Genomic DNA, 144179 nt, shown 5'->3' on the forward strand with positions numbered 1-144179 from the left:
TGGAAGGTCACCCAAGTCTGAGGACAGTAAGTACATGCATCACATGGGGCTGATTGGAGTTGATTGGAGGATGACCGTTGCTGATCACTGGATTTAAGGACGTCGTTTCTTATTAGTGCAGCATCAACTCAGACACTGGCTCTTATGAGCTGGCTCTGCTGTATGAATGCCTGCTGTACTCACCGGCTCCTTCAGAATGCAACAGCAGCTCAGAGATAGGTGGCCTAATTTGCTAGCCTGCTTTGTCGTGCCATGCTGGAGCGAATTTTTTTTCGGATTTGCCCCTACAGCTTGCCGTCCTCTCCATCTCCGTGGGACGCTTTAGGAGACACAGATTTGCTGGACGGAGCAAACGGATGGGTTTATAAAGCCAAGGCCTAGCAGCTTTCCGGGTGATTGCACTGCCCGGGCTCAGTCCGCTGCCTCGGTGGAATTACCTGATCCCGCTTTTCAGCCCGAGAGAGAGCGAGTTTCCAATGTTAGCACGGCCGTTTCATTCCAGCAAAGTTGCGTAAAGGAGCCGAGCGGGCGAAGGCAGGCGGCGGAAAAAGCATAAATCACCCGTACGCCTCGTCAGTCATGAGTTATGACCACTGCTGCCATGGCTGCTGCTGTGGCTGCTGCCGTGGCTGCTACCTTTGTTTACTAGGCCACTGACATTTACCCCAACGCAATGCTGATGGGTTGTAATACGCCGGCTGTCATGTAGAGACAGAAAACTTTGGAAACGTTAGCCTGGCATACACACGAGCTCCCAAAATGCAATCGGCTGAAAGACAGCGTACACACCACACAACCTGTACTCGCTATTTAGGAGACAGATGGTGCAGAAATGTGACACAACGCAATGAATTCAAAGCAGAGCTGTAATCACGCCACCATGGGTCTTCTCCTGAAAGCGAAACCTGACAATAGACCCTGGTTCTTCAGACTGAGACGGCACCTTGCGGTCATTACGAGTGCAGACCTTGCAGCTACCCGAGGGGCTCAAGAAAACCACTACAACAACAGATTGAAGACCTTACCCACACCAGAGCAACCACCAGGAAACCACTAAGCAAATGCATGGCATCTAAAACATCATAGCAACCACTTGTCAAAAACTTCCTGCAACAGCCCACAGCAACTCCCTGAGAACCACCTAAGCTTGTGATTATGCGGTCAAACGATCAGGTCACCGACACGTTCTTGTTGTTGGCCATCAATGCTTCTGTGGTGGTCATGGCCGTACAAAAGATTGGTGTAGCTGGCGTTGGTGTGGATTGGGTCATGGCATGTACGGCCAGACCTGAAGAGGTGAACACTGAAGAGGAGAACCAAGGAAGGGGCTAGAACAGAAAACCAGAAAAGTCGTGCTTGGGCAACGGGGGAGTAAACAAACTAAGGGCAGAGCAGCGCTCTGTACACAAAAGAGGAGTAGCTGGGGAACCAGCCGCTAGACCAAAGGGCAAGGCCGACCAAACCTGACTTTGCAGCGTGCCTTGTTTGAACGTACCTCGCTTGCCTCTAGAGTAGGTTGGAGAACTTGGACGTGGACAGCAACCTAGAGCTCGACCTAAACATTGTGCGGAGCGTCCCAGAGATCCCAATGGAGTCAATTCACGGCAGTGAACAAAGGGGATAATGCTCCTTAAGTACTCCCAGTCCCAGGTGAAGCGCATGAACAAACAATGAGCAGTGAATCAGCACAAATGAACGGAAACTGGAAGACCTTATTTGGGCCTGTGGGTGGCTCGGGATCGCCCCGGGGGAGGGTGCGATAATGAGGGCCTGACAGATGGTTGCTAGGCAGTTGCTATGGTATCCCAGGAGGTTGCTATAGGGTTCTGCTCTGGTGTTAAATTTCTATCCCTGTCTTCAAATTAAACATGCTTTTATTACTCTATATATGTAAATGACAGGGTTGAACCACTTTTGTATTCCTAAAGAACCATGGGAGTGTGTAGAACCTTCAAACTGGTGAAGAACCTTTCCATCAAGTGGTCGAGTCTCTTGAGCCTTCAGAAGACTCCTTAATGAACAGAACGATGGTTGGAATTCTGTTTGAGTTTGAAGAACCTTTCCTTGATGTTCTTAAGGGAAGCAGAAGAAGTTCCTCTATGGCATGGCTGACCTTCTGTGTAGAGTGTATGGAGGCCACCCAGATGCTCATTCAGTCCTTAGTCCTTGGTCAAGCTTCACTACTGTATCTCTCTCTTGGCTGGTCTTCCTATGCATGCTATCAGGACCTTGCAGCTGATCCAGAACTGTTTACTCCAGAAGAACCTCAGCTAATTTAAACAGACACAAGTCAATATGGAGACCAGAGTACTCTACTCTTCACCCAAGTCCTCTTGGAAGAGGAGGGTCTTCAGTCTGGGTTTGAAGACAGTGAGCGTTGGACTCTGCTGTTCAGACACCCAGGGGAAGTTCGTTCCACCACTTCGGTGCCAGGACCGGAAAAAGCCTGGACGCTGGTCTTCTGTGGATCTTAAGGGATGGCGGATCGAGCAGAGCCGTACTTCAATCTTCATTAAGTTCAGCCATGTCCCCCCTTTACTGCATTCTCATCACTGGCACTGGATTTGAGACGCTGACCTACAAAGCAGCAAATAGACCAGCCAGGATGACCCTACCTGATAGCAAGGCCCATTCCATACCAGGAGCCCTCTGAGCTGCAAGCTTTGGCTTGACCTACAAGACAAACATATATACTCTTCTCTGTCCTGGCACCAAGGTGGTGGAACCAACTTCCTCTGGGTGTCCGGATATTTTTACATTTTTATTTATTTGTTCCTGGAGAGAGCTCCCATGCAGACAGACTTTAGATCCAACCCTGATCCAACTGAAACTGAAAGTGCTGCCTTCAGACATCCCTGATTGGCCGAATAGAGTGTTAGATTTGGGTTGGAGTTGGACCTGCAGAAGGAAGGTTTGAGACCACTGGTGTAGATAGCCTAAAGAAACCATGGATGGATGCTTTAATGCTATACTTTAGTTCCTCAATCTCATTAACTGTCCCAACCCTGGACCTGGAGGACCCCATGTCCTGGACATTTAGGTGTTTTTCTGCTCTGATACACTGCCTTCACCCCAGGAAGCACTTGTTAATTAGCTGATTAGCTGGGTCAGGTGGGTTGGCAGCAGAGCAGGCCCTAAACTGTGCAGGGCAGGCGATCCTAGAAGACCATGGATGGAAAGCACTGGTCTGATGGGTTCAAAAGCTCCAGAAAGTTTGCACTGGTTCTTTACTTACATTGATGGAGTAATTACAGCCTGCTGATGAGTGCAGAGGGGTGGTGGAGCTGATGGATGCTGATGGGCCGTAATGTGTTGTTTGGAGCAGTGCAGCCTCAGGCGCATGGATAATGTGATAAATGTCCAGAGGAGCAGAAGAGGTGGAACAGGACAGACATGAGTCCTCTCTGGGCTCTATGCCATGTTCAACCAGCCTGTCCTTAAATGCCACCCTGCTGCCCCTCTGCTCCCCCCGGAGGAGAGTCGCTGGCTCTCAGGCACATTAGCAGGCAGAAGCAGGCCAGCCATGTAAATATCAAACCACTAATGCTTCGATCCAGGCACAAACTAGAGGGAGCAGCCAGCAGACAATTGTTCTCCTGATTTCTCCCTCTCTTGCTCTCTCTCTCGTGCTCGCTCACCCTCTCTCTCTGCAGGGAAGTAATGAAATCATTGTATGTAATATGCGAGGAGCTCAGGACCATTAGCCTGACTGAATTAGATTAGAGGAGTGGAGACAAAGGGCTAATGCAGCAGATGCTTTCAAGGATTCCAGTCCTATACTCACACCTGGCCTACACAAACAAAACTGGCCAGTTTATTGAAAACACCTCCTTTGTGTTTCTCACTCACTGGCCAATTTATTAGAAACACTTTCCTTTTACCGTCACACACTGGCCAGTTTATTGGAAACACCTCCCTTGTGCTTTCACTCACTGGCCACTTTATTAAAAACAACTCCCTTGTGCCTCCATTCGCTGGTCATTTTATTAGAATTACCTACCAGGTACCTTCACTCTCTGGCCACTTTATCGGAAATGCCTCTTTGTACCTTCTCTCACCTGTCACTTTATTGAAAACACCTCCCTTGTACCTTCACACACTGGCCACTTTATTGAAAACACCTCCCTTGTACCTTCACACACTGGCCACTTTATTGGAAACACCTCCCTTGTACCTTCACACACTGGCCAATTTATTATAAACACCTACCTTGTACTTTTACTCACTGGCCACTTTATTGAAAACACCTCCCTTGTACCTTCACACACTGGCCACTTTATTGGAAACACCTCCCTTGTACCTTCACACACTGGCCAGTTTATTAGAAACACCTACCTTGTACTTTCACTCACTGGCCACTTTATTAGAAACACCTCCCTTGTGCCTCCATTCGCTGGTCATTTTATTAGAATCACCTACCTGGTACCTTCACACACTGGCCACTTTATTGGAAACACCTCCCTTGTACCTTCACACACTGGCCACTTTATTAGAAACATCTACCTTGTACTTCCACTCACTGGCCACTTTATTGGTAATACTTTCCTTTGTACCTTCGCTCACCTGTTACTGGCCACTTTATTGGAAATACTTATCCAATATGTACATCCCATTTTTGTGCAGCCCCTCAGGAATGGAGCAGTGAAATTCTGCTCGCTCGTTGGTCTTGCTCTTATGTTTTAAATATAAGAGGGGGTCTGATATTTACAGAGGGGGAATTTGGTATTTCTTGCACCTCGGAGGAAGGATTAGTGATTTCTCAGGTTGTTTTGTTTGCTGTTCCAGTGGTGGAGCCGCTATGAATTATGCAGTCAGCGCTGCTGCATATCATTCTCCACTGGAGCAGAAACGGCGCCTGGCTCTCCACTTTATCCGCTCACTGAGGAACATTTAGAACTTACTAAACCCTGCTAAAGTTTCCCAAGATGTCAGAGTGGGGGACTGATCAGTGTTCTGCTGAGGGGCCTTGAGTTTGTGTATTCCTGTGAATGTGAATGTAACACCTGCCTAAACATCCCTGCAGACCAGATGCACCCCCTCAGAACAGCGGCATTCCCTGAACCATCCCAGGTGTTGCCCTGAACTTCAAACAGAAAGGGTTAGCGTTCTGTAATCATCCAGAGAAACTGCAGTTGATGTAAATCCAGCTGGCCGCCAACGTCAACAGTCATCGAGATCTGGTTAAATGTAGGTTGTGACGTTGGGTGACCAAAACATATGTCAGTGTCAGTATGACGTCCGTCTAACGATAGATGTGACTTTGATTTCTTTGATTTGACTCTAATTTCCAGCCAAAATTCAACATCTGTTTAACATTGGAGCTTAATGTCCACACAGTGTTGGGTTTGGACTGATACGTGACTTACATTTTCAACCACAATCCAACATCTGTTTAATGTTGGAGCTTGATGTCCACCCAATGGTGGGTTTTTGATGTGTCTTTGATTTCCAACCAAAATGTAACATCTGTTTAACATTGGAGCTTGATGTCTAACCAATGTTGGGGTTTTGATGTGTCTTTGATTTCCAACCAGAATGAAACATCTGTCTAATGGTAGAGTTTGATGTCACCTCGGTGTTGGTTTTTGACAGATGTGACTGAGATTTCCGACCAAAATTCAACATCTGTTTAATGTTGTAGCTTGATGTCCACACAATGTTGTTTTTTTCTACAGATGTGACTTGATGTGACTGATTTTCAACCACAATTCAACATCTGTTTAACATCACAGCTTGATGTCCATACAATGTTGATTTTTGACAGATGTGACTGATTTTCAACCACAATTCAACATCTGTCTAATGTTGGAGCTTGATGTCAACCCAATATTGGGTTTTTAATTGATGTGTCTTTGATTTCCACTCAAATTCAATGTCTGTCTAATGTCGGAGCTCAATGTCAACATGACTGTGATTTCCAACCAAAACATCTGTCTAATGTTGGAGCTTTATGTCACCTCAGTGTTGGTTTTTGACAGATGTGACTCTAATTTCCAAACAAAATTCAACATCTGTTTAACATTGGATCTTGATGTCCACACAACGTTGGTTTTTGACAGATGTGAATTGATGTGACAGTGGTTGGTGTGGCGCAACACCACTACCTTCCACTGAGCTACTGCACCATGTGGGAGACTGGGGTTCGATTCCCGGTCTGGGTGACTATGCTGCACTACACCAATAAGAGTCCTTGGGTGAGACTCCTAACACTACACTGACCCACCGCTGTAATATGAGTAACCTTGTAAGTCGCTCTGGATAAGAGCGTCAGCTAAATGCCATAAATGTAAATGTAAATGTAAACCACAATTTAACATCTGTCCAACATTGCACCTTGATGTCAACTTAATGTTGAGTTTTTGATGGATGTGTCTTTCATTTTCGCCCAAATTGAATGTCTGTCTAATGTTGAAGCTCAATGTCAACCCAACGTTGGTATTGGACTGATATGACTGTGATTTTCAACTAAAACATCTGTCTAACATCTGTCACCTCAATGTTGTTTTTTGACAGATGTGTGACTTGGATCTGGATGCTGCTCAGTGACTTTTATGTGTATTGCATTTGTTTCTATGCTAACTAAGAATGGCTAAATGAGACTGCTGTAGAAACCCTGTGAGTGGACACTAGAGTAACGCCTGTAGATGTGGAAAGAGCTAGAAGGGACAGGGGTCCAATTACAGAAACCGGGTCTCTGTGAAAGACCTTATTTAGCAATCACATCTATATTGCTAGGTATTGCTTCAATTGTGGTGTGACAGAACGTGGAGTAATTCTGTCCAGGATAAAGACAGGGCTCCACAATTGTGTCAGACTGATTGTATATTTGGTTGAGTGGATGGCTGTAATTGAGCAGAGTGCTCATGGATCAATCCTTGGGGACAAATGTAATTGGTCAGTGTGCTCACAGCAAACTCACAGCGCATTCTGAGGCTTTGTTAAAGCTCAATCAGGCCGAACGGGCTCCACTGCTTCGCTGGTAAACATGAATAAAGGGATGGAGTTATCTGAGAATATTTGATGATGCAGTGTAGATGACTGGCTGGTGAATGGCAGTCAATGATAGTTAACACGGCTTGATTTTGAGCCAATGAGCTGAACGGAATGCAGTAGTTGCTATCTTTTGTGAATGTAAGTATGTGACTTTGGTTGGGGTGAAAATGCTCAGATGTCATTTTACAAACCTTGTTTACCACCCTGTTACTATGCCTTAGATTGAAATGCACTAATTTTCCTTTATGGAAACATCCAATAAACATCAGTATTAGGACTCTCCAGAGCTGATAAACCTAGATGAATCTATTGGCACCATGCTGCCTAATGCCAGGCATGGGCTAGAGGGGTATAAAGTTGTGTTGCAGTGGAGGTCCTGGAGGGAAGCTGGAGCTCCACTTCGCTGTTGCCTTTGTTAGGTTCCTGCTTGATGATTAATAATTAATGAGCCCTGGCCAGGATATCCTTTGGTAGGTGCTCAAGGAATTGTTCTGTATTGTAGGAATGGGAGGGTAACCAACCATTGTAACCAATGGGAGGGTTTGCTTGGCTGATATCATGATAAAATCTGAGGTAAAATCCAGTTTGGACTCAACTTTCTCCAACGAAAGCAAGAAAAGCTCTTTTTATACCCTTGATTTTGGAAGAAATGATGAATAAGCAGGTGTCCAAATACTTTTGTCCATTTATGTTTAGTGTTTTTTACTCCTCTGTGATTTTAGCATCTTGCTTTTGCTCAAACAGTTTGTAGATCCTTGTTGCAGTGGAGGTCCTGGAGGGAACCCGGAGCCCCACTTCGCTGCTGCCTTTGTTAGGGCTGAAGGTATTGTATGAACCGTCAGGCCTTCAGTTCTGCTTGTGAAGTCCTAACCAATGGGAAGGTTTGCTTGGCTGAAATCATGGTAAAATCCCAGGTAAAATCCGGTTTGGACAATTTTCTCCAACGAGAGCAGGATCAACTCTTTTTTTAATACCCTTGTTTTTAGAAGAAACAATGATTGATCAGGTGTCCCAATACTTTTGTCCATATCGTTTATATGCTAGCTCGCTGGTAGTCATTCAGACACATCAATGGAGAGTTTAGTGTGTGAGGAGGTGGGGCTGTGCTAAAGAGCTGTCGACCAACAATCTGCTTAAAATCTGATTGACCCAATGACCCCGTCTGACGTTGGGGTCATTACCAACCTCCCTACTTTCAAATACAGCAGCAGGCCAACTGAAAAAAATTAAGCTGGAGACTTGACATCATGTAACGCTTGAGTCCAGCCTAGCAACAGTACCCACTAAAACGTATGTAGGAGGAGCTTGTATAGGTCAGTTAAAGGTTTCTTTTCTGGACTGGACATCAAACCCAAGACCCATTAAAAAGCCTTTAAGAGTGTAGCATTGAATTCAGGACCCCTCCAATCAGTGCAAAAACCCCATAGACATACCGAGAGTGCCACGGTCCTCAGTGAGCAGAACAGCAGCCTTTCCTTGTGTGCCTTGACCCCAAGCAAGGCTTTTTCAGCATGCAATCAAAGCTCTATTGCTCACCTAGTTACCACTGCCACCTCTCAGATAACACAAGCAGATGAAACAGCCAGGCAATCTGCACCCGCCGTGAACGCTGGATCCAGCCTTGGGGTGGAGGAGAGGGCGCTGAGGGGCCTTCGCTCAGGGACTCGGATTGCTTAAACAGAAAGTGATCTAAAACTCCTGGGGGAGAGCTTCTACAACCACAGGACAGAGGAAGGGAAGATTTTAAAGATGTAGGCGTAGCTTTACATCAGTTTAAAGGCACTAAAATGCATCGGGATGTCACTGTGACGTTAGCAACGTGTCTGCGCACCACAGCGAGGGGGCTGTGAATAGTAACATGAGTAAGATTCAGATTTCACCTGAACCCAAGGTCAGTATTGTTGGCGGTGGGCGGTGAGCAACGGTGGGTTCTATTTCAGTAGCACTGCCCTAGGGGTACATTTACACTTGAAAGCGTTCTGTGTGGAGACCACAGCAAATGTGTTTTTTTCAGGCCCAAACGTACAGCGCTGAAGCTCCACTGCCGGCTTAACCCTGTACAGAACTACATAAAAAATGCATGCTGTAATACTGGGAGGATTCACACACTGTCCAAGAGTTTCTAGAGATTTGCTTGTCCAGCATTTCTTCTAAAACCAAGAGTATTAACAGATTGGTTTGTGCCCCGGTTGCTGCAGTAACAGCCTCTATTTGTCTGTGAAGGCTTTACATTGGATGCTGTAACATTTGCACAAATATAGTCATACAGTTTTTCCGGTAAGAGTGTCCTCCTGTCCACTGGTGGCGCTGTTTTGCCAAATACACACAACCCAGCCTGTGACGTACTTGAAGAATATCAGAAAACTGTTTTCTAGAGATCTGTTCATCCAGCATTTCTTCAGTAATAATAGAACTACGTCTGGGAAGGCTTTACATTGGATGTTGGAACATTGCAGTAAGGATCTGACTGTTTTCAGCCACATTTAGCGACTCCCACCCTTAAAATTTCCCACTGTCCTGAAATATAATCTCATCAAATTTGAACATACACCACTAAAATGCATCCCCAAGAAATTCATCACATTTGCACAAATATATTCATACAGTTTTTGCAGTTGGAGTGTCCTCCTGTCCAGTGGTGGTGCTGTTTAGCCAAATACTCACAACCCAGCCTGTGACGTACTTGAAGAATAGCAGAAAACTGTTTTCTAGAGATCTGCTTATCCAGCATTTCTTCAGTAATAATAGAACTACTTGTCTGGGAAGGCTTTACACTGGATGTTGGAACATTGCAGTATGGATCTGATTGTTTTCACCTGGATATAAACCATAAACCTGAACCTGAATGCAACCAACTACACCTAGACCTAACTATGCCCTTAACCTAACCTAAACTTTTGCTGTATGTCAAAATCACACACAATTTTCTCAGAAAAACTACACTCTCAGAGAGCAATACAGATTTTCGATTAAGTTGTTATCTTGAAGTCTGGAGATCTGGAGAAAATAAGCCACTATTTTAAACAAATGAGTAAACAATTATGAATTGGACCTGGACCTAAATGATAAAGCCTGTGTTTATTTGCAAGAAGCTTGCGCCACAGCCCGTTATCCAAAGCTTTATATAGCCATAATGATTCACTATTTGAATATTTACCTTCCTTGAATAATGATGTTGATTAATCGTTAGTGTCCCTGTTAATTACATGAATCATTATTCAAATGGTAGCGTTTATTAATGTTGTGTAATCCAAACTCATGGGAGATGATGAAGTTGCTGTTTATTCAAGCCCACTGTTACAAAGTATCAGCACTGTTTGTGTAACTTTAAAGTTTAGGTATAGCTCTAAAGGTTATTCCCGACCCAGGAACCGTTATGTAGAAGAGTCCGACTCAAGAAGTAAGAACACCATCCATCAGCATGTTGTGACAATTTCCTGCCCCAATGTGACAAATGTAGATATTCTCCCATCAATTGCAGAGAATTACTTTGAATTGGTGTGTTGAATACAGCCTTACAACAGGACGAAGCCTAATCTATTGTCCTAAAAAGCAGCAAATGAATTCAGATTAACCTCCAAATACATCCAGAAACAATCATTTTGTTCCTGTCTGAAAAGCCCTTATTTATGACAATGCATACAAAGGAGCTGCTTTATGGTGTGGCTGAATGAGAACACGCTCAGAAGCCAATGGTTTGTGTCTAATGACAAGCTCCCCTCTGCTCGGATGATCAATTGCAAAGAAGATGTTGCATAAATTAAAGTTGTGTTGCTGTGGCAGTAATCGGATGGTAAAGTGCACAACACCACCCAAAAACAGAGCAGCTCTTCTGCCGGTCATCTCCCAATCTACGAAAGACAACGTTTAGCCAGAACCTTCGAGGTCTTGTGTAGAAGAAGCTACACAGTGATCTACACAGTCTGCTTTGAACAACGTCAACATCTGTTGGACCCTCAAAGACGGTCTGATACTTCCCCGATGCTAAACTATGGGTAACCAGTGATGTAAGACCTAAGGAGAGGCCTGAATGATGTCACAGGCGTCTACCAAGAAAGCCAGATCATTCATTAATCTTCTTATCCCATCCTTTCCTGGTCAGGGTTGCTGTGGGTCTGGAATCACAAGGCAGGAATAACCCTGGGACAGGGCACCCCTTTGTCGCAGGGCCTCACATATAGAGGTAATTTAGTATAGCATGTGTTTCTTGGAGAAAGGAAACAGAAGGTTCCAAATGTTCCTCAAGGATCTTTTGGGGGAACCTTCCATGAGGAACTTTTAGGGTTTCCTCAATTTAAAACTGTGGAGGAACCTCTTAAGATGCTAAAACTTTTTCTTGGAGGTTCCTCAAAGCACCTTAAGAGGTTCCTCTACAGTTTCAAATTGAAGAAACCCCAAAAGTTCATCAAGGAAGGTTCCCCTTGTGTGCAAGCAGGGTTCCTCCAGGTATGCTGATTTCCCCGTCTTCCAAACATGCCCATGGTAGGTGAATTGGCTATGTTAAATTGCCCCTAGGTGTGTGTGTGTGGTACCCAGTGATGGACTGGAGCCCTGTTCAGGGAGTATTCCTGCACTGCACCCAGTGATTCTAAGGTAGGGTCCATAGGTCCCACCATGACCCTGACCAGGATAAAGCAGATAAGAAGATAAATGGATGGCAACAGGAGCACCCGAAGGAAATCTATGCAGACATGGAACCCACCAAACACCCTCCCAGACTGTGATCGGAGCGAGGATTAGTCCCTCAAGGCCTTTGGAGCTGTGCAGCAGAGCTACCTCTATTCTGCTCTATTGTCTTCTACACTGTCTCGACATTTCTGACCACTCTGAATCCCTCCCTCCTCCACCTTGAACATTCAGACCTCTGACCTTCAGCAGCTGGGTCGCTGACTATGACAAACAACTCTGGAACAGTCCAGCGACACTACACCTACATTTACTTCTGACCGGGTGAAGAAGCCACCGAGGAAGCTCGAACAGGGCAAAGCTACAGGACCACAGAGCACAGAGCTTAAAAAAGGTGCTGAAACTATGTGCTGAGAACCTCTGGACAGAGTCCCAGTCAGGTGAAAAAGTTCTTGTGTGGTCCTTGTCCCCAAAACCAGATGCAGAAGGACAGTGCAGAAGGACTATCGACCTGTTGTTCCGACATCCCACCTAATGAAGACACTGGAGAGGCAGGTACTGGCTCACCTGAGACCACCGGTCCGATCAGCTCTGGACCTTCTGCAGTTCTGTTACAGCTTTGCCAACTGATGACACCTGAGTACTGTTGCTGCAGAGCAAGTATCACAGCCATGACAACACTGATGATTACAGGAGAGGCAGCATCAACCGGCCCAGGTCCTACCACCCTGTTATCTGAATCTACAGTGAATCTAAAGGTGTGTTGTATGCTTGTATTTTCGTTTGTTCACAGTTCGTTTTGCAAGAAGCTCCACGAGTTCTCCCAAGTGACTCCCTACGTTCTTCCCAATTTCTTCCCCAGTTCTTTCCAAGTATTGTGCCTCAGTACACAGCTTTATAGACGGTGTACAGCTTTTGGGAGGGGCAACAATGTGTATTCTTTCAAAAGTCGAGGTTTCCTCCAGATATAACTGGGCCCACTATAAACATATTGCTCCAGAACTTGACCCTGGTCCTGGAGGCACCCTGGCCTGACTTGCTCAATTCTAAAAGGGCTTGTTAGAGAGAGGTGTGTTGGAAGAAGGGCTCCAGAACCAAACTTTCTTTACAATCTTTAGGAAGATCAAGTCAAGTAATCTATCCACGAGCTAACATTGAAGTTCAGCTTGGGTTGTGCAACAAGACAATGATCCAGAGGCCATTGGCATCTCCGAAGTGTACATTCCTAGTACACCTAGTTGCCATACTACATTTTCACGCATTAACCAAAGTAATATTCAACTAAAAATTAAGCTAGAAATTAACAAGAGGACTTTTTTTGGGAGGGTGTTTGGGGAGGCCTTCCTAAAACTGGCCTATACCTAAGACCAACACCCCTGACTGCTGTACTGTCAACTGGAACACAGCCAGTCTCTTTGCCAGGCTGAGTGTTATGTCAAAACAGGTTGCTGTCTGGCAACTTGTCTTTTGAGTTGTTGTCTTCGGCAGAAGGCGCTCGTAAAGCAAAATCCCACTCTATTAAACGCTGATTGTCTCCCACAAGAATGATGGAGGGTGCCGCTTGCCAGAAGCCGATGCCAGCCTGCCTGCCTTCCTGCCTGCCTGCGCCACGGGCGGACAAGAAGAAGCAGAAATCCGTCACGTCCCCAAAGACAGCGTCGTGAAAGATTTTTCTCCTGCTTTGTTTTCAACATGTGAAATTTCTCACTCGCAGCAGAGCATGATGGAGCATTTCCAGCTCTGTCGAAAGAGAGAAGGGGCTGTGATTCAGCGGGGAGGGTGTGGAGGAGAGTCGGCGTCGAGGTGAGGGAAGTGAGCAAGGCTCAGGAGTCCACCCTTGCTAAGAGAATCACACAAACAAGACCTAATCTGCAAATCCCTCTCAACGACAAGTGTGCCTGGAATACAACAGGGACGCCACTCAGAAGAGCAGCGCTGCTATTGTTTACATTGCTTTATGAGTCATTTCCCCTTGACAGGCCAGCACAAGAGGCGTTTATGGACTTTAATTAACCTAATCACAGGCAATAGACCGACACAAGCCATACAAGAAGTCACCCCTCTGCTGATTTGTGCCGTCAAGAGCCGTTTAAGATCTGCCACTTACTCCCGCACCAAGGGAAAGGTCCTAGAAACGTCCCACTTGCAATTTCGAGGTCGGTTCATACCAAGCCATGTGTGATGTCTTCTGTCAGAAGGTCTGGGGCTTCCTGTATGGTCTGCATACCAATGAACCAATGCCTTTCATATCTGTCAGTTGCCTACCTGCCAGTTGATCTACCTGGGCACAAAAGAAGCACCGGGCCACCCGGCACAGCGTCTCCGCCGCCTACTGTGATTCTAAGCTTGTCAAATTTCGTAGACTGACGCTGGAATTACAGAGACACTGTGTGCCAGTTTCTGGAGAGTGTCCCTAATGACGCATTCAGCTCCGTAACAAGCTCAGTGTTGACAACTTCTAACCCACACAATCCAAATATAGAATAACCACGTTCATTTATTCATACGCTTGGCCTCCATTTCATTGGCTGCTCTGGCTAGTTTGTCAGACGAGCTCCTCCCTCCATTGTCAGTCACCCTGAAGCTCCTTTCATGTTTCAGACCTTTAGAATAAGCCACTCTGAGATGTCCTCGGTCAGCGTGTTCGGCTCAGGGTCGAAGCCTTTGAGCGACGTGGTTTTCGCGAGGCTTTGTTTTACTATTCTTCTCTGTTCTGCCAGATTTCCATTTCTCTGTCAGTCACCGTGACAGATTGGCGGCTTTTGATGACATTTAATACACAATGGAAGTCTTCCAATCCAGCGCTGTTTTGACAAGCTCGAGACGGATGCATTCAACACAGCTCTCAGAGCTCTTTTTGGTCGTGAAACAAAGGCTAAAAAAAAAAAATACAGCTATCAAGGTTTTTTTTGTGTCGTGTTTCATCACCACTATGTTCCCAAAGGGGAGTTGGACTTTTGATAGTCTGAAACTTTTGGTGGAGGTGCCTTTGTGCAGAGCATAGTAGAGGATGTTGTGGGGGCTCCTTTGTGATGGACAAGTTCTGTGCTCTGTAGCACTTTGTAGGGAAAGAAAGAAACAGTGTGGAGCTGCTTTTGCTCTGCCCTTGATTGAAAGGCAGTGTTGCGCGACCCAACTGTGCTTTGGTTTCAGGTTCAGCTTCAGCTCGCAGGCAGGTTACCTGACATCCTCTTGAGGAATTCTCTGATATAGAGCAGAATCCACAGTTCTGCTCTGGTCCTGATGCAATAAACCATCACTCTACCTCCACCATGCTTTAGAGTTAGACGTATCATGGTCTCAGTCTGAAAAACAGTGCGCCACCAGTCGAGGTTTCCACCAGATATAACTGGGCCCACAATAAAAAAAAAATTGCTCCAGAACTCAACCCTGGTCCTGGAGGCACCCTGGCCTGACTTGCTCAATTCTGAAAGGGCTTGTTAGAGAATCAGGTGTGTTGGAAGAAGGGCTCCAGAATCAAACTTAGAATCTTTAGGAAGATCAAGTCAAGTCATCTATCCACCAGCTAACACTAAAGTTCAGCTTGGGTTGTGCAACAAGACAATGATCCAAAGCACCCAAGCATGTCTACCTTGCAGTAGTAACCAGATATTTTGAGCTGTCTAGTCAAAGTCCTGACTTGAGCCGTGCTAATATCATGTGGCCTGGGCTCAGAATAGCTCATCGGTGTCTCAATCGAGCTACCACTATGGCCCAGGGGTCGCAAGTTCGAATCCCAAGTCATCAGCAGCCGGGGTCTGAGAGAGCACAATTGAAAGTGCTCTATTCGGGTGGGTAGATGGAGCTCTTACCCCTCATCAAGTGATGGCCAGCACAGGAGGCTGGTGTGGTGAAGCTGGGGACCGGTGCTTTCCTCCAAATGAGGCAGTGTGTCTGAAGTCTTAACATGCGTCCTAACAACACTGCGTCCTAGTGTCAGGAGCATTACTAGTGCCATGGGGGGTTAAGAACAGGTGGGTTAACTGGCAGTATCAAATTTGGAGACAAAACTTTTTTAAAAATCTGTTTAAAATCTGTTTAGCATCAGTGCAGCAGTGAAATTGGGAAAGTTTGACGAGTTCAAATCTAAACCACTGCCTTGGCTGTGTGTTTGTTGATGGGGTCTGTGAAGTCAAGTTCGGGCGTTTAGGCTTGTGCCGCTGTGCACTTGCTGAAATTGGTGTAGTGGTGGTGGGTGTTGCAGCAGTGGGTCGTTTGTTCCCTTTTTCTGCTGAGGGAAGCCCTTTTTCTCTCCTGCGGCCGGTTGCTGGGCATAATTAAGGGGCTTTAGCAAAGAGCAGCTAAGTGGAACACTTTTCCATTTTGAAATTCAGGTGCTATTAATCTCTCTTGGCGCTCGCTCTCGCTCTCTCTCTCTCGGACACACAGGCTCGCTCTCTGCCTCGCCCACCTAAAGCTATTCCACAGCTTAAGGCTGTCCGGCCCAGGTGACCTCACTCAACGCAGATAAAAAGCCTCAGAATGGATTTCTGCCCCTTTCCCTCTCGCAGCATGGAGGGAGCGTTCCCACACTTTGGCTGGGGAATGATTACTGTGTGTGTGCTGGAAGAGAAAGAGAGCGAAAGTTATCTACTCCACACTATTTTATTTGGGGGTTTTAATCTTCTGAATTTTTAATGAGTTCTTGACTTCCAGCTTCCTGCTTCAGTCCCCCCCTTATTTATTGCTAATCCTTGCGAAAGCAGTCAGTAATTATTTGCTCATTTTTTTCCCTCCAGTAATTTGCTGTGAAATGAATATGCTGTGTTGTGTTTATTTGATGTACATTGTACGTTTTTAGTTCATTAATGCTCAGTTACATTTAATTAGAAATCTCGGGCAAAGGGGTTACGGGGGGCTAATAAGGAGAATCCTATTTGAACTAAGCTGCTGCTTTAAGGACCCTGCTGAGGAAAAAGAAGAATCGCGTCTGTCTGTACTGACTGTCATAATTAGCTAATTACCCAACTCTCCTGCAACTCCACTACTCCTTCCACTTCACCACCTGAAATAGACCTGTCATTCGTTAACAGCAACAAGAGAGTCTGAAAGGCTGCAAATGACAGGAACGAAAAAAAGAGGACATGGGCTAATGTTGACATCATTATGGTCATCGTACAGCAAAATTAGCCCTTTTAACGACCCAGCTAACAAAGCTAGGGTCAGCCACGTTACAGTATCCCTAGAGCAGAGAAGGTTAAGGGCACTGGCAGGTTAGTGGACCCAGGTATTGAACCCACGACCTTGTAATCAATAACCCAGCACTCTGACCACTGAGCCACCACCATTGCTGTCAGTAAGGCTATGTTCAGACTGCCAGCCCAAATCTGATTCTGGCATATGTAGATTGTGTCCAGATTGAGTGTTGATAGTCTGGGCAGCCAGAAACCACATGAAATCTGATTTTTCTAAATAGGATCCAAACAACAGGATTTGATTATTTGGACAGGATGCAGCTCAGTCTGGACGGTCTGGACACTCAAATGGGATTTCCAATTGCATTTGTGTCACTCGCAACGCAAAAGACAACAACCACGTCAAATCCAGAGCGACCTGCTTATCTTTAAGACCCCGTTTACATCTGGTCACTTTATCCTTCTTGAGGATCAGGATTAAATCCGGATAAGGCTAAACCACACAATAATGCAAGTGTGAACGCACCCAATACACATTTAAACCAGATCCAAAATCTGGATTATATCTGGACAAGGCCACACCACATAAAAAGGCAAGTGTGAACGCACCCAATACACATTTAAACCAGATCCAAAATCCGGATTGTATCTGGATAAGACTAAACCACATAAAAAAGCAAGTGTGAACGCACCCAATACACATTTAAACCAGATCCAAATCCAGATAATATCTAGATAAGGCTAAACAACATAAAAAGCAAGTGTAAACACACCCAATACGCATTTAAAATAGATCCCAATTGCGGATTATATCTGGATTAAGGCTAAACCACATAAAAAGGCAAGTGTGAACGCACCCAATACACATTTAATCCAGATTCAAAATCCGGATTGTATCTGTATAAGACTAAGCCACATAAAAAAGCAAGTGTGTACGCACCCAATACGCATTTAAACCTAATCTAAAAAAAATTTTTTTTCTGGATAAGACTAAGCCACATAAAAAAGCAAGTGTGAATGCACCCAATACACATTTAAACCAGATGTAAAATCCGGATTAAATCTGGATAAGGCCAAACCACATAAAAAAAGTGTTTCAGTCTGACTAAACGCAAAGACACATTTGACAATTGAGTGTAAAAACGTGGCAAAAATCTGATCAGGATACCATTCAGGTACCAGTCCCATAAAGTGACCAGATGTAAACAGAGTCTTAATGTCACATGTAAACTGAATCTGATCAAAGTATATTCAGACACTATCCAGATACAAAACGCATGTTTAATGGCAGGTGTAAGATTGTTTTTTCTTGTTTCCGCACTGGAATGGAGCATTCCTTCAAGCCTTGAATAGCCTAAATCAGATTATAAAAAGGCCGGACATGTCACACTTTCTGACTGATGGTTTTGGTGATTGAAATAATGAGGACGTCTTGTTGCTGAACCGAATAGTCTTTTCCCAACTGTCAACTCCGACTGTCAGTCTGAGAACAGTACGTACTGACTATGCAAAATAACTCTCCCACAATGCGGCACACGTCCCCTTCACCATTCCCCGAAATTGCTCTCAAGAAGCTACAACAGTAGCTGCACTGCTTTGTCATGATGCTCAATCAGTTTCCCCCTTTTAAACACTACACTGGCTAATCAGCTGAGTGTGCGGACGTGCTGGATTTGTTGATGGTTTGCGATGTAATGCATTCCTAACAAAGCATGCAAATGAAAGAGATGGAGAGCGGCAGCATCACATTTAACACAGATGGTACAACATGTCAGTTATTGTCATTTTTAATGGGCAAATGTGATCTTTGAAAATGCATAGAATGCATATGAGGTATTTCAGTTGTTGTTTGACGTATAAATATAAAAAATATATTAAATATAATAAAAATAAGTATTTTAATGTCATTTTCATTTCATATTGTGATTAGATTGCTGCTACTTTCTTAAATTTCTCTCTCCCACTTTTATTATTTATGTCTACCCTTCTTATATTCTAGATTGTAATATAATAGTATATGTGTATATGTATTATTATTATTATTATTATTATTTATTCAATAATTGCTCTTTGGGTGTAACTGGGACCTTAAGATCTCAATTTCGTTCCTCCTCATGTACCACATGTGATGCGAATGACAATAAATCTCCTTGAATCCTTGAAGTATTCTTATCAGAGTCTTTCCCGGAAAGTGTTGCTGTCCTCTCAGCGCGATGTGCTGTTAGCAAACTGAAGAGTAGCCGGTTAGCTTTTAGCCTTGCCCAAGTCTTTGGCTTTCTCGAATCTTAATATAAAATAAATATGCCGGTGCTTTTCCTCCTGATGTGAGTTTAGCTCTGGTTTGGTTCAGCTGAGGTAGTTTTCCAGTTCGTTTTTTAAGGGAACGGATGATGGAGTAAAGAGGTGGTGAAAGCTAGCAACAGCAGATCCCTGGCAGATACCATTCTGAGGACGCTGGCACAGGAAAAGCCATGGTCTTGAGGGCTAGTTCCCATAGCAACCCGTATTCCCATTACTAGCAGAGTCTGGAGGTGATGAGCTGCTCTCCAGTATCAACACCACCATATTCCTCTGAAGACGTTGTTGAGCTGTACCGCTTCATTGTTTCACCAGCTTTGACTAAAGCTTTCTCCAGAGGTCAGGGGGGGTTTATGTCAATTTTGAGGGGGGTAAAAACAAGGAGTCATGACACAGTTTTGGGGTTTTGGAATCGAGTCATTTTACGGATCTGTTTTGGTTCTGCTGGATGTTCTTCTGAAGGTGAAACAACATTGTTTGAGGTTCATGGTTTACCGCTTCACCATTTCTCCAGCTTTGACTGGAGCTTTCTCTAGTGGGCGGGAGTTCATGCCAATTTTGGGAGTGTAGATATAACAAGCCAAGACTGTGATGTAACAGTTTTGGGGGTTTGGAATCAGCCTGTTTTCCAGCTCTGTTCTTTGGGCATGCCAATTTTGGGAGTGTAGATATAACAAGCCAAGACTGTGATGTAACAGTTTTGGGGTTTTGGAATCGGCCTGTTTTTCCAGCTCTCTTCTGGTGCTGCCGGATGTTCTTCTGATGGAGGAACGGCGGTGTTTGAGGTTCATGGTCATTCCGAACTTTTGCAAACTGCCTCTCACAACAGTATGCTCGAACTTCAGAGTAAAGTAGGCCTCTATAAGGTTTACTGTGGTATCTAAAACCCCAGCCTGCTGTTAGAGGGTTATTATCTGAAAGTATAATGTGTTGGAGAGGATATAGCTGATAGGAAGCCACCACTTAACTGAAATAAGCTTAAGAACAGCTCATACATAGTCCTGCAGAGGCAGCAGCCAGTGAGCCCTCTATGGGTGTTGTGCTGTTTAATGCATTTTCACTAATCTCAAACATGAGCCTCCTCTGAACTGATATGCACAACCGCACTGTGTCGTTTATACACACACTCGCACTCTCTCTCTCTCTCTCTCTCTCTCTCTCTTAGTGTCTCTTTCTCTCTAAAGTTTTAGGAACTATAGAGTTTATGACCTTGGTTGTCACCATTCAGAAAGCTGAATTCACACCATGCAGCCTGCAGTCTCCAGGGGTTGTGTGTATGTTTGTGTGTGTGTGTGTGTGTGACTGTGTGTGTGTGTGTGTGTGTGTACTTGTTCTGTGAAATAACTCTATCTTGCATTCTGACAGGGACACATCAGTACTACCTCATACTTTCGGCTTATGCTTTCCCCATAGGTGTTTGACTGAAATTACCACTTTTCACCTCTATGAGTGTGTGTGTGTGTGTGTGTGTGTGATTGCTTATTCTCCATACGCAGCAGTAGACATGCAGCAGCTGCAGAATGCCAATCTCCTTCAAAGCAAATTTGTTTGATTTTTCCTTATTATTGAAAATCTTATAAAAAAAAATAGGCCTGCTGAAAAATCCAGCTGGTCATCAGGCTGGTTATATTGTTTAACCAGTTTGGTCAGGCTAGTCACATTGGTTAACTAGCATGGTCATACAGAGTGGCAACTGACCTCATGCTGGTCTACTTGTTCATGCTGGTTGACTAGCATGGTCATGGTTTGGTCAACCAGCTTTACCAAACCATGACCATGCTAGTCGACCAGCATGAACAAGCTGGTAGACCAGCATGAGGTCAGTTGCCACTCTAGTCGTCCAAGTACAACCAAGTTGGTCCACCTGCATGAACCTGCCTGATCACGCTGGTCAACCAGCTCGACCAAACCATGACCATGCTAGTCGACCAGTATGAACAAGTTGGTAGACCAGCATGAGGTCAGTTGCCACTCTAGTCGTCCAAGTACAAGCTTGGTCATACTGGTTGACAAACCTAATCAAGTCGGTCATGCTGGTGGACCAGATGGACCGCCAAACGATAACATACCCTATGCTGGTTAGGAGCTAATCTGGTCAACCATGTTAACTATCTGGACCAGTATGGCCAGCTCAAGCTGCTTGACCAGCTTAGCTCTGGACTAGCATAAGGTTTTTTTTTTTGTTCGAGTTTGATATTTGATGGTTTAGCTGGTCTCCCAGCATAAACAACCTGACCAAGCTAGACAACCAGTATGACCAAGCTTGACCATACTGGTTGAGCAGCATGACCAAGCTAGTCGGCCAGCATGACCAGCATCGCTAAGCTGGTAGTCCTGCATGACCAGCAAGACCAAGCATGACCAAATTTAAATGCAACATGCACTATGCTGGTGAAGAGCTGGTTAGCTAGCTAGCGTATGGTCTTGTTGTCGGTTGGATGACCCGCTTCTACAACCAACTTGACCATCAAAGACCGGCTTAGACCATCTGAACCTGGCTACCAGATTTTTCAGAGGTTTATTTGTGTAAATGGCTGGCAAACGTTGATCTACACTGAAGCTACACTACGTGTCAAATCCACAAACAGAGCTTTATTTTTCTCGAGTGGAGAACGTTCAAAATGCGGATTATTGTTTTCAGACATGACGGACAAATTTTAGGACGTAAACGTAAACCTCTTCTCCACTTGATTTCTGTCCTACATTGCGAGGCCTGAAGTGTCATTAAAGCTGATGATTTTGTTCAGATCGATGTAATCAGATTTTTGAATTTCTCCCAAGAGAGAAGTGTGGCAATATCAGCCAATGGGACACACACACACACACACACACACACACACACCTCCCACACAACTGGCATCTGTGTATTGTGTAAGATAAATATGGATTTTCTCACACACTCCTACACACACCGCCTACTGAGATAATCTGAGCGGTGTGTGGAGGAAGAATCAATTTGCTTACTCTCAACACTGAAATCATCTTCAGCAGAGAAAGAGAGCATTTTCTGGAACGTTCACTTTCTGAGATGAACTTGTGGTTTCGTCCTGGTGTTGAGTCGAGTGTCACTTCCGGAGTAACAGCCGACATGTCTACCTCTAAATGAAGCACGAGTATAAAACTTATATAAAATTATAGTTCATAAATGAGGCTAAATTGCCTTTTTAGGACTGCATTCTATATTTGCTTCTATTGTTTGTATAGCGTGCTAATTAGCATAACAGCTAACAGAGCTAAGGATGTAAGCATAGTCCGTTAGTGTGTTTTAGCAAATATGCTAGCTAGCTACAGTAATAGCTACCCCAAAATTATATGAAATTATAGTTCATAAATGAGGCTAAATTGCCTTTTTAGGACTGCATTCTATATTTGCTTCTATTGTTTGTATAGCATGCTAATTAGCATAACAGCTAACAGAGCTAAGGATGTAAGCACAGTCCGTTAGTCTGTTTTAGCAAATATGCTAGCTAGCTACAGTAATAGCTACCCCAAAATTATATGAAATTATAGTTCATAAATGAGGCTAAAGTGCACTTTAGTTAGCATGTGAACTAGCATAACAGCTAACAGAGCTAAGGATGTGAGCACCATCCGTTAGTCTGTTGTAATAAATATGCTAGCTAGCGAGAGTAATAGCTAACCCAAAATTATATCATAATATAAAAACTTCATTAATGAGACTAAGTTGCATTTTTAGGACGGCAATCAATGTTAGTGATAGCGCCAACTAGCAAAACAGCTAATAGGGCTAAGAATGTAAGCACAGTCCGTTAGTGTGTTTTAGCAAATATGCTAGCTAGCTACAGTAATAGCTAACCCACAATTATATAAAATTATAAAAACTTCATAAATGAGGCTACGTTGTGTTTTTAGGACTGCGTTCTGTATTTGCTTCTATTGTTTGTATAGCATGCTAATTAGCATAATAGCTAACAGAGCTAAGGATGTAAGCATAGTCTGTTAGTCTGTTTTAGCAAATATGCTAGCTAGCTACAGTAATAGCTAACCCATGTAAACCTTAGGCTACATTGGCTGTTACACTAACTAACTAGCATACCAGCTATCACAACATGATAGCATGTAGCTGTCTGAGTTGATCTGTTGAGGGGGAATAGGTTCGTTAAGGTGTTAACTTAACAGTCCGTTAGTCTGTTGTTGTTTTTTTAAATATAACAGTCATGCTAGCTAGCTACAGTAATAGTTACCCCAACATTATATGAAATTATAGTTCATAAATGAGGCTAAATTGCCTTTTTAGGACTGCAGTCTATATGTAAGCGCAGTCTGCTAGTCTTTTGTTTATTTAGCAAGCATGCTAGCTAGCTAGAGTAAAAGCAGAGGCACTAGAAATGAGGAGACCAGCTAACTGGTTGAAATATGATGGGAGATGAGCGTCACGTAACGTTCAACATGGCCTCTGTTTACGGCCTTCAACAAAAAGAGACTGTCATTGGCTAACAGACACCCCCGCCGAGTGATGTCCTACCCAGTTGTGCTCTCTCAGGCTCCGGCTGCTGATGACAGGCAGCATTACCGGCCTTCTTTTCGGACATTACCCGGACTTTGTCAAATGGGGCTGGCAGGATAAATGCGGGTAATGTCTGGAAGAGCTGATCTGGACGCTTGCTAAAATCTGGGTTAGCGTGCACGTCTGAAGGTTCTGGAAAGTTCTCTGAGCAGGTTTTATGAAGGTATGTCAACTCTTTGGGCTCCCCTGAGAAATAATGGCTTAAAGGTTTCCGACAGAAGCAGCAGATGCCCAATTGATACCAAATTACTGTACACAAGTAGGGCTAAATTGCACGTAGGATTGCTTTCCGCGTTTAGAAAGCATAACTGAGGGAGAAATTGTAGAGCATATTGTAATAAATGGAGACTTCACTGAGGTTATTACAGGGTACAGGCCAGCGGTAGTGACCATGCAATCCAATTATAAATCTATTGGTTTGAAAACATTGCCTCAGGATTGTTTCCCTTAATCTTCATCAACTCTGGAAGCTCATGGACTGTCTGCCGCATGTTGGGCGAGTCGGGTTTTGGTGTTTTACTCCAAAAACTGCAGCTTTCTACAAGTATTCCAGTGTGGTTTCGTTTCAGAAACATTCTTTAGAAACACCACTCTCTTGCTGGCACTCACTGCCCACTTTATTAGAAACACCACTCTCTTGCTGGCACTCACTGGCCACTTTATTAGAAACACCACTCTCGTGCTGGCACTCACTGGCCACTTTATTAGAAACACCACTCTCTTGCTTGCACTCACTGGCCACTTTATTAGAAACACCACTCTCGTGCTGGCACTCACTGGCCACTTTATTAGAAACACCACTCTCGTGCTGGCACTCACTGGCCACTTTATTAGAAACACCACTCTCGTGCTGGCACTCACTGGCCACTTTATTAGAAACACCTCTCTCGTGCTTGCACTCACTGGCCACTTTATTAGAAACACCTACCTTGTGCTTCTTCTCACGGGCCACTTTATTAGAAACACCTCTCTCGTGCTTGCACTCACTGTCCACTTTATTAGAAACACCACTCTCGTGCTGGCACTCACTGGCCACTTTATTAGAAACACCACTCTCGTGCTGGCACTCACTGGCCACTTTATTAGAAACACCTCTCTCGTGCTTGCACTCACTGGCCACTTTATTAGAAACACCTACCTTGTGCTTCTTCTCACGGGCCACTTTATTAGAAACACCTCTCTCGTGCTTGCACTCACTGGCCACTTTATTAGAAACACCACTCTCGTGCTGGCACTCACTGTCCACTTTATTAGAAACACCTACCTTTTGCTTCCTCTCATGGGCCACTTTATTAGAAACACCTCTCGTGCTTGCACTCACTGGCCACTTTATTAGAAACACCTCTCTTGCTTGCACTCACTGGCCACTTTATTAGAAACATCTACCTTTTGCTTCTTCTCACGGGCCACTTTATTAGAAACACCACTCTGCGTGCTTGCACTCACTGGCCACTTTATTAGAAACACCTACCTTATGCTTCCTCTCACGGGCCACTTTATTAGAAACACCACTCTCGTGCTGGCACTCACTGGCCACTTTATTAGAAACACCTACCTTGTGCTTCTTCTCACTGGCCACTTTATTAGAAACACCTACCTTGTGCTTCCTCTTGATGGCCACTTTATTAGAAATACTTACCTTGTGCTTCCTCTCACGGGCCACTTTATTAGAAATACTTACCTTGTGCTTCCTCTCACGGGCCACTTTATTAGAAACACCTACCTTATGCTTCCTCTTGATGGCCACTTTATTAGAAACACCTACCTTATGCTTCCTCTTGATGGCCACTTTATTAGAAACACCTACCTTGTGCTTCCTCTTGATGGCCACTTTATTAGAAATACCTACCTTGTGCTTCCTCTCACGGGCCACTTTATTAGAAACACCACTCTCGTGCTGGCACTCACTGGCCACTTTATTAGAAACACCTACCTTGTGCTTCCTCTTGATGGCCACTTTATTAGAAATACTTACCTTGTGCTTCCTCTCACGGGCCACTTTATTAGAAACACCTACCTTATGCTTCCTCTTGATGGCCACTTTATTAGAAACACCTACCTTATGCTTCCTCTTGATGGCCACTTTATTAGAAACACCTACCTTGTGCTTCCTCTTGATGGCCACTTTATTAGAAATACCTACCTTGTGCTTCCTCTCACTGGCCACTTTATTAGAAACACCTACCTTGTGCTTCCTCTCACGGGCCACTTTATTAGAAAGCCCTGGAAGCTCATGTACTGTCTGCCGCATGTTGGGCGAGTCGGGTTTTGATGTTTTACTCCAAGTATTCGAGGGTGGTTTCGTGGTTTCGTGGTTTTGTTTCTGGGCCCTAATTTTATTCATGTTTTGCTCGGTGTTGCGTGCTTTGTGCTCCGAGTCTGAGGGTGTGTTTATTTCTGTAGTTCAGTTCCCTTGAGGACCAAAGCAGAAAATGATGCTCGGTGGCTTTTTATTTGGGGGTTGTTTCGTGTTCAGAATGACATGTTTGACACTGAACCAAAAAGATGTAAACAAAAGTCATTAAAAATAAATGCATGACGTACGCTTGCCAACTGGGACGATATCCACCAGACTTAATAAAGCATGCTGTACTCTGGTCTGAGCTCATGGGTTTTTATGTGCGTCTTGTTTAGTCTGTCTTGTTTTATCTGTCTAGAGCAGTCTGCTCGAGGCCGTGTGCGCTTTATTGCGTTTATTAAAAAACTAAATTATATAAAAAAATAACACAACAGCATAAAGTGTGATAAAATGCACCAACACTTAATAAATAATTAGTCATTAATAATAAAAATGGCAATGAACAATTCCTCTGCTGAGTAATGTAGTGCTAAAGCAACCATGACTGCCTGAAGCAGAACAAGGCCTCCAGTGTATTTTGTGGTCATTTCATTTTATTTGTCATTTAATAATGAAAATATCATAATTAAGACATGTTTAATAGGGAAAACGTAGGCTTCTAAGTCGCTTTGCTCACTACATCGCCACCATATGGTAGTGATAATGTGCGGTTATTGAAGCGGCCAGCGTAGTGGGTAATGACATTGGCTGACTTGGGTTTGAATGTCCAGCCAGGCAAACACACCGCTAGGGTGACCGTATTTTTGTTTTAAAGATGTAAGCAGGCAGCGTGTACCATCAGCCACCAGCAGGGGGCCTGACCAGCACAGTAGAAAAGCTGGTGTAGTTGGAGCAAAGCACTACAAGCCCCAGAAATCCAAGCGGTAATCAACGCTGACCAGACCCACCTGTGTGGCACGATATAAATACACCCAGCCAAACACAATTCCACGTCGCACCTTTGTAGAGGGGCGAACGGTAACAGTGGTTCCAAGTTGTGAACAGTGAAGAAAAGCTGAAGTTAAAAGGAAGAGCTCAAGTTGTGAACAGTGAAGAAAAGCTGAAGTTAAAAGAAAGAGCTTACATTGTGAACAGTGAAGAAAAGCTGAAGTTAAAAGAAAGAGCTTACATTGTGAACAGTGAAGAAAAGCTGAAGTTAAAAGGAAGAGCTCAAGTTGTGAACAGTGAAGAAAAGCTGAAGTTAAAAGGAAGAGCTCAAGTTGTGAACAGTGAAGAAAAGCTGAAGTTAAAAGAAAGAGCTTACATTGTGAACAGTGAAGAAAAACTGAAGTTAAAAGAAAAAGCTCGAGTTGTGAACAGTGAAGAAAAGCTGAAGTTAAAAGGAAGAGCTCGAGTTGTGAACAGTGAAGAAAAGCTGAAGTTAAAAGAAAAAGCTCGAGTTGTGAACAGTGAAGAAAAGCTGAAGTTAAAAGAAAGAGCTCGAGTTGTGAACAGTGAAGAAAAGCTGAAGTTAAAAGGAAGAGCTTACATTGTGAACAGTGAAGAAAAGCTGAAGTTAAAAGGAAGAGCTTACATTGTGAACAGTGAAGAAAAGCTGCAGTTGAAAGAAAGAGCTCAAGTTGTGAACAGTGAAGAAAAGCTGAAGTTAAAAGAAAGAGCTCAAGTTGTGAACAGTGAAGAAAAGCTGAGATTAAAAGAAAAAGCTCAAGTTGAGAACAGTGAAGAAAAGCTGAAGTTAAAAGAAAGAGCTCGAGTTGAGAACAGTGAAGAAAAGCTGAAGTTAAAAGAAAGAGCTCGAGTTGTGAACAGTGAAGAAAAGCTGAAGTTAAAAGGAAGAGCTCGAGTTGTGAACAGTGAAGAAAAGCTGAAGTTAAGAGAGTTTGAGTTGTGAACAGCTGAGTGTTTATACTGCCCCCTCATAGCTGTGGTGGTGCAGTGGAAACGCACTGGGCTCCCATTTCCAGGGTTGGGAGTTCGAGCTCCACCATAAAATAATACCCCCCAAAAAGGATAGTCTCATTTAAATAAATAAATGAACTGCACTTGAGTCCAAACCCCAAACCACACCGTACCAAAAGAGAGAGGACGTTGGGGACACACAGGCCTCCGTTGTAATTTGGATGTTGTGGCTGGAGGACGTCCAGTAGGCCAAAGTTGTAGGACTGCGACACTGTCTATAAAATTATATAATTATATTAATGAGCTATAATATATAAAAAAATGACCGAAACATCATTTCAACATATTACAAATAGCACAAATAAAATTAATATAATATAAAAGTTTACTTACCACCCTGTTAGATGTGTTTGTTTGTTTTTTTATTTTATGATGTAAAAAATTATCAAATGCATAAATAAAATAAAACATCAAATAAAGTCAAACTAATTTGGGTTTATTTACATTTGCATCTGGCGAATCTGCTGTGGTGGGAAGCAGTTTGGCCAATGGTTGCTGTAGATGCAGGTACCTGTAGACCAAACGCGGAGACAAGAAGGCGGGACTTTTGGGAAGTTTGACCAATGTCTGCATTGGGATGTAATACTGTTGTGGAAATCCTGGAAACTGAGCATATCACACTACTCACTGTATGTGTATTAGCACTGTGGTTGTGTGGAGCTACATTACTGGAACCGCTCGTGAACCGCACTCGACACAATACACACAATAAACAACGATGGCCTCCCTTATGGTTTAATGGTAAATAGGGTGAATACGGTCACCATCAGAAAACACCACAGGAACAGAACTGAGGCTCCTTGACAAGCCGTCACTCAAAAGTCGTCTCCATTATTCACTTCATTTCACATTCAGTGAGCGCGAGACAGCCCCTGCTCTGTTTACAGCCATGAGATCACGCTGAAATATTCATACGGGAGCCACACCAAAGGTGTCAGTGTTTAAAAAGCCATTCGTCCGCCGGCCTCCGCGGCAGCGCCGTGTCACTAAATCTCAATTCAATTCCAGTGTTTCAAAACCTGCCCCGCTGCCAGAAAGAGCCGGCACTGCTACAAAGGCAGCCAGTCGTTGGTGTTTTCACCAAAGCAAATTCGGACTCCCGTTGCAGAGCCAGAAATGAGCAGCTGTTTGTTCTGAGGCCTGAGATTACAGTCAGGAGACAGGAAGGCGTTTCAGCATCAGTTTAATACCACTGAGATTTGCTCTCTGTTAGGAGATTGGCAACCAGTCCTAAACCACACAAACACACCAGTGCGCACACACACACACACACACACACACACACACACACACACACACTGTTATTGTGCAGTATGAGATTTCATGCTCAGTCTCTCTCTCCTTCCAATAAACACATAATTACGATCCGAATTATTAGAAACACCTACCTTGTGCTTCCCCTTGCTGGCCATTTTATTAGAAACACCTACCTTTGGTGTTCCAGGTATAGAAACCCATACTTAATGCTTCCACTGCCTGGCCACTTTATTAGAAACACCTACTTTATACTTCCCCTTGATGGCCACTTTATTAAAAACCCCTACCTGATGCTTCCTCTTGCTGGCCACTTTATTGGAAACACCCATCTTGTTCTTCCCCTTGCTGGCCACATTATTAGAAACACCAACCTTTGGTGTTTTTATTACAAAAATGCATACCTTACGCTTACGCTGCTGGCCACTTTATTAGAAACACCTATCTTTGTTGTTCCAGGTATAGAAACCCATACTTAATGCTTCCGCTGGCTGGCCACTTTATTAGAAACACTACTCTCGTGCTTGCACTCACTGGCCACTTTATTAGAAAACCCTAGCTTGAATTTCCACTTGCTGGCCAGTTTATTAGAAACACCCACATTTGGTGTTCCAGGTATAGAAACCCATACTTGATGCTTTCACTGCCTGGCCACTTTATTAGAAACCCCTACCTGATGCTTCCCCTTGCTGTCCACTTTATTAGAAACACCTACCTGATGCTTCCCCTTGCTGTCCACTTTATTAGAAACACCCATCTTTGGTGTTTCTATTATAGAAACACATACCTTATGCTTCTGCTGCTTGGCCATTTTATCAGAAACACCACTCTTGTGCTTGCACTGACTGGACACTTTATTAGAAAACCCTAGTTTGTATTTCCACTTCCACTGGCCGGTTTATTGGAAACACTTTCCTTCTGCGTCCACTCACTGGCCGCAGTCACCATGTAGGTGTAAAGGCAGCAGTGAAACCCCAAACCACTGAAGCCCTGAAGAAAAGCAACAGCAGCTCTTTAGTCCGAGCTCTGAAGGATGTGTGACCGCGGTGTTGGAGCGGAGAGGTGTGGTGCGTCATGGTGAGAGATCATTTCATTGAGAAGCTTTTTCAGATGGACAGATTCATCTCCCTGCAGGAGCGCTGTTAATTAGCCATTGTCAGGAGTGATTTATGGATCGGGCTCTCCGCGGGGCTGGAGAGCGTATGTCTGAAGGCACACAGGGAAACTCCTGCTGCACTGATGTTTATATCCATCCAGCTCTACCAAAACAAATAAGACATGTCGGCTTCTCTGAGCTTTCAGTCTGACTGCAGTGGACTTCATTCTTCTAAACCGGTGCAAACTGGACCAGCTGAGGACTGTAGTCCAGAGCCGCCTAACCTAGTGGACACCAGGCCCAGTTTGCACTCATTGTTAGTAGCTGCTGATCAGAAGGACAGGGCAGGTGTTTCTAATAAAGTGTCCAGCGAGTGGATGCACAAGGGCACAGGGGGGAGTTTCTAATAAAGTGGCCAGCGAGTGGACACACAAGGGAGGTGTTTCTAATAAAGTGGCCAGTACAAGGAAGCACAAGGGGGGTGTTTCTAATAAAGTGGCTAGTGAGTGGATGCACAAGGGCACAGGGGAGAGTTTCTAATAAAGTGGCCAGCGAGTGGACACACAAGGGAATTACATGTTTCTAATAAAGTGGCCAGTGAGTGGAAGCACAAGGGAGGTGTTTCTAATAAAGTGGCCAGAAATGGAAGCACAGGGGGGGTGTTTCTAATAAAGTGTCCAGCGAGTGGATGCACAAGGGAATTACATGTTTCTAATAAAGTGGCCAGCGAGTGGACACACAAGGGAATTACATGTTTCTAATAAAGTGGCCAGCGAGTGGACACACAAGGGAATTACATGTTTCTAATAAAGTGGCCAGCGAGTGGACACACAAGGGAATTACATGTTTCTAATAAAGTGGCCAGCGAGTGGAAGCACAAGGGCATGGGGTGTTTCTAATAAAGTGGCCAGCGAGTGGACACACAAGGGAGGTGTTTCTAATAAAGTGGCCAGTGAGTGGAAGCACAAGGGAGGTGTTTCTAATAAAGTGGCCAGCGAGTGGACACACAAGGGCATGGGGTGTTTCTAATAAAGTGGCCAGTGAGTGGATGCACCGAGGACCATCTGCACTAGTTTACACGGACTTTCACCAGACTGCTGTCAGACACGCAGGCCTATGAAGAGGGCCTTCTAGATCTCACTTTAAGGCTCTATTAAGACGCTCGCTAAACGTTCTGATAGCTCACCCTAAGTGAACAACATTAACATTTAGATGTAGATGACATTTATTTCCATGTTTTTTTAATAACGTACAGAATTAAGGATTATGGATGATGTTCTTTTCTGATGATATCCAGTCACTGCAGCAGAGGTGGAACAAATGAGCTTTAGATTGGCTGTAAATAAAGCAGGCCCAGTTAAACGCCCCGGAGCAGAAAGAGGATGAACCCATCAGGAGGCGGCGAGCCACACACACACACACACACACACACACCCACCAACATGCAGGCCTTTTTTCCATCTCCCTATTTATCTCTGTCACCTCGATGATACTGAGACACCTACAGAGATCATGTTAAAAATCATATGAAATTTAGCTGCATTTTAAACATGATCTCTGTAGGTGTCTCAGTATCATCGAGGTGATTAGAACAGAAAACCTGTCGACCTGAAATATCCTGAAATGTTCTCTCGCAGATGTTTATACAGTAATTAAGCTGTAAATGTGTAAACATGCATTCTTTCTGCAGCACCTTTTTTAGCAACACCTTAGCAACATCTTAGCAACCAACAGCTAAAGAATAGCAACACCTTAGCAATCACCTGGCAGCACCCTAGTAACCAACCCATTAGTACAGTAGCCACCTAGCAAAACCTTAGCAACCAACACCTACATCACAGCAACACTGCTGAGCTGCAATGGTGCTTGCATTTTCTTCATGAGAGGCACTTTCTAGTTTATTATTATTATTATTATTATTATTATCGTATGTTGTTTATACTACAAAACAAATTTATTTTGATATATAAATATTAAAAACGATATTACTATACTGTACTATATTATTCATATAATAGTACATAACGTTATTATTATTAGTAGTAGTAGTATTACAATTGTTTTGTTGTTGTTGTTGTTATTGTTATTATTATTATTATTATTATTATTATTATTATTATTATTACAATTGTTTATTGTTAATATGGTGTATGCCAGATTCATATTTTACTATGACTTTTACTATTATATATTATTTAATTCATAACTAACAATAATTATATTACTATACCGTACTATATTTTTCATATTATAATGATAGTTGTTGTTGTTGTTGTTTTTTATCATTATTGTTAAGATTAATAACGATTACAATTATTATTTCTATTCTTACTATTATTAATAGTTGTAATACTAACAATCATGGCATTTTATTGTTAATGAATCATCATCATAATCATTATTACAGCTGTTATTATTCTTATTATTGATGTTTTTAATTTTTCTTTGTTATGATTACAATGATATTCTCTCTCTCTCTCACTCACATACACACACACACACACACACGCACACACACAAGCACAGAGACACTCTCTCTATCTGGCAGCTTCGCAGCGGGGCTCATTTGTTGTGTCTCTCAGGGCGAGGCGGCGGCGGCGGCAGCAGCAGCAGCAGTGTGTCCTGCATTACACAGAGACGCTCACTGTCTGTTAAGCTTCGCCAGTGCTAGTGCTAAGAGCCGTTAGTCACTCGCCACTGAGGAGGACACTGCGGACAGGAGGGCAAGCGGGAAGAGGGATTGAGGGAGAGCGGGGTCAGGACAGAAAATGAGGGGAATAGGGGAGAGGAGGAGCTGCTGACTGAAGTGCAGGAGCTTTGTTTCTGGAGGCTGATGCAGAATAACACAGAGACAACTTAGAACAGAAGCCCCCCGGCCTACATCAAACCAGTCCCGACTTCATCTTATTCCTTCGAGGGTTTGTCTGGCAGGCAGAGACACGTGCTATTTTAGGCCTTGCTTTGCCACTGTGTTCTCGTGTGTGTGTGTGTGTGTGTGTGTGGGATGAACATGTGTGAGGTGCCAGAACTGCTCTGACGCAGAGGAATCTACAGGAATTAGCAGGGCGTGAGTGTGAAGCCAGACTTTCTGTGGCTATTAACAAAATTAACAAATTGACCTTAACAAATTTCACGACTATTTCTTATGGAGGTGCAGCAACAGTGTGATCTGCTGTAGACGGTCATGGAATGAGACAGTCTCTCAATTTCTAGATCCAAAAAGCATCTAGCAACACTCCTTCTGGTCCATAAATCAGCTGCTTTAAGGTGCACCTGTTGCCGACGCAGCTCGTATAATCTCCATAGAAGAGCATAGACTAAGAGGATAGCCTAAAATCACAGAGCCCAATGCCAAGCTTGAGCTATAAAGCCCCGCAGCCTTGGGATATGGAGTGATGGAGCTTCATGCAGTACCTTTTGGAGGAGTTGGAATGGAACCACTATGATGCTCTTGTGGAGATGCAGTCAGGTCTTTCCAGGAACTCCTCAGAACTATAGAATACCATAGACGCCAGTGCTGTACGACTGACCTGGAGAACTCCAAGAGACTCCAGAGAGTTGAAGCAGTGTAATTCCAGGGAATTCTGTCCATCTTCAAGGCCTCTGTCCATCTGCAAGGTCATCTAGTGCCTCCATCTAGCCACTGCATCTGCTGGAGTTGCTGAAGAAGTACTCGAGGAAAAATATAACTGGTGATGCATCTCCTGTAAACAAGCCGACTTGCCTCCTGCAGCAGTGTTAAAAGCATAAGGCATCTTAAGGAACTTTTGGAGGTTCTTCGGTTTAAATCTGCAGAGGAACCTTGTAGAAGTTTTGTAGAAGAAAACTTTTTACGGTAAGAAAACAGTGCAGACTGAGGCTTGCTGGTTTAAAGACTAGCGCTGCCTACTCAGGCAGCATTAGAAGGCAGGAAGGGGCCGAGTCATGTCCAAATTGGCTGCCTGCTGAGTTGGCTACCTTCATCTCGCCAATATGTGACGGCAGCGTTGATGTATTCTTCTCTTCATGTATGTGTAGACAGACAGACAGACAGATTGATAGATTAATAGAGCCACAGCCTAGCATCCAGCCTAGCAAACACTTTAGCAACCAGCTTAACAACACCCTAGCAACAGCTAAATAATAGCAACACCTTAGCAATCACCTTGCATACCCTAATAACCAACCCATTAGTATAGTAGCCACATAGCAAAACCTCAGCAACCAACACCTACATCATAGAAACGCCGCTGAGCTGCAATCACTTTTACCAATTTGTGACGACAGCATTGATGTATTCTTCTCTGCCTTACGTATCCCATGATCCTCTGGGTTGGTCTAGAGGGGAAAAAGCAACATGGCGGAAGCAAGCAGTAGTCTGTACTAATGTAGTTAATGAAGTTACTTATGATTATTATCCCTTAATATTTTTTCCAGAGGAGAATCTGTCAGTGTGAAATTGGCCGGATGTAATTAGTTGGTATCCTGGCAATGTAGGGGTCTATTGCTGCCGCAAACCAGGTGGGCGCTAACGAGTCCCTCCCCCAAACGAGCCCAGATTCAGCCCTGGCCACGAGACCAGTGTGAAAATGCCCTCAGGTTAAGAGAAGTTGGTGCACTTAATGGAGTTATGTAATAGCTGAAGGTTTACGAGAAGGACCACGCCCAAACTCCCTCCCCTCCATTTCTACACGCTATAAAACCGTCCCTCTCCCTTCTCGTTCTCGTGACGAAAACTTGCACCCCACCACCGCCCCTGCTCCTCCTGATCATCCAATCATACTCCACCTCTACCTGGCAACGGGGGTCTGGCTTCGGGTCCCATCAGCTCGAAGACCCCCAGAACTCCAGCCACAATTTCTCGAGTTCTCCTCCTTGCCTCAGCTAGCAGACGCTCTTCTCCAGAGCAACTTACAAATGAGCTTCACTGTTTACTGAAGAAGAACCTCAGCTAGTTTAAATAGACTAAAATTCAAAGCTCCTCTAAGCTTAGACTCTACTAAACAAAAGTTTAGTAGAGACCATAGTACTCTTCTCTTCGCCTGAGTACTCTCTGAAGAGGAGGGTCTTCAATCTGGGTTTGAAGACAGTGAGCGTTGGACTCCCAGGCGAAGTTCATTCCACCACTTCGGTGCAGGACAGGAAAAGGTCTGGACGCTTGTCTTCTGTGGATCTTAAGGGATGGCTGGTCGAGCCGAGCCGTACTTGAAGATTCATTTATTGAATAAGTAAATGAGTCCGAAAAAAAAGCAAATCAATCACGGAGTCGGTCAGTCTGTGAATCAGTGAGTTGGTCACAAAATAAATGATTCAGTAAGATGGTCAGGTCAATAGTAAGTCAGTCGATGTGCTAATCAGTCAGTGAACCAGTGAATTAGACAGTCATTCGATGAGTTAGTTGGGAGGAGAATCAGCAAGTCAGTCACTGAGTCGGTCAGTCTGTGAATCAGTGAGTTGGTCACAAAATAAATGATTCAGTAAGATGGTCAGGACAATAGTAAGTCAGTCGGTGTGCTAATCAGTCAGTGAACCAGTGAATTAGACAGAAAATGAGGCAGTCATTCGCTGAGTCAGCCAGTCTGGGAATCAGTGAGTATGTCAGAAAATAAGTGTCTTGTCTTCCATGGACCTTAAGGGATGGCGGGTCGAGCCGAGCCGTACTTGAAACTCAAAGGGTTTTTGGTGCAGATCAGCACCAAGACTTGCATCGCTGTCATGTGACTCTCCCCAAGAGTTCTGGCCCGAAATAGCAAAGCCAGAGAATTAGTCAGACTTTCGACAGGCTGTGTACAATCTGTAAAACTGTGATCCGTTGTTGTTGTTGTTGTTGTTGTTTACTAGGCTGTTAAGCTGCGCTAGACTAGTTACAGTTAGCAGAGCCGAGCGCAGAAGAGGCTTGTGGCTCTGAAGGTCTGATCAATATGCAAGGTCGCTCCCCTCGCCACCATCCCTAGAACACCTAGGGGCTTCTTCCATGTCTTTAATGCCGTACAAAAGAAGACGCATAGGTGTGCCTGGGGAACCTTGCTCCTCTAGATTTGTGCCAGAGGTACAGTTAGAATCCCTCGCTCTGTTACAGACTGTAATCGTGTTACAGACTGTAAACATCCAATTCCAATTCCGTTAAAAAGCTTCCAGATCCGCCGTAATCCCTTTAATCTACGGCAACAGATCGGAAGTCATAAAATTCATAAGTCCTGTTTGTTTTCTGCGCTTCAAAGGCGGTGGAAGGGTTCTTGAGCTGCTAGCTTTAGCGGGAGAGCGGCAGACTCAGACTGATGGCTGTGGACTTAGCAGGCCCCTGAGGTACACTCGCAGCCCGGCTGATTGACGGCTCCCTCTGCGAATCGTTTAACACTTCCCGTATCTTAATTGCCGCATTAAGAACTCCGTCAGTCCTGCGGATTGTTATTTTCCGTGGCGTGGGGATAAAAATATAGCGAGGCGGAGAGGTGTTAATCATTTCCCTCACGCCGTGCCCCTGCTCCCGAGCTCCCCGTGCTACAGCCGGAGTAATTACCTGCAAAACGCAGGAAAAGTGGCCGTTTTAAATTCCGCGCATATCCAAGAGGGAAAAGACAAGCGAGATGCCGTGCCTCTGACGACGACAAGAAGATTAACTGGCTGCAGAAAAAGGGACTACAGAAGTCTAGTTTAGCTGGGCTGCCAAGTGCCCACAACGTGTGTTCATTATGCTCTCAAAATCAGATCAGATCTGCTTTGTAAGACTGAATTGATGTTTTTAGATAAATGAACCAGGCCGAGCCCTGGGATGGCCACTGTGGTAATCTTGGAATAGTAGAATTATGAGGAGTTCGGTACATAGATGTGTCAGAAGAACATCCAGCAGAACAACCAGAACAGAGCTGGATTCCAAAACCCTAAAACTGATACATCAGTCTTGACTCGTTACATTTACACCCTGAAAAAAATGTACATGAACCCCACCCACTAGAGAAAGCCTTTCGAGCTAAACACTACTTCTGGAGAATATGGAAGCAAGGCTAAAAGCTAACGTTAGTCAAAGTACAGGTGAAGTAAAGGAAGAGCCACGAGGGCCACAAGGCAAGGGGAAGCTTCTGAAGCAGTGAGAGCTGGTTGGGTGCTAGGCTAGAAGCTAACCCTGCCACCCCCTTCTATCTCTTCAATCTCTTTAGCTAGCTTACAGCACACAGTGTCGACTGGACAGCAACAGTGAGAGGACAGTTGGACACTATTTGGGAAAGTGAAAAATGCTCCAGAATCATTTCTTGTCACAGTGTTGAAAGCTATGCTACGCTATGCTACGCTATGCTAGACTAGGCTATGCTATGCTGCGAAGCTGTTGTGGGGATGTAAACTAGCCAATAAAAGTAGAGCTTATCATTTTTTGCCCATTATAAAAGGAAAATTTGTGTGTTTCATTGGTACAATAACAGGGTGGTAAATGGGCATCTAAGAATTTGTCATGCCAACCAAAGTAAACTAATTTACTAATTCACTGAGTCAACCAGGTGAATCAGTCAGAACATGAGCGAGTCAGTTAGCATAGAACTAAGAAATTAGCAAGCCAGTTAAAGTGTCAATTAGTTAATGAATCAGTAAATAACTCAGTGAGTCAGTCACTAAGTCAGTCAGTGAATCAGCATTCCAGTCAGTTAGTCATCAAATCAGTGAGTCAGTCGGAAAATAAGTGTTTCAGTAGTCTGTGGAGAAGTTAGTAAGTCAGTCAGTCAGTCCATGAATCAGTGAATTAGTCAGAAAATGAGCGATTCAGCTAGACAGTCATGAAATTAGTAAGTCAGCCAATGTGTTAATCAGTCATTATTAAAAAGCCATTTATTGAATCAGTAAATGAGTCAGAAAACAAGCTAGTCAGTCACTGAGTCGGTCCGTCTGTGAATCAGTGAGTCGGTCAGAAAATAAGTGATTTCCTGATCAGATGTATTAATCAGTCAGTGAACCGGTGAAATAGACAGAAAATAAGGCAGTCATTCACTGAGTTAGTCGGTAATGGAATCAGCAAGTCAGTCACTGAGTCAGCCAGTCCGCGAATCAGTGAATTAGTCAAAAAAATAAGTGATTCATTTAGTCTGTCATGAAGTTAGTAAGTCAGCCAACGTGTCCGTCATTTATTGAATCAGTAAATGAGCTAGTCAGTCACTGAGTCAGTCAGTCTGTGGATCAGTGAGTTGGTCAGAAAATAAGTGATTCAGTTAGACGGTCAGGACAAGTCAATGGTAAGTCAGTCGATGTGCTAATCAGTCAGTGAACCGGTGAATTAGAATCAGTGAATTACTCAGAAAATAAGTGAATTAGCCATTGGGTCAGTGAGTCAGTGAGGCAGAAAATAAGTGAGCCACTCAGTGAGTGATTCAGTCAGTCTTTCGAGCATTTACAATTCTGAGTGGTCCCTCAAAAACGTCGTCCGTTTCCCTGAGCGGAATAAGTGCTACATCTGCCTTCTGCTCAGAACCTGCCTTATGCTGCAGATACAACCCAGACACATTCATCCCGACGTGATTTAAACTGTGATAACAACACGGTGCTGTGATAGCGACACGCTAGCCTGTTTATTAGCCACTATAACGATGTGCTCACAGCGTGATCACTCATCTTTATTACAGCAAGCTTGACAAAGTGACTATTAGAAATGACCATCAAGAGGCAGTTATAGTTATTAAAGCCCTTGTATACCTGCCTCCTCATCTTCTTAGATGTCTGGAGGTCAATTTGACCCATATATTAGCCGCAAGCAAGCAATGACGAACGAGCCAATATAGGAACTAATTGGAGAGGAGGGTGAGTGATGTGTTTTGATGAAGCCATCACTAGCCATCTCCGCCGTGCTGTTGCCTGGTTCGGCGCGGAACAGGCCGATCCGTTTGGGATATGAATGGCAATAACGTTTTGATGATCCAGGCTTATGCTACGTTTGGGGACTTGGATTTATTTGGTCGTAAATCTGCATTAGCCAAGCCGCGGCTCCGGGATCTGAACGCAGGCCACAAATATAGCCAGGCGTCTTCGCAAAGCCTAGCTTTGATTAATTTCAGCAGCAGTTCGAGTAGAGCTCTTAGTTTGATTAAAAAGAAACCGAAAGGAAGGCCTCACCCAGTCACCTATCGGGAAAGGCGTATTAGCCGTGCTGCGCGAGCTGTAAATAGTCAAACAGTGTGTTCTTGTTTTTTAGACTGATTAGCTCACCACTAAGCAATTTCAGCATTGTTCCCAAACAAAGCCCTATTCTTTGCCTTCGGTTTCTCAGCCCGGAATAATTAAACTCCAAAGTGTAACACAAGCGAGGCCAAACGTTTACTTTAGAGAGATTCAATTAGGCTGCTGTTTCTTCTTGATTAGAAATGAACGTAGGAATAATTAAGCAAGCATGTCGCAATAGCATGCAAACACATGCCGCTTATATTACCAAAATTTTGAGAAATTGAACGCTTCATAAGGTTATCTCTGGAACAGCACACTTGAAACGGTGATTAGGAGTTTACATGAAATGCAGTTATATGCATTTATTGGATTTGTTATTTTTTTTAATTAAAAATTTAAAAGTACTGAAGAAGCGGATGCGGTTAATAGAGCTGAGGACAAGCACTAGAGGGAAGAAAGTTTTCCCAGCTAGCTAGCTATGTCCATGTGGGGCCTGTAAGGGTGGCCCAACTGGGAACCAGAACGTTTTGTCCTCTGGTTCCACGTTGGCCCCACATGTGGATGCCCACCAGGGTCAGTGATGGGACCTGGAGGGGTTAAGCATGGGTTCCATCTGGGTTGTACATATTTGGGAAGCCCTGAACTGATTTCCAATAAAATGCATGTATAAAGCCACTTAGAGCTCATGCCCACCAGGGACCCACCTAGCTCCCATTCCAGCAATGTCTGCTTCTATAGAAAAGGTCCGGTGTTCAGACTCAGCCCTGGCTTTGTAAATGGGACAAGGCCAACAACTGGACACAGCCGTTAGCCAGCGAGCTAACACTGCAGTAGCAACATTGGAGAAGGCCTGTAGCCTGTCTGACTAGTAGCGGTGTTGGACAAGGCTGGTAGCCAGTGTGCTAAAACAGAGGTAGCGATGTTGGACACTGCCATAGCAACATTGGAGAAGGCCGGTAGCTGGCGTGCTAACACTGTGGCAGGATGCTGTGTTTGTGTGTACTGTCATTTGATCCGAGTTCAAATATAATCTGCTGTTCTCCAGAATCGGGTCCAGGTCTGTGAACTTCTTCAACTTTTTCAACCTTTTCGGACACAATCACTGGCAACCAATCAGAACCCAGAGTTCAACAGCCCGTAAGATTGCAGGATAGAAGCGGTCAGTTAGAACACAGCCAGGACAGAACCTGCCAATCGGACAATAGGGTTGAAAAAGCCAGTCAGAGTGCAGGAGAGCAGCAGCCAGTCTCCAGCTCTTGCAGTGTATAGCGTGAGAGGTAGCTACACGGTGCCGGTCCTGTCTTACCTGGGGCGTCCGACACACTCTCTCTCTCTCTCTCTCTCCACTACAGAAGGAGCTTTGAGTGCTTTTAGTCTCCCCCCTCCTGAAAGCCTGAAGGACAGCTTCAGCTCGGGCCGTCTTTTGTGTGTTGTAATGCAGTATTAATGTGCTCTGTCACACTGGCTCAGTGGCTGTGTGTGTGTGTGTGTGTGTGTGTGTGTGTGTGTGTGTGTGTGTGTGTGTCGCTGTGCGTCATGCCGTCTGATGTTCTAAAACGATTATGCAAGATGTTTCCTTTTATGCGAAACAATCCGTGGCGAGTCCGAGCTTATGAAGGATGGAGTGGAGAGGTCAGTGGTTTTAACCTGACCGCACAGGTAATCCTGACCTCCTCCACTTCTGCTCTCACACTCTCGAGACACAGAGGATTTCACCTCTTTCATATTTTTACATTCTTTTCATTTTTTATTCCTCAGCGACTCGACTCGTGTCCTTGAACACAGTCTCCTGTCCTGCAGCTAAGAGTTCGGGTCAGGTCATTATTGTTGGTGTTGGTGGCCATGGTCCAAATGAAATAACCAGTAGAAGAAAAGGAGAGGCATTACTGAAGCCTGATCCAGCACATCCTGCATTTAATCGAACCTGGATAAATGGACGTGTCCAGCTCACATTCCTGATCGTCACTGTGATGCTATTCCAGGATAGTTCAGGAGCTAGAGTGAAAATTCAACTAACCAATCAGGTTGCAGGAGAAAAAAAATCATATCATATACCAATCATATAATCAGATTGTTGGAGGAAAAAAAAGATCATGCCAATTAAATTGTTGGGATTGTAGGAGGGAAAATTCAACTATACAAGGAAATCAATGGCTGGGAAATTCAACTAGCCAATCAGATTAAGGAATGAAAATCAATTAACCAATTTGATTGTAGGAGGAAAATTGACTCAGCTAGCCAATCAGACTGTGGGATGGAAAATTTACCTAGCCAATCATACTGTAGGAAGAGATTCGGGGCTTTCAATCAGCTTTCGAGATTGTAGGAGACAATTGGATTGTAGGAGGTAAAATATAACCAGCCAATCAGATTGTCGGAAGGAAAATCAACTAGCCAATTAGATTGCAGGAGGTACAATTCAACGAGTTAATCCACACAACCAGGCAAGTACAGCTTCTGCCGCCGCTACCTGACCCCAATGAACCACCTTCAGACACTTCGGACACTTGTCAGCCCCTCTGTGTCGTGCCATCCCTCAGGGCGATTCTGAGCCGCCGCCCACAGGCCCAAATAAGGACTTCCGTTTCATTTACGTTCATGTGTTTGGTTCATGAGGTACACCTGGGACTGGGGGATATTTAAGTAGCCTCAAGAGAATTGTACGTACTGGAGCCTCCAGTGCCAGTTTGGGTGCTCAAGGTACCCACGCTCCAGCAAGACGACCTACGCTCTCAGTGGCGCGCTGTAGTTCCAGGTTTGGTCGGCCTTGCCGTTTGGTCTAGCAGCTGGTTCCCCAACCCCCCCCCCCCCCTTTGTTTTGTTATCGAGCGCTGCCTGGAGGGTGTACTTCTAGCCCCCTTTTGGCTCCTCTCCTGTCATTCTCCCCTTTTAGTTTCTGCTCAGCCCACAACTCCTCCCAGTCCCAGGGTGTGTTCGTCCCATCTTGGTCAGGCCTAGCACGCCATCACAGGCCGGCTGTAGTTGTCCTCCCTGTAGCTTCTCCTGATTAGGAATTCATATGAATGGGGGCCGACTTCACGGGACAGGCTGTTATTTTTCATTTAACGCTTAAAGGGATGATCCACCTGAGGCTGAGCACTCCTTTAAAGTGGGTCCCTGTTCCACAGTGAAAATGAACCATATACCAAAACAAAGTTAGCGGCTCAGACGGCAACTGAACCCACCCACCCCCCCTCCAAACCTCCAGGGCTTATTATCAGCCGGCCTGAGGACAGGGAAGTGGTTTTAGCAGCCTTTTCTGAACTGCTCCTTTAGCTAGGACCTGAGCGAGGATGCCGCAACAGACCCGATCAAACGGAGGGGAAATTGACTCTCAGCGTTTTAATATTATTTCATTAAGCCTTAACGATAATTACTCACGCTCCCACTGAGTCGGCAGCCGAGCGGGAGAGAGAGAGAGATGGAGAGAGAGAGAGAGAATAGAAGAGCTTGGTGTTTGTGAATCATTGTGAGATATGAGTGTGTGTTAATGGGAGATGGAGGAGCAGGAGGAGGAGGAGGAGGTCGGCTGAAATGGAAGGTAGATTACGTGTCATGTTTAATTTCAGCTCAGTGTTGACAAACAAACAAATCAACACCGCGCCTCATTTCTCTCTCCTTTTATTCCACCCCCGCTCTCCGTCAACAGAGCGGCGTGCGAGGGCGTGGGGGTTCTTCTCACGGGGGGCTACAGAGTCACAGATCCGCTGCAGAACTCTGCAGGCCTCACTTGCTGAAGAAGAACAGTAGCAGCAGGTAACCTTGTAGCCTGCAGGAGTCTGGACATGGCTGAGGGCATTTCACACAACACTGGAGGGGTCAGCGGTCAGCGAGAGAGGTTCGGTGAAAGCAGATGGAAGCCTGCAAGAAGGGCACGCTACTCTCGTTCAAGCCTTGAGGTCAGAAGCGATGGGGAACATTGCTGGGTGACCTCTAACGATTTCTGTGTACGAGTGTATTTATAGTATGTTCATTCCAAGGGTCTGTACGGCCTTTCGGAACAGTATTGGTTGTGGTGGTTTTCTCACACACACGCACACACACAGATTGTGTATTGCGCTATTGAGTGTAGCTAAATGCTTCAAATAGCACTGAAATAGCATGTCGGCGCTGTCCCACAAAATGTGTATCTCCAAAATCATCAACTTCAATGGAGGTCAATGTAAAAAGATGTCATTGCAAGTCATCTTGGAGCATTCCCATTGGTCCGTTCATCGTGAACCCTTAACACGATCTAAAGAACAACTGCCAGATTCACATTATTATTACATCAAAACATAAAAAAAAAATCAAATATGGAGATACAAGGTCTTTGCTCGACAGTGACGATGGGCCTCATTCTACAAACAAATGTTTCCCCCAAGTGAATCCCAAAGTATTAGCACCCATCCAGGAGCCACTTAGTAATGCCTCAGCAACCACCTCATATACCATAGCAGCCACCAGCTAACAGCTTAGGGTAGCCCAACTGGGACCAGAACGTTTTGTCCATATGGATGCCCATCAGGGTCAGTGATGGGACCAGGGGGGGTTAAGCATGGGCCCCATCTGGGTTGTACACTGCACATGAGGCCTAGATGGGACCCATTTGAGAGTAAGGTGGGCTGTAACAATGGAGCACATGTGGGTATGTAGAAACCCACCCAGAGACCACACCCACCTTGCGTGTGGTACCATAGTTACCACCTAGATCTAGTTTCTAGGATCAAGGAAGGTGTTCGCGTCCCAGCAGGACAACAACAGGCAACAATGTCCCAAGGCTTGTCGCCAACCTTTGCTGAGGACCTCAAGCAGTTAGCAGATTAGCTTCCCCTCAGGCTTCAAAAGAAGCATTGCATGTTTTAGGAAATGGGAGGAAGAGCTTGGGTTTGAAATGTAAATGAACTGGGGTGAGTCAGATTGATCTAAGCAGGGGAAATTTGCTGACTGATTCCAAAGCCGCTGTATTTATTGCTGTGAGATGGGCCGGCCATATGCCGCTGCCCCGTTTCAGCAATCAGGCCCCATTCCCCGACCCTCACTGTCAGCAGTGGAAATGTCGCTCGCCCATTCATCCGCTTGCTCACTCACTCATTCACCCACTCGTTCCCACATTCACCTCTCGTTCACACACTCGTTTAGCACTCCATTAAGGTGCATCAGCAAGAGCTCATCAGCACAGGCTGCTCCCGACCCAGCAGGCAGTAAAGTGACCGTTACTGTGGAGAATTGCTGCTAGGTATTCAGCTGGGAGATCCTCATATGCACACACACATTTACAAGCTTGAGGATTAAGTGGCCCTATTCAGGATCTCTGCTAAATATTCTACCCCACACACACACACACACACACACCCCCCCCAAATCCTGAGAGCCCAGAACACACAGGACCAAATGACTCATGACTCATCATGGGTCCATCACAAGAGGCCACTTCTTCTTCTTCTTCTTCTTCTTCTTCTCCGCCAACTCAAAAACCCTGTTTTCATACCGAATCAAATGCGACCTCACTCAATGGCTTGGGTATTTCAATGGTATCTCAGCGCAGAGACAATTCTTAAGTGGTGAAGCGAGCATCCCATTGAACACTCTCTCTCTCTCTCTCTCTCTCCCGAAGACGCTCTAGAGAACCTGGGCCCTGACTGTTCCCAGGCTAAAGACCCAGGCTAAAGACCCAGGCTAAAGTTTCAGTCACAGCTGATCTGTTCATATCCACAGGTGTGGTAAATGGTTCTATGAGGGATGCCATAGCTGAACCACTTATGTGAAGAGTGTGAGGAACCTTTACTTCACGTGAAGGTTTTTTAGGCCCTTCACCCTCATCCTTGGAGACCTGAACCTACAGGACCAACCCCTTCTTTCTGTGCAAAGAACCACAATCCCAGGTATTCCCAGTGGAGTCCGGCTCCACTCCCTCTTTGTCCACTCAGAACCACTTTTCAGCATTGAGCTTCACTCACAACAGTGATTATTCGGGCCGAGAGCTAGCTCTGAAAAGCACCGCAGCGTGGGCTTCCACCCAAGGCAAACCTTCGCCTCTGGGGAAGTTTCCAACTCCGTACGCCGTCGCTTAGCGCCGGTTTTTGTAGACGGGTTTACCCCGAGAGGATATTTGCCCAACTCTTCCAAAAACACATGTAGTCTGTACTTCGCCGCAGCCTCTGCTGCGCCTGTGGGCGAGCTGATTTCAATGCGGATTTCTGGAAATTGCACACAGCAAGAGGCGTCGCTCTGATTGGCTGGCGCTAAACGGAGGAGATTCTGGGAGATTTCATGCATTTCATGCAAGATGAATGCCGCCTCAGGTATATGAATGTATGTGTGTGTGTGTGTGTGTGTGTGTGTGTGTGTGTGCGCGCTCGCTCGTCTCCTCGATGCGTGTTTTGCTGGAAGGATAAGACACCGTTTGGAAAGACAAACTGAGGAACTGTCTCCGCTAACGTCCCCACAGGCAGGAGCTCGGGGTGGAAATCCTCTTTCAGTTCTGTGGTGTGAGGAACCGAGGGAGGAGAACGACAATGACAGTGGAAGTTGAGAAATCCTGCAAACGCTCCGGGTTCAGGCCGAGGACATGTGGTGATTTAGCACTCATTCACCAACAGAGAGATGGGCCATACTTGGCATACGGATAAGCCGGCGGGTATGGCCTTGGGAAGGCTTTTTGAGTCAAGGATGCTGAGCTTGTAATCTGAAAGACAGTGAATCCTACATCAAAAATACCCGAAATAGCTGCTGAAAGGCTGACTTTACCTAAGTTATCAAGGCCACGGGGGACCCTCAGGGCTTTCTTGGTCTTCTGAGATGCCCTAATGATTTCTGGCCGTTGCTATGGCCGAACAATGCCTGAATGATGCTTGTATTTAAAGAGCAACGGCAGCAAAAGGTAGCTTAAAGGCTTAAAAACAGTGACTCCGCCCTCCACATGCACCTTTAGCTAGAGAATCGATCCCAAGACCGGCCAACAGACGGCCAACATGGCTAGAAGTAAAGAGTCAAGAGAGCAGCCAGTTGTGCTCCCTTTCACTCCGGCTGCTGATGGCAAAGCAGCAAAGTGGCTCGGGATTCCAACTCGCAGCCCCCTCTGGGGCTCACAGTGATATCGCATTAGACCACTGATGGCCACTCAAAAACTGGCTCCATTCCATTCGCAGTTATGCTCACTCACATGCTCACCCTGGTGGCTGGAGGCCTGAACTGCAGCCCTTAACGTCCCTAAAGTCCCCGAAGAGCCCTAAAGCTCGCTGGGCTTTAGCACAGTAATAAGAAGGACATGGGACAGAGAAGGAGGAAATGAGGCAAGAGCAGAGGAATAATGGAGAGCAAAATGGAGAGATTGTTATTATTTATTTATGATGAAGTGTACGATAGAGCTGTGTGTGTGTGTGTGTGTGTGTGTGTGTGTTTGAGAGAGAGAGAAGGAAAGAGAGATTTGACAGTCTGATGCAATAGCCCAAGTAGAGCAGCAGTTTGTCTTCCTGACGAATGGCCGTTCCGCTCAGCGGCCCGTGGGCTAATAGACCCCGTCCAAGATTTATGGGAAATTTCACCACAACAGAACAAATGAAGCAGAACGGGAGTCCCAAAATAGCTACTATCAGGCTGGAGAGGGACAAAACACACACACACACACACACACACACAAATATTCACCCAAACTACGTCTGTGTTCCCTCGTCTCCGCTGGGTCGGATCACCCGGGCCGGAGTGACATGGCCTTGCTTAAGTGAATCGCTGTCAGTAACTCCTTTCTCTTTCAGCGGCCTTCAGATCCGGTAAGTCTGCAGCCATTGAGGAATTACATCCACCGGCTTTACCCATAAAACAGAGCCTGGGATGGCACAGCTCTCTCTCTATCTCTCTCTCTCTCTCTCAGCCTCACTCCCTCTGTATTTTCTCTCTTTTACGGCTAATCCTCAAACTCACTGTGTGAATAATCATATTTGAAATGGGTCATGTTTTACACGGCGTTATTGAGGCCATACGGGGGGAATTACAGGCTTAATGTTATGTTAAATTGACTTTCCATTGTGGGAGCGGGACATACGCCCATAGCGTTCGGCTCCTGTTCCGAATTCCCCAGAGTTTTACACAGCGCAGTAATCAGGGCCTGATGAAGACCACACAGGCTGGCTCATCTATATGATTATAGTTATTGCTTTGCATTGCTTGGCTCAGAGCTTCTACACTACACTACAGTAATAGGCCAGCCTTATAGGAATATTAGCAACGGAGTTTACCCACAATGCTGTGTCTCAACCTGTAGACTAATGGAAATATCAGGCATGGATTCCACAAGATGTTGGAAACATGTCTTTGAGATTGTGCAGGTGTTTAGATGCATGGTGAAATGCCAGGACTCTGCAAAGCGCTGAGTGTTCGCACCCGAGGCAAATGATGGAAATCAGTAAACGGGTGAACCTCGGCGCGGCCGTTTTGCTAAATGCACGCTGAAAAGTGTCCTTGTGCAATCGATCCACGGTTTGTATGAAATTCTGTGTGAAAGAAAAGTGGTGATAATGAGCTTCTCCCCCAAACCAGCCCCAAACCAGCTGACAACACACTGAAACAACCAGTGTAAATAAACCAGTGTAAACCAACCAGTGTAAACAACCAGTGTAAACCAGCCAGTGAAACAGCCAGTGTAAACCAACCAGTGAAACAGCCAGTGAAACAACCAGTGTAAACCAACCAGTGTAAACCAACCAGTGTAAACCAACCAGTGAAACAGCCAGTGAAACAACCAGTGTAAACCAACCAGTGTAAACCAACCAGTGAAACAGCCAGTGTAAAGTTTTTATTATCACATACAGCTGTGATCTTTCTCTCTCTCTCTCTCTCTTTCACACACACACACACACACACACACACACACACCCACACTTGCTCACATTTGTGAGAGATCATTACTGGAGTGGAGAGGCTTCATTGCTTCCAAATGACAAAAACAACCACAAAGAGAGAGAGAATGAGAGAGAGAGAGAGAGAGAGAGAGAATGAGAGAGAGAGAGAGAATGAGAGAGAGCGAGAGAGAGAGGGAGACAGAGAGACAGAGAGAGAGAGGGAGACAGAGAGACAGAGAGAGATAGCAATTTAGAGAATAGGGTGGGAAAGTGAGATGGAGGAAATGAGAGAGAGAGAGAGAGAGAGAGAGAGAGCAGGGAGGGAGAGTGAGATAGTACAGGGAATGAAACAGAAAGACGAGGGAGAGAGAGAGAAAGGAGAGAGAGATATAGAGAAGGGGACAGACAGACAGACAGACAGACAGACAGACTGATGGATGGAAGCGAGAGAAGGAGAGAAGGTAAGAGACAGAAATTGGGCGAGAGAGATGGAGAAGGTGGAGAGAGAGGGAGAGATAGCTTAACCTTATAGATCTACAAGCTATCATTTGAACCCCTCTGTGAGCTCAGTCTTCCTCTTCATGTCCAGCACAGAGCAGCTGGAACGCAGCCATGAATGACAGCTAATGAGGTGTAACGAGGGGATGAGTGACAGTAATTAACCATAAAGAGCTTTATTAATGTAGACCACCTCCTGCAGGAACCCGAGACCAACCCCGGCCGGATGCACTGGACACGAGCGCCCTATTGTACTGAGTTGGCTGCTGCTGCGTTCATGTGCAGTATACCCTCACAGCTGGGCTCTGATGATGAAGACGTGTGTGTGTGTGTGTGTGTGTGTGTGTGTGTGTGTGCGCGCATCATCCTCTGTAGTGTTTTTATGGCTGAAACTGGCGGATGTAGTCCCTCAGTGACCACAGACTGACCGGCTTGATGGAGTGCAGAGAGAGGGCAGGAAACAGAGGAGCTCGTTCACCTCACTGACTGAAGGGCATGATATAAGAGCCGACATACTATATATGTAATACACACTGTGGACAAAAGTATTGGGACACCTGTTTGTGCACTGCTTCTTCTGAAATCAAGGGGATTCAAAAGAGCTGATCCTGCTTTTGTTGGAGTAACTGTCTTTACTGTCCTGGGAAGAGGGTTTTCTACTAGATTTTGGAGAAGGAGCATTGCTGTGAGGATTTGATTGCATTCAGCACTCAATGCTGCTAGGGGGCTTTGTACCCCTCTATCCCGCCCCTGGCATGAGGTGGCATGGTGCCAATAGGCTTATGATGTTTATCTATTTTTTTGGCAGTACTTCTTTACAGGGACTAGACGAGCTGTGTCAGCAATGGGTGCAACCTAATGCAGCTGAATACAGTCATTAGAAGGGGTGTCCACCAACTTGGACATATAGTGTATGGAGACATATTTATATATATATATATATATATATATATATATATATATACACTGTCTGGCAAATGACTCATATTCCCAAAAATGTATCATAGAAATAATGCATGCATGCTTTGTCTATAACACACACACACACACACACACACACACACAAGCACAGCTCATTCTCTGAGACGTTTCAGGCATCAATACCTGTGACAGGTCATTTATTCCAAGTAACGTCTCTGTTTTATTCACTGCATTGGGTTCTCCCCCTTCCACCCGCCCACCCGCACGTGTGCAATCTACTCCACAAGGCCTCACACATGCCGTTAAGCACTTTCTTCCTCTACCCTTTGAGCAGAGCTGCCTTTGAAGGAGGCTGAGCCTTGGCAGGAAACTTTGCCTTTAGCTTTTCAGTCGAATACGGAAAATAAGGACCTGCTCAGCTTCAAACCACAAAGGAAGCGGGATAGAACCGGCAGCGGGACAAAAAGTAAACAGAGACTAAATCAATCAGCCCAGTCCGGCTGGCTGGCGAGGACGGACAGAAAAACGGAAACAGCGGCTTACGGCTTTGTGGGCTAAAGCATGGAAAGGGGAAGAGGACTGGAAGAAAGAGGGGACGTGGGACAGGGAGTGTTTACACTTGCGCAGAAGAAGCAGTTTGTTTAATCCGGATTGAAGATGTTGTTTATGTTTACTGCAGAGGAGGAGGAAGAGGAGGAGGAGGAGGAGGAGGAGGACCTCTTCTCAGCAGACTCTCAAAAGCAGGACAGGAAGAGGATGGGATGGGATGGGATGAAAGGTAGCAGGCATGTTTCGCTCGGGGTGAAGCGAGGAGAGGGAGCTCAGGTAAGCAGCACAGAGAGTGAGCAGTACAGCATCAGCAGTTTGAAGCTGTGGGCAAGGATAGATATACAGTAGCAGTGCGGATGTACAGCAGTGGGGCAGCGCTCCCTCAAGCAGCTGGTGGAGCTCTGTTGGAGAAAGCTAACAACATATAATTCAAGGAAATAACTGAGGTAGAGGTGTATCGATTTATATGGAAATACTGATATATCGAAGTATCGCAATATTATGGTTTGTGATGCTGTATCGATTCTCAAAAACACGTTAATCTCTGTACGTAACCCCAAAATTAAATTAATTACATTATATATTTATTTAGTTAATTAATTTAACTAAATATGCCACAGCTAGCATTTTAGAAACAACCAGCAATTTTAGATACCCTACAATTGAACCCTGTGGGGCGCCATGAAATGCGCTTCCAGGCAAGTTTTCAAACTCTACATAGTTTTTGCTTTACTAGGGTTCAGTATGTTAATGACTAGTTTATATGCAAAGATCGGTGTCTTCAGATCCCACTGTTCTGATTGGATAAAACATTTTCTTTTACTGATATGGTATGTACGTTTTTTTTTTGTCAAATTTGCTAAAAAAAAAAAAAGGTAATATCATCTTACCTACAGTATCACAATATATCACATTATATTTAACTGTAACCCCTGTATTGTGATATTATGATTGGCCAGGTTCTTGCCAATACACAGCCCTAATCTCCATGTATCACCAATTAAACATCTCTATATGTTCAAAGTATTTCTACTTTTTAAAAGAATAAAGGCTTCTTTGAGCCAAGGGTTCATAGAACTAATTAAATATGCCACAATCAGCAATTTCAGATACCCTACAATTGAACCCTGTGGGACGCCATCAAATGCGCTTCTAAGCAAGTTTCCAAACGCTTCATAGTTTTTGCTTTTGGAGTAATAACTGAGTAATAAATCTAGAGTTCAGTGTGTTAATGATTAGTTTACATGCAAAGATAGGTGTCTTCAGATCCCACTGTTCTGATTGGATGAAACATTTCCTTTTACTAATATGATAGGATATGGTTTACTTTGATGTGTTCTTTTTTAAAAAATGCTAAAAAGGCCTAATCTGAGGCCTGTCTCCATGTATCACCAATTAAATATCTCTTTATGTTCAAAGTATTTCTACTTTTTAAAAGAATAAAGGCTTCTTTGAACCAAGGGTTTATAGAAGAACCATGTTTGGATCCAAAAGCAAGTGTGAGGAGCCTTGTAAGGATCTAAAGAGGTAGCTGGAAGGGTTCTTTACCAGTTTAAAGGTTCCTCACACTCTCATCTCTTTGACAAAATCAGTTCTTTTAGGAACCAAACCAGGTTCTTCTACAGCATCACTCAAAGAACCCTTTCTTACACCTTTATTTGTAAGAGTGGAGCAACAGGCGAACAGCATCCACCACAAAATCTCTGTCTCCAAAATGACAGATTTAACCCATTCTGGCTCTAAAGGATTTAATAGATCACCCATCAGCAGCCAGTGGTAGAAAGAGGAAGCTATCACCGGCTGCCACCAGATTCCTGAGGCGGTAGGTGGTCAAACACCCTCGAGTGGCTGCAAAAGACCTGCAGCAAGATTGATCATTGCCTTTTTACTGTCGGCTAAACAGCATATGACAGACTGCTCCGAGGCCGGCTACAGGTGGCAAAGGATGCTTTGGTCTGGCGAGACAAAGCCTCAACAAACCTCAAGCACTGCACAATACCTGAGTAATGACGGCCCCCTAAAGTGGCAGCATCGTGCTGTGGGCTGGTTTTCTCAGCAGTAAGGGCATGGAGGGACAGATGAATGCAGCCAAATTTATGAACATCCTTAAAGAAAGCTTCTCCAGAGTGCACACAAACTCAGACGAGGCCGACGGTTCACCAGTTAAGACAACACTGACGAGGCTTCAGGGCAAGTCTCTGAATGTCCTTGAGGGACCCAGCCAAAGCCTATAGACTCAAAGCCCATCCAACATCAACGGAGAGACCTGTAGCTGGCAGTTCACAGACGCTTACCATCCAATCTGACGGAGCTTAAGAGGATCTGCCGTGAAGAGTGGGATAAACTGCTCAAATCCAGGTGTGGAAAGCTTGTCCTTGGACGTATCCAAGAAGACTTGCAGCTGTAATCGCTGCCAAAAGGGGCAAATCTACAAAGTATTGAATGAAGTGTCTGAATACTTTTGAATAATGATTTTTTAAATTTGATTTTATTACCAGCTGGATCCCTTCTTGCCCTGCAGCATGATATGCCACCCATGTACAGACTACACACGCTGGAGATTTTCCAATTCCTCCAAGCCTTTCAGGCAGACTTTACAGCCATTTACTCGAAGGTCAAGGTGTTTTCATAGCCAGCACTTAACTAGAGCTCTCGGAGAGCAGGCTGCGCGGAGTGTGTGTGTGTGTGTGTGTGTCGGGGGGATAACTGAGCTAAATATAGCTGCCACGTTGAATATTCACAAATGAGTTAAGGGGATATTAAATCTGGAAAGCGGTGGACGGCGGAACGATAACTGCCACATTAGCAGTCGAGCCACCAACAGCTTCAAGGTGCCTTTAGGAAAAGACTAAAGAAACAATAATAAGGCGAAAGTGCACGTGGGCGAGGGTCTTCCCAAGAAAAATGGTCATGCATGAACAGAAAACAAGGTGCATATATGTAGGTGACATGGCATGTTTATTAAAAAGGGTTTATTAAAAAAAAACGATCACAAAACACCAAGAGTACGAAAAGCTAGAGCACTACTACTCGGGTATCAGAGCAGCACTCAATACATTGACAAGGAGAGCTGGGGAACCAGCAGCTAGACCAAACGGCAAGGCCGACCCAACCTGAAACGGCAGCGTGCTGCTACCAGCGTGGGTGGCCTTGCTGGGACGTGGGTGGCCAGTGAGTCCTGACAGTGAGCGAGCAGGGGTTAGCAGGGTGACCTATGCTAACCTGAACGCGGATACCGAGCCGAAGCTGACCGTTACACACCTCTAGGCATACGGGAAACCTCTTAAGCGACCTCAGGGTTCCAACCGATACAATTCTCGGAGTTGAACCATGGAGTTGAGGCTACTTCAGTACCCCCAGTCCCAGGTGAAACACATTAACCAAACGAACATGAATCGATACACTGAACCAAACACGTGAACATAAACGAGGGGGTAGTCCTTATTTGGGTGTGTGGCGGCGGCTCAGAATCGCCCCGGGGGAGGGCGCGATACAGAGGAGCTGACAGTAGGGTGCATACTGGCTGTATGATGGAAGTCATGCTAATGTCTTATCAAAACTTATTTTTAGGTTAATTGTTAGAATTTATTACAAATAAAAACCTTAGTTTTTGTACAAATTCTATGATTTGTGTTTGATGTACCACCCCATCACGCTAACCCGTTTTGTCTACAATAACATACTGTTGCTTTAAATGTCATCACAAAGAGGAAGTGATATCATTCAAGCTTTTGAAGCAGTGGAAACCTTAGGGCAGTGCCTAAGGTTACTCTGAAGCTGAGGCTGTATGATGGAAATGTTGGGATTTGACTGAACAGCATGAATAAACACATAGGAAAAGCTGGTTCTAGATCTCAGTTTATTTTGTGTCTAGAACATCAGCATGTAGAAAGAAAGAAAAGTCAAACAATAGTGATGCAGGTTGAAAACTTCAGGCCACTCTGAAGCTGCTAGATGCCAATAATGGATCATATTTAGCATCAATGCTAAACCACTGCACACAATTCTGTATTCACACCTTCTGTCCTTGTGGGGGCGCTGTCTTTACATCTCAGCATAGCAGACAGAGGACCGTAAACGTCCAAACTTTAACAGAAAGTCCTCCTGCGCTCGTACCAAAGCCTCCTCGTCGATGTACACCGCCGCCCTCCTGGCCGTGAGGTAGTACTGCACCTTCCTGAGGCTCCAGCCCAACACGTACATCAGCAGGCCGCACACGGCGGCCGTGGAGCGTCCAACCCCGGCGTTACAGTGCACATAGACCGTGTGACCATTCTCCAACAGGCCGTGGAGCAGAAACACAGCCTGAGGCAACATCCGTATGCGACCTGCAGGGCGGCGACATACAGAACAACTCATTAATAAAAGTTACACAGACAGCAAATTCATACTGGATTATAAATGATGCCAAATTATTATCTTTATGATGTATAATCTACAAGCACTGCAGATTCATACTGGATTAAAATCACTACACTACACAACATCCGTACACGCCCTGCAGGGCGGCGACATAGAGTACAACTGTTAACATAATAAATGAGAAATGATTTTATTCAGAGTAACCTTTTATCATGACCATTTTCACATGTCAGCACCGACCAACAAGACATCAGAATCTAAAAGATCAGAATTTTAATTTCATATCAAACCTTATTTTTAGGTTAATTTTTCTTAGGATTTATAATTTATAATTATTTTTATTTTTATATAATAAAAACTTTAGTTTTTGTACAAATTCTATGATTTGTGTTTGACATACCACCCCGTCACGCTAACCTGTTTTGTCTAAAACAACATACTGTTGCTTTAAATGTCATCACAAAGAGGAAGTGACATCATCCAAGCCTTTGAAGCAGCCTGACGTTCTTATATTATTGTTTTGTTACTTTTTGATGTTAGAAAGGGCCCGTCAAGTTCAACCCAACCACCCCGTCACACAAAATAGAGAGGGAAAAACTGTTTTAATTCAAACTAATAATAAAAATGTTAATTAAAACTGATTAGCATGTGTGATAGGGTCTGGAAGTTCAAGCACTGCAGACATTTTAGGATGGAATTTACTACCCTGTTACGTTTTATCGTGAATATGTCTGCCATCTCTGAAAAAATAGAAAATGTTAATACATTTTTTTTGTACAAATTCTATGATTTGTGTTTGCGGTACCACCCCGTCACGCTAACTCATTTGTCTACAATAACACACATCATTCACATCACACTATTCATTGTTTTTTTTTGGGTTTTTTTTTTGCATTTGTTGCCTTTTCATGTTAGAAAGGGGCCGTCAAACTCAACCCAACCACCCTGTCACACAAAATAGAACGTTTATTTTCTCCACAATATTTCAATATTAATGTAAAGAAAACGATTTCAAATTTATTGGCGTGTGTGATAGGTCAGGAATTTACCACCCCGTCACGCTTTATCGTGAATATGTCTGCCATCTCTGAAAAAATAGATAGATACAAATTCTATGATTTGTGTTTGCGGTACCACCCCGTCACGCTAACTCGTTTTGTCTACAATAACATACAGTTGCTTTAAATGACATCACATCAAGAAAGCAACATCATTCATTGTTTTGTTTTTTTTTGCATTTGTTTGTGTTGCATTGTTTCATGTTAGAAAGGGGCTGTCGAACTCAACCCAACCACCCCGTCACACAAAAAAAAACGTTTTTTTTTCCACAATATTTCAATATTAACATAAAGAAAATGATTTCAAATTATTTGGACTCAACCCAACCACCCCGTCACACAAAATAGAAAGGGTTTTTTACACAATATTTCAATATTAAAGAAAATGATTTCAAATTAGTTGGCATGTGTGATAGGTTAGGGATTAACCACCCCGTCACGTTTTATCGTGAATATGGTTCCATTGTCTGACTAAAAAGGATGAAGTTAATAAAAATCTGGGTTTTTTTGAATAAACACTTTCAGTTTAATGTTGTGGACTTTTTTTTTAAGTGTTTCAAAAGGGAAATTGCAACGCAGAAGCGGCACCCATTTCGCAGAATGACTCAGGAAGCACTCCAGCAGTTTCCATAACTAACAGGTCTAACCAATCTTCAGTCTCTGTGGATGAGGGATGAAAATAATAGACTACAATAAAGCAGAACAGACGGATGGAGAGTTGGAGAGCCGTGTCTGCGTTCCCTAATGCCTTTCCAGCGCCTGGGCCAGGGAAATAATCTAACTATGTGAAGTGATTATCTGGCATTAGTGGAGTAAGAGACGTGTTTATCTAGGAGCGCAAGTGTGTGCTTATCTCTCCTCCGCGCTCTCGGTTGTAAGAAGCCTCCTATCGCAGTTGTGTTCGGAGCTGTCTCTAATATTCAGTTATCACTTCCTGAATGCGAACAGGGCCATCCTTCGCCGCTGATAGCAGCGGGGTCAGACCGGGGTCGAGCACATATGAGAGGAGTCTGAACTCAGCAGCAGGCCTTGGTGTTTCACTACTCCAGTTGATACGCTGATACTGTAGAAGGCTGCAATATGCAAATGAGCATCTAACCAATCAGAATGCAGTTTTTTTTTATACTGTGTGTTTTGACCATCCTGGCCAATCACAGTTTCAGGTGGGTGTCTTTATGTTTAATCACAGTACTAATACCGGGTCCACATTGGTCCTCATTTGTCTACAAAATACAGCAGGGGTGTGTGGGGTGTTGGCTTAAAGGACTTAAGCACTACTACCATGGCGACCGCCTGCCTCACCCAGCATCGCTAACATGATGCTAGCATCAGTCACAAGCCATGTTCATAAATATGTAAATATGTGGTCCACATCTTAAGGCTCTGAGGGCACAGCTTGAGTCCTTGACCAGGCAGGGTCACTTGAAATGGTACGCGAAACATAATAGAGGTCAGAACCTCACGTTTCCTCACGTTCCTCACATTCTGTATGATGCTCTGAACCCGATCAGTGTCACAAATGTGCAAAACCTGAGAAGAGCCATAATGTATATCGCTGCTGTCTATTGAAAAATCTCAATTTTTCAGTTTTCTCCATGGTTTGAACCCTGTAGCTGCTTCTGTACACTGTGTAAATACTTCTGAATGAATGGACCAATAGAAATGCTCCAAATGACTTAAATAGACTACTGTCTCTGGTGTAAAGTCTCCATTTTGGAGATACATGTATTTATGGTATTTATGCATGCACTGTATATTACAGATCACGGCTGTTTGCCTAAAGCTGTATTATTATTTTTATTTTAAAGGGCCTGCTCTGAGACCATCGTTAATCATCATTAATATATTCATTCCTCCAGGCTATCTTGTACTAGTACTTGGTTCATCTACTGATAATGTCTCATCTAATTCAGACAGGCTCATCTGAGCTCTTTCATCAGCTGCAGGGAAGCGTATTTTGGCTAACTGTGAGATTAGATAGATCTCCCATTTTATTATGCAGCTGAACAAAAGCCTATATAGCGTAGTTTCTCTTCAAAGATCTTGGATGAACACAAGCTGGAGAAGCTGTACAGGCTATAGGATCCACTTGCTGATCATAAAATTGGCAATTTCCTAGGTAATCTGTGTAGACATTGTGTGTGTATGGGTCATCTCAGTGGTTAGAGCAGGGTTTTCTGGCGGGAAGTAGTAGACATTCCAGTACCAACACACTACCACCACCATGTTTGACTGATGTAACAGGACCCCTGCCTTGATTACAAGGTTGTGGATTTGATACTTGGGTCCACTTAAGCCTTGGGTACACTAACAAACTTTTAAAATTGTAGCACATCTCACGCTTCCCAAGTTGGTACCGTCAATTACCCCAACCGTTCATAGCTCCCCCTAGCACCAGCAATGCTCCCGACACTAGGAAGGTAAGGGCGTGTCTCCTCCGATACATACAAAGCCAGCCACGGCGTCTTTACCTGAAGAAAGCGTGGCCAGTTGTGCTCTCTCAGACTCCGGCCACTGATGGCAAAGCGGCATGGCTTGGGATAAGACCTCACAACCTTCTGGGGCATAGTGGTAGAGCATTAGACTGCAGAACAGAAGTTGGCTACTTTGGTTTGAAGTTGGCTAGACGAATTTCTGCTCCACCTTAAATGGCGCTGCAGTATTGGACATCATGTACTAGCGGCAGAATGTGGCTGCTGTATCATTTAAGGTGGAACGTGGAATTAAAATAAGAAACTGCCTAAAACTGCTCAGTTTTTCGTGCTCAGTTTTTATCGGCTATTGACGGGACCCTTTCAGATTGAGTTGCTGACCAGTACACACTACTAGATTACACTCGGGTCAAAATTTTTTAATTTAATTTTTAATTTAATTAGATATTCTCTGATATCGATTGACTAGAGCCAACCAGCTCTGATTCAGAATCGGGGCTAAAATCAGGGTCATGTAAAAATCATCATAAAATCATATGTAATGGACTAAACTGGGATGTGCCCTGATCCCGACTTTCTAATCTGGGATGTGAACGTTTGTATACAGTAGCTGATCCACAGCTGTCATTTCTGACTGGCTATGATTACCGTAGATCTTCGACATGGTTTAAACGCAGAGTGCAAAAGCTCCCATACCCTCTGTGCTCATGTCTGGCGTGGGGATCCACACGTAGGCCAGGCCACAGTCTCGATACAGATGCATCATGATCTCTGGGGTCATGTGGTCGTCTGGGTTTTGCCGGCAGCCGTGCGAGTTGTTTGAGATGTCCCACTCCGTCTGGAAGTTCATCACGGCGGTAACGCCCAGCTCGTGCTTCAGCTTCAGGGTCACATGCTCCACCTGCCGAGGGCAACTGCCCAGCCACACCTGGGGCAGGATTCTGCGAAGGGCAGAAGAGAGAGAATGGACGTGACTTTGTTTTTAAAGTAAAGGCATTGTTTAGTAGTAGATCAGAGATTTATTAGAAAGAAAGTAAAAGACATAAAGCTGAACCCAGCTGAGAACTCAAGCAGACAGTAATGCACAGTTAAATAGTGAAGCAATAATATTTCTTAATATTTAATATTTCGTGTGTGTGTGTGTGTGTGTGTGCGCACCCTCCTGAAAGGCTGCAAATGAGTTTGTATGCTTATGAATAATAGCAGTGCTAAGTGCCGTAGGAAACACGCTCACTTATATAAATTAAAGGTTTAATGCTAATGCCTGATGAATTATCTGAACTCTATTAATGTGGTAAAAGGATGAGTTGTAGCTTTTGCTATTTTAATGAAAGTATATAATAAAGAATACTAGAGAGGAGGAAAAGAGGTACCAAGTACCAGGCCAGGAATTAGCAATAGAAGAAGAGAGAAGAAGAGAAGAAAGAGGACAAAAGAAGAGAAGAGAAGAGAAGACAGGAGGAGAGGAGAAGAGAGGAGAGAAGTGGAGTGGATAAGAGAGGAGAAGAGAAGAGAGGAGAGGAGAGGAGAAGAGAGGAGAAGGAGAGGAGAAGAGAAGGAGAGGAGAAGAAAGGAGAGAAGTGGAGTGGATAAGAGAGGAGAGGAGAAGAGAGGATAAGAGAGGAGAAGAGAAGAGAGTAGAAGGAGAGGAGAAGAGAAGGAGAGGAGAAGAGAGGAGAGAAGTGGAGTGGATAAGAGAGGAGAAGAGAAGAGAGGAGAAGAGAGGAGAAGAGAGGAGAGGAGAAGAGAGGAGAAGAGAAGAGAGGAGAGGAGAGGAGAAGAGAGGAGAAGAGAGGAGAGAAGTGGAGTGGATAAGAGAGGAGAAGAGAAGGAGAGGAGAAGAGAGGAGAGAAGTGGAGTGGATAAGAGAGGAGAAGAGAAGAGAAGAGAGTAGAAGGAGAGGAGAAGAGAAGGAGAGGAGAAGAGAGGAGAAGAGAGGAGAGGAGAAGAAAAGGAGAGGAGAAGAGAAGGAGAGGAGAAGAGAGGAGAAGAGAGGAGAGGAGAAGAAAAGGAGAGGAGAAGAGAGGAGAAGAGAAGGAGAGGAGAAGAGAGGAGAGAAGTGGAGTGGATAAGAGAGGAGAAGAGAAGAGAAGAGAGTAGAAGGAGAGGAGAAGAGAAGGAGAGGAGAAGAGAAGGAGAGTAGAAGGAGAGGAGAAGAGAAGGAGAGGAGAAGAGAAGAGAAGGAGAAGAGAAGGAGAAGAGAGGAGAAGAGAAGAGAAGAGAAGAGAAGAGAAGTAGGGGACCTGGGAGAACAAAGGTTGGGGTGTTTTTAGGGGGAAGCCGAGAGAATGGAGAGATGAGAGGAGAAGGACAGGGATGGCAGGAGGCAGATGAGACGGGAAGCGAGCGACGCGAGGGAGAGAGGCAGAGGACAGAAGTGTGTGTGGGGAGAGGAGGACAGTGTGTGCAGTCACTGGTCAGAATCCTGAGCAGGCTGGGGGTATTTTTAGAGCAAGGCTGGCGGACAGACCACCAGCTTCTGTCCCTCTCTCTCTCTATCATCTCATTTATCTATTTCTCACCCTCTCACAGAGAGAAAGAGACAAAGAGGGAAAGGCATTTTGGGAAAAAAAGACAGTACTTGCCTCTGCCTCTCTCTCTCTCTCTCTCTCTCCCTGTAGCACAGACTGATCTCTTTAACCTTTTCCTCCTCATTTCCTTGTCCACTCACTGTGTCCCTGCAGACACACAACTAAAGACCCATTAGAGTCTCCACGACCAGAGCTCATCCTCAGAGTGAGCTGAGGCGATTCAGAGGGCTGAGAGAGAGGGAGATGATTGCCTGATGGATTGGCTGCCTTTAGTGTCATTGCTTCCACCTGTGTCTTGTTAACTCTGTATATGGATGCAGTCTGAGAGTTCTTGTAAACCCGTGAATTTCAGAGTTTTCCAGTGAAGACACATTTGAACAGCTGATAAACAGCCGACGGTCAAACCTGGACCACTCTGCCAAACACCATAGCAGGTTACTAGTAATTAAATAAATGACTCATAGAATAGTGGCTCAACGGATGGTCCGGACTTCTCTTACAGGACCTCCGCCAGACGATTCATATTCCTTACCCTCCTCTCCTTTCTCTTTCTCATTTCCTGAGCTGTCCCCTGCTGTCCGTTTGTGGATAGGTGCTGCTGCCTGCCTACCCTCTGGACCAGGCTCTCCCGCTGTTTCTCCTTTATTTTTTTTTCCCTCTATCTCTTTCCCATGTTTTGAGATGCCCTGTTCCTATTGTTCTGTCCTGGTGCTGGCTGACCTGGCTGGCTTGATTTTTTAACAAATTACTCCTTATTATGAAAAAGCACCTCAGCACAACGCTCATTGTTAAATGGTAGAGCTTGCATCACATTGAACACACTCTCCACCAGCTAAGACGATCTTAATACTACAAAGCCTTTGGGTATCTGAGCTCTGATCTTTTCCTTTTCAGACAGAGGTTGCCTACACCCAAAAACCCTCGTTATCTCTTTCAGCTAGACTTCAGAAGTTCCCACCCTTATTTTGTTCAATTACTGTTGTTACGAATCACTACAGACACTCTTAATTGCGGAGCCCAAGCAGAAAGAATGATGCACTAATGGCAAGCCAGAACGCAATGCTTAGCCTAGGCTATGCTAAGTTCAAAAGATGCTCAGCAGATCAGCGAGATCTCGATTGAGACAAAGAGGCTCTACCCTTTCAAGTTTATGTATTAATGATGTAACCCACCAGCCCTCTCTTGATAAAAAAAATCCTAGCTCATGGTTTCAGATCTCCACAAAAGCTCTGTGCAGAAGAAAAATTAGCACCTCTAGCATTGTGGCAGGCCTCCTCAGCTTAACGTAGTATATTACATCCTCCAGGGCCATGCTATTAATCATCTACCCCTCAAAATCACATTTTTGTCTCTGTAATTAATCACGAAAAGCCACAATTAATGCGCGACATGTGCTGGCATGCTCGCTGCATCACAAGCAAACACTTCTGGCGGGCAATCAGCACCAATCATCACTGGAGTGCAGCGGTTTCATTGTTTTAATACCTTTAATTGCATGTATATAATTTCAAAGCCCCCTCATTTACCTTAATACAACTTTGCCAGTAGAATTGAACATGGTGGAGCATCTGAACAACAGCCTAATGCCGCCATGCCTAATGCCAAACATGCGCTACAAGGGTAGAAATCCTCCTTTGCTGGGCTGTGGAGCGGTGTGCCGGAGTGATGAAGCTCCAGCCATTAGCTTTTTTTCCCTCAAATCTCACAGCAATGTAGATAAAAGCTTTCTTCAAAGAGTTCAAAAGGGGGACAAACTCCCAATTAAGATCCTTGATTTCAAAAGAAACGGATGACCACAGCGGGAGAGCCTGGTCCAGAGGGTAGGCAGGCAGCAGCACCCACCCACGAATAGACAGCAGGGGACAGCTCAGGAAATGAGAACGAGAAAGGAGAGGAGGGTTAGGAATATGAATAGTCTGGTGGAGGTCCTGTAAGGGAAGTCCGGACCATCCGTTGAGCCATCTTAATATAGCTTTGCACACTCTTGGTGTTCTCTTCGGCAGCTTCATGAGGAACCACCAGAGATGTTCCTCATGAAGACACCAGTTCATAAAACCAGTTTGAGACTGTGCAACGTCATCACCATGCTGGAAACCACCGTTAGCCACAAACGTTAAATAGTCTGTGATGCCAGTCATGAAAAATGAGAAGAAACCATTCCCCACACCATTACTCCACCTCCACCTACACCAGCCTGGACTGGACTGTAGACACAAGACAGGTTGGGTGCATGGATTCAAGCTGTTGGCAGCAAATTCTGACCCTACCATTACTCGAACCTCGATCCAGACTCATGACACCAGGCTAGCTTAACTGTCCAGTGTTGGTGAGCCTGTGCTGAGCCACTGCAGCCTCAGCTTTCTGGTCTTGGCTGACAGAAGCAGAACCTGGCGTGGCCTTCTGCTGTTGTAGCTCATCCACCTCAAGCTTGGGCAAGGTGTCGTCACCATAATTGTACAGAGTGGTTATCTCTGAGCTACTGTAGCCTTTCTGTCAGCTCCAACCAGTCTGACCACTCTCTGCTGACCTCTCTCATCAACAGCTGTGGAGTTTCCATCTCCAGAACTGCATAACTTCTTCTCACTGGATGTGTTTTCTTTACTGCATCATTCTGTGGAACTTTAGAGACTGCTTTGCTGAACATCCCAGAAGTTCAGCATCAACCACTTCTGACACCAACATCCAGAATCAGCACACTCAGAATCGCTGAGGTTGCATTATTTCCCCATTCTGATGGCCGATGTGAACATGATCTAAAGCTGCTGGGCCGTATCTGCCTGATGTTTTGCTGCCGTGTGATTGGCCGATTAGATAACTGCATGGATGAGTAATGTGCAAATACACTATTACACTGTGCTTTTGCTTTCACTGACAATACAAAAGCCTGGTTTAATTAAAGGGAACTGGACAACTCCAGCCAAGTTCTAATAAAGGACAAGCTGCTCTGAGCTTCCTCTGACTACACCGAGCGGAGACACGTGTCAAAGGCCTACGAGAAACAGCAGCAGCAGGCCAAACTCAGCAAGCTGTGTCCTGCAGTCTTTGTATTAATTACACAGGATGGTTCTGAGCAAATGGAGTGCGCTGTAGGTTTGGGCTGCGGATGAATATCAAAGACAGCCAAACAAATGGCCTGGACCCTGCAAGAGCTCTGACCACTAATTAAACCACAAGCACAAGGCCGTGATGCTGCTCATTTTTAAACCCCTTAAACTGAACTGCAGGCTGATTATGCAGTTATTCGGTTATTAAGGTATTATATTATTCAGTGATTATTATGAATTGTCTGGCAGCTATGCTGTAATTAATATGTAATAAGTAATTCATATGTGTAATTATGTAGAAATGGGAAATCTGAAAAGTGGACCCCCCCTCCCCAATCTCTCACCCAGTATCTCCCTCCTCTGTTATAGTTTGGGCAAATAATGAGCTGGGACGGGGTGTCCAAGGTGTGCTCTCCCAGAGGGTGCACTCTATAAATGCACTCTCTATAAAGCCAGCATCCACTGATCGCTGGTTCAAATCTCGGGTCATGCTGTTTGCCATCAGCAGCCGGAGTCAGAGAGAGCACAACTGGCCTTGCTTTCTCAGGGGTGGGTTGATGGCATGTCCTCTTCACATTACTCCTAGTGTGGTATTGGTCAGCACAGGCTTCTGTTAGCTGTTGTATTGGAACTTGGAAGGGATAATCCAGGCCGGAATCTGTCCCTGCTGCAGTCCACAGGTCTACACCTTTAATGCTGGATGTACCTCAACAGACCTCAACAGTCCGCATCAGACCAGCTGCCAACTACCAGTCCGACCATCAGGCCCCCCACCCACCACCACCCATACCAGATCAGCGGCACACCCTCCCACCACTGCTACCTGTTTAATGACCATGTTAAAACCTAAATGGACTCGTAACTCTCTGCCACTATTAATATCACCACTATTAACTATCTGCTGTATCTGGTTTGGTCATTTTTATCAATAATGTTTAAATAGTTCTGATCAGAGGAGGACGGGTCGGGTTCCCCTCTTCCTCCAGCTCTGAGGGAGTTTTTCCTTGCCACTGTCGCCATTGGCTGCTCACTGGGGGTCTTTGATTCTTCATGTCTTCTTATGTTATTTCTTTTATGTCTCTTGACTTGACCACAAGAGGGCGACCCCCTTTCTCCATATTAAATGAATAATATAATATATATATAATATAATATAATTCTCTAATAATGGACTCTTTTTCCCACTTTTTTGAATTTAGTCCATCTCTTATCACACAATGCCACCAGTGCCGGGGGGTGTGACACCTAGCATGTGCTTCCTCTGAGTCACATGAAGCCAGCCAACCACTTCTTTTTTGCCAACTGCTGCCAACACCTGCCAACACATTAGCCTTTTCTGTTTTTTTAATGTGCTGAAAGCAATCAAACTTCAAATCTCACAGCAATGTAGATACAAGCTTTCTTCAATTAGAACAAAAGGGGGACAAACTCCCAATTAAGGTCCTTGATTTCAAAAGAAACGTTGGGTGACCACAGTCCAGGCTCTAACATCCCTTATAACTTCAGCGTGAGTGGGCGGGGTAGGTGGACACATGCTAATGGGTTGGAGATTTTGTGACATCACAAAAACTAAGAGTTTCAAATGAGCTTCTTTTGCTGCTTAGCTTTGATCTATTGATGAGAATGTCAAATGTACCCATGTTTACATACAACATCAAACACTTCTACTTAAAGAGGAAGAAAAGTAAGCCTTTCATGATGCGGGCCCTTTGATGAAACTTTATTAGGGCAATTATCCACATTAAGAAGTGGTAAATACATCAGAGTTAGGAAGTTCTTTGAAGTAGCACCACATTATGGGTCATTATATTATTGACAGTAAGAATAAAGACCAAACGAGACTTTGAACACATGGGACGCACCAGAGTAATTGGAGGTTAATGCGCATTAATGGCTGCTGCTGCCCTCTGCCCCCGCCGAGTGCTCGTCTCTGACCTCTCGAGTCCTTTAAAGTTGAAAAGCCTCATTCTATCATCTCACTCCTCCCTCCCATCCCTCGTTCCTCTCCTCCCTTTTATACAGCGGGGTCAAAAGGGACACGCGGAAACAAGCGCTAATGGCTCAACGTCTGCAAAAGCTCTCGAATCCAAAGCTGTTCGGCTAATTGCGGAGTGCAGCTGAAACCTGCCGCCCCGAACAATTAGAGAGAGCGAGAGAGACACGCAGAAATACACGAGGAATACAAATACAGATCTGCTCTGAATAATGGGACATTAGCATATGTGATTTTAGTCTTTTGAGGCCGAACCGGCTGCACAAATCCGTCCTTAATTAGTTGGTAAATGAGGCCCTCGTCTTAATGGCTTACTTTGTCTTCGCTGCAACTTCTTCAGCTCGTTATTTTCCCCACTCTGCGGCATCTGCTCCCGCGCCGTCCCCGCGGCTCACCGGATAATAAGGGCTCTCTCTACAGCACGTGAGCCGCAGAGGCGGACAGAGGGACACCACAGCAGAGATTTAAGAGCGCCGTCCTTCCAGATTTCGACAGAGGCCCACAAAACGATATTAATTAGCCAGAGCGCGAAAACGAACGCGAGACTTGGCCGACAGCGGCACGGCACAGCACAGCGATGTGTGGCGCTGATGCCGTAGAGCTCCATTCAGCTAGCCGCTAATCCGCTGCCCTGAGGGCCTCATTAATTTTACACTGCTCTAAATGAATGAACAGACAGTTTTTTAGCATTAGCATTTAGCATCTCGAGCAGCAGGCAAGGGAGGAGAGACGGATACCAGCAGCTTCTTACTTTTCAGAACTGTCCCATCGTCGGCGAGCAGACAGGAAGAGAGAGAGAGAGAGAGAGAGAGAGATATTAAGGATGAGGGATGAAAGAGGAATAGAGTGAAAAAGTAAGAGTCAGAGTGAGGGAGAAATGATAGAAAAGAGAGAGGCGTGGAGGGGAAAGAGAGGTAGAGTCAGAGAGGTAGAAAGAGAGAACGGTAGAATAAGAGAGCAAGAAGAAGAGAGGTAGAGCTAGAGAGAGGTAGAGAGAGAGAGAGGTAGAGAAAGAGAGCAAGAAGAAGAGAGGTAGAGAGAGAGAGAGGTAGAGAAAGAGAGCAAGAAGAAGAGAGGTAGAGCTAGAGAGAGGTAGAGAGAGAGAGAGAGGTAGAGAAAGAGAGCAAGAAGAAGAGAGGTAGAGCTAGAGAGAGGTAGAGAAAGAGAGAGGTAGAGAGAGAGAGCAAGAAGAAGAGAGGTAGAGCTAGAGAGAGGTAGAAAGAGAGAACGGTAGAATAAGAGAGCAAGAAGAAGAGAGGTAGAGCTAGAGAGAGGTAGAAAGAGAGAACGGTAGAATAAGAGAGCAAGAAGAAGAGAGGTAGAGCTAGAGAGAGGTAGAAAGAGAGAACGGTAGAATAAGAGAGCAAGAAGAAGAGAGGTAGAGAGAGAGAGAGGTCGAGAGAGAGGGTAAAAGGGGTGGATAGAGAGAGGGATGTTCAATGAAAGTGAGAAGGGGTAGAGCGGGAGAGAAGGGGATCGAGCACAAGGTAGAGTTAGGAAGAGAGAGAGTTCGATTGAGAGTGGGGCGAGAGAAAGTTAGAACGAGCGCGAGAGCGAGAGAGAGAGAGAGAGAGACAGAGCAAGAGGCAAACAGAGAGGGAGAGTGAGGTAGATATAGAGAGGTAGAGAGAGAGGGGTTGAGCAAGAGGTGGAGATTTGGGGAGAGAGAGAGTTAGATTGAGAGGGGAGCAAGGTGAGAAAGAGGACGAACGAGAGAGATAGAGGGTAGAGCGAGAGAGAGAGAGATAGAAGGAGAGAGAAAGTTAAAGTGAGAGAGAAGAGGTAGGGTAAGAGGGGGCAAAGAGACAGAGAGAGGAGTAGAGTGAGAAAATGAGGTTGAGAGAGGTAGAGAAAGGTAAAGGGAGAGAGAGTTAGAATGAGAGAGGTAGCGCTAGAGAGAATGGTAGAGAAAGAGTGAGAGGAGAGGGAGAGAGGGGTTAAGCAAGAGGTGGAGATTTGGGGAGAGAGAGAGGTAGGGTAAGAGAGGGGGCAAAGAGACAGAGAGAGGAGTAGAGTAAGAAAATGAGGTTGAGAGAGGTAGAGAAAGGTAAAGGGAGAGAGAGTTAGAATGAGAGAGGTAGCGCTTAGAGCGAATGGTAGAGCAAGAGTGAGAGGGGAGGGAGAGAAGGGAGGGGCATGCAGAGTTACACAGTGGGGAAAGGAGAACATGAGGTAGAGAGATACAGAAAAAAGAGAGGAGGGGTCGAGCGAGAGGGAGGGGTCGAGCGAGAGGTTAGAGTTAGAGAGAGAAAGTTAGACAGAGAAAGAAAGAGGTTGGGGTGAGAGAGATTAAGTAAAGGGAGAGAGAGAGAAAGATGTGGGGGTACAGTGCATAAGAGGGGGGTAGAGAGAGAGAGAGGGTTTGAGCAACAGGTAGAGTTAGAGAGAGAGAGGAAGTTCGACTGAGAGGATGGACAAGCTGAGGGAGTGAGAGAGATAGGGAAAGAGAGAGAGAGAGAGAGAGAGAGAGAGAGAGGTGACAACACTGAGTGGAATATCTGGAATAAACAGGCGATCAGATGGTCTCAGTCTTCTTCTCGAAGAGTTTCTTTAAAGGAGCTAAAAATAAACCCTCAGCTCTCAGCAAAGCAGCTTGATTTACAGGCTCGAACGCCCACTCCTCTGAGCAGAGATGGAGAGATTTACTGCATATGAAGAACAGAAAGAGGCCGCAGTGACCTAAAAGAACCTCTGCAGGGTTTACGGCCCCAAATCAAAGCTCTCTGCAGCTTTAGGCCCAGGCTGCTGCTGCTGCTGCTTCCTACTCAAAGGAAAACGTCCGACCCTGGCTCTCGCTCTCAGAGGCTCACAGGCCTTTATCTCTCATCATCCTTTAAAATGAAAGCTCATCAAAAAACCTGCAGGTCTTACGTAGTCAACATGTACATAATCAGTCAGGAGACATTCGGGGACCGAGATTTCCACTGGAGCGACATGGCATACCACTCTACACTTGGATGTCCTGTCCAGGAGGTATTCCAGCCTTGGGCCCAATGATTCCGGGTAGGCTTCAGAGCAGACCATGACCTTGACCAGGAAGAAGTAGATAGGAAGGGGTTGGTGCAGCATAGCCGCAACAGCACTGTCCTTCCTGTGGTGGACTAGGGTTCGAATCCCTGGCTGGGAAAGCATACCAATAGGAGTCCATGGGTAAAGAAGTGTGAGAGAATAGGTGTGGTGGTCCGTAGGCCGGTGCCCTGTCCAGGAGGTATCCCTGCGTTGGTGCAGCATAGCCGAAACAGCGCTGTCCTTCCCTTGGTGGACTAGGGTTCGAATCCCTGGCTGGGAAAGCATTCCAATAAGAGTCCATGGGTGAAGAAGTCCAGGAGGTATCCCTGCCTTGGGCCCAATGATTCCGGGTAGGCTCCAGAGCCTCCTCCTACCTGTGTAACATGATTCAAACAGACGTCCCTCTGAGCATCAGAGCAGTGACGTCAATGTAAATTTGACTGACATTAATAAGACTGTATTCTCATGGAATTCTCATCTGCAGAGAGGCTCTGATCTCGTACAGGGACGAGGCGGCTAAAAAAAAGATTACAGGATGATTCAGAAATTGCTCCACGGTTACAAATGAAAGCTGAGGGTAATATCATTTTCTGGGTCAGGAACTAAATCGCTTCCTTTTGAACCATTAATCAGTTTGATTCCTAAGATAATAATCGGATGGTGCTCTGAGATCACACACAGCATATTCCTGAGGGTCGACAGAGTCATTCCAGCTCGTGTTTGATTCCCCTTATGAGCAGAATGGAGACCCTGATTCGGCCCATTCTCACCCGTGTTTCTAGACACACCACAAATGTATGGGCTGTTGACCTTTCCCCCAAGCGCAACTGCCACAACTTCAGAAGCTCAGAGGCTTAGTGGCACCTGTCAGGGTGTGAGATCTACAGATTAGGCAGCAAAGGTGATGGGGGTGATGTGTCGGAAGCAGAAAAACTGGACATGCATAAGAAGCAAACTGTGAAGGCTAGACGATTCGGTCAGAACATCTCTGAAACATCAGGCAGTGCTCCAAGAAAGGACAACAGGGCGACAGGGTCATGGGCACTCAAGGACTTTAAGGATCTACTGCTAACGTCTTGGTGTCAGATACCACCTTCAGACGTCTCGTGGAAGCCATGGGTTTTGGTGGAACGAGGCTGAGGGACCTACTCAGTATTGGCTTCATGTTTAACTCATGTTTTTAAAAGTCTGCAGACCACCGAAGAACCTTCATCTGTAAAGTCGGATCTTCTCAAACGTCATGCAGAAGTATGACCAAGTCATATAAGCTCTAACATCTCGACTTGACCAGGGCAGTCAGGTCCAGGTCCAGACAACTACAGAACACAAGCATATGTGGCCAAACATCTGCCATCAGTCCCATAACTTCAGTGCAGTCTCACAGTTGTACAGACAAAAACACAGTGCCCTTAAGTGCATACTATATGTTTAAGAAAAGAAGATAATATAATAATATATAAGAAAATATTGCAATATTAAAGTATTTTTTTCATTATTTTGGAGAAATTATTTGACTTCACAAAACACACTCACATTCGAGTAATCTAAAAATGAGTTGTTCGATTAACCGACTAATTGAGAAAAAAAAGAATTGTTAGATTAATCTGTAAAAAAATTGAATCGTTAGATTAATCGATTAAAAAATGAATCATTAGATTAATCAATAAAAAATGAATTGTTAGATAAATCGATAAAAAATGAATTGTTAGATAAATCGATAAAAAATTAAACGTTAGTTAATCGATAAAAAAGAATCGTTAGATTAATCGATGAAAAATGAATTGTAAGATCAATCGATAAAAAATGAATCGTTAGATCAATCGATAAAAAAGAATCGTTAGTTAATCGATAAAAAAGAATCGTTAGATTAATCGATAAAAAATGAATCGTAAGATCAATCGATAAAAAATGAATCGTTAGATCAATCGATAAAAAATGAATCGTTAGAATAATCAATAAAAAATGAATCGTAAGATCAATCGATAAAAAATGAATCGTTAGATCAATCGATAAAAAAGAATCGTTAGTTAATCGATAAAAAAGAATCGTTAGATTAATCAATAAAAAATGAATCGTAAGATCAATCGATAAAAAATGAATCGTTAGATCAATTGATAAAAAATGAATCGTTAGATTAATCAATAAAAAATGAATCGTTAGGTGCAGTCCTTAGCTAGAAGCAGCAATGTCTAGGTGAGCTCTAACATCACCGTCCCCAATCCCTGAAACACACAGCTCCAGGCCTTCATGCTCCTTCCACCCCTTACATTCCTCAACCCTGTAACCCTAAAGCCATAACAATAGAACCACTGACAGCTGAAGCGAATGACGGCACTCTCTCCTCTCATCACTCTTGAGCCACGCTGGCCGGCACAGGTGTCTGTTAGCTGGTGCGGTGGAGCTGGGCAGAGCGTGACGGGGACGGGGGTTTGAATAGAGGCGGTGGCTGACTTTGCAATTACCGGAGGAGACTAGGTGACGAGGTGTGCTAGGGCCTTGTCCTCCAAGTGTTGGGAGCATTGCTGGTGCTAATGAGATCCACGAACAGGTGGGTTAGCTGGCAGTGGCAAATTGGGAGAATTTGGCTATGAAATGGACCCTGTGTGAGTGTGAGTGAGTGTGTGAGTGTATAGCAGGTGGCACTGACTGCTCATTACTACCACTGATGCACATTAATGCCATACAGTAGGCGCACTCAGAGACGGGTTACCATGAACTCTCATACACACAGACCCACACGAGGACTGCCAGTGCCCCCGGCGGGACAGGAAGTGAACAGTGTTTAAAAATAAATGATGTTTTTATTTCTCTGCTTTTCAGCGTTTGATCCTTTTGTCCTTCATTTCTTTTCCACTTTTAATCCACTGCCTTTCATCCTCCATCCTCCCCTCCACCGCTACCTGACTGAAATCTCACTCAATAACACACACACACACACACACACACACACACTCGCTCGCTCGGGCCTTTCAATTCAAAAGAGTTTAGAGGTAATATTCATAATAGTGTTTGTACCGGCGCTCGCTTGATAATGGACAAATTCACTCACTCACACACACACACACACAATGGGAGTGTGATGAGGAGAAACATCAGACACACACATACACACACACAGGGCGCAGGTGTGTGTGTGTGTGACGTCCCGTCCTCCACTGTGACCCTGTTAGAGTCTATTAGAGACCATCACACACAGCACTGCCCTTTACTACGACCTACAAGAGAGAGTGAGAAATAGAGAGAGAGAGAGAGAGAGAGAAGAAAAGCCACTTAACCACAATAGAAGCTGAAGGACGACACAGGAGAGAGAGATAACGAGCAAACCTGGTTGGACACTACCGGTCAGATCTACAGAATCACCAATCACAGAATCTAAACGCAGCCCTCAGGAACTGCTGGAAATGTCGCCCGATCATTGACTGCATATTTGGGCTGAGAATCGGCTGATACTGATACACAGCTGGTCAATCCATTCAGTTCTACTTTACATGATACCTACCAGACCCTACTGGATCTCTTCAGCTAGCGAACCACACACTGTGCCATCTGTGACGCCGAGAGGACCCCAGGGAGGGGCGTAACACTAGCCTTAGGCTGTCGGTATGAGAGGCTAACTTACAGTGATTAGGCTGGGTTTTAAGGATGCGCTGTATGTTGTGGATGTTGACTGATCAAAGGCCAGATCAAAGCTCAAAGCTAATCGCTCTACACCAAACATTCGAATCCCACCACTGGGACCAAAACCTTCGAAAGGGTTAAGTGGTTTCACTGGTTTCCGAACTCACGAACGTTGCTGTACATACTTAGAGAAGTGCATGGCCTGTTCTCCAGCGACACTGAAGTAGAAGTCTGTGGTGTGTTTCATCTCGTCTGTATGGCCGCTCTTCTCGATCCAGTGACCAATAGGGTGACAGTACACCCCGTCTACCATGTTGCTTTTGTCGTACACACACTCCCGGTCGTGATGGGGGCCGTTACCTGGAGACAGAGCGAGATGATTTCAGGGACAGTCTGAACATAACAGCAGAATTCAGTACTAGCAAGTTTGTACTAGTAACTAGTATGCAGTTTACATAATTAAGGCTTGCTAATTGCTAAATGCTAATTGGTAGTTAAAGGCAAGCTTACATTCCTAGTTAGCTACATTAGCCTCATAGCTCATGTTTCATGCTGGTTTCAGAGAGTTTACGTTGGTCTTTGATGGTCAAGACGGTTGAAAAGATGGTCATACAGGGAACAATATAATCTACACTGGGAAGGTAGCTGGATACGTTACGTTGACCAGCTTAGTTTCTGACCAGTACAGCGTTTGTTTTCTTTTGAGTTTGATAGTTTAGCTGGTCTACCAGCATAACCACCCTGACCAAGCTGATCATACTGGTTGATGGTTTGGTTAATCTGGTTTTACCAAGGGACCAGTGTGGCCTGGCTGGTAATGGGCAACCGGCTTGGTCATGGTGGTCAACCACCTTGGTCAGATGCTTGTAGACCAGCTAAACCATCAAACTCAAATTACAACATACACTATGCACTATGGTCAACCAGCTTAACCAGTTTGACTAGAACAGACAGGCTGGTCATTCTTGTTAACAAATATGGTCATGTTGGTTATACTGGTCCACCGACTTGGTCAGGCTGGTCAACCAGCTTAATCAGTTTGACCAGTGTGTTTAGGCTGGTCATGCTCGTCATACAGGACAACCAGCCTGGCCATGCTTGTCATCCTGGTCCACCGACATGGTAAACCATCAAACCAAGCAAAACAACCAGCATGGTCAGGCTACGGTCAGCACCTCCAACTAAAAAAGAGAATTAATGGCGCTTATTTGGGGCTGGTGAGTCATGAGACGTTAGGGTAGGTCAGCTCGTATCTCCATAAACTGAACTCTGAACCTGTATGGCCATAATGAGACAGAGACGATTCAACCACAGCTCTGAAAAGGTCTTAAAATGATGTCCAGCTCATGTCCAGCTTTGTGTTCAGGTCTCTGCTGACGCATTCCAACCACCCCAGCATAGATTTTCACCCAGGCCCACACAGACTTATTCCAGGGGAACGCAGGAAGATGCTGCAGATGCTGCAGATTTGCTCATTTATCATCGTCCCCATCCTGTCAGCCATGAGCTGGTGGGACAACGTATGAGACAGGACCAGACATGGAGTCTATGCTTCACTTTCAGTCCTATTAAATATTAACGCTTGTGATTCTGCTGGGCTATTAAAGTAGCAAGAGCCACATAACCTGCGTTGTTAAAGGCAGGATACGTCGAAAAATAAGGCCTAAAATTCGATAAATAAAAAAAAGACAATTCCATACAACAGAGAAAAGAAGTTGATGGATTGGACACTTTAAAAAAATGTCCGGACATCTTATTTAAAATTATACAGCTGCAGCTGAAACTGATTGAATACTGTGGCTCCGCCCCTTCAATCTGTTTAATGTTTATTCCTATCTGCAGGTTAGACCCCCCCACCACCTCGTCACATGACGTCCACAGACCGGCAGCCACTGTGGAGTGTTGTACTCTTTCCAGAATTTGCACTCATGATCTCCTCACACTGCAGTTAGATGAGCAGCAGTTAGACCGTAGGGCCGGTCTAGAGATGGGAAATTAAGTAACAGACAATTTGGAGTTGCTAGGTGGTTGCTATGGCTTCCCAGGTGGCCGCTAGGCCGCTTATATCTAGACCGCTCATATATCTACTGGTCCGTTTATCATGAAATTTGGACACAACGTACAGAACAACTGCCAGATTCACAGTCTGTCAAAAAGTGTAAGAATAATGGTAAGAATTGAGGATTATTTTTATGATCGTTATGATTTGACAGCATGTTCAGCATGTTGCAGTGTTGCAGGTTATGCTGGGTTTTTGTAATGTGTGGAGGAGGAGGGGGGGTAGGGTTTATGCAGTGCCTTCTGTATGTCAGCTTGGTATAAATAGCTCTTTTCTCGCCAGCGGAAAGAATTTCCTTTCAAGGACAATAAAACCGTCTATCTCTCTCTCTCTATCTGAACCCCGAGGCGTGTTTTTTGGAACGCTCTGCTGGCAGGTGGAGCTGAGAGTTGGCGCACAGCGAAACTCGGCCTAGATCCACACACACACACACATACGTACAGCAATCAGCACACATTGTTTTAATAAGCGTGTCACATGTGTCCTTCGGAAGTCTCTCGTTTGCTTGTTGACGAGACGGAAATTACGAGCGTGCCAACAAACCGAGAAGACAAGAGATGCAGTAAAAAGACGTGAAAGGGAAGAAAGCAGCAAGACGTTCTGGCTCTCAGCGGCGGGTGAAGCAGATGAACCTGCAGAATAAAGCACATGGAAACACACACACACACTCACACACTCACACACACACACACACATATATACACAGAGGCCTATTAAGCAACAAGAATGGCTAAGAAAGAAGACGAGGAAAGCTTTTCACTCTCCGGCAGCTCAAACATATCGAGATGTGAATTAAAGCAATGACTCCAGCACAAAAAAAAAAGATAAAAAATAAAGATCCCTCCAAACATTAGCATAAAAAAGAATCTACAAGTGAGAGGGGGTCTCTGAGGGGCTTTCTTTTTCTGCACCATCACTGCCATCTAGTGGTACAGACATTATATTACATTAATACAGTTACAGAGTGCTGACCACAGTGGACCTCCCTGCAGAGCTGGGCTGGCCTGGCCTGACATCATCCCAGATCAAGCAAACACAAGAACATGAGCAGGGTGTATTGGTGACGTCCTGATCAAGGTTTTTTTTTTTACCCCCCGATTCAATCCTATGACCCGGGACAGGCTGAAACTGTTATTACAAACTTCTATAACCAAATAACAGGTGCCTGTAGTTCTGAGTTATACACCTTAGTCTGTAATGAGGGGGTTAAAGTTGACTCCTAGCTGATAGTGATCCAATCCGATCTGATCTCTTCTATATGAATTCTGGACTATACCAGCAAATTCCACAGAGGAACATCAGGGTATCTGTCTGTGAACTGAAGCTTAACTGTAAGTGGGTCATGCAGCAGGACAATGACCCTAAGCATACCAAGTGAGCCTACAAAGAGGCCTCTGTGTGGCCTACAAAGTAGGAGCCATTCAACATTTTGGAATGGCCAGGTCAAAGTCCAGTCCTTAACCTAAGAGAACTGCTGTGGAAGGAACAGTTTGTGCCACATCCCTAAGTTCAAGCAATAAGGAGGAATAAATATCGTCTTTTTAACAACGATATTTAATGTGGGATCATTTTCAGAACAGAAAATATGACAAATATAATATTCACATAATTTGCTTAATTGGCCTTGTGATGAAGATCTAATCACATTTCAGGCGTAGATTTATGTAGAAATGCATCAAATTATAAAGAATTCAGAAGCTTTCTAGCTGTACTGTACACTGTACATCAGCCATAACATTAGCACCGGTGAGGTGAAAAACACTGATTTGGTCAGATCTGTTATGGCGGCACAAACAAGGGGGGCCTACTCAATATTAGGCAGGTGGTACTAATGTTATGGCTGACTGGTGTATATGGACATATGAATCTGGCAGTAGTTCTTAACATTGTGTCAGAACTTCCTGATGAATGGACCAACAGAAATGCTCCAACATGACCTGGAATGAAGTATTTCTACATTGACTTCCATTGAAAGCTGCATTTTTGGAGATACGAGGTAATAACATATGCTGTGGCTAAGGCCTAGGCTGCATAACCCATCTATTTGATCTATGACTAATCACTGTTTGAGTGCATTAACACTCCGGGTGTTAAGTGTCCTGCATTAACCTAATGGAGGTGTAATAGGCCACACTTTGGCCAAAAGCTTGGCCAGTTGGCCAGCAGAGGATCTCGGTGCCAGTACGATTAAGCTCGGCCATTTTTAATGAACTTGCCCCAATCAATCACGCAGCCTGAACGTCGATTAAAAAGCCCTGCTGATCAACGCACGCCTGACTGGGCTTTTCAGATTTGACGAGGCCTGCTGGGAAACCCCAGACAGGTCAGCGTAATTGTCGAGGCTAGCCTAGCATAGATGACAGTCTGCATGATAGCCTGGGTGTGACAGCGCTGTCCAAACAGCATAAATGATGCCTATGGAGGGTACTTAGAAGGGAGAATCCTCACAGCCTGAGTGGGCAGCGCTGAAGGGACCAACTGATGGACGCTTTGCTCCCATGATGTTTGCAGTATTGTCACTTTTAATGAAGATAAAGTGGCAGCAGCAAGTGATGAGCTGACCTCTCCATGAGCAGTGCTTGAGCCCCTATTCTGCCGCTGCAGGACTAGACACTAGTGTCTGATATGTGGTCTATTTATTTGTATGTTTATGAAACTAAATTATGATAAAATTCTGACTTTTATTAATTTGCTTTAGAGGAGTTGCTCTGAGTGCTAAGAGCTGACCACATCTCCTTACAACAGCATTAAACAATGAGGTTATTACAACAAACGGTTTTAATGTTGTGAATAAGATAAGAAATATACTACAGTTTATAATTGTTAAAAATTCATGTATCATTTGAAATGTATCATTTTATTATTATGATTATTAATATTTTTTATGTTTTTTCATTTTTAAACCTCATCATTATATATATATACAGCAGTAGACAATACCTTTTCTATACATTTTGTTTTGTAGTGTGTGTGTGTGTAGGTATGTGTATATATATCTATATATCTATATATATATATATATTAATTAACTAATTTATTTTTTAAACAAATTATGCATTCATTTATGCAAATACAGAACAGTATGTGGGGAAAGGGACAAAACAGACAAATTAACAATGTACGACAAGACAGGACGATGGACAGGGGATATACAGTAAATTCATAGTATATAGTAATATATGTGGTATATGAGTTTATTTATACTAGAATATGAATGGGATATCTAGTATTGTTTAAGACAGTAGTATAGTAAATAGTATATTTATAATTCTATACAGTAATATATGCAGTGTATAGTAAACTTATTGCACTGTACAGAAGAATATGTGAATGTGTATCGTATATATATATATATATATATATATATAGGGACTGTCTGAACAAAAGTGTGTATCTCAATTTATCATTTCTTTATTTGAACATAATTTAAAATCACCCGCTGTGTTTAAACCATGTAACAAACAGAAATGATCCACATGTACTTGGACAGTGACAGTGTTTATAGTTTAATACTGTACTCTATATGTATAGAAGTTTATAACACTATGTTGTGCTTGTAAACAAAATATTTAGCAGTAATATAGCAGCTTTTCCAATCGGTAATAATTACCGTGGGTTTCAACGATACAAATGAAAAAAAGGAAACAAGTTTTGGGGAAAAAGGTGGATTGGTTTGTGTTTGATCCTAAAATAAATATTATAGAATAATAAAAAATGACATTGTGATTAATGTAATCCGTCAACTAGACAAAAACTAGACAAAACTTATGTGGAGAATTGTAATATATAAGTTATGATTTGTTATGAATTCTTATTGGTAAGATGTACTGTACTCTACATAAGAAACCTCTACAAATATAACAAATACAACAAGTTTATAAGTAATTCTTTTATTGTAATCTTCATTTATTATTTTTACTATTATTACTATTATTATTGTTATGTGTTTATTATATTTGTTTCATTTGTATTATTATTGTTGTGTGTATTAATACTACTACTAATAACAACAACAATAAATTATTCTTCTTATTATTAATATTATTATTATGTGGTAATTAAATATTAGTATGGTCAAAACTAATGTATTAATAGTATCAGTGATTCCACACTTCTATGCTATATGTGCATTTTATGTATATATATATATATATATATATATATATATATATATATATATATATATATATATATATATGGAAGGAATAATATGGAATAATATGGAATAATAATCATAATAATATTAATCATAATCATAATAACATATATAAGCATATATGTGTAGAAAAGTATTATTATTATGATTATGATTCTTATTATTATGATTATGATTAATATTATTGTGATTATTATTATTATGATGATGATGATTATTATTATTATTATTATGATTATGATGATTATGATTCTTATTATGATTATGATTCTTATTATTATGATTAATATTATTATGATTATTATTATGATTATGATTATTATTATTATGATTATGATTATTATGATTATGATTATTATGATTATTATTATTATTGTGATTATTATGATTATGATTATTATTAATATTATTATGATTATTATGATGATGATGATTATTATTATTGTGATTCTTATTATTATGATTATGATTATTATTATTATTATTGTCGCTGGAAGTCTTGTGATACCTTCCCAAACATCGTTCCCGTCGACCCGCTTAATGAACTTGAACCAGTGCTTGTCCGTGTACGGCTCGGCGAGCTGCACCTGGCCGGTCCACAGGCAGGGTTCGCGGGTAGACAGCAGCGGACGAGCGGCGCTCATCCGGACGGCTTTATCGGGGCTCCAGTGACCGAGCTCCGGACGGGAGCCCAGCACAAACACCTCAATGTCCGGCCGATCCGGAGTCAGAATCACCCCGAATCTAAAAACCAGCATCTCGAAAAGAAATCCGATCAAAGTGCGTTCACTTTGATCTTCAGAGAAGAGGGTCGAGAGGGCGCGGGGATTAGCAGAGGGGGCGCCGGAGCTCGGGGCTAAAAATAAGGCTGGGGAAGGAGCTTCGGGCGGCCTTACTCACGGTCAGTGCATTATAGATTATTTATTAATTAATTAATTAATTAATAATCCCTGATATTTAACGTCCTGGAGGGCTATTTAACCTTGTTTGTCTTTCGAGTGTGCTAAAATACTCCTCTGAGTTCGGTTCACTTGTTTTGTTAAAGTTGTAGTTCTTTAACTGAGGCGTTTCAACGCGGTTGGCTCGGAGCACGCTTGTCTGGAAACTACAATTCCCATAATGCACTACACCATGAGCGCAGCAGACTAGCAACAGCTAGAGGACAAGAAGGTTCCCGTCCAAAACACTGAAATTATTGTTTATATGCAGAATTTTGGGCATTTCTGAAACTTCTCATTATAATTGTTTTATTTCTGCTTTTGAGTCACTATTTTATTCAAGTAACAACATGTACTTGAGAATGGATTAGGGTTCTATACCCCCTAAACATGTGTGGGCTCTATGCCCCCTGAGCCCCCCCCTCCATCCCATAAAACAATTTCCATCTGTCCTGCCAGGGCATGATTTGGATGTTTTGAACCCACACAGACTTCCAACATTAGCTGCCCCGTTAAGTTCCCCTGTTAGTTACAGCACTGGGCTCCTTCTGAGGGGCATATTAATTACACTTCAGCATTATTTCCAGCATCAGCAAGAAAGGTATTAGGCCTATGTCAGCATCAGTGGTCTACACAGGAGGCACCCAGTCCTGGGGTGTGCTTCTTTTGTTTAGAACAGGCTAACACTGCTAAAAACCCGGGATTTAGACTGTCACCAAACTGATCTCGGCTAAAATCTAAAATTATTTCTGTTAAAAATTGACTGAAGTTCATTTCATCTAGAAAAGAAACGATGTCTTTTCATTATTCTCATTATTTATTTATTTTTATATAGAAGAGTGGAGATTAGCACACGACACGTCTCCTCCGACGCATGTGAACTCAGCCGCCATCATCTCTCTTCCAACTGCTGCTGATGGAGCATGGCTAGGCAGCCTGTGCACTTGGGGGGTGGGGGGGTGGGCCCGGCTCCCGGCTCCCGGCTCCCAGCTCCGATACAACAGCTAACAGACGCCTGTGCTGACCAACATTAGGACTGATGTGGAGAGGAAGTGCTAGCAACCCACCCCTGAGAGAGCAAGGCCAATTGTGCTCTCTCTGACTCCGGCTGCTGATGACCCTGGATTTGCACCAGCGTTCCTCGGATCATAGTGGCAGCGCCTCAGAGCCCCCATGTCCCATATTTAAGACTATTCCGCTTTCAAACTAGGCCAAAGTGTGCAGAATTTGGCTCCAGTTGCTCACAATGACAAAATTTATAATTCACACCACTAATGAAGACTGGTGACAGCCTAAGCCCGGTGGTTGTTGGCGACATTGGCCTAGCATCCCCTGTTCATAACTAAAGAAGCACACATCAGAGACCAGGCCTATCCTGGCCAGTCGGCTACATCTGGGATCAGTGATGAACCATGTTAATTCGAGTTCTATTAAAGCTGCTCGAATGTATAAATTCATTGACAGATTATTATGGGGCAGTACTGCTATTCAGGAGATGCCACAAATGGGCGTAGGCAGATGGCTTTTGAACATTTACAGTATAGACCCACTCAACCAAACACCTGACCTTTTTCAGTAAAGGCCCAATAGCACAGAATTGACCACAGTTCAGTGGCTCCATTTAATATACTGATGTCATCCGGGGTCACTGAATTTACTAATAACTCACACAGGGCAAATAAGCTTGTGAAAGTGTTTTCCCCCATAAAACGGATTTGGAGCTTTTAGAGTAGAGCCTCCAGGCACAACCCATGAACCTTTGCCTCGTCCAGAAGCCCTATGTCGTTTTTTTTGGCGGTGAGGGTTTCCTGCTTGCACTCCACTCATGAAAATCTGCTGTACATCAGCTCTGGTTAGAGCTCCCTGCTACCGTGATGACTGGATTGTAGGACTGTTGGAGACTTCTTCACACCTCTTGAGATTTCTAACTGTTCTGAGACTCCTCATCCTGCATATACAGCCTTCTTCCTGAAGGCCTCGGAGAGCTCTGTGGATCTGGCCATGATGCTGATCTTCTTCACCCCTCACTCACTTCAACCATCAATCCAGAGCAGACCAGACTAAACGTCTGAGGTTTAAATAATCCTCCAGACTCCTTCAGAATAATCCTCTCCAACCATGTTCTGATCATCTGCAGCTGATTCTGATGCTACAGATTTGAAGCAGTAATAAATGTGGGCGGGGTTCAAACCTTCTCCTCAAAGGAAAATGTAATTTCTATTAATTCTATTTTATAAATGATGACTGAAGACGTTTCTCCAGGTGAGTGAGTTTAGTTAGATTACCTCCATCTCAAGGCCAAGCTCACAAGACAAAGGTTTTCGAGATGTCCTATTAAAAAAAAACATTTAACTAAATGCCTAGAAATCGTCCAGCAGGACCTCGCAGAACTTGCTGTGGTCAGGGATGCCACATGCAGACAGGCCTGCTGTGACCACAGAGGTCAAAAGATCACAGACGGAGTCCGGTCAAAGATCATAAAATATCTTTTTATTCAACACAACCAAAAACCACATGCATCTCCAGCCTATGCCACGTCCTGGCTTGTGTCTCCTGGGTGTCTTTCCGCTCACTCCGCCCAGCCAGCACACTCGGTCAGGCCCCAAAAACACAAACAAACAAAAAAACCAACATAATAAAATAAATGTATTTTTCTTTCCTTCGTATTCAGCAGCACAGCGGCGGCGGCGGCGGCACGCGACAGTCGCAAACACCGACATAACTCGGTAAGGCCTTCATTGGGATAATACAGACGAAAACATGAAAAACATGGCTTTGGATAGCAGTAGTTCTCGACCCACGTCCCGGGAAACTCATGGAGGGCTTGATAATCACAGGAGCTTAAATATTTGCAGAATTACATGATTAAGTAGTAAAATCTGAGGGTGGTTTGATGTGAAATGATCTGCATACGGTTCAGACAGCATTCTTTACAATGGCGGTGAAGGTCTGAAAAGTTTAATGTCTCAAAAAGCTACACCACAAAGTTATTACATATGAAATGGTTATGAATGCACTGTCTGGTGGCTGAGACATCGTTTAATGATAGTTGTGAGAAGGTTTTGGCCGGACTATATATATATTAAAAAAAATAAAAATAAAAAAAACATACAGGGCACCATATGGAAAAGTAGTCTAGAAGAAAACAGTTATTTTAGATGAATATTTTAATTAATAGCAATAATAATAATAATAATATTCGGAATTATTGCGCATTACATATGTAAAATTCTGAAGACGTGTGTAGGTCCACCAGTGGTTTCAGATGTTGCTATATTTTTGGCATTGTAGAAATCACCACCACTGCAAAGAACTCTAAACGTAAAAGCTTCTCTATGATGAACCGTTTCACACCAAACCACACCACCTTGAATGACCGTTTACTTCACCACCACTGTATTATTATGCAGAATTTCTGAATTTGGTGGAATTCCTCTGTAAAGGAAGCCTCAGTGCTGTAGTATTGAGCAGTGAGCCACCATAGAAACTAATAGGAAATAATGGGAAGTTGCTTCTAACCCATGAACCCTGCTGTACACGTCTTTTTAAACTATGTCCAGGGGAACACTGTACACTACAGACACCTGCAATGGAGATTAGGCCAAACACTGGAGATTTCCTTTAAGAGAAGGTAGGACAGAAAAGATGCAGTACATAAGGTCCGCTTAGCTGAAGAGGGCCCAGACTATTGCTTCTGCTCATGGTGGCAGCGGCGGCGGCGGCACATTTGTAAAAAGCTTTCAATGATTAATAAGCGAAAGTATCGAACGCATTCACGCTTTCACTGACGACATGCACACCTGAGTGTGTGCACAGAGCTAGAACCTGTGCTAGCAAGCCTTTTTCCTATGTAAACCTTTTAAAGTCGTTTCGATGTTTGGAGACGAGCTACATAAGTCTTAACAATCGTGTTTACAGCTAAGTGCTTGCGACCTAAGTGCTCTTTAAGAGCGTAAGCCCGTGTTCTATTGCTTGAAGGTGGAGAGTCTGTGCCGATGGCGGAGTTCGGTAAAGTGCAGGGTGTAACCTGTGCTACACCAGAACAGAAATATTTCCTAAAAATAAAAAATACGGCCAACGCACCTCGATATGAGCCCCCAGTTCGGGGCTGGGAGCGACGTTCCACCTTATTTTATTGTAAAAGTACTGATTTAGGTTCAGCCTCAGCCATACTCAGTGATATGCGTGCTAAAGGCCTGATCCTGACCTTCTGACCTTCTACCTATACCGTACCAGTCCATGTTCTGATCTAGGATCAGCGTTCTGACTTCTTGGATGCTCCCTGATCTTATGACCCGAAGAGGATCGGCACCGCTCTGGGATTCTCGCAGGAACGCTTCAGCTGAAGTCGCCTGCAGTGCTCATGGGGCTGGCTTGAATGGAGGCTGGATGGGAGAAGAGAAGTTGGCGTGACCGGAGCACTACTATCCATGACCTTTCCATCATGGTTAGCCACCTTAGCATTCAGCCCAGGAAAGCTACCTTCTCCTGTCAGAGCGCTGTCCAATAACCAAAAGCATGCAACCGTGATATAACAGAGCGGTGCACTTGATTGGAGTCCTGGCTGTGAAAGATTACTGGGACTACTGACCCTAGTGTGTCAAGCTAGAGAAATCGAGTGCACTGATTAAGGCTCTTCATTGAATTCCACTTGGTTAACTCATTCCTGTCTGATGTTTTTTCCTCACTTTATAGTGTTCAAGCCATCTTGCGGCACATCTCTGGAGTTTTTGACCGCCCACTTCTATGAGAAACAGGGCCAAAAACATTTTCCAACGCTTTCCCTCAGTGTATTCGTCCTTAAAACATTAAACACACCACCTGGAATCAACCTTCAAATTTGACGTACTGTATAATATATATATTTCTATATATATTTATATATATATAAAAAATAATCTCAACATCAAAGCAAAAAATATTTCGTCTTATGTACACAGTGACAGATAGCATTGGTTAAAGAGGTTAGGTACGGTAGTGTTTTAGCTCTCGCGCTCTGCTGTTAAAGTGTTTCCTTTATTATAATACTGGTTTGAGGACGGAGCGCAGGGACCGGCCGTCGCGGGTGAGCTCCCTGGTCGTGCACATGCAGGGCAGTGGAACCGCCTCCACTTGCCGGTGGACCTCGTTGTAAGGGCAGTGTTTCAGGTGGTCCGCCATGCTGGAAATGTCCGCAAATTCCCACCTGGTCACCGGACTGAAGGCCGTACTAAACCGCCACACCTGCAGAAAAGAGACCGCAGAGAGAGTCAGATATTCTTGCCAAGACGAGGCAACGCTGTTAATAAGAGCAGACTTTTAATAGCTTAGGGAGTATGGGTGCGACCCAATTGCACTCTAATTACTTATACTGACTAGCTTTGAGCCTCTGCACATTATCTCCACTGTGGTCCTGGTGGACCACCTTCCCCGGGCATTTTAGAGGTGTCCTGCTCAGACAAACCATCTTCGACTACTCAGGAAGGGCTTGAAAATAAGCTGGTGAGCTGGAACAGGTGGGTTGGGAGCAGGGTGAACACTAAAATGAGGCACTGCAAGGGGTTCAAACTTCAAAGACCAGGGTTGGAAACCATGCATCTAAGCAGTTCTTTGGCACCAGCTTCAATGGATACATGGGCAAAGTTGTTGACCTACTGGCAAACGTACCTAGCTTGTGTTCTACAAGATCTTAAATTCCAGCCTACCTTGTCTTTTATCTTCCAGCTTCGGCTTCCGTCTGGGTACTGCATCTTCTCCCACTGTACCACCACCATGCCCCGCGTCTGCAGAAGACTGGCACAAACGTCCCTCATAGTGCGGGACACCATGGACAGCTGGCACAGGCTGAAGCCGTCCAGAAACCGTGCCACGTGCTGCAGGATTTCAAAGGGCAAGCCGCTCACACGATCGCACTCAGGCTCCGCCATCACGTCCGCCATGGGCTGCACCCCGAACGACCGGAGGTGGCGGTCGTGAACAACCTTGGACCCTTGCGTTGACGGACATAACCTGCGCTGCGAGTAGGTGCAGCCGTAGTAGGCGAGCGGGCAGCGGTGCTCCATCCAGCCGTTCAAACCAGAGTGGATATCTCCGTGAACGTTGCGGAAGTGCGACAGGAACTCCTCCCGGCGGAACAGCTGGCCGCACTCAAAGGTGAACATGGAGCCTTCGCGCGGGGCCCAGCTGGGCCGGGGAACCAGCTGTTCCAGCGTCAGGTCCAGCCGCAAGGTGCAAAAGGGGCTGGGCTGCGAGAGGCGGGGTGCAGCACGATCACATGCCGAGGCCGATGCCACCTCCCCAACCATCGTGCTGGTGGCCAAGATGGCTGCGGGAAAGCTGAACGTCTGGGTGCCGAAATCGACCCGCGAGCCACCGAAAGCATAGACGGTGTCAGATATCCGCCGGGCGCGGGGCGACTCCTCCAGGCAGAAGAGCAGCGCGGCAGCCGTGAAGTCGATCTCCCCGAGGTCCATGGGGTCATCACGAGGTTCCTGCTCCAGGTCAGACGTGTCCACAGCTTTGTCTTCCATTCTGCAGCGAGGACTCCGGTGCGGGAAGCTGTCCGCGGGACAGGTCTTCCTCCCGTTAAGCGCGAGTGGCATGAAGTTCCGCAGTAACTGAAGGTTTTGGAGTTTCCTCTCAAAAGCCCTGTCTTCAAAGTCTAACGCCACGGACGGCAGCGCAAAGTCCCTGGGAATAACCAGAGCCTGAGCGTGGACAGGTGGCTGCAGTAATGGAGCCTGGGATCCGGATGCTTCCTGCATTGCAACAGGGGCTACGTCATGTCTCAGCTGTGCTCTGTGGGGAATCAGTGGACCAACAAACTCCAAAGAAGTTCCACTGACTCCTGGGCATTCGTGGTCCACCTCAGCAGGTTCCATGTCGTGCTCCTGCAGTTCTGCTGTAGACGCTACAGCTTTGTGACAGTTGGTACACAAGCTGCGCTCCTCTGCGTCTCCTAGCCTGTGCAAATACCCCGAAGACTCGTGAGAACACTCCTCGTTAATAGCGCCAAGAAGTGCACCTGCACCTCCCTCGTCGAATCCTACAACCGCTCCCAACTCAGGCTCCGCTTCGGACGTAGCATCCTTCATTTCCACGTCTGCTGACTCTACAGTTTCTGATTGGTTGAGCTCACAGCTACCGAATGGCTCCGTGCCTTTGACGGCATCGCCCAGCGCACCGAGGGCAGAGGCCAAGCTTCTGCCCAGTTCCATCAAGGTTTGATGTCGCTGAGGCTGCAACTCCTCATTCAAACCGCTAACCCCGTTGGCTATTTTATCACAGTTGGGCCCGGGTTCTTCTTTCATATCGAACGCTTCGTGTAGCGCTCCGTTTAATTCGGACTGCGCTGCCGACACACTTGTGGTGGAGCTCTGCGCATCTGAGGCATTGAGGTGGATCAAGACGTTGAGGGCTGCAGCCAGGCTTTTGGTTGTCTCCACTGTGTTTTGGTACAGCTCACCATAATGCTCCTCGTTCATTCCATTAATGCCGTTGCTGATTTTGTCTTTTGAGCAGCATGCTGAAGATGCCTCGTCCGCAGGCCCCTCAGCCGCTACGGTGGGAACACGTGCATCTATCAGCAAGCCAGGTTTCTCGCTGTTCTCCACAGGCAGTGCTTTTCTACCAGGGCCATTGGTGGGTGCTAGGGAGACGAGTTTGAGGGAGGCCAGCATGGTGCGCTGGTCCTGCAGGGCGAGGGCCATGTCTAACTGCTCTTCCTCGTCTGCATCCCGACTCAACCTTTCGTAAGAGCGGTAATCCTCGTCGTTCACCGGCCACCTGTTCCACTCCATGGTGCAGCAAACCACACCGGCAGGACACACCTCGAGGTGCTCGGCCATCCTGCCCCGTGCCAAAACGAACGGGCAACCAATGCGGTGGTTGAGGCACGGGACCCTCTCAAACGGGCACAGCAGCCGATGCTCGTCTGCCTTACAGGCATGGAAAACTGCACCACAAACCAGCGGGCAGGCCAGGAGGTCGCAGGACAGGCCAGGCTCGGGCTTGACCATGCATCGCCGGCTCACGCAGGAAACACAGTGAACGTGGAGTCCCTCCATTTTCAGAACGGGCGAGCCAGGGTAGACAGCTGAAGCAGCGCAAGCTTGGGGGTCAGAACGTCTGCAAGACAACATGGAAAGATGGACTGAATCAGTAGATCGTCAATAAATCAGCAACCCACTACAGATCCAAATGTTTGCGGACACCCCTTCTAACGAATGCATTCGGCTCCTTTAAGTTGCACACGGCTTGTCTAGCCCCTGTGTAGTAAGTAAGCACTGCCAAAAACAACAAAACAGGACTTTCTGGAGCAGACATGAACCTATTAGCACCTTCTGGCACATACTGGCCCATGTATAAATGATGGACGTAGCTCCATCCAACACTTCTGGGATGAGTTGGGGATGGTGAGGTGAGCAAGCAGTAACTCCAATGAATTAAATGAGCTGGCGAAACACCATTTAGCATTTTACACCACCATTGATTGATTGATTGATTGATTGATTTTCACCACCACTATCGATAACAGGGTTGTGGGTTCGATTCCCAGGCTCGGCAAGCTGCCACTGTTGGGCCCTTGAGCAAGGCCCTTTACCCTTTCTGCTCCCGGGGGCGCTGGAGTTGGCTGCCCACCGCTCTGGGTGTGTGTGTGTGTGTGTGTGTGTGTGTTCACTATCACAGATGGGTTACATGCAGAGAACACATTGCATCTCGCTGTACGGTGCACCGTGACAGATGCATGCACCTTAACCAGGTGTCCCAATACTTTTGTCTACTTGGTGTACCTTAGATGGACCCAGTTCCTCGTGCTCACCGTCCTCTATGTTCTCTACAGAGAGCTGAGGAGCACGTTTGTGGTTCATCACCACAGGGTTGAGGTGAGGGAGGCTTCCTAAAACTGGGAGGAGCAGCTAAGCTACACCACTCTGCTCCCAGAAGCCAGTCAGATGACCCACAGGTTGTTCTGCGACACAGTTGGGACTACATGCACTAGAAAACACACACACACACACACACACACACACATCAAAAGGCACGTTAACCTAGTTAATCTAGCTAACTCAGACACGACGGCTCGAGCAGCAGTAAGCTGATTTGGTGAGCTTGGTGAGCTTGGTGAGTTTGGGGAGCTCGCGCGGTCCCCCACCCCAAAACAAGGCAGCGCTAGCGGTCTGACAGGGCGACACACCCCGGGCTCCAGCCCTGAACTCGTAAACAAGCCCCTGCCGTGAACCATGAAGTTGTATAACGGGCTTAGAGGCAGCAGAGACGCCCAGTCCCGGCGCTCACACCGCGGGGGGCTGCCCGTTTCAGGGGTAAACACTGCTAGCTAGCGCTAAAGCTAACGCTAAACTTTCTGGCCGGAGTCCGAAAACAAACAAACCCCCCCCCGGCGCTCCGCACTCACCCCGGCCCGGCAGCGACCCGCGGCCGCCCTGCTCGCGGTGCCGGCTTGTGTTCAGTGGTAAAGGGTCTCTACAAGCGGCTGAGCTTCGCTTCTGGACCGAACCATCGCGGCTTGTCCTGGAAATCTGCTTCAGAAGTGTTCGCTCGGCTCCGCTCCGCTCGCGCTCTGCCTGCCTGCCTGCCTCCAGCCGGGACGCCAGCGCGTGTCGTCATCACGCAGGGGCCCTGTCATCACGCATGCGCGGCGTAGCTGCTGGGGTTATCAGAGCTGTGGGAGGGAGGAGGACAGGTGGGTATGGAGGCTTCAGGGAAAGTGCAATGTCTTATACCAAACTCCTGGACATGGATTAATGGATTAATGGATTAATTTCACCCTAAGAAAGGGGGGTTTGCATTTAAACCCAGATTCCTGGATCTGGACCACTGGGCCTAATCCAGATCCGGGAATTTGGGTATAAAAGTAAACACCTCAGATAATCATCAACCCATACACATTTCACTTATTACTTTATTAAATGTGATTTTTATATGTTTATTTACAATTATTTGTAATTGTAATTGATCATTACTGTACAGTAATGTACTGTACTGTCCCAGAAGATGCTGGTCCTGGTTCTTCTAAGTGGTTGCCTCTCCTGCTGTTTGTGAGTTTCTTGTTTAAGAGTATCGGATCTTCCTCATAATCCTAGAAAGTGTCTGATGTGGAGTCTCTTGTGTTCTTCCTCAAGCTCTTGGTTTTTCCTGTGGAAAAAGTGGTTCATCCTCTTAGTGAGTTTCTTATTTGGGGTTTTGGTTCTTCTAAGATGTTCCTATTCAGGTTCCTAGAGTTAATCATACGAGGTATTTGTTCATGCTCTTGGTCCATCTTCATACTTCATATTCTTGGTTTTTCAAAAGTGTTTTTTCTTAATGTTCCTGGATAGATTATCATTTAAGGTCTCGCTTACTCAGTTTAACTTCTTCGTCCTCATGGTCTTACAGAGTTTCTTATTTGTAGGTTCTTCCCCGTGCCTCAAGTCTTGCTTCCTCTGACCCTGGCTGCCCTGGCCCTCTCATTAAGAGTCTGGATGAGGAAACCTGTGAAGAACCCCATCATAAATAAACGGGATGCCTTACAAGCCCAGACCCCTTTACAGTTCTCTCGATCAGCACCATCAAAGCAAATGTGGGGTGTCTCTGTTATGCGTAGGTCAACCGACGAGTCGGACGCAGCAGATTAGTTTTGTAAAAACAGATGACGAGGTTTTAGAGAGGCCGCGATGCTGCTGGAGAAAAGAGTAAGATCAGGACACAGAACAACTGACCGGCTCCTAATGGAGAGAGAAGTACTTTCAGTCATTCACATTCTTTTATTCCTTCATTTCTGGGCTTCTTTTTTTTTTAATATAAAAAAGAACTATTGCAACAAAATGAGGCAGATCACATCGTACATCAGATAGACAATATAATATATAGTTTAAAAATATTGCTTGATAAATAGCAGTTTATTTGCTCTATCTATGTAGTCTACATACAGTCATGATTCAAACGATTATTTTAATGAAAATTACAGAAATTTACTCTTCATGCCCATCTCAATAAAATAACAGTGTAGCATGAAAGCTCTCTTTACTAGTAATTACAACATTATAACGAAGAAATCACATCAATTATCGTCTACAGAAGAGTTTTAAGGATTTGAATCATCATGTTTGATCAAAGATTGGCTTTACATATTAAAGACTTTTCATAAAGAATTTTAAAGAGAAGAAGAAATGGCATTAATTAGGAATAGCTGGAACTGCCAGGTTAGTAATTGGTACTGCAACAGCAAAGACTTTCACACAACCACACAACTCTGACCTCTAAAACACGCAACCACCTGTTTCTGCAACTTGGTGCTAGTGGCACTGTTTCTGCAATCCCTGATTCAAACTCGTCTTTTATGGGTAAAGCATAAAATTCAAATAAATCAAAAATACAGCTCTTTTACAGCTTGTCTTTCTGTCAGATCTAAATATACTTTTTTCTCTTTTTATGCATTTACTATTAAAACCAATGACAACTGTCAAACATGGTGGCGGTAGTGTCAGAGGTTGAAAATTTAAGAACTAGTTTCAGCTTTTTTGTGATGTTAATCCACACTAATCCGAATCAGCTTTATCTGCATCTTTAGGAAGCGGCATTAGCACTCCAACAAGTCCAAAAGTCCATCCAGGTTAAACGGTTGAATTGTCCTTTACATGCTTGCTCCAGTGGTGATGCACACAGGGGAGGAATAGGCACTCTGGGTGAGGGAGTTTTTCGCGGACAAGACGACGCAGTAGCGGGTGGCCGGTTCGAGGTCAGCGACGTCACACGCTGGGTCGTAGATGGTCAATACCTCTCTGAGTGGACGAGACGGCGTGTCTTCTCTCACGATCAGGGTGTAGTAACTCGCTCCCGTGACCGGAGCCCACTCCAAATGCAGGGTCACTCCTGTCACCTGGGCGACTTTAATGTCAGGCACCAACAGCATGCCTGAAAAACAAACAAACAAAAGAGTCTGACTTATTTTCCCACTCTAAATGACTCCAGTTTTAGTGATTTCGAGGCACGGTCATTTTTGTCTTTTCGTGTATTGTGGAGTATACAGTATACAGGAAATGTACTCTTTTGCACTCATTCTCACACAGGCAATCTCCACTAGAGGGAGCTAGAGGAGTGACAAGAATCGACCCATGTCTGTCCACAGGGTGAGATCTGTGTTTTAATACAAAGGTTTCATCAACTCCTAAAAACTAAGGTGCTTTAAGGGCAACACTGCAGAAGAACCACCTTCGGGGTCCATAAAGAACCACTTGTGAAGAACTTTGAAACTGGTAAGAAACCTTTACATCAAGTGGAGGTTCTTCAGACCTTTATACTACTGGATGTAATATTATGTTAAGTTTTATGTTTTTGTCTATATTTTTTTTAACTGAGTACAAAAGTACTTGCTTTTAAAATATTAAAGCAAAAATCTAAAACAAATATACTGTCAGTTATTACAGTATTTTAATAATCAAGTCCTATTAGGAAGAACTGTGTGCAAACATGAAAAAACAGAGAGTCAATAGTTCTTACACTACAAGATGCTTCATAACAGTGTCATAAATGGAACCAACACTAGTCACTTTGTCAAGATCAGTCATTTATAAAAAACTTTAATATATGTTTTCATGCAGTTACTGGCAAAGCTGTTTATATACACAGAGCAGCCACAGAATTAACACCACCTTGTGCTGCCACAACAGATCTGACAAAGCATAGTCTCCACAAGACCTTTGAAGGTTCCCTGAGGTGTCTGTCACCAAGACTAACGTTAGCAGGCAATACTTTAAGTCCTGTAAGTTGTGAAGTAGGTGGGGCCTCCATGGATCATATCAATAAGCCTAAGGTGTCCATGATCCTATCACCGGTTCAACGTTTATCCTTAGATATTGACCACTGTATACTCAACAAGAACACCCCTGCTGTTTTGGAGAAGTCCTGACCCAGTCATCTAGCCATCACATCTTGGTTCTTGTCAAAGTGTCTGAGATTCTTATGCTTGCCCATTTTTCCTGCTTCCTGTTTTTCACTTCACCTGCCAGTGGTGCTAATGTTATGGTTGATCTGTGTATATCTAAGCATTGCTTTGTAAATATGCTACTCGGTGATTATGCATGTGATACCCAGTTTCAGTTTCACAACTCTGATGGTGAATTCTGAGTCTTGTGCATTTTCTCACCTTTCTCTTTTAGCCCAGCCAGCATTTCCGCTTCTCGCAAATCTCTCCTTCGGCGATTAGTTACGCCTGCAGGACATAGCTCATGTTAGACAAGTCATTTAAACCACAAGAGGAATGCATGATAAGATTAATTAAAATAAATATTTAAATAATTATTTTTTATTATTAGTTAATTTAATGAGAGTTTCAAGTCAGCATGCATATGTAGGTGTATGGGAGACCTGTGTTATTGACGATCAGCACAGGGCAGGGTACTGAGAAATAGAAAAGAGAGCATTTTGTATTGGGTTATTATTTTTAATTTTTATTCTCCACCTGCTGAAATACTGTGACTTAAGTATTCTTTATTATAGTTTGCACGGATGGATTACTGATGGATTACTCAATAAGTAAATACCTGTAGGTCCAGTAGCGACTGCAGACGGCTCGCTCGTCCCTGCCTGGTTTCTAGCCCTGACTGTGACACTGTAGGACACATCACAGGGCAGCAGAAACTCAAAGTATGTCCTGTCTGTCCAGTAGGACGACACCTGCACGAGAGCAAGCGGGTCACCGTGGATGTGGCCATTTAGCTCAGCCAGGTATTCAACGCTCGGGCAGGACACCGGGCTCCAGTACACACGGACCAGAGTGGTGTCTCTAACAGCTCCCACAGGACGTGTCCGAATAGTTACTGAGGCTGGGGCACACGGGGCTGCAGGGGTGAGAAAGGTGGGGGTGAAAACGTACACAGTCAATATATATTTCTTTTTCTCATGTTTTTCTCTTAGTGAACAGAATTGCGTACTAATGTCATCGTACCTGCTCCTTTCTGCAGCGACTTGTTAGAAGAGCTTTTACAGGTTCCGTCTGAAGCCTTCACACTGAAGTTGTACATCGTCCCACACTGGAGTCCCTTCAAGGTACAACTGGTGTCCGTGGTGTTACAGTGCAGTTCGTTCCCTAGTGAAGTGGACGCTGAACCGAAGTACTCCACAGAGCCGGCGCGGGCAGGCCAGGAGAGCGTGGCTGAGCTGGACTCACAGTGCATGGACACGGCCAGGTCCTGAGGCCCACATGGAGCTGAGGAGGAGGCAGAAGATTTTAGAGGCTGTTAAAGGAACCTCAGGGCAAGAAACAGCTTATGGATCTCAGGAACATCAGCACTGTAGCACTGTTTATACAGTAGATTAGACAGTTATTAATTAATTTTATGCTGCTAATTTCACACCTAGGTATTCCTTGTGGAAACTCAGAGAAACACAACCCAAATATGCCCAAACTAGAACCATCTGCATGACATTAGAAGATGTTCTAGCCTGCAATTATGACTTTTCCTATGGGTAACACTAAAAAGATATGTACAGTCCCAGGTGTGTTGTTACCTGTGTTAAAGGTAAGGGGCTGGCTGCTGGGGCTGGTGCAGTTTCCGGCAGAAGCAGAGAGGCGGACGGTGTAAGCCTGGCTGCAGCGCAGGTGGGTCAGGCTGCAGTTCTCCGCTGGGCCGCTGCAGGTGTGAAGGTCTCCGTCGTGGCCCACGGCTGTCAGGGAGTAGGTCTGAGCCTGGGCAGCATGAGCCCAGGACACCAGCATTCCCTCTAGCTCACACAGCGGCTTTAGCTGTATTCCCAGTGGAGTGCAGGGGGCTGCAGGAGACAAACAAACCCCAGCAAAGAGGTTACACTTCAATTTTCTGTTTAGCTAAATGACCCCTCCAACGGTTCTTTCTTGTTCTCTGTTCAAATCGTGTTTATTAATGAATCTTTTTTTAATGAATTAAATTACTCATGAAAGCCTCCAGAGCAGAGCTCCTGCCGAGCACCCGTCCTGCCTCGGTTGAGGTCTAGGGTCCTATCTTACACCCTGCGCAAGTTGTATCGCGATGCTAATCGCTACCTTACACCGTGCCAACAGTCTATTTTCACTCCTTCCGCCTGCGTCATTTAAATAGCAACGGTACTTGTGAATATATCTACGCTGATGGGTGCGAGGGTCTCGGAATTAGGTGTGTTCAGGTAAATTTCTGGCGTTTTGCCATCTCGGCAATGGAAAACACAGGTGCTCCACTAGGCAGATGTCAAAGGTCAGACGTCTGTTGCTATCTTGGCAGTGAATTGTCAAAACAGGCGCGTGCCCAATGCTTTGCTCCATTGAAATAGTAATCCGCTAAAGTCAGACTGCACCTGGCTCTTAAAGGGCTTGAATGGCAAGTGACACGCTGATTGGTTTACTGCCCAGTACGAAAATGTCCAAAACGTCCCCCTTGATTAATTAAGAGACTTAGTACATGCCTTTTTGCATGGTGCGAGTCATGTAATGCACACTTTTACCGTCGTTATGATAGCAGGGGACTTGAATCTACACAGAGAAAGACAGCCAGTCTTTTGATAAACAAATAAATGCTAAGACTAATTAACTTCAGCTAACGTTGCTATGCTAGCCCTGTACAGCTTGTATCTTTCAGCGTATCTCACAGAGTTGGTTCTGCATGTATCCTAATTTCAGTACGTTCCAGGGAGACACTGTACATGTGGCACTTGTTTGCCTGTGTGTGTGTAAGAGTGTGTGCAGTACCTGTACTGATGGTGTATGGTGGACTGCGGAGGCTGTTGCACTTGTCTGAGGAGGCGGAAACCATGATTGTGTACTGCATGCCACAGCGCGCCCCCTTCAGCACACAGAAAGTACTGCTGCTGTTACACTCCAGAAAGCTCAGGTCCTGCCCCTCTGCCGTGGCTACGTAGAACGAGGAGCTCGCTTCGGTGTGCCAACTCACTCTTATAGCAGGGCTGTTACACTCCATGTCTGCAGTGATGCCAGTCAGGGCACAGGGAGCTGAGGACAAAGGTAAAAGGGTTACTGAGCATAACGTAAGGCCATAGTGAAGCTTATAATGATCTTACTGGCCATACTGATGACCACATCAGCTGTTTACACTGACATTTCACCTGAGCAGACCTGAGACCCTTACCTGCTTATACTGAGGAACTGACCGGCACATTAAGACTCATTAGCAGGTTAAACAGGGTTAAATGAGGACACAGTACATTCGAAGTTGATGACTAGCCTCTTTCTTGGCTAGACCGAGAGGGAGAAGAAGTCTAGCTATTCATTTACAACAGCACAGACCAGCAGGGCAGCTGTTTTTAGCTATTGTCAGTGTTGTGGAGTGTAAAGAAAGCTGTGTTTAGGACCAAACGTCTTGAAAGACAAGGAGACTGTCAAAAACAGGACAGGCCTGCAATGTCGTATTCTTTAGGAGTTCTTAATTTTCGATTTTCATGAAATCAGCTGCCTTTTCCTGCTATTAGTGAGACTGAGAAAATGCATTGATTCATTGTTAGAAAATGCATTGATTCATTGTTTAATCAATATTGAATGACCTGCAAAAATATACCATGACGATGATATATACCATGATTGCCAAGTTCCAGAGTGTGTGCATACCTGTCTCAATCTGGAAGGTGTTGCTGTGTGGGCTGGCACACTGAGAGTTATGTGCGGTGATATGGAAAGTGTACTGGACTCCACACAGCAGGTTGGGAACGTTGCAGAAGAGCCCTGAGCTGCTGCAACTGGAGTTCACACCACTGGCGGTCATGGCCAGAACACTGTAGGACTCCGCCCCAGCAGCTGGTTGCCATGACACCCAGACTGAGTTGGTCACACAGTCGAGACTACCTGTTTCTCCATGAGGTACGCAAGGAGCTACACACGCAGACAGACAGACACACACATACATAAAGAAAGTTATGTAGAATGTTTTTTTTTTGTGATTAAATATAAATATATAATTCTCATAAATATATATATATACTGACTGTTTTATAACAGTTACCTGAAGAGGCTTGTACAGCTGAGCTGCGGTCACTCTGGCAGCCGTCTCTGACAGATCTCACAGTGACAGAGTAGGTGAAGCCACATGGCAGGCCACTGATTGAGCAGCTTGTGCCTGAAGTGTCACACGATAGGTTAGCGCCACCGCTAGTGATCGCATCCACGTGAAAAGATTCTGCGTCTGGATTGGCCTCCCACGTGACAGTCATAGCACCAGCAGAACAGTTCATCTTGACATTCACATTCTGGGGAGGGCAGGGAGCTGAGAGAGAGAGAGAGAGAGAGAGAGAGAGAGACAAATCATATCCATCAAGTTTGGGTTACATGTTGTTGTTGATTTATTAGAAGTACACATCCCTGGACGGCCGGATTACTGCAGGTATGTAGACGTACACTAAATGGACAAAAGTACTGGGACACTGCTCATTCAGTGCTTCTTCTGAAATCAAGGGTGTTAGAAGGCTTTCTGCTAGAGTTTAGGGTGTTGCTGTGAGGATTTGACTGCATTTAGCTACAACCCACCTCATCATCCCCAACTCATCCCAAACGTATTGAATGGGAGGAGCACCATCATTCCAGAGAACACAGTTCTTCCACTGCTGCTTTATACTACTCTAGCCCACGCCAGGCATTAGGCAGCATGGTGCCAATAGGTTCATGATGTTTGCCTGCTCCAGAGAGTCCTATTATTCTATTGGCAGTACTTCTCTACAGAGACTAGACAAGCTGTGTGTGTGGATTTGCACATCTGTGTCAGAAATGGGTGCAACTTAAAGTAGATGAATGCGTTCATTAAAAGCAGTGTCCACAAACATTTGGACAAATTGTGTATTTTCTACATTCACTCTCTGCAAGCCATGTTGAGTTGTTAAGTAATCTCAAATAGACTTGCTTACGCAGCTTCTAACACATAGAATATCTACATACTTTAAGGACCGAAAACGCTCAGCAGAGCGGAGCAGGTCCGGTCACTCACCTGTGCGCACTCGCGCTGGATCACTTCTCCCACTGTGGCAGGCATTGTCCAGTCCCGCCACAGTCACGCCGTAGGACGTCCCGCAGTGCAGCTGCTGCAGGTCACAGTGAGGCAGGCTGGAGTTACAGTAGACTCTGTGAAGGCCGTCTGCACTGAGACCCTCCACCTGGTACCCCAACGCCCCACTGGCTGCCTGCCAGGTCACGGCTGCTGAATTCGAGCTGCAGAGCAGGGAGGCCTGAACCGACATGGGCACACAGGGCACTGAGGAAGAAGAGGAGGAAGAAGAGTGAGGTGAACTGTATTAATGACCTGTTTTGCTGAACACACTCTACTATTTAGGATGATACTAATACTACCATCTGCATTCATTACATGGGTGTGTAACGGGGTCACTGAAGACAAATGGGATTTTGAAAGGTGAAAGGTGCTGGGCACTAATATGGGATACTAATATGCAATAACTGACCATTTTTCATATGTAAGAACTGCTTTTATCTTATTTCTTGCTATTGCACTCTGGGAAATGTGGTCCCGTACCTGACTGCAGCTGAAGATGGGCTGTACTGCTGTTACACTGGTTGTCCTGGGCGCTGACCGAGATGCTGTAGGGTTGGCCACAGTGCATGTCTGGTAGTGAACAGCTGCTGTTGGTGTTGTCGCACTGTATCTGGTGTCCATCTTCCCCCACTGCTTGCACCTGGTAGAAGACCACGTCCTCCTCCGGTTCCCACGACAACAGTCCTGTGCTTTCCTGACAGTCCATGTGAGCGGTGACCCGCTGAGGTTCACATGGAACTGACCGATCAACGACAAGATTAGCATTACGCATGACAAATGAACAGAGGGCAGTCACAGATGTTTTCATGTCCTTATAAGTGCAATATTACACGTGTGTGTGTGATTACCTGTCTTCAGGTCAATGCTGTGGCTGTATTCGCTGCTACACACTTCATCGGAGGCAGAAACGGAGAAGCTGTATGTCAAGCCGCACAGCAAACTGTTGAACACGCATGCTGTGCTGCTGCTGTTGCATGAAGAATCGTAACCGGCATTGCTCTGGGCGACTGCTGTGTAGGTGGTCGCTCCATTGCTAGGCTGCCAGGATAGGGAAACAGCTCCAGACACACAGTCCAGTTCAGTGTCCAGGGGCACAGGGACACATGGCACTGCAGGATTAACAGAACATGCGTGGGAATTTTGAGGCTTTTTTGATATCTGAGCTGGGTAATCCAGTTCTTAAAGGGGTAGGGGTGTAAGGAATGGTTTGAGGATGGTAGCATCTTGGAAAGAGCTAACTTTATAGGATGTTCTAGAGACGCCATAGTGAAGGTGCACTGAGAATGGACTTCTTGTACACTGAGTGCCTCCCAGTGGAGCCCCACAGCTCAATAATGCCAGAGGGGAACACACAGTCCAGGCCACAAAGTCTTCCTAGTGTAATTCAGGTTAAGGGTGATTATTACCACTATTAGGTAAGGGCTAGGTTACTGAAAAGCCTCTTAGCACAAATTCAAGATCTCTGTGTGAAATGGTTGCGTGAGCATCACCTAAAACACCTTGTGTGTGTGTGTGTGTGTGTATGTCTGCATAAGTGTTCTATGTATGCATCAATGTACCAACCTGTACGTAGCTGTGTGACTGCAGTGCTGGACACGCTGCACTGATTGCTAACAGCAACCACACTGATGTTGTATACATCACCACACAGCAGGTTGGGCACGTCGCAAGAGGTATGTGTGGTGTTACATTCGGACACGTCCCCACTCGTACCAACGGCCAGAACTGCAAAAGACTCCGCTTTACTGCTGGAATCCCACTGCACGTGTGCTGTGTTAGATGAGCAGTTCATACTGGGCAACACATTTACAGGGAGACAGGGCACTGGGTGGAGAAAGGAGTACAGAGACAGAAAGAGGGTGAGGCAAGTGAAACAGTGGATACATGAAGTTGTAAACTTGTGGGAGATATTCTCACTGTTTATTGAATTACATACAATATAGAGCAGCCAATCAGAACAAAGCTCATTTACATATCATCACTGTTTTTTCTTTTTTTTTAACTTTTGGACATTTTTAATAATAGGCCCTAGAGCCTTTGGCAAATGGTCAGTTTTTGGTACATCACTATTAGTGTACAGCAATCAATGTCCTACCTGATGAGACCTGTAGGGCGGCACTCTGCTTGCCAGTGCAGTGACCATCTGAAGCTGCCACAGTTAGGGTGTAAATCTGACCGCACGCCAGCTGCGTCAGTTCACAGCTGCTGAAGTTGGTGCTGCAGGATGACATCAGGCCACCAGTCGCACTGGCGACAGCGGTGTAAGAGACGGAACTGCCCGAGGAAGTCCAGTCCAGCAGCATAGAGTTGGTGGAGCAGTTCAGGAGCACAGAGCCGATGTCAGGGCTGCATGGAACTGATTAAGAAAGGAGGTGAGATTTGTCATCATAGGGACTTTTTGTTGCTCTTGTCCAGCAAAGCAAGGACTATCACCTTCAGAGCATTACAGTAATGTGTGCAAGTGAGAGTTCAGAGGTAGTTCCGAGTCAGAAACCCTCGTCATACCTGTGCGGAACACTGATGGCTGGCTGGGTAAACTGGAGCACTGGTCCCCAACAGCCATCACCTGCACGGTATAGGCTATCCCACAGGTGAGGTTACCCAGAACGCAGCGTGTGTCACTGCCAGTACTGTTGCAGGAGGAGACGTCATCCCTTCTGCTCTGGGCCAGAGCCTGATAGAACAGTGCCCCCTGGCTGCCCTTCCACGACACATGTGCCTCGTTCCTGGCACAGTCCATTGTCACAGAGACCCCCATCGGGACGCAGGGTGCTAGATGCAGAACACTCATGTGAGTCAGTAGAACATTTTTTCATGTGAAAAAATTAGGACACCATGATAACCTTTGTCTTTTTTTTTAGCACATCTAAAATCTATGGACTAGCAAAAAATTAATGAGCAGGTGTCCCAATACTGTGTATTTAAATATGAATAAAAAAGACAGCTTGTCCTAATAGTGTCCTCATTTTTGACATAGTGTAAGCATGTGATTAGTATTGCTTAGAAGGGCCAGGGCTGACATGCAAATGTAATTATGCGCGATAGCATTGTTTAGGTCACCTGTGTTGAGGTGGATCAGCTGGCTGGGTACAGAGGTGCACAGACGATTGGACGCAGTGACCGTAACATTGTACTTCTCTCCACACTGTAGGGTGGCCATGCCGCAGCTCATGGACGATGACATGCACATCTCTGATTGGCCATCAGGGCCCACAGCTTTGGCGGTGTAGTAATCAGCAGTTTCTGACAGTGCCCAGCTCACTATGGCAATGTTGGAGAAACAGTCCACCGAGGTGAAGACTTCAGACGGTGGACATGGTTCTGATTGGGAACACAGATGACAGAGGGACATCATAAATTGAATAACCTGACACAAGAGCAGGGCACACATGAGTCCTTCTCCTGTAAAGGAACCATTCCTAAGATACAAGGTCTCATCACGACAGTGACAGCCATTGCATGTATTAGTGTGTGTTCTGAGTGTGTGCCTATAGGCGCGCACCTGTCTGCAGAACAGAGCTTTTGCTGGGACTGCTCCTGCACCCTTGTCCCACCCCCCTGACGGTCAGATAGTACTGCTGTCCGCACTGGAGCTCTGAGATCTGTGCAGTGGTGTCGTTGGTGGTCAGTTCCACTCGATGGCCACTGTCGGCCTCTGCAGTCACCAGGTAGGACTCTGAAGACTGACTGGGCAACCAGGTTAGAGAGCCCACCCTCAGGTCGCAGTTCATACTGGAGTTTACACTCTGAGGGACACACGGAGCTGGACACAACAACAACCACATACTTAGTGTCACTCGACCGAATCGCAGCTTCAAAAAAACATGAAGTTAAAATAAATGTACAGTCAAACTGACAAGACAAGCTCCACGTCTCACCCATGTGGATGACAGTGCTGTTGCTGGGGGCGCTGCTGCAGAGAAGGTTGCTGGCGATGACTCGAACAGTGTAGATCTCTCCACACTCCAGGTCACTCCACGTGCACGTTGTTTCATTGGTGCTGCATAGGTGGGTGTGGCCGAGCTTTCCTCCTGCAACCACAGAGTACGTTTCTGCCCCATCGCTGCTAGCCCAGCTGACGGAGCCCACGCTGTTCTCACACTGAACGAAGCTTTCCACATTGACAGGCACACACGGGGCTGCAGAAGAGTCAGGAGACAGGAGTACACACATTGAGCCATACAGACTATTTATAAATGCATCATAATGCATCAGCTGTACCTTAAAATAGCAGCTTCAGAATCAGCATTGTGGAACAGATAGGAGCAGTCAGGACGTACCAGTTGTGAACTCTGCAGGGGTGCTCTTTGCGCCGTTACACTGTTCGTCCTGCCCCACCACGGTGAAACTGTAGCTCTGCCCGCAGGGAAGCTCCACCTCCAAAAGTGGCACATCGGTCTGGAAAGCGCTGGTGTAACCCAAGTCACCTGAGGCAGAAACGATGTAGCCCTGAGCGCCAGCAGCGGCATCCCAGGTTAGAAGGAGGGTGCTGTTCTCACAGGAACCGTCCACAGTCAAGTGCTGGGGTTGGCATGGTTCTGAATGACAAGAAAAAGGCTTAATTAAGGCTTAATAAAGACGTGTGGCTATTAAAGGCACCAGCCATACTTCCCAATGTTGAGAGCAACAGATGGAAACAGTGAAAAGGGAAAGAGGAAAGGAGAGCGGGAGACCTGTTGTGACGTAGACAGTGTTGCTGAGGTCACTGTGGCACTGGAAGTCGTATGCTCTCACAGTGAAAGAATACTTTTCTCCACACTGCAGTCCACTGAACTGACAGCTGTCAGTGGTGGAGTTACACAGCAAAGCTGCTTGTCCTGGCCTGAAGGTGGCGCTAGCTTCATAGTACGCAACATCTGGATTCTGTTCCCAAGACAACACAGCTGTGGACGAGCTGCACTCCAGGTTTACTGCCACGTGCAGCGGTGCGCAGGGTCCTAAACAACGATGGAGACAATGTCATAGTTTAGATCTACCACAAATGTACTCGATCAGCCAGACTGTATGTAGGTCTTTGCAAGCTAAATCATCTCAAATGTTGTCAGTAAATTAAGTATTTCTTATTATAAGGTTGTTAAAGAGCAGTAAATGATTATCAATTTTCAGAAATAACATTTTCCTTCAAATCAAATCATATATCAAGTTTTTGCGTGACAGTGACAATACACATTGTCTTAGCTGAGGACCCAAATAGCTAGCAGGAACAAACTCCTTCTCATTTTGTTTGTATGTTTGTGTTGGCTGATTTGGGATGGTTGGGGTCCTTATCTGTATTTAATTAGGAATTAAGTATGTGATGTGTGTGATGATTTTTGATGTTTGCTGTATGTTAACTGGTGGATTGGGTACCCAGCTCTCCTCCCACCCAGAGAAAGCAAGGCCAATTGCGCTCTCTCTGGCTCCGGCTGCAGATGGCAGGCGCCTTAGACCACTGGACCACTCTGAGCCTCTCAGAGCTCTACTACCAACCTTACAGGACTACGTTTGAACTGAACAGACACATGTTGCCTAACTCTGTTAAAAAAGCGACATCACAAGCTTATAATCTCCATTTAAAGTGCTCAAAACAGCGACTTACGTGTATGGAAGGCAATGCTGCTGGCCTGGTTAACCTCACATACACTGTTGATGGCTGTTAGGCTGAGGTTGTACATCTGTCCACACATCAAGTTTGTGAAGTTACAGTGGTTCTCCTGGGAGGCGCATGTTTCTACATAACCATCGTCACTAGTAGCAGTGAGCACGTAGGACGAGGCTCCATCACTCCAAGCCCAGTCCACCAAAGCTGTGTCATTATCACATCCTCCTGCAACAACAATGCTGCTGGGGTCTGGCAGGCAGGGTGCTGGACACAAAAACATAACATGTGATGTTAGTGATATTAGTGCACAGGACAGAAGCTTGAAGATGAAACATTACTGTAAAGATGGTTATTTAACTGCACACCTACATATTTAATGCTAAAATGTAAAACCTATTAATAATGTAATGATAAATATGAATTATATTTACAATGCATTGCAATAATATTAAACAATGAAGCATGTGCCCCCAAAACAGACTTGGTATAAATAGCCATGTGAAATCACTATAGAAAACACAATTTAAAAATATATTAAAATTAAAATAATCATAATAAAATTGTGAAATTCCAGATTCTATAATGTGCTTAACCATGTCCTAAACATTACAATCCAGTTGAATTGCCATGAACTAACCTGTTGTCAACAGCACCGCAGCACTGTTAGAGCTGTTGAGGCTGACACCAATGGCCTGTACAGTAGCGACGTAAACCGTTCCACACTGTAGTTCGGACATGCTGCAGGACGTCCCGGTGGTCTGACAGGACAGTGTGTCCCCACCTCGGCCCTCCAACACAGCCACATAGCTCACCGCCCCGGCACTTATCTCCCAAGTCACCACTTCCTCCCTTCGCGAACATGCTGCCCGCACTTTAACATTGTTGGGGGGGCACGGTTCTGAAAGACACACACGTAGGTTACATATGGCATTGTCTTTTGAACAGCTTTATGGTATGAACTCGATTATCTTTTAAGTTTTCTCAGCTCCCTCACCTGTGTCCACTGTGAAAGGGGCGGAGACCGCTCCGCTCTGGCAGATGCTGTTGTTGGCTGAGAGGGTGACGTTGTAGGTTTGGCTGCAGGTCATGCCGTAGAGCACGCACGAAGTGTCCTGAGAGGAACAGGACGCCTGAAGTCCCTCCTGGGTGAGGGCCACAGCCGTGTATCCCTCTGCCCCTCTGCTCATGTCCCATGAGACCTGCCCAACAGAAGGGGTGTAGAGCACACGGACATGCTCCACAGCACATGGCCCTGGAGGGGGGTACAAATGGATGAAATAAGCTCATAGAGATCAAAAGCACTGGCAAAGTACAACAGTCTAATTCTAACACGTGTAATAGCATATTTTCACAGGTGTTCCAGAAGTGTGCAGAAAGTGCCTCCTCACCTGTCTCCAGGTAACCACTCATGGAGGCGGAGCTTCTACAGATTTTTCCCCGGGCCTCCACGGAGACGCTGTACCTGGATCCGCACAGCAGATGGAGGAGCTCACAGTTTGTTTCATTACTCTCACAAGACATGGCGTGGCCGGACGTGCTGACCACCGTGGCCGTATACTCCACCGCGCCGGCACTGGGCTCCCAGGACAACATGGCAGAGCCAGTCTGGCAGTCCATCACTGCCTGGATATTCCAAGGAACACAAGGAACTGGGAGAGGGAGAGAGAAATTTTAAAGGCCACAGTATGGCTAGCATTATCGAAATCAGCATTATCATAGAGGTGGGCTTTGAAGTTTGTGGTCCAAACTGAAGGCCTTGGTCTAATGGTCTTCATGGTACCAGTTTTCCACTGGTAAATGAAATATTGAATATGTGGACTTGAATTTGGACTGGAGTCACCGTACATCAATAAGAGCAAGACAACATTCACTACATTCGCAAATGGTAAGTATAGCAACTCCCCCAAATCACTATTAATTCCAGGTAATCTGAGTGTGTCAGTGCGTGTGTGTGTGTGTGTGGGCTTATGTGTTTTCTACCTGGGTCTGCATCAACAATGTGGCTGGGCTGACTGCTGCAATACTCGTCAGAAGCAACCACGCTGGCATGGTAGATGTTTCCACAGGGCAGACCACTGATGTTGCAGCTGTTAGACAGGCTCTGGCAGTTAGTAGAGTGTCCCCAGCTGTCCATCAACGTGGCTGTGTAGAATGACGCCCCATCGCTCTTGTCCCAGAGCACACTCAGGCCGTGAGCCTGACAGTCCACCTCCACGCTCACGTTTGAAGGAACACACGGCACTGGAAGAGGAGAAAACATAGGTCAGCTTCGGATTTATGAAGACAGACAAACAGCATGAGGCTTAAATTAGTCACTGTCACTGAATCCTGACGCTTGGCCACTTACAATTGACCCCTGTTTGGACCAACCCTGCCCACATTAGCTTTGCTGCATTTTGTCAAATACTCACCTGTTGTGATGTGTGTGGGTTCGCTCTGTTGGCTGATGCAGGTGCTATCCTGCGCCACCACAGTGGCAGTGTACTGGAGCCCACAGGCCAGAGCACTCAGATCGCACGAGCTTTCGAAACCATTGCAGCTGTCCGAAAACACTCTATCCTCGCTGACCGCGTAGACTGTGTAAAGCAGACTGCCAGCGCTGTTCACCCAAGACATGGTGGCTATGTTACTGCTGCAGCTCAGACTGGAGGTCAGACCCTGTGGGGTGCACGGTGCTGTGGACGAAAAAAAAAACACAGCAACAGTGAGGATACATGAAAATACTAGCTCTGTATTATGTGGGTAACGATTTATGACCGATTACAACCAAAAAAAGATCAAAAAGAAAACGAAAAATATGATAACTATAGCACATAAGTTATGTCACATAAATCTGGTGGATTCTATCAATGCATACAGCATTCACATAAAATAGGGTGTGTGTTTGTTATACAGTACCTGTCCGTATGATAAAGGCTGTGCTCTGAGAGCTGTTACAGGTGCGACCCTCTGCAGTGACCGTCACAGCATACATCTGGCCACAGGGAAGGGAAGCGACCTCACAAGTCGTGGTGTTATGCGTAGTGCAGCAGGAGGTGTTGCCGTCGGCGCGCTCGAGGGTGGCTGTGTAACTGAGGGCCCCAACACTCTCATCCCACCATACACTCACGGTGCCGCTCACACATCCCACTGACGCATCCACAGCATTAGGCGCACAGGGGGCTTAAAAAAGGCAGATAGAGAGAGTGGGTCTTCATTTACTTAAAGGCAAAGGTTCAGGTCGGCTGGAAGCAAGTTAAATCATATACATTGGAAAATACCAAATTTTGCATAATGCTGCTTTAATTTTTTTACCACATTTCCTTTCACATTTTTTGTTTTATGTAAACTGCTGCTGAAACTGCTGTAACTAAAAAAACTTTTACAATCAGAAAGCATTGACATGTGGACGTGTGGATCTCTCTCTGTTTTTCTGTCTCTCACCTGTCTCTGACTCCACAGTGTTGCTGAACGGGCTGCTGCACTGGCTGTCAGAGGCGCTCAGGCTGAAGTTGTAATGCTTCCCACACGGTAAGTCAGGAACCGCACACATGCTGTCATTGGAGCTGCACTCATACTGACGTCCATCACTGTCGGTCGCGATGACAGTGTAGAATTCCGCCCCCGCCGACTCGTTCCACATCACCCAGGCAGAATCAGACAGGCAGTCCATCTCCACTTCCGTCAGGGTAGGGGCACAGGGTGCTAAACACACACACACAAGCACAAATACACATGCAAAAATAATGTATGAAGACACACTCACGCTAAACATAGGCCATAAACTAAAAAGTATGATGTAGTACACTAAAAATTTGAAATGCCTCGCATTGTAAGAGACAAATCTGACAAGAACTTCCTATAAATCCTGTAATCAACAAATATTATACTTCAGACTATTGTGTAGAAGTTATGATATAAGTGATTCCAATTGGTAGTGTATGTGTTTGTACTGAAATACACATTTATGCTTCCGTATGTGTGTTTGTGTTCAACACTGACCTGCCTGAATGATCGCGTAGGGTGAATGGGCGCCAGCACAGCCATTCTGAATGGGCACGACAGTGATATTGTAGACAGCGCCACAAGACACAACGATATTACAGGCTGTGCTTGTGGTGTTGCATGAATAATAGCTGGTGGAGGAGATGGCTTGTGCCATGTACGTGACCCCGGGCACGCTGGAGGACCAGTTCACTGAGACGGTGTTGGAGGAACAGTCCAGAGCTGCACTGATATCCTGGGGAGGGCATGGAGCTGGAAAACAGACCACAGAGATGTTAAGATGGCAGGTTCAGTTCACAGTTCACAGTAATGTGCTATCGTTTTATGAACCAATTATAAAGAAAAGCTCCTTATCTGGGCAGGAATCTCCAAAGTTCTCCTCATGGAGTCTAGTATTATTTAGAGTTCTCCTCCAACAACATTTTTGGTAAATTAGTGCTTAATTATGGTAAATCAGGTGAGCTGCTGCTGCTGGAATTGAACACATCCATGCTGTGCTGCCTGATGGGGGCTGATGGGGGCTAGCTCACAAGATCTCACCTACGTTCTTCAAAATGGGAAATACTTGTTCTTTTTTACTGTATTTATGTTTACCTGCATCTGTTTTAATATAATATAAAGTTTTTACATTCAAAAACACTCTGTAGAGAGTAATGGCTTGAAATAATGTGCCTAGGTGCTCAGTACTGCAGAATTCTCGGAAAATGAGGCATTTAGGTGCAAGATTTTAGATCAAAACATTTATCCACATTTGGATGTGTCTAAACTTGTGACTGATAATGTATACAGTATGTATTCACTACTTTACAATATGGCGCTAAGCTATATTTACAAGTATATCCTTCCCCCCACCTGAGACAGCTTGCTGTACGGAGCTGATGGTGCTGTTGCACTTCTCGTTTTGGGCAATCACCACCACGTCGTATGTCAGACCACAGAGGATGTTGGAAACTGCGCAGGAGGGCTTGTTTGTGTCACAGGTGGTCACTTGACCATCGCTGCTGTGCACCGTGGCCCGGTAGTGGGTGGCTTCACCTCTCTGTTGCCAGGTAACGTTAAGCACAGTTGACTGGCACTCCAGGAACGTCTGGACGCTCTTAGGCATGCATGGAGCTGCAGGAATGAGATAGAGGTCAAAATGAGTCATTGAACTACAGGCAGGGTTCATTAAGGAAACACTGTGTGGTCTATCTCACCAGTTGTGACGATGTGAACCTCACTCTTCGGCCCAACGCAGCTCTCGTCCACCCCTGACACGTAAATCTCGTACGTCTGTCCACACTGCAGTCCACTGATGTCACACGCTGTCTCGTTGGTGCGGCAGTCTGCTTGGTGACCACCGCTGCCCCGGGCAGTAGCCAGGTAGGAGAGGGAGCCCTGAGAGGTTGCCCAGGAAACAGACGCAACGTCTGAGCCGCATGAGGACTGGACAGACACGTGAGTTGGGGGGCATGGAGCTGACGGATGACAAAGGTGAAGATGAGTCAGAAATGGAAAGTTTGAACCCTAAGAGGGGGACAAAACTGTCACTGGGAGGGGGGGAGTATATTACCTGTAGGAATGGTCACCCACTCTTGAGCAGGACTGGAGCATGTGTGACCCTCTCCAGTCACACTGATCTGGTAGAACTTAGCACACTGCAGCTGGGTCACATTACATGCAGAACTGGCCGTGCTGCAGGTCAGGTGATCGGCCACATCAAAGGTGTCCGCTGAGGCGTTATAAAACAGAATGCCGCTACCCGGCGTCCACGATACAAGGGCGGAGTTACTGCTGCAGTCCAGTGAGACCTGTAGATCTGAATGAGGACACGGCCCTGGACAGAGAGGGAGAAAGAGAGATGGAGGGAGTGACAAGAGGATGTCAGACAAGGTGGATCAGTTCAAAGTAGATTTCTATCAAAGGGATAAGAAATAAGCTACTAACTCATTCCAGTGTAAATATATTACTTCATTGCTTTTATACTTATATTATACTACTTATTAGCTACTAGGGGTGTAACTGTACATGTAATTGTAACGAACAGTCAAGGTATGGGGGTCACACAGAGAATACTTGATACACGCTATTAGGGTAAATACGGTAATTTCACAAGCATGCATGCTACCTGGAAACCTTAAGCTGCTGGATTTGCATGGTATAGTGTTAACTATAATGGTACCCTTGGTACCGCCATCCCATGCCCTCCTCCTCCACCTTCTCTCTCTCATCTCTAACCCTCTCGCTGTCGCATGCAGGGAGAGAGTTTTCTGCCCTCTCTGACAGTCTCCGCCCAAATCGCCATATCTTGAGAGCATGGTCCGAAACTAGCAAATGTCCCATTGTACCAAACTCAGGAGTTCCAAATCATGGTGCGAATAGAACTGTGACTTTTGTGTCCCGTTACACCCTTACTAGATGTAAGTGTACCTGTAGAACCTGTAAATGTATAGAAGCTAACTTAAGGGGCCATATCATAGAAAACTATCTTCATCTTCAGCACTTTCAACAACCTTTTTGCTTTTTGACATAATTTCAATCTGTTCTTTACAATGTGTCCAAATTTCAGGAGAAATATATCTTTAGAAATGCTTTAAACCTACCTGGAATAGCAGATATGTACCCAGACGTTCATTGAAAGTTGTAAAAGCTACAATTCTGAACATACATGCTCTTTGATTTCGGTTTATAAACTCACATAAATGTTATAACTAGACCTTAAGGTAAAAATTACGCAAGAAAAGTGGGATATTGGACCTTTAAGGCACAAACCATGTCTTGGTTGATGAAGAATGTTTGGGGAATTGGAAAATTAGCATACACTTTTTGCCAAACTACTTCCTCGGTCATCCTCCACCTTGCGTTCTTTACCTGTAGATACAGTGATGGGCTGACTGGGCATGCTTGTGCAGGCACCCCGCACTGCGACAACCGTGGCGCTGTAGTCCTGTCCACACGGCAGGTCAGAAAAGTCACAGCTGGTGTCTGTGTTGGTGCAGTTGGCTTTGTCTCCATGGCTACCCACCATGTAAACCACATAGCTGTCAGCTCCACGGGAGATGTCCCATGTCACTGTGGTGATTGAAGTGTCACAGTCGTAGATCGCCATGACATGGGTGGGCACGCAGGGAGCTGGAGGAGACAATTACAGCATTGGACGTTTAGTGTCAGCAGAAAGTTCACAAAGTTAGCATATCCGTGTAACGAGTGGCAGGTACCTTCGTGTCTCACCTGTACTGAGCTCCATGGTGGTGCTGGGCTGGCTGCTGCACTGCTGTGTGACTCCTGTAACGGTGACTGTGTAAGTCTCTCCGCAGCGAAATTGGGAAAAGGTGCAGGACGATCCCGTGCTCGTACACTCGGCTCCCCCGCCTGTGAAGTTCAGCGCTGACACTCTGTACGCCTGCTGCACCCCTCTGGTGTCCCAAGTAACTGTGGCAATATTTGTACTGCACTCCACTGCAACAGATGGTCTCTCTGCCATACAAGGTGCTGATGGGAAAGACAGAAGAATACATGAATCTACACACACAGGATTAATTGTATTGTTTTAAAGAAGGCCACTAGGGTCATCTCCATCCAGATTTCTTGACCCCTTAATTTGTATCTTAATGTGAAACATTTTATATCAAATCAAATGTATGTAAATCAACAATAATTAGAAGACATAAAAACCTAAGACCCCCAGTGAGCAGCCAAAGGTGACAATAGCAAGGAAAAACTCCCTCAGAGCTGGAGAAAGAAACCTTTGGAAGAACCAAGACTCATCTATCCTCCTCTGGTCAGAATTATTTATAGATTATTATAGGTGTTAAACATAATCATGATATGTCTATGGTCTAGTATAACTTAATATAATAATAGTAGTGATGGTAAGAGTAATGAGAGTAATGATAGTTAATGGTGGTACTATTAGTATTTGCATATAGTGAAGAGTCCATGTACATTATAACATGGTCATTAGGCAGGTAGCAGTGGCAGAAGGGTGTGCAGCTGGTCTAGTGTTATAGTGTTGTGTATATGTTGTATATATATGTTATATCTTTGATGGTTCACTAATCCATAATGCACTAAATGTTTAAGTGGCATTCATTAAGATTTGTTCTTTTCAACGGAGTCCAGCTTGCTAACAACCTCTGCCTCTGTTGTTTGTAAAATTAGAGCTATTCTTAGACAATTTCAAGTGCTATCCTCGCTGTCGTTTTGTTAACACAACATATCTGACCATTAAACAGATACCTGACTGAGTGGGTGCTTTATATAGCTACTGAGCTCTCTATGAATACTCCAGCCTACTCTGAGCTACTCCACTGACTCCACTCACTTGCAATAATCAGATTCATCCGCGCTGAAAGGAGACCGCACCAAATTGCACGTATAAAAGTACTCCTCCGCAGGCTCTGTGCAATTACACATTCTCGCCAGAGAGGTCACTTTAGATACAAATCATGCCTATGCCTGATGTAAATGGCTTTCTAGCAGTCATTCTCTAAACCTAATTTTGGTGTAGTAGTCATCATTCCATGATCTAGTGCACTACTTAGAAAGTACACTAGGCAATGGAGAGTCTTTCTTATTTCTTAAGGATTTCCAATTGTTCTAAACAGTTCTAAATTGTTCTTGTTTTAGTTGTTTTTGACACTGTGTGACATCCTGTTATGCATTTAATAATCACACAAGCAAGTCTATTTGAGACTTAAGGGGGTGTGGTGTCTAAGCTAAGTTAATAGCAATGCTAACTCGTTGGGTATATCCCACGATGGCTTTGTAGCTCCAGAGCAAAACTAAGAAAGCAAACCTTTGACCACCAAACATGTCTTTGCTGACCGATTCAATTCTGGACAAGGGGATTAAATCGTATAGGCTATTCCTTATATTCGAATTATGAATCATAATGAGCTGCTGTGTTGGATAATATATGCTAAAGCTATGTAACGTGCAGTGGAATCTCAGTAGCAAGACTGGGGACAGATCTGTTTTTCTTCCTTGCCTTTGTAGAGTGTGTGTACAAAGCATACATACCTGACTGCACCTTGTACTCGGAGCCTTGGACATCGCACTGGATGGTGGAGGCGGTCACAGCAATGCCGTAGGTGTGGCCACAGTCTAAGCTCTGGATAGTACAGGAGGTGCTGCTGGTGTTACAGGTAGCTCGGGTGCCATCAGCTCCGACAGCCAGTGCGGTGTAAGAACTCGGATTCCCCTTAATGGCAGCCCAATCCACGGCCAATGTGTTGGCATCACAGTCCAGCTGAGCCTGTACACTGCCGGCCAGGCAGGGGGCTGCAGGTATGGAGAGAAGAAAGGAGGGAGATGATGTCTGATTAGGGTCTGAGAAGCCTCATTCAACAGCCCTGGTGGGTCTTGAAAAGCTAGGTTTAATAGTACACCACTTTGTCATGGTTTACCTGAGTCGAACTGCACCATGCTGTTTGCAGTGCTGTTACAGGAGCCAGTGGAAGACACTACAGTAGCTGTGTAATGATGCCCACACTCCAGCTTCACCGTGCAGGATGTGGTGTTAGACGTACAAGAGAGAGCGCTTCCCTCGTCACTCAATAGGCTAGCGACGTAGTGGAGGGCACCGGTTCCAACATGCCAGCTGAGGTGTCCTAGGTTAGTGCCACACTCAGCTGTTGCTGCCAAGTCTGAGGGTGAGCATGGACCTAAAGGCAACAAGGCAGGAGACACAATGTTTGATTATGTCATATTACAGAATGGTCAGTAGAACAGTGGCCTGCATTTGTGCTATAGTACCACATCAATTAATACAAGCAAGTAATGCTTAAATTGGGAAGAGATGTGGGCATTTCAGCCAAATTGTCTAGTTGAATATCTGCATTTTTCAACAAATAAGAAATATCTTATTTCTGTTGTGGTTATAAAATAACAACCCAGTTAACATGCCCGTGTGTGGCCTGTGTGGTTAGCCCACCTGGGAACCATTTAAGACCACACGCTAAATTGAAAATACAGTATAATACTGTTATAATACAGTAATACAATTTAATTAAACAGCAGAATGAAGTGCATTCATTAGAGCAAGCTTCTAAACAACACTATCAAACATGCCCTTCCTTACCTGTGCGAATAATCAGAGGTACGCTATAGCTGCTGGTGCAGGTGCTGTCCTGTGCGGCCACCTGCACTGTCAGAACCCAGCCACACTGGAGTCCAGTCACTGTGAAGGTTGTTGCTGTGGTGGTGGATGTGGAGTTAGACGCACCCTTATGCTGAAAGAAGAGGAAATAGGTGACTCCCAGCCCTGGGCTGGGGTCCCATGTGATGGTGATGTCATTGGTGTCACAGACAGTATGGGCAGACACGTCAGCAGGAGGGCAGATAGCTGGAGGAGAGAGGCAGGGATAATGCGGTTACTGCCATGTCAAAGTTACTTCGGAGTCTTAGAAGTCCTAAGTTCACTAAAAGCTCAACAAATCTTCTGTCCCTCACCTGATCTCAGCTTGACAGGTGTGCTGGGCTCACTACTACAGCCACGCTTTACAGTTACCACAGTAATGGTGTAGCTCTCTCCACAGTGCAGGTCCAGAAATGAGCAGCTGGTGGTGTTTGTAGTGCAGGTGTGAGTGTGGCCGTCTACCCCTGTAGCCGTGGCAATGTACATATCGGCATGGAGGGCAGCCAGCCAGCTGACAGAGCCAACGTTATTTTTACACTGCAGAGACGCCTGGACGTTAGTGGGGGGACATGGTCCTAAGAGAGCAGATACAGAAACACAAGTAGAGAGTTTAATAAAACGTTAAACGTTTTATCTTCTAGATATAAAAATGTATATTATGAAATATTATTCTCATAGCTCCAGTGTTCCTTTATTACCCATCTAATAGTAAAGCTAAGCTTTTTTGTTTTGGTACTCCTGGAAAGCTCTCTGTCCTGTTTGCACGCACCTGCAGAGAAGGTGACGGCGCTGCTCTGAAACCCGCCACAAGTGTTCGAGAAAGGAGTGACCACAATGTCATAAGTCTGAGCGCAATGCATGTTGGGCAGTTGGCAGCTGGTCGTTGAGGTGCGGCAAACCTTGGCATCGCCGTCACGTGCCATAGCGGTGACGTTGTAGCCCACAGCACCAGGGCTAGCCAACCAGGAGATTGAGGCTGTGTTGTTGGCACACTGCAGACTTACAGAGACATTCTGAGGAACACAGGGGGCTGGAGAAAACGAAACGAGAGGAGAAACCATATGAACCAAACGTTCAGAGTTTACACTGCGAAGCTTAGTACTGTGTACTGTTAATTGGAATTAGTCTTAGTACCCGTCTGCAGCTGCGTTTGGGCTACACTGCTGCTGTTGCACTGTCCTGCCACGGCCTGCACACTGACGTTGTACACATGTCCACAGAGCAGAGAGGGGATGGAGCAGTGGGTCTGATTGCTGCTGCAGGAGTCTGAGTGGTCCCGTGTTTCCACACGAGCCAAAAAGCTCTCTCTTCCCAGGCTCTCGCTCCAGCTCAACTCTGCCACACTTGTCTTGCAGTTGTAGTTCACACTAACTGCTGCAGGAGTGCAGGGGACTGTGGGAGAGGACGGAGAGACACGGCTCACAGTTGAAGAATTCAAAACTGAGGATTTAGACTGAATAATTCACAGCAAATACTGAATAATTCATAGTGGTTAATGAAATGGTTAATTCATGGTAGATACTGATTAGTTGATTAGTGGATATTAAATATTTCAAAACAGATATTGAAAAATTCATAGTGGATACTGAATTCATAGTTGGTACCAAATCCAAATTAGGTACTATATTATTCCCAGTATATTATGAAAATACATAGTGCTTATGGAATATTTCCTAAAAGATACTAAATAATTCATTGTGGTATTCAAAACAATATTTAGTACATGTCAGATAATTCATAATGATTATTAATAATTCAGGGTAGATACTGATGAATTCATAGTGGATATTTAATAAATTATAGTGGATACATCGTTGGTATTGAACATGAAATTATTCTCAATAGAAAATAAATAGTGGTTATGGAATATTTCCTAGTACATAACAAATAATTCATAGTGGTTATGAATAACTCATGGTAGATGCTGAATAATTTGTAGTCAATACTAAATCATTAATAGTTAAAATTAATAGAAATTCAAAGTAGACACTAAATAATTCATAGTAGAAACTGAATCGTTTGAAGTGGTAATTGAATTATTATTCATTCATAGTTTCAGCTGCCCTTACCTGTGACTAAATTGAGTGGAGCACTGGGATTGCTATCACAGCGCATGCCCTGGACGGTGCCCCGCACAGCGTATGTCTGTCCACACTGTAGGTCCTGCAGAGCACAGCTGTGATTAGCGGAGCTGCAGCTCACAGAGGAACCCAGCGATGACGTGGCGTCTATGCTGACCCCCGGAGCACCCTGATCACCAGTCCATGACACCAGGGCTTGGTTATTGATGCAGCTAAGGGAGGAAGCCTGCAATCTGGGGGGACAGGGGGCTACGGTGGAAGGGAAAGGGAATTGGAAAAGAAAAGACATGAGTCTAGAATTAATGAACGGCAATACACAAAAAAACAGCTGATGTTAGACAGCTATAAACAGGTCCAAGAACCTTTCCTCCCTTCTTTCTCTGTACCTGTTTTCACAGTGACTGCAGCACGGGAGCTGCTGTTGCAGGTGGAGTCGCTGGCTAGCACGCTAACGTTAAACACGGCTCCGCACTGCAGCTGTGTGAGGGTGCAGGAGGTTCTGGAGGAGAGGCAGGAAGAAGAAGGGGCCGTCTGATTTTGCCCATAGGCCAGAACAGTGTACACACTGGCACCAGCGCTGGCGTGCCACGACACATTCACTGCGCCCGAGCCGCACAGCAGGTCAGCGTACACGCCGTCAGGGTCACAAGGTCCTACGGATGTTAAAGAGCAGAAAGAAAATGCAATGAAGAGCCAGGGGAGGCAAAGACTTGCTGTGCGTGTAGTGGAAATACGTCAGCCACCTATAGCAAATACACCCAACACATATACCTGTTGTCACAGAGACGTCTGGACTGACGGTGCTGTTGCAGTGGTTGTCATTCGCGACCACGCGGACGGTGTAATTCTGAGCGCAGGTCAGGTTGCCGAAGGAGCAGGAGAGGCTGGAGGTGGAGCAGGAGCGAGAGTATCCTCCTGGACCTGTCAGAACGCTAGTGTAGGAGAGTGCCCCTGCCGTCTGACCCCATGACGCCCTCACTGTGTTACTGAGACACGAAACACTGGCACGCACAGAGACAGGCACACAGGGAGCTGCCAGGAGGAGAGCGAGTAGAGCCAGAGAGGGGGATAAAAAGACACAGGTTTAATGAGAAAGGTGAAAAAGGTTTGATGCCTTGTTTAAGTCTCCTGTTATCAATTCTTCAAAAACGAGCGCTGTGCATACCTGTCTGCACGGCCTGCCGGACGCTCTCCGGCCCTGTACACGCTCTATTGGTGGCTGTGACGGCGACTGTGTAGTTCTGGCCGCACTGCAGTCCTGGGACGTTGCAGCTGGAGCTGTCCGAGGTACAAGTGAGCACAGTACCGTTCACAGGCCTGACGAGGGCGCTGTAGTTCTGAGCAGTGGCACTCGGCACCCAGCTCACACTTAATGCGTTGGTATCACAGTGCAGCACATTGGAAACGGTCTGCAGGGCACAAGGAGCTGCATCGGGACCACAACAACAATGTTAATATAGTTACTGACTATTATTGAAGTTATTGATTATTAAAATGATCCCGTTTTAAGGATTCTTCATCCACAAAAGAACGGAGGACAGAAAGAGAACAGAAATCTGTTACCAGTAGGCTGTACGTAGATGTCGCTGTCTGAGCTCATACAAGTGCCGTCACTGGCAGCCACTCTGAACGTGTAGTCCTGCCCACAGTGCAGGCCTGTTAGCTGGCATCCCAGAGAAGTGGTGTTACATGTCACAGTATGTCCATCAGATCCTACTCCCCTTCCTACATAGGCCACAGCATTGGGGCTGGAGTCCCAGCTCAGTGTTACAGTGTTAGTGCTGCACTGGATGAGACTGTGCACATTCATAGGCGCACAAGGAACTGTGAGGGGAAGAAAAAATGGCTAATTAATTATCAATTATTAAACAGATTAAGATTAAATGTAAATGTAAACTTCAGGCACCAAGCCATATCTAGGCCGACTCACTGTGTCTGGGACGGGGGGAATACCCAAATCCACTAAGCTGCAACTGTTGGGCCTTTAAGAAAAGCCCTTAACTCTCTCTATTTCTATAGCTACGCTCTGACCCTGGCTTTTTTAAGTTGCAATATGCAAAATAAAAAATGTATTGTACTGCACACACATATATACATAATACAATCTAAGCAACAGTCCGCACTCCTAAAATGATGCACATGCTGGTGGCTTTTTGGTCACGTCCAGTTCTTTGGTTTGCATTCTTGACTTCTTTAAGCTTCGTTTTTAAGCTTTATAGTTTCCTTTGATGCTGCAGCAGCGCCCTCCTATGGCCATTTATTTTGAAATATCTTCAAACATTGCCATTGCCTTTCAATTTGGTCTGAACAGAGATATCACCCCAACTACCTATCTGTTTTTCTGTCTGTTACCTCGCTATCCCACCACTGAAAACCTCCCTCACTGCTGTCTGTTGTCCATTTTCCCTTCTCCTCAGCGAACGTCGAGTTAAAAATCGCATGAATTAAAAGGCCACTTTTATCTGCTGTGTAAATGTAGCCATAGAATTGACTCACAACTCAGAATTGACTCAGAATCGAATAACCATAACTTTAACCCTGTTTCTAAGCCTACATTCATTCATTTCTTTTATATAAGCTCCTAAACAGCAGGGTTTTCTCCAGCATTATCTCCTAAAGCTGTTTTTATCCATTCTCCTTTAAGTACATGACAGACATATCGTTGATGTGTTTGCATGTATTTCTCTCACCATCGCTACCAGTGGACGGGGGAAAAACTCAATCAAATAGGTTGTATTTTTGGACTGGAACAATCAATCTAAATAGACATCCCTATGTGAGATCACATGCTGGCAAAAACACAAGCACTGACCTGTCTGCAGTGTAACACTCTGACTCTTCAAGCTGGTACAGGCATCATCTACAGCCACCACGCTAACATTGTACACCTGGCCGCATCGCAGGTCCGTCAGGCTACAGGAGGTTCCGTTGGACAGACACTGGTTTTGGTGGCCTCTGCTGCCCATGGCGATAACTCTGTAAGACAGAGCACCGAGGCTGGCTTGCCAGGTGACCACGGTGCTGTTTCCACAGGTGCCCCTGACCATCACGTTGGTGGGCACGCATGGAACTGCGGGGGTTTATAAGAAAGGAGAATGAAAACGGCAGGTTTTATCCTATTAGTGTTTAGTATGTATGTACCCTCAAACTTAGAATAAATTTTAACATGGTGTGAATCTGCCAATTTCATGATGAATGGGCCAATATGAGGCTTTAAAATGACGTGGAATAAAATACATTTAAATGAAACGACAGGAAATGACAGAACCGGTCACAGAAAAGTTCTCTGACCTTCGTTAAATATCAGTGGTTGGCTGGGCATGCTAAAGCAGGTTCCATTGTAGGATCGGACTTGGAGGGCATATGACGTGCCGCATTTAAGTGAGCTGAGGCTGCAGGAGGGAGAGGTAGAGTTGCAGTACAGCTGATCTCCACTACTACTGGCAACCACACTCGCTGTGTAACCATCGGCACCATCTGTCTTGTTCCAGTTCATCTGTAAAAGACCTGAGCCACACTCCACATGGGCCTGAACATTCGCCGGCCCACATGGAACTACAGCGAGCAAGAAAGAGAGAAAGAAATGAGGCATTTTTTGGAAGAGCTGCTTGGAAGAGCTGCGTGTTTGCAGAGGGGAAGGATTCCCTTACCTGACTTCATGTGAATAGGTGGCGAGGGCCTGCTGGGACAGATGCCGTCGTGATAGGTCACACTGACGTCGTAGACCTGGCCGCACTTGAGACTGGGCACCCTGCAGCCGCCGGCTGTCGTGCTGCAGCTTAACAGACCCCCGCTTTGGTCCTCCATCATAGCTGTGTAGGCGGCTGTGCCCCGTGTGCCCAGCCAGCTGACCAGCGCCTGGTTCTCATTACAGTCCAATTCAGCCTGCACCTGGGATGGAGGACAGGGAGCTGGGAGACAGAAAGGTTGAGATGAGAACAACTGTGATACACATATTTTTGTGTGTGTGTGTGTGTGTGTGTGTGTGTGTGTATTTCACTAAAAAAGAAACCTAAACATTCTTGTGAACAGCCTGAAACACTGTTGTACTGACTGGTCAGCAGTTACCTGTTTCGACTGTCACAAAGTTGCTGACAGAGCTGTTGCACTTGAAGTTGGTGGAGATGACCGAGGCACTGTACGTGGTTCCACAGTGCAGCCCCATGATTTGACAGCGAATGTCCGCTGTATTGCAGGTGTACTTCGCACCTGAGGTGTCCGTTGCCGTGGCAATGTACAACAACGCGCCATTAGCTCCTCTCCAGGTCAAGGTGATGGAGTCAGAACTACAGTCCATGATGGGAGAGACGTTCTCAGGTGCACAGGGAACTGGAGACACACACAAACACTAACATTTAAGCCACTGAACTTTAAGATTATTACTCAGTTATCGTGTCCTTCGAATTATTACTCAGCTAAGACTGTGACTGGCGAGCTGCATGTGGGTACTAGTTTTGGGAAGTTTGAGAACCCTAGTTCTAGAGGGCACTCACCGGTGATTGCCTCCACCCCCAAAGTCGGCTCGCTGGGACACTCGTTGTCAAAGGCAGTGACTATCATTGTCAGGCTTTCTCCACACATCACTTCAGGCATGATGCAGCTGTGTGTCACTGAGCTGCAGTTGTAGTGGCTCCCGTTGCCGTGGCTACCGTACCCCTCAACGATGTAGTGTAGCGCCCCGTCTGCTCCGTCCCACGTACTCGTCAGAATGTTCGTTTCACAGTCCGACGCGGTAAGCAGATTAGAAGGCTGGCACGGAGCTGAGGTGGGCAAAAGTGTACGGTATTAGCGAATTTTAATACCTAGCATAGAAAAACAATGGATAAAAGACCACTCAGCAGATCTGACCACTCGGCGTGGACTCTACAAGACCCCTGAAGGTGTCCTGTGGTATCTGGAATCAAGACATTAGCAACAGATGCTTTCAGAAGTTCTTTAAGTTGTGAGGCGGGGTCTCTATAATAAGCCTTGGTGACCGGTTCACCGGCTGTCCGGTAGGTACTGAGCACTGCAAACCGCGAACACCCCACAAGACCTGCCTGATGTTCTGGAGATGTTCTGACCCAGTTGTCTAGCCATCAGAGTTTTGTTCTTGTTAAATGACTTCAAGATTCTTATGCTTGCCCATTTTCCTGCTTTTAATACAACAACTTCAATAACGCACTGTTCACTTACTGCCTAATAATGTAGATCCCAACCCATTCCTGCTATGACTGATCGATAGGGAGTAGACTATTAAACTTCAACACTATTATATAACACCACCATCATGTTAAATAACCTCATTTGGCAAAGCGTGCTGTTGGTTTGGAGGTATTTAATTGAGGATGCTTTATAGGAAGCAACATTCATATTCTGCCTATTTAACAATCTCCTAATTCAGAGTATCCAGTGCCATTTGGGAGGAAAACATACACATGGCAAAGCAAGTATCAAGTTTGGGACGTTACTGTTTACCACCGTGAACCTCACTTTTATTCCTGTCATACAGAAATCCAGCTTGGACCATTTCCTAATATGCACATCGACACTACAACAAAACAACAACACGATTTCAGTGGTCTATAAACTCCTCACACACAATAGTCCATTATCACACTTCTGCGTTCATTACGGCAAAATCAGAAATAGTAAATACCTAAATACTCCCATAATTTAGCCAAACACACACTTACCAGAGTTTTCACTCCATCCAGTTTAAACATGTTCAACTCCAGCTGAAAAACCCTCTTTTTTATCATGTTTGTAAGGAAAAATGATAGCATGCTAAACCTGAAGGTCAACAGTAATTCATTCAACATTCATTTAAAGTGTTTCAGCAAGGTTTGGTTAAAACCCTAGAGAAACAGACCCCTCAGCACCAGGCCAGACCCCTCAGTGCTGGGTCTTGGTGAGCAATTTAATATAGAAATACGATGCTGTGAAATAAAGCTCAGTAAGTGCTGGTCTTTAGTCTGTCTATTCAGTGATGGGGTGTTAACGTAAAGCTCTGCTCCTTCTCTGCTTCTCTGCTAAATTCCTCACAGGCGGATTCCCACCAAACATGTTCACCGCTGAGCTCTGTGCAATGGCAAACAGCATGCTATAGCAGATGTGCGGGGTCACACAGATGTTTAGACACACTAGCCTTTCGTCCGTGTTGGAGGAAATTCTCTCCTATTGGCTGTGCCGAAGCCCAATGAAGATTTCTGAGGGAGGATGAAAACTATTCAGAGCCGGACGTGGCGGCGCAGTGACTGTGATAAAGGTCCATAGGATGTGCTGTTACCTGTACGAATGTGCACTGCTGAACTTTCTGCACTGCTGCATTCTCCAACCTTGGAGTAGACAGTGAAGCTGTAGCTGCGTCCACACTCCGTATCAGTGAAGAAACAGGACGTGTCCGTGGTCACACAGTCCTGGGTGGCCCCTGTTGAGTCCACTGCGTGTGCCACGTAGAACCCTGAGTTATTGGTTGGAGCCCAGGAGAAAATGATGACGTTACTGCTGCACTCGCGGAAGAGCTCCAGCTCAGAAGGCGCGCACGGCACTGCAAGAGACAGCATGGTTATTGATGTCAGCCTAAACTAGATGTCTAGCTTTCTAATGCTGGTTAGATGCCTTTTTTGTACTTCTAGAAAAAAAAATACAATACATGTCCAAATGTTTGTGGACACCTCTTCTAATTAATGAATTCTGCTACTTTAAGTTACACTTACTGCTGGCACAAATGTGCAAATGCACACACAGAGCTTGTCTGGTCCCTGTAGACGAGTACTGCCAATAGAATAGGGTTCTCTTAAACAGATAAACATGAACCTAGTGGGATGAAAGCCCCCAGCATTGAGCTGTGGAGCAGTGGAAGAGCTGTGTTCTCTGGAATGATGGGTGGTGCTCCATCCAATACTTTTGAGATGAGTAGAAGAGTTGAGGATGAGGTGGGGTGGTGGTCATGGTGTGATCTCCGAACGTGTTGGCAGCCTCACAGTGCCGAATTGGCAGCAGTTAAAAAAAAAAGGCAGTGTGTTTAGCCCTTACCCAGAGGCGCTGTCAGGGATTTTGGGCCGCATAAAAGATATTACACTGGGCCATGGTGATCTTCACCACTCACTTCAACAATCAAGAGCAAACCAGACTAAATGTCTGAGGTTTACATAAGACAGGCTCCTCCAGAATCCTCTCTAGGCATTTTCTGATCATCTGCAGCTGCTGTTCGGCACCTGATTCTGATTTTAAACATTTTTAGTAGTAATAAATGTTTGGGTTTAGCTTTTTCCTCACAAGAAAATGGCATTTCTATTAATTACATTTTATAAATTATATATTTTAAAGGACATTTCTTGAATTGTATGTGTTTGGTTATATCTCTTTTATCTCTCTGTATTGATCAAATGAAGATCAAATGTCGATGTGTTTAAATATGTTAAAAAACAAAAACAAAAGGTTGATGAAGGTTGTGATTTACACTTGGGTGAAGAGGGCCGTTGTCAGAAAAACCAACAAAGAGGGACAAAGAGTAACAATACACAACAATCGTCAGTCCCTGGTGCCATGGACCGCATTGATTCTTACGATTGCACCTGTGCGATGGATTTCAGTGCATTGTCCTAAAGGCTGTGAAAAAGGGCTGCGTGTAACCCAGACCACGCGGCTGAATAGCAGAGCTGATCCTCCAGAGACGCCCCCTGTCTCACTGTACGGAGGGCGTGTAGGGGCCTCAATGCATGAGAAACAGGAACACGCACTGAATTCTGAGGTAAACAGCTACTCCCTAATGTCTATCTGATGAAACTTCTAATGTCCTGGGATCGTTCTGTTGTGGGACTCACAAAAAGAAGATCATGTCATGTTTTATGAACTGAAAGTATTTCTTTTATCCTCATAGGAGACAAAGCTGAACGCCCAGAGGATTTTCTGAGAGCATAATGTGATTACTGAGTGAGAAAGTATTACCAAGAGGTCTGTTATTATAAAACTAGTAAGCCCTGAATGTCACTGTGGGCCATTTTCAGTGCCAGTTTACCAACAGAAACCTAAAGGCACTTAGCGGTACAGCACTGCAGAGAACAGATATCAGCTCTGACAACAGTAGTCTCATTACCCATTACTTTTGTTAAACATAAAAGCCCTGTAGTTCCACTCATGTTTTGGCTGGCTGAATGCATCTAGGCCAAATCTGACTGTAGTGAAGATCACTAAAACAGTTCCGGCAGGAGAGAAAATAGCATGTCCTCTGTTTTTTACAATACAAGCCTTTTCACAGCTCATACTGCTCTCAGATCAGGAGGCTCACTCACTTGTCTGGAAGGACGCAGTAGCGTTGCCAGTGCTTTCACAGTTGTTGGCGATGGAGTTGACCTGAACCACATATTCTACCCCGCAGCCCACGTTGGTCAACACACATGAGGTCCTACTGGAGGAGCAGGTCAGCACCGTGCCGTTGGTGCTGACCGCCTTTACGTGGTACAGTTCAGCTCCAAACGTGGCTCCCCACGACACGGTGGCAGACGCACTGACGCAGCTGTAATCCACAGAGACGGACGACACGGGAGTCAGAGCTGAAAGGAAGGGAGAAAGAGAGCGTCACCATGTTTCGATCTGATCTGATTCAAATATTATTTACTTTTTTTTAATATTTGAGCCTGACTGATCTGATCATTTTGTGGCTGATACCAACACCTATTTTAGAAGGACAAAAATCAGATAAGCATAGCTTTGAGTAAACAGTGTGTGCTTGGAGTCCAAGCCCCACAAGTCTAAAGTGGCATAGGAGGTGGCACCATGTCCCCAACCCACTTAATTTAGCTTGTGTTTTAAAATATAAGAGTGTCTGATGCTCTCTCACACCCAGCGCTCTCCTTCCTCCTGGAGTAGCTGGGGTGCCACTTGGGGGTGGGCAATATGGGAATATTTTATCCAATATGGTACACAATATGCTTTTCTGAGCATACTGTGGATATCATTGCTTAAAGAACAATGACCCACTACCCACATTTCATTACAGAGACTGTAATTAGTCCTATTTAACTGAAATGAGGGCAGCAAACGAGTAAAAATCTCAGTATAAGGTCTTATACTCGGTATAAGAATGTATTTGGACAGCAGTTTTTAAGAATCTGACTCTTTTGGTGCATTTTCATTGCATGATAAAATATTGCATATTTTGATTATTGTAAAAAATGTCTTTAAATATCGTGATATAATATTTTACCACATCCCCCAGCCCTAGGTGCCACACAGAGCTTTACAGGCAGATACAATTAACAGTTCTGTATTGTCAACTTCTTAAACCTATTAACGTTATAGACTGTGCGCTCCCTCGTCAGTAAAGATTCTGGAGTTTTTTATCTTCTGTAAATCGAGCCATAAAAGTCCGATCTAGGGACCGGATGCCGCATTCACCCTTCCAGGCAGACCTGGTAATGCATCATTGTGCGGGGCCTCTGTAATGTTCAGTGCCCTGAGAATTCCTGTACGGAAATGCACTGTGTAGCTCAGTGTGTCATTAGCTGTGTTTGCTAGCTCTGCTGGTACTCACTGTACTGGGCTGAGTGATGTACTCTCTTTGCTCTGGTTCGTCTATGAGGCTCATTATTTTTTACATGTTCTACAAATATGTCAGAAATCAGAAGCCAGAAACATAAGAGAATTTTGGTGGATATTACGGAAATTCCCGAGGTCAGACAGGCTGTAATGATTGGTTGAACTATGAAAAAACTATCCTCCGTCTAATCAGAATGGAGTGTCAGTATTCTGAACACCTGCGGGAGTCGGCTCATTTTTAATGTAAGTTATAAACTCTCATCCTAACTCAGCATTTAAATATTACAGACTGTGATGTTAGTTAGTTTAACAGTCTTGTGTTAAATGAGATGTTTAAAGTGGGTAAAATGTAAATAACTACTCAAAGTTTTCCAAACCCAGAGCATTCACACCGCTAAACCTTCCCCAGCTGCCGTTTGCACTCTATGCTGGTGGTTCTTCATTATTTACATGATTTAAAGGCATTTAAATCACATAACATGGTTGGTCACACAAACAATTTTATGAAAAGAGGAATAGGAGAGTGACAGATTATATTTAGCATGTGACCTGAAAGCATTGATTAAATTGCAGGAAAAGGGAAACGCCATTCATCACTGGCTTTAATAGTGTTCTGTAGCCGTGAATGAGGTCTGCGTTGTCCTCTAGCGGTCGACTTTGTGCAAAGCTGCAGTAACTCAAAAATAAGGATCATCTCTCTCTGATCAACTCCCAGGATAAGCTGAAGTATCGCATATCGATTGCATATTTGGGCTGAAAATCGGCCCCTACCGATACACAGTAGATCAACCCATCTATCTGAATAGAATCGGTTAAAATCTATTCAACAACCAATAACTCTATAAAGCAAAGTGCATTCACCTACTGTTTGTGGTCTATAATAGTAAGCACTGTCTGTAAAAGCCAGTCGTAACAGAAGGGTTGCTCACTGTTTGTGGTGTAGTTGACCTGTCTCGACTCTCCAGGCTCCAGGAACGTGTTCATAGAGGAGACTGAGATTTGGTACATGGAACACGGCAGAATGTTCTGCACATCAATAGAGGTGGACGAGGAGGTGGTGCTGATGAGCTGCATGCCCCGAGAGTCCGTAACAACGACTTTATAGAGAAGCACTCGGTCCACTGGAGGCCAGTAAATACGAACGGCACGGCTCGCTGTCCTCTCCACTGTGACCGCGACTGGCGGCTGGACCACTGGTAACCACCAGAAAAAAAAACAGTTAAAGACAGACAAACTGACAGAGAGACAGGTAGACAGAGTCAGAGACAGAGAGACAAATAGAAAGATAGAAAGACATACAGTGACAGACAGAGAGACAAACAGAGGAAGACACATACTGAGACAGACTAAGACACAGAAAGAAATGCAGAGACAGACAGACAGAAAGGCAGAAAGACATAAAAAGACAGAAAGACAGAGACAGAAGGACAGACAAACAGAGAGAAAGACAGAGGCAGACAGAGAGACAGAGACACAACGTGTGTTTGTGTGTGTGTGTGTGTTTGTGTGTGTGTGTGTGTGTGTGCTGTTTCACTCACAGGTGGTGACGGTGCGGACTCTGCTCCTGGCTCCCAGACCTGCTGTGTTTGAGGTGAAAACGTAGCAGTCGTACGAGGTGGCTGGACGCAGGTTATGGACCACAGTGCTGGTCTCAGTGTCGGAGACGTTGTAGCGCTCCCCGCTGGCCGTGGAGTTAATCAGAATGAAGTACTGATCCACTGCAGCCACTCTCTCCCACTCCAGCGAGATGGCTGTGCTGGAGATCGCTCTGGAGGAGATTATCTGAGACGTGTCTGGGACTGAAGAGAAAAAAATCTAGATTATTATTTTAGAATATTTAGCTAAGACGCTTGTTTCCTCAAAATACTTACACATAGACAGACCTCACAGCTTTTTAACACACTCTTTACAGCTATTGTAGCATGTTACCTCAACTTTTACAGCTAGTTTATTGTTATGTTTTCACAGATGGCACATTTTCCAATTTATTTAAATCATTAGTGCATTATTTACACCTGGATTAGTGCTGTTCTTATAACAGCCAACTTTTTGCCACCACTTTTACATCTTGTAGTTACCACATTCTTTGCAATTAGCACATTATCAGCATTTTTACAGCTATATTAAAACCACACTCTTTACAGCTAGCGTATTACTCTACTGTTTACAGCTAGCTGTAAAGCGTGCACAGCTTGAAAACAGTGTGGTAATAAGATAGCTGTAAAGATGTAAAGGTGCACGTATTTGTCACTGTACAGCGAAATGTGTCCTCCGCATTTAACCCATCTGGTAGTGAACACACACTCACATACACACACACACACACACATGTGTTAGGGGCAGTGAGTACACACACACACCCAGAGCAGTGGGCAGCCAACTCCAGCGCCCGGGGAGCAGAGAGGGTAAAGGGCCTTGCTCAAGGGCCCAACAGTGGCAGCTTTCCGAGCCCGGGAATCGAACCCACAACCCTGTTATCGATATCCCGGCGCTCTAACCACTGAGCCACCACTGCCACTACCACTACCACTTATGTGTTAATAATCTCTCTGTAAAAACTATGAAAATAAGCTAAATGTAAAGAGTCTGTTAACATAGCTGTGAAATCTGGGGGTAATCAATTGGCAGTAGAAATTATGGTAATAGCAAAATGGATAAACAACATAGTTTAGCATAGTTTCTATAGCCATTTTTACCCCACATTTGACTTTTTATTGTACAGCTAGTGTATTACCATACTTACTCACAGGTTAACACCCTATTTACATTTCATGCTAGCTAATTACTATACTTTTTACACCTAATTTATTACCCCAATGTTTACAGCTAAGTTAACACATGCTTTACATTTATCTTATTTTCCCAATTTTATATCTCATTACCACACATTTTAACACCTTTACAGCTAACATAGCTTATAACCACACTATTTACAAACATCATATTACCACAATTGTTACAGCTAGCTTATTACCACACCTTTACAGCTAACATAGCTTATAACCACACTATTTACAAACATCATACTAACATAATTGTTACAGCTAGCTTATTACCACACCTTTACAGCTAACATAGCTTATAACCACACTATTTACAAACATCATACTAACATAATTGTTACAGCTAGCTTATTACCACACCTTTACAGCTAACATAGCTTATAACCACACTATTTACAAACATCATATTACCACAATTGTTACAGCTAGCTTATTACCACACCTTTACAGCTAACATAGCTTATAACCACACTATTTACAAACATCATATTACCACAATTTTTACAGCTAGCTTATAACCACACTATTTACAAACATCATACTAACATAATTGTTACAGCTAGCTTATTACCACACCTTTACAGCTAACATAGCTTATAACCACACTATTTACAAACATCATATTACCACAATTGTTACAGCTAGCTTATTACCACACCTTTACAGCTAACATAGCTTATAACCACACTATTTACAAACATCATATTACCACAATTGTTACAGCTAGCTTATTACCACACCTTTACAGCTAACATAGCTTATAACCACACTATTTACAAACATCATATTACCACAATTGTTACAGCTAGCTTATTACCACACCTTTACAGCTAACATAGCTTATAACCACACTATTTACAAACATCATATTACCACAATTTTTACAGCTAGCTTATAACCACACTATTTACAAACATCATATTACCACAATTGTTACAGCTAGCTTATTACCACACCTTTACAGCTAACATAGCTTATAACCACACTATTTACAAACATCATACTAACATAATTTTTACAGCTAGCTTATAACCACACTATTTACAAACATCATATTACCACAATTGTTACAGCTAGCTTATTACCACACCTTTACAGCTAACATAGCTTATAACCACACTATTTACAGATATCATACTAACATAATTTTTACAGCTAGCTTATAACCACACCTTTACAGCTAACATAGCTTATAACCACACTATTTACAAACATCATACTAACATAATTTTTACAGCTAGCTTATAACCACACTATTTACAAACATCATATTACCACAATTGTTACAGCTAGCTTATTACCACACCTTTACAGCTAACATAGCTTATAACCACACTATTTACAGATATCATACTAACATAATTTTTACAGCTAGCTTATTACCACACCTTTACAGCTAACATAGCTTATAACCACACTATTTACAAACATCATATTACCACAATTGTTACAGCTAGCTTATTACCACACCTTTACAGCTAACATGGCTTATAACCACACTATTTACAGATATCATACTAACATAATTTTTACAGCTAGCTTATTACCATAATTGTACAGCTATTTTACCACACATTAACAGCTAAAACAGTTATTTTTACACCTGTTACACATATATTACTCCTATAATAGTTATATAGCTAATAGTTTACAGCTAGGTTATTAGCTAGCTAGCTTACTCAGCTTATAAGCACAATTTTACAGCAAGCTAATTGCCACACATTTGTTTACAGTAAATTAAGCTTGTTGTTACAATTCTTATACCTACATTATTACCAAAATTGTAATTCAAACTGTTTACTGTCACACCTGCTACACCTTTTATAGGTAATTTAGCACATTTAGGGCAATGTTATTAGCTAGTTAGCTACATAGCTAACACACACTTTACACACACCATGTCTGTACTGCTTATAAACATTAGCTAGCTAACTAGATAGTTCTAACACACTCTTTACACACACACACACTTTACACACACACACACACACCACGTCTGTACTGCTAATAAACATTAGCTAACTAGTTCTAACACACTCTTTACACACACACACACACTCTTTACACACACACTCTTTACACACACACACACACTCTTTACACACACACACACACACACACACTCTTTACACACACACACACTCTTTACACACACACACACACTCTTTACACACACACACACACACTCTTTACACACACACACACACTCTTTACACACACACACACTCTTTACACACACACACACACACTCTTTACACACACACACACACTCTTTACACACACACACACACACACTCTTTACACACACACACACTCTTTACACACACACACCTCTTTACACACACACACACTCTTTACACACACACACACACTCTTTACACACACACACACTCTTTACACACACACACTCTTTACACACACACACACTCTTTACACACACACACACACACACACTCTTTACACACACATACACTCTTTACACACACACTCTCTTTACACACACACACACTCTTTACACACACTCTTTACACACACACACACACACTCTTTACACACACACACACTCTTTACACACACACACACACACTCTTTACACACACACACTCTTTACACACACACACACACACACTCTTTACACACACACACACTCTTTACACACACACACACACACTCTTTACACACACACTCTTTACACACACACACACACACTCTTTACACACACACTCTTTACACACACACACACTCTTTACACACACACTCTTTACACACACACACACTCTTTACACACACACACACACACACACTCTTTACACACACATACACTCTTTACACACACACTCTCTTTACACACACACACTCTTTACACACACACACACTCTTTACACACACACACACACACACACTCTTTACACACACATACACTCTTTACACACACACTCTCTTTACACACACACACACTCTTTACACACACTCTTTACACACACACACACACACTCTTTACACACACACACACTCTTTACACACACACACACACACTCTTTACACACACACACTCTTTACACACACACACACACACACTCTTTACACACACACACACTCTTTACACACACACACACACACTCTTTACACACACACTCTTTACACACACACACACACACTCTTTACACACACACTCTTTACACACACACACACTCTTTACACACACACTCTTTACACACACACACACACTCTTTACACACACACACACACTCTTCACCTGTCCTGGCCGTTTTCTTATCCAGGCAGCTGACTCGGTACAACTGAAACACCTTGACCGCCACCGTGTAGAGGGTCCCGGGCCGCAGGCCGAACACCTCTTTCTGGGTGGTGAAGGCGGGCAGGGCGACCACCACCGGGGCCACAGCGGAGCTGTTCACCACCCTCAGGTCCAGAAAGTAATTCGTGGCCCCCGGAAAGCTGCTCCATTGTACGAGTAGCGACGAGGCCGATGTGGAGGACACTGATGTGATGATGCTGCATTCCGCTGCGGGGAGAGTCGGACAGAAAACGACCGTTGGCAAATACAACCGACTCTTTTGAACTGATTCTGATTCAGTGATTCAGAAATATCACAAATCCAGAATAATCAATTTTACTCTGATCTCTCCCGCTTTGCTCAACAAGACGGGTATGATATGGTATAATATCCAATATTTCTACACAATAATAGAGTAGAAATGATCAAATCACAAAGCCAGGTATAACGTTACAGTCTAAATTAGCTAGCTGGCTAACTGAAGATGAGATGCTGGGAAAGACTACCGTGCGTTATCATAATAATCATGATCATATTAAAACAAATACCTAGTTATTTTATTATGATATGTGAGGCTCATTTTAAGAGGTTTTTATCATTCAACTCGGGCAAAAACACGGCAAAAATACGGCGAATTAATCAAATTTGACTTCTTAAAGAAGAATCGAATCATTTGAAAAGAGCCGATTCTCACACTTCTTGCAAACCGGCGCGAGAGCTTCACTAGCTAGCTAACACCTTAAGATTATTATTTTTTAAAGAATTCATCACAAATAACCCACGATTTTAGGCAAATTCAGTGTCTAAAAAGCCTTATAAATATTTTCCTGAGGTAAAGTTGGTTTTACATTTGCAGATTTTAATTTTCCTTTATCCTTTATGTAGAAAAAAAATATTCAAAATTTGTTTATTTTTTATATATTTTTGGCAATGATGTGGCCTGAAATGGATTTTGGCATGAAATAAGTATATTTAAAAAAAAAAAAATTAAAAATATTGTCAGAAATATATTTTTTTTATTCAATTTCGTTCATTAATTTTGCTATTAAGTATTGTTCACTAAGTTAGTTTTAAAAAGTACCTTAATATAAATTACTGTAAATCCAATGTTAATTGGCATAATTGAGCTGATTCATATAGCTGATATTTTTATTTCCACCAGATAAACGTGAACCTCAGTGTGTGTCCAGCAGTGTCCATCAAAGCCTGAATCAATAATTTCCTAAATCCAGAGTGGACAAGCTCACCAGTTGCTGCTAGAGTAGTTCACCTACCTTGTGCCTGAGTGATTTTTATCTACAAAAGACACAAAAAATACATTACACATTATTCGACTAGCATTTATCAATATAGAATCAATGAATTGCCTTCTTCTACACTCGTAAAGGACTTAATGTCAAGGACATCCATTACCTGAGCCAGAGAAATCCACAAGAAAAATCCTAAAAGGCCCACCCGCAATGATCCCATCTTTGACAATGACTGCAGGATTTCAATTAGCTGTATACAAGGGAGTTAAATACAAAAGGTGTTCTGGATTCTTTACACCTGGGGCGTGAGAGCCAATCAGTGCGGCTTAAACGGGGCCATCCCTTCTAATGATGCCCCGGGGCACAGAAATATCATGGGAAGAGAGACCAGAAACACCTTAGCAAAGAGGAAGGGAGGGGAGGAGGGAGAGCGAGTGGGAAAATGCCTAATCATCCAATGGCATCTTAACTTGTTACACAGCATTTGTTAGTATATCTGTGATATAGCTCAAGACTAGACTATCTGGGAGAAGACCTATTTGTTACCTCCCAGTACATTTGACACTGAAGTTGCCAGTGTGAAGCGAGTTTACATTCCCTGTTAATTTCCATGTTAAAACTGTGTAAAAAGTGTTAAAATGCTCATATCCTCTATTTCAGGTCTTTCACTGATGTTTACGTTTGAGGTTTTATGGGTTTGTGCACTAAAAACAGTCAGGATTCTTTTTTTAGGATGATTTCTAATCTGTGTCTATAATTAAGCAGGCCTCCTGCGAACACTTCACAACGCTTAATGTCCAAATCCTCAAAAAAAACAGCATAATGCCCAAACTAGACCTAAACAACAAGGATTGTCTCACTGTGCTCAAACAGCAAGTCTCCTTAATCTCTCACAATTAGTCTCAATTAAGTCCAGAAAAATCTTACAATCATAAAAAATCAGGCTCTGAGTGGTTCAACGGTCCAATGCGCTCCCACTATGGACAGGGGGTTGTAAGTTCATATCCCAAGCCATGTCACTTTGCCATCAGAGACCGGAGTCCTAGACAGCACAGTTGGCCGTAAAACGTTGGGGCAGTAGTGGCTCAGTGGCGATTAGAGCACCAGGCTGTTAATGGAAGGGTTGTGGGCTTGATACCCGGGCTCGGCAAGCTGCCACTGTAGGGCCCCTAAGCAAGGCCCTTTATTTTCCCTGCTCCCCCTGCCTGCCCACTGCTCCAGACACATGTGCTTACTGTCACAGTGTGTGTGTGTTTGCTCACAAGTGTGTATGTGTGTGTGTTCACTGCACAAATGGCTTAAAGGCAGAGGCCAAATTCCATCAGTGTCCAACACTAATGGTAAATATGGGTGTCTTGGTAGGAGGAGTCCCGTGAAGGAGCAGCAGGGCAACAGGTGTGCTGCAGTGTCCCACATTAAGCAGCCAGGTATGTTGACCTACTACTGGAGGGTTTTGGCCTGTTTGCCAGTAGAGGAATGACTCGACTTGCTGCCTCTGTTGCCTGTTTGCTCCACACGCTCAACCCTATCAGACCTCACAGGTCTCACAGCATTAAAAACTAAGGTTCCTACATGGTTCTAGGTCAGAACAGGAAAATTCTTTAATGGGTTGAGAACCTTTATCTTATGCTGAGGTTCTTTAATCTTAAACCCTTAATATTTGACCCTTAATATATTCCTAAATAATTTTTTGTTAAAATGAATATCTATCAGGTACCAAACCTTTATCTTATACTGAGATTCTTTACAAAATAGGTTCCTAAATTGTTGTTTAGTTCTACTAAAAAACACAATATAGAACCCTTATTTTATACTGAGGTTCTTCAGTATTTAAACATATCAGACTTCATGTTTGACAATCTTAAAAATTAAGGTTCCTAAATGGTTCTGGGATGGATATGCAGTTCTAGGAAAAATCTTTAATGGATATAGATATAGATCTTAAACTCGTAATATTTGACTTGTATTCCTAAATTGTTCTAGATTAAAATGAATACTTATCAGGTACAAAACTTCTTATACTGAGATTCTTTAATCTTTAAATGTTAGAACTCTTACTCTAGTAATCTTTAATCTCTAGTAATTTTAACACTGTGAGACATTAGCTATGATTAAAATAAGGTTCTTCAAGGGTTCTGTAATAAAGGTAGTGGTTCTATTAAGAACAATGACAACACAACCAACCATTTGGATGCTTAAATGGTTCTTTGCCTGGTTAATGGGTTCTTCGGATTGGTGAAAACACTTTTGTAGACCGGCCTATATAGAACCTTTTAGAAATGGTTCTAAAAAACACCAGAGCCCTCTTCCAGTGCTGTAAGAACCATCTAGTCTAGGTCAGCTTACCACATTTTTCCTAGAACTCTTGTTTCTTCTAATCAAGAACATTTTAGGGTCCAGCTAACTATGACCTGAGGATCGCCGGTTCATGCTGCTTCACCATCAGCAGCCGGAGCCTGAGGGCGCACAACTGACCTTGCTCTCTCCAGGTGGACAGATGACTCTCTCTCTCTCCACACGTTACTTTAGTGTACTGCTGGCCGCCACGCCGTGGTGTCTGCTAGCTGTTGCATCAGCACTGGGTACCCAAATGCGTGGGTTGCCCGGTGACGTTGCATCAGCAGCAGTTCAAAAAAAGAAGGCAGTGGCTGGTTGTGCATGTGTCGGAGGAGTCATGTGTCAGTCCTCATTTCTTTTCCATCCTTGAGCATCTACCCTGTAGGTCAAACGTTATATGAATGTAATTCATGTAATTAAATACTATTAAATACTATTATTAATAATTTTTAGCATTTATTATAAAAATAAATCATATTTTTATTATTAAAAAAATTATAATTTGAATAAGACGGCTCACTATTTTCAGACATACAAGTCTTAACAGACAAGTCTTAACCCTTTGATGAGCAAGTGTAGGGTTGTATCTATGGATGTCACACCCCGAAGGAGAGGCTGGGATAATGCACAGATTCCGGGGACAGATTACGGCATCGAGCAGCGTTGTAGCGAGGCTCGGATTTGACCTAACCTAGAAACAGTGTTGTGTAAAACATCCCAGTCTCTGTCTTTTCATCCCAGAGGTATGCTGGGAACCTTAGATAATGTGGGTGGGATAAAAGAAGCAGCAGAAGAGGGAAAAAAAAACACTGTAAATGTAGTTTATGACAACAAAAGAGATGTACACTCTTTAAAATAAAGGAGCTACAAAGGGTTCTTTGAATGATGCCATAGAAGAACCATGTTTGGTTCCATGAGGAAGAAGTCAGTGTAATCGGTTCTTTCACAAGAACCCCCCAAAACCTGCTCTTGTAGATGGAACCGTATACTGTACATACACCAATGTAACTGAGCCGTTCTGAGGCTTGGCCTAATATAAGTGGATTGGTGGACACCACCAACGGTACTGCTGAACGAGTGTCTGAAGACCAGGGTATTGTCCACCAAGTGTCCGCATGATGCCTCAATTCCTTCTTTCTTGTCTTTTCCTCTTTTTCTTTACAAATAAAAGCAGAAGGAGATGATTTCGGAGGGGTTGCCTGCAAGCGATGGGGAGGCCGCTGGAATCTGGGTCAACTAGCAGAATGGATAATAATGCTAGTGTGTATCAGTGGAAGACCAGGTGAGTTTACATGTCAACTAGTGAATGGCTTTCTGACATGGCCCTACTGTTCATATTATATTTTTAGCCTTTCCTGTGTCGCATGAATATAAACACCCATATTTTACCCTATAGCAACTGGTGGTTAGTCTGAAGAGGCCCTTTTATTGTTGCAGTATAAAAGAATATCACTATCCTAGTTCCTGACAGAGCATAAGAGAGAAAGGAAGTGAGCAGGAAAGTGGATACGGAAACTCTACCCGCTGCTCAGACAAAGGGCAATTTTTATCCATAGTGAATAAGGGCGAGGAAATTGGGGGCAAGCGCTGTGGTATTTCTGACTCAGTAACTGTGTGATAGGCTGATTCATCCTTTTGGCACTTTTCTAGCTTGAAGCTGTATTATATAATAGAGCGCTGACTTGTTGAGTTTGCTTACTTTATGGATGTAACTCACATATGTTTTCTTAAATAAGCAGTTGCGTTAACTAGGAAAGTTCGAAGCCGGAGCCTGAGAGAGCACAGCTGTTCTTTGCAACCAGTTACTTCCAGTCATATGAGACCAGGCTTCTGTCTCTATGAACGAGGAGAGACCAAACTCCTGTAAGCTGGAGGTCAAATATAGAGTGAAATATACAGAAATTTGAGAGTTCGTCACATCTGTTGGTTGATGGATCAGAGCTTGGGATCCGTCTCTTTCCTCTGAACGCGTTGGCTGCCTAGTGATGCTGCACAGGCTGCAAATTAAAGAGGCAGCGGCTTAATTCACATTTATCCCGGGGGAGGCATGTGCTGCTTCTTCCCCTTTCTAGTGTCAGGAGCATTGCAAGTGTTAGGGGAGTCCTAGTGAGTGGTTGAGTTAAATTGAGGAGAAAATTAGGGGAAAAAATACTTATTACAAATGAAATTGTCATGTGACTCATATCTGGATTGCATCCTGATCAGATTTTAGCCATATGCGTTTACACTAGGTAGTCAAATCATATCGCTATATAGGGCAGAATCATCATCATGAATCATTTCATGGCAAGTATTACTGGTGTTTGGGTTGTACTGGGAGAAGTTCGGGTTGTGGACTGCGTCTTGGAGAGGTGGATGTGTTTACTCTGCTATAATGCGGGACCTCCTGAAGTAGTTTGAGTGATCGGATTCAGATCTGGTTTGGGAGTCTGGGGTGCGTTCAGGTGTGAAGTGAGTAGGGGACAGGAGAGACAACAAAACTCCCATGTTACCAAGGTACCATGAAAATACTCCCAAATCCACTACAATTCCCACAGTGCCATGCAAACAGCTTGGCATTGTGCATGGAGGCTTCATCTGTAGAGCCATGACGGTTCTGTATGAACGCATGTTCCGTTATACCCCTGTACTCTTAAAATAAGGGTGCTTCATCATGCTGAGAGAGCCTGAGAGAGCACAACTGGCCTGGGTGGGTAGATGGCTCACTGTCTTTCTCCCCACATTACTTCAGTATGATGCTGGCCGGCACAGGCGTCTACTAGCCGGTGCATCAGAGCTAGGTACCCGGCGCTCTGCTACCTAGCTCTGATGCACCGTCTAGCAGACGCCTGTGCCGACCAGCACCATCAAACCTCGCCCTCTCAGTGTCAGGAGCAACGAGTGGATTGGGAAAATGTACAAATTAAGGATGAATAAATAAATAAACAATAAAGGTGCCTCAAAGAACCCCTTAGAAGAATTAGTTGTGGTTGCATGAAGAACCTTTTAAAGCTCACACATCTCTATTACATCTCTTATGGAACCAAACTGGTTCCTCTATGGCTTCCTTCATAGAACCATTTAAAACACCTTGAAAGTTGACAAACACAGTTGTCCCTGAGTTCTGTGTAGCCTTTGAAAATGCCTGACCTGAATAAATATCAGCGTGATGATCTAGACCATCTGGAAACAAACCGATAGTTTCCACTGAAGGCTATAAAGCTAACCCTTTGCGTTCATTAATGAGGTCAAGCGAACAAACAGGTAAAGGCTTTGACTCGACGTGTTCACATTTCTTCCTCGAGCCAGTCGAGTAGACTGGGAAACGTGATTGCGTTTATCGTCCCGGCTACAAAAGAGGCGATGCGATACACCCCCAAACAAAAGCCTGCATATAGGCTGTCATTCAGATAAAGTTGATGTAGGATAATGGGAGTGAGCTACTTTACACGACACGAGAGCTTTGTGAGCAGTGAATAGGATACACTTTACTTCCTTTTTTCTCACTGGCCCACTTACCCTTCTCCATGGATGTGTTACAAGAAGACTGGAGCTGATTCCATCTTCAGAAATTCCACTTTTCTGAGATGATCTGTGAACGAGTTCAATTTACAGTAAGAATGGGTATACAGAGAGCACCAGTTTCACAGTGCCTTTCAGTACCACACCCTAAAAAAAAGGTTCTTCAAGGGTTCGCTAGTGAAAATAAGTTACGTTACATTCAAACAATGTTTTATATAATAAATTATATTAATATTATGCTTTATTACATTAAACCCACTGACAGGTGAAGTCAATAACATTGATTATCTGGTTCCAGTGGCATCTACATATTAGGCAGTGGGTAAACAGTCAGTTCTTGAAGGTGATGGAGGTTTTAAAGCAAAGTCACTCCGACGAGAACCAGATTGTGGCGGCTAGACGACTGGGTCAGAACATCTCCAAAACATCAGGCAACAGGTGTTCCTGGTATGCAGTGGGGTGTTCCTGGTATGCAGTGGTCAGTACCTTCCAACAGTGCTGCAAGAAAACACAACCGGTAAACCGACGACAGGGTAATGGACACCTAAGGCTCACTGATGCTCATGGAGGCCCCACCTCACATCTTACAGGACTTCCTTAGGATCTGCTGCTAACTCCTGACTCCATGCCTTGACAGGTCAGAGCTGTTAGAGAACCAAAAATGGCTCATTTTATGGAATTGCTTAAGGAACCCTTTGAAGCACCATTATTTCAAGAGTACAGTTCATTCACCCTCCTTCTGGAGAGCTACCTTCCAGCAAGGTTAAGCTCCAACCTGAACCTGACACTCCCAATCCAGCCAGTTAAAGACTTCAGAAGTTGGAGTTGTCATAAGTTGGACCAGGTGAGGTGATCCGATTAGGGTCGGATCCAAAGTCTGCTGGAAGGTAGCTCTTCCGGAGCAGGTTGAAGGCCATTGCTGTAGTAGATGAGGGATGTTTCTGGCTTGATCAACCAGAAGTCTGTTGAAACAGGACACTAAATCTTTGATGACAAAAATGATGCAAATGTAGTGGCAACGGTGGCAGGACAACTTGCAGTGACGTATGTTGGCATGGTAACGCTTCATCACTTGTTTTGTGAACTAACCTGTCAAGATTAGGGGGGAGTAATAGTGTGTAGTACACAATTGTAGAACACACCCTCTGTACTTCTGAAGGCCTTTGCGTGTATCTCACGTTTTGAGGTGTGGTCTTTCACTCAAGTCCGGCTCAGTTTCGCAGTTTAGTGGAGTTTTCTGTTTTTAGAGCCTTTTGCTTAGTTTTATTTATTTATTTATTTTAGAGCTCCAGGAAAGCTCATGTCACAGTTACCTGTAAGGGGTCAGTGTCTGCCGCCTCCTACCAGCAGAGGGCGACAGCGGCGAGGCACAGTTACCCAGGGGAACTCCAATCCCCAGAGATCCTAGTGCAAACAAGACACACCTGGTGGTCACAGCATTTAAGGATGTGACAAACAGCACTTTTCGGTCATGGGTCAGGGGGGACCGGTAGGGTAGGGTAGGGTAGGGTATAGTATAGTATGGTAGGGTAGCGTAGCGTAGGGTAATGTAGGGTAGGGTATGGTATGGTAAGGTAGGGTATGGTAGGGTAGGGTAGGATATGGTAGGGTATGATAGGTTAGGGTAGGGTAGGGTAGGGTAGGGTAGGATATGGTAGGGTAGGGTATGATAGGGCAGGGTATGATAGGGTAGGGTAGGTTAGGGTAGGGTATGATAGGGTAGGGTAGGGTAGGGTAGGGTAGGATATGGTAGGGTAGGGTATGATAGGGCAGGGTATGATAGGGTAGGGTATGATAGGGCAGGGTATGATAGGGTAGGGTAGGTTAGGGTAGGGTAATGTAGGGTAGGGTAGGGTATGATAGGGTAGGGTATGATAGGTTAGGGTAGGGTAGGGTATGATAGGGTAGGGTAGGGTAATGTAGGGTAGGGTATGGTAGGGTAGGTTAGGGTAGGGTATGATAGGGTAGGGTAGGGTAATGTAGGGTAGGGTATGGTAGGGTAGGGTACAGTACAGTACAAAGAAGTGAAAGAATGAGAGATGTTTGAAAAGAGGAAAGAAAACAGGCTGAAAAGGAAATAGTTTGAAAAAGGAAGGAGAAAAGTCTTGAAAGAAGAAAACAAGACAAGTTGCAAAACAAGATAACAGGATTGCAAAAGAAAGAAGCTGAAGAGAGCACAGCTGAGGAGTTTGAGTGAAGCGCTAAACCTCAGTTCCTTTGTTTTAAGGGTTACTTCAGTTAGTTCCCTCTCCAGAGAGAAAGGTGCGTTTGTTTTCCATCAGTTGTTTAGTGCTAACTATCCTTCTGTGTCTTGGCGTCTCCCTTGTTTGGTTTTCCTGTCTTTTTTATTTCATTGTTTTAAGGGGTGCAGCTCCACCAGTTGCCTGTGCTTGCTGGTGGTGCAGTAGTAAGGTGTTGGGCCTCCATTGCCAGGGTTGCTGGTTTAAAACCAGCTGGGAGCTGGAGCTTTACTCCGGATTTAACAGGATATTAAATCATTGATGCCAAACATTTCCCGTTGCCACCATCCCACCTTTGGTCATGATTCCATCCATTCAGAAAAGAAAGACAAACTGGTCTCAGAAGGGTCTGATCTTCTTAAAAGGTACAGGAACTAGAGTTGGGCAATATGACGATATTTTATCGGATCGTGATAAATTTTGTTATGGTGATAACTATACGCTTCTCTAAGCATATGGAGGAGAGTGTTAGTGCTTAATAAACACTGATCAGCTGCAGGTTTCATTACTAACAGTGTAATTAGACTGGGTTCATTAGATGAGGAGCAGCAGATGTTGAGTATAAATCACTGTATTCAGTACAGGAGAGGATCTGAATAGTAGTTTATAAGAATCTGATGTTTCTAGTCTGTGATTTACATGTTTTGTGATAAATATTGTGTCTTTAAATATCGTGATCCAGTATTTTGACCATATCGCCCAGGCCTACTTGCCCTACCCTTTGATAACATGAGCTGGTACCTCTTTATGGACCACTCAGGATGTAGTGAAGGCATGTAATTCTTAGTATTCTTGCAGGGAAATGGTTCGCGAGGTTGCTTTCAGATGAAGAGCCTTGCCTCTGACTTTGTACATCCATGCCATAAATGTCCAGCTTGTAGTTCACCTTCTGTACCTGTTATTCAAACCAACAAGTAGCATGTAACCATGTAGTCCTGTAGCTTTAAGGCCTTCCTTAAACCTATGTTATGTTAGCTCGGTCTGACATCGTGCCATCAGCTTCACAACCTGGCCAGGGAAGCTTTCACTTCCTGTCACCTACCATATTTTCTCACTATTCTGCCATGTTTGAATGGAAGAAGCAATGTAGGCTTCCTAATGCTCCCACATCAAGCATTGTGTCACTGGCTCCCTCTCCTGGTCCTGCCTGGTACTTCACATGGCTCGGCCATACGCTCTGTTCTGTGTGTGTTAGCCAGGCTCCTCCAAGGTCCACCCTATCAGACCTGTGGTCTATCTCAGACTCACTGGGACTCATTTATAAGCTGCAGGTGTTTTGTGTTTGGGTGTGAAATCCTTGGGTGCGTCCCAATTGCAGTAATGCTAACTAATTAGTAATACTAACAAGCTTTTGAGAATGTAGTATATATATATACTTTTGCTTTTTTTTGTAGAGCTCCAAGACAGCTCATGTCACAGTTATCTATATTTACCTGTCATTTACTCCAATGTTTAAGATTAATAATGTCGTCATTAAACATTTTAGATATTATGGGATTTCTGCATTGTGTGATTTCTCAACTCCTGGGTGGCATGACTGTCCAACTGCCCCAATCATCTGTATATTTTCCAACCTGGCAACTCCACAGCCCTCCATGTAAGGGAGTCAGAGAGGAGGCCACACTCATGGATGGTTAGCCTGCAGTTGGGCATGACAAATATAAAACATCCAGATTCTCTTTTTATTTCATATTATGTTCAGAGGTACTTACAGATCCGTAGCGAAGACCTAGAGCTTTCCATGTCAGAAATGACCTTTTAAACGTTATTGCACAAAGCATGATTTCTTAGTTATACAGATAACCCTCCGGTAAAAATGTTCCTCAGCTCTTCTCCTGTTGGACTTTGGGCTTTAAAAAATGTGACTAATCTGAAAAAGCCTAATTTGTTGAACACCCTGTGATGAACACTTTATCAGCATTCAGAATGTCAGGATCCAGAACTCCTGCCAACAAATGATGGCTCTTGAGGATGGATCAGACTGATCGATCCAGTGAGTCGACTGAAATTAACGCTAGCATAGCGTGTCAAGCTAAGGCTGGATAATCCAGTAGGGTTCCTGAAACTTCACTGAGCAAAATCCAAACAGGAGTTCGTAAACTGGTGCGTAAGCTTGGTTCTGAACCAAAAATTGATTGGCAACAGGTTTCTGAGCTATTAGCACACCATTAGCTCAGAAAGCTCATGTTAATGCTAATGCTAAAAAGACCTGCAACTAGCACCTTTCAGGGCAATAAGCCAACTGTAGCCAGTCCCTTTGATGAACCGGCTAGCACACATGGACATTGGCATCAATCAAATGCACTTTATCCACTGTGACTAGGGGGCGCTGTACCGTTTTTAACTGGCCCACAAAAGAGCTTAGCTCCCACCTTCCACCTAATGCTAAATGGATCATAATAAATCCCGCCTCTTTTCTAAGATTTTCCTCAAACTGAGGGTGGAGATACTTAGATAGGGGGCATCATAATTGTAATGTGACCCCCTGTGATGTAGGATGGGGAGCCAAATCTGAACCATGTGTTGAAGTCAATGTTCCCAGACATGGGAAGCACTTTTAAAACAAGACAGGGTATGGAGCCCCGCCCACATGAATAAAAGACACAGGCACAATATCCTAAGTCCTGTATACAGCTAAGTAAGGCATGAGAATGAGATAATTAAGTTGTGGCCATGACTTAACATCTTGTTCCCACGCCTTACTAAGTCATGGCCACAACTTATTTATCTCATTCCCATTCCTTGCGCCTTAAGTCGTGGCCATGACTTAGTTGTATTTATGTGGGAAGTCACAAGCAGGGCTGGATAACAGGGTTGTCTTATTTTTTTAATAGTTAGTGGGTAGTGCAGAAGCTCTGAAGCCCAATTTAAGAATCACAATTTTCTCATTTTTTTTCATCTAATTTTTTTATTTCTATGGAGGAGAAAGAAAAGAGACACACCAATAATGCAGGGACTTTATTTAATCTGTGGACAATATTCAGAAATGTATAATATTTATCTTTAAAATTGATATAAAGATTCATTGTTGAATAAATGTATCTTTTTAATTACATCCAAAGGAAGTTGGAAATTTAAACAAATTATATTTTTGAGCAAAAACGATGGATTTGCTTCCCTTGGAGGCACAAAACATATGGGGCTTATTCTGCATGTCTGGATTTTTTAATTTAATTTATTTCAAGTTACTTCCTAAACATACAGCATGGCTAAAACATAGACGTGTATTTCTGCTTAAGGGCAACACAGTGGGATCTTTTGACTGTTCGGATGTCTTCTCATTAAATTTGTGTTTTAAAAAAGTAATGAACACCAATGGTTTAATCAGGGAAGCAGGGAACATTCCCAACATACTTTCATATGAGCACAGTTCCTCACACAGATCAGTTTTACAATGACAGCAAATCGAATAAACACAATAACGGGGCATCCCAGAGTGCATGTGTGGAACGGCTTTTGGTCATTCTCCCTGAGAGGGTTTGGGGATCCCTGAATTCTGTGATATGTTCAGTAAACGCTTCTTTTCGACCAGTGGCTTATTTGTGTTAAATGTTTATGTTGAACTCGAAGGCAAATCTTGTGCGGCCCAGTTTACACTTCTTATGGATCGTATCATATTATTTTTTTTTTACAAACAGACCTTTTTCATTCTTACAGGAGTTCGTTTTAACACCTTGCTCTAAGTTTCCTTGTGGTATTTAGAGAAAATTGCTTGAACAGTTGAATAGTGAGTGATTCTGCGTTGGTTTATGGAGGTTCATCAAGGGTTGCTCTCTGGGTCTGGGGGATGGTATGCAGAAGAGTGCAGGCGTGCTGTTTTAAAGGATTTCATTCGAGGCCTAAAAAACAAAAGCAAAAACAGGTAGGTTCATTATATTATATGCATATTTTCACCGGTACTCTGCCAGACCTGGCCCTCCACTACCCTGCTGCCTGCTGCTCACACTGATTCATCACCGCCTCACTGCATGTGAGCTGTGCATGTGATCGTTTACTTGCATGGACTTTTACATTTCACTCACATTCTCATCACTTATGGCTTGAAGGCACATCTGACACAGCTCCTAATTCACTAATTCACTGTTGTGCTATCCTGTGTGGGACAGAGGTTTCGAGCCTTGGTTCCTCTCAAGGTTTCTTCCTCTCGATCTGAGGGAGTTTTTCCTGGCCACTGGCTTCCTCAAAAGAGGCTCAGACCCGGATCCCTCTAGAGCTGC

General features: G+C 44.6%; 4 protein-coding genes across 6 annotated transcripts in view; 1 reads left to right on the plus strand and 3 right to left on the minus strand.

Annotated features, from left to right (window-relative positions):
* utrn (utrophin) overlaps positions 1 to 20720 on the plus strand; it is a 266197-nt gene extending 245477 nt beyond the window's left edge. Inside the window, exon 65 of the mRNA XM_072696066.1 lies at positions 20682 to 20720. Within this exon, the coding sequence (XP_072552167.1) occupies positions 20682 to 20720 (39 nt within the window). The remainder of the gene's footprint in view (positions 1 to 20681) is intronic.
* Positions 20721 to 53087: 32367 nt separating this feature from the next.
* On the minus strand, positions 53088 to 79374 carry epm2a (EPM2A glucan phosphatase, laforin). The gene is made up of 4 exons (XM_072696296.1): positions 78866 to 79374; positions 72328 to 72502; positions 58644 to 58888; positions 53088 to 54423 (listed from the first exon to the last, which is right to left on the minus strand). Exons 1-4 carry the CDS (start codon positions 79113 to 79115, stop codon positions 54140 to 54142), a joined length of 954 nt encoding a protein of 317 aa, XP_072552397.1. The 5' UTR covers positions 79116 to 79374; the 3' UTR covers positions 53088 to 54139.
* Positions 79375 to 81765: 2391 nt separating this feature from the next.
* On the minus strand, positions 81766 to 88879 carry fbxo30b (F-box protein 30b). 3 transcript variants are annotated; one of them, XM_072697202.1, is made up of 4 exons: positions 88690 to 88879; positions 88067 to 88271; positions 84980 to 87401; positions 81766 to 84518 (listed from the first exon to the last, which is right to left on the minus strand). In XM_072697202.1, exons 3-4 carry the CDS (start codon positions 87338 to 87340, stop codon positions 84315 to 84317), a joined length of 2565 nt encoding a protein of 854 aa, XP_072553303.1. In that variant the 5' UTR covers positions 87341 to 87401; positions 88067 to 88271; positions 88690 to 88879; the 3' UTR covers positions 81766 to 84314. The 3 variants fall into 3 exon arrangements, with proteins under 3 accessions (XP_072553303.1, XP_072553302.1, XP_072553300.1); XM_072697201.1 differs by lacking the exon at positions 88067 to 88271; XM_072697199.1 differs by lacking the exons at positions 88067 to 88271; positions 88690 to 88879 and having other exon boundaries at positions 84980 to 88057.
* A 54215-nt stretch (positions 88880 to 143094) lies between these two features.
* The window catches only part of LOC140577285 (fibronectin type III domain-containing protein 7), a 12329-nt gene continuing 11244 nt past the window's right edge, over positions 143095 to 144179 (minus strand). Inside the window, exon 14 of the mRNA XM_072697186.1 lies at positions 143095 to 143801. The gene's annotated coding sequence lies outside the window, so the exon portion shown is untranslated. The remainder of the gene's footprint in view (positions 143802 to 144179) is intronic.

Source organism: Salminus brasiliensis, chromosome 14 (genome assembly GCF_030463535.1).
Source record: "Salminus brasiliensis chromosome 14, fSalBra1.hap2, whole genome shotgun sequence".
Classification (NCBI taxonomy): Eukaryota; Metazoa; Chordata; class Actinopteri; order Characiformes; family Bryconidae; genus Salminus; species Salminus brasiliensis.

Coding starts and splice junctions, on each gene's coding strand:
- fbxo30b (XM_072697199.1), bottom strand. CDS start 87,415: ATGTTGTCTTGCAGACGTTCTGACCCCCAAGCTTGCGCTGCTTCAGCT. Junction 84,519..84,979: donor GCTGGAAGATAAAAGACAAG/GTAGGCTGGAAT, acceptor TCTTTTCTGCAG/GTGTGGCGGTTTAGTACGGC.
- epm2a (XM_072696296.1), bottom strand. CDS start 79,115: ATGCTGGTTTTTAGATTCGGGGTGATTCTGACTCCGGATCGGCCGGAC. Junction 58,889..72,327: donor CAGGCCATGCACTTCTCTAA/GTATGTACAGCA, acceptor TGCCCTTCGCAG/AATCCTGCCCCAGGTGTGGC. Junction 54,424..58,643: donor GCCAGACATGAGCACAGAGG/GTATGGGAGCTT, acceptor GCCGCCCTGCAG/GTCGCATACGGATGTTGCCT.